This window comes from Amblyomma mixtum, chromosome 10 (genome assembly GCF_055824585.1).
Source record: "Amblyomma mixtum isolate Tamu chromosome 10, ASM5582458v1, whole genome shotgun sequence".
Classification (NCBI taxonomy): Eukaryota; Metazoa; Arthropoda; class Arachnida; order Ixodida; family Ixodidae; genus Amblyomma; species Amblyomma mixtum.
This window is the reverse complement of record NC_143021.1, coordinates 113,243,235-113,387,413: the sequence shown is the minus strand read 5'-3', so window position 1 is coordinate 113,387,413 and position 144,179 is coordinate 113,243,235. Positions and strand designations below refer to the sequence as shown.

The window sequence follows — 144,179 nt, the reverse complement described above, 5'->3', positions numbered from 1 at the left end:
AACTACTTCTTTGTATGCGATTCTCAAATTAAATACGTAAAGATGCAACAATGGCTCAAAGCACTTTCTGATCGTGAATGCATATCATAATACTCCACCATAAAATCGCAGTCCCTTTCACAGCAGCATGTTGAACATCTCTGTAAGGGATGCTCGACACAAGCCCAGCGGCATCTCTTAGCCTGATACCCAGGGGGGATACTTTATTACTTTATTTATTTATTTATCATCATACCCACAGCGTCATTGTCTGGAATTACAGTGGGGGGGTTGAAGAAAAAGTACACAAATGCCACCGCGTGCAGGTGGTTACAAAAAAAAGATAACAATGAGACAGAAAGAACACAGAATTATTATACACAGAAAATGTCACAGCATGGAAGAAAATGAATCATTTGATAATATGTACACTACTTCCTCAGGCAGCTTGTTCCATTCCGAAACCGTTTTGGGGAAAAAAGACATTTTAAAAAGGCCAGTCCGGCACCTGTATTCTTTAACTTTAAGTGAATGATCTCTTCGTAAAGACACGTAATCAGGGTTGGCTATATATTTGGTTCTGTCTATTCCAGTTCTAGAATGAAATTTTTTCTGAGAAATTTTTTCTGAGAGTTTCTGAGAAAGCTGTATAGCTTTCCTTTGTAGCCATATGGCTGCGCTCGGGTGGATGCCAATGAGTAATTACTCCCTTATTACAAATCTACTCCACCTTGGGGGATTCCCGTAAAACATTTGACCAACACAGTTCCCACTTCGAGTTATTGATCAATTCGCTCTCGTCCTACCATAAGCCTGCCGTCCTGGTTAGCTCAATTGGTAGAGCGACTGTTCCGGTGTAGCGGTGGTCCTAGGTTCGAACCCCGGACCAGGACGAATTTTTCTTTAACTACGAAGTTTCTGAGAAAGCTGTATAGCTTTCCTTTGTAGCCATATGGCTGCGCTCGGGTGGATGCCAATGAGTAATTACTCCCTTATTACAGAATGAAATATATTATGAAATAATTTTAAACGCAGTACTTTCCTACGCTTTTGAAGTGAGTCCCAACCCAAAGATTTTTTCGCGCTCGTTACACTAAAATATCGCCCATAGTTATTGAAAACAAAAAGAACGGCCAAATTCTGAACTCTTTCTAGCTTTTGAACGTCAAGAAAGGTTTTCGGATCCCAGACTGTGCAAGCATACTCAAGTATGCATCTAACAGGCCTCACATACGACTGTCTTCTGTGCGGAGGTTTCTTCTGCCCGTCCTTGCCATTGAAAAAAAAAAAAGAGAGAGAACATGATGCGTAGCATGAAACCCACTAAAACAATGTTTCACTTGCAACAAAGAGCACAGAATGGTAACGGTGCGAAACGTCGATAAATAATATACCCCTTGGTTAGCGCTAAGAAAGTGATAAGAATAGGATAGCGGTTTGATGCAAGCCTGGAACCACATCTGCAGCGAGAAATTTGGAAATCCTAAACGAACGAAGAATGAAAGCAAAACGAGTTTTGTAATGCGTTTCTTCTTTACGTGTGGGAATGAAGCTCTCATCCTTTTAAGCGCAGATTTCGGTGTTTCTGTTTTCCCGGAACACGCTTATTCTTGTCAGAAGTCCTGACCCTGTAGAATGCCGCAAAGGCGGTAGGAACATCATCAAACGGTCCTACAACCGACTTATTAGAGCACACCGCAAGCTGAGCAGTAAGAGTGCAATATTCGACCAATATGTACCAATATCCCTCCAGAGAAAGTATACAACAGCTGTATCTTACCGGTACTCACCTATGGGGCAGAAATGTGGAGGCTAACAAAGAGGGTTCAGCTTAAGTTGAGAACAACGCAGCGAGCTATGGAAAGAAAAATGATAGGCGTAACGTTATGAGACAGTAAGAGGGCAGAGTGGGTCAAGGAACAAACGCGGGTTAATGAAATCCTTTTCCAGTGAAAAATGACCGTCCGATTCATTTCAGGGTCCCTTTAAGCGTAGTTTAAGCGTTATGTGATGGTGAAAGCACGAACAGTATCCGTGTCTGTGAAGTGAGGCCGCTGAAGGGACCCATCAACGCTGTTGTGTCCTGCCCTTAAGGCAGAGCGTAATTGTCCCATCAGGTTTTCCTCTCCCTGCAGAGGTCTGGCTCTCTTCCCTTTGCTATCTTCCATCCGAGGCTTGAGACGGACGTACACATATTTTTTCCAACATGGCGCGGTTCTAATGCACCACGCAGTGAAAAGACACACCTGACAGCATAAAGTGATAAATATGTCGTTTTATATTCGTGCACAGCCGTGAACAAATTCACCCGAACCAGCTGACACGCGGTTCTCTGCACTGAACCACCTACCTGTACTGCCGCCTCGGTGGCTCAGCGGTTATGATGCTCGGCTGCTGACCCGAAATACGCGGGTTCGATCCCGGCCGCGGCGGCCGAATTTCTTTGGAGGAGAAATTCTGGAGGCCCGTGTACTGTGCGACGTCAGTGCACGTTAAAGAACCCCAGGTGGTCGAAATTTCCGGAGCCCTGTACTACGGCGTCTCTCATAGCCTTAGTTGCTTTGGGACGTTAAACCCCTTAAACCAAACCAAACCAACAACCTACCGGTGCCTTTATATTCTGAGTGGGACTCTGGGCCAGGTGTACTAGGGGAAGAGCGCCGCACCAGCCTGCTGATAGCGCAGATGGGCGCTTATCATTTTTGCACGGGCGGTGGCTGCGCATCATTTCTTGTAAATTCTGGGTGCCCACTAGCAACGAATGCAACTTGTATGCAATAATATTCATTTGCGCATGCTTTATAACGACGCATGCCTCGCTGCTGCGCTGCGTACGGAAGAAGGCGAGTTTCGGCAGCCGCTGCACGGAAGCAGCGTGCAAGCGGCACTGTTGTGGGCCCGGCGCGCTTAACGGCTCCCACGGGAAACTCGCGGCGGCTTCGCGCTCCGCGGGAACGCCGAAGCCTGCTTGGAAACATGCAGGCAGCGTGCACAGTGAGGGATCACTTGTGCCGCATGTGATGGCTCTGTTATGACATGAACAGGATGCAGTAGCCGCCTGTCACGAGTTACAAAATGCGGCAACGCGCGCCCGTCAGCACATTGTTCAGCAGTTGCTGCAGCTTCGTTCACCTTAGTTGTAGCTTTTATTGCGAAAGTAATACTAGTTGCACTTTCAGCCCGTCGCGTAGCGAGGCCGGTAGCTACGAAATTCGCATATTGAATTTGATTGGATTGGATTTGATTGTGCAAGCGATGCATCACCACAAGTCTAACCACAAGCACCACCACCAGCTACACTACCAGCTGAACCATGGCGTAGCTACGGATATTATTGAGAAAGCAATACTAGTTGCACTTTCAGCCCGTCGCGTAGCGAGGCCGGTAGCTACCATATTAGCATATTGGATTGGCTTGGATTGGATTGTATTGTATTGCATTGTATTGTATTGTATTGGATTGCAATGGATTGGATTGTATAACCGATGCATCACCACAAGTCTAACCACAAGCACCACCACCAGCCACTACCAGCTGAACCATGGCGTAGCTACGGATATTGCCTTCGCAATTACCGGGCTTAACCAAGCTAAGCCACAGCCATTTTTTTTCCTGCGACTTTGCAACCGACAGCTCCTCACTTGACACCGTTCATTTTAAACATGACCTCTGTTCAGGAAATGAAAATCACAGCGCAGCTCACAAGACCGGAAGTGGAGTTGGAGACGTCTTCACCTCCAGCCCCGCATGCTTCGCTCGGGTTTTCTAGTTCTAGGCTCTGCTAGCCTGCCCAAGTCTCTGCCTTACCTCTTTTCGCCAATCCCCTTCCGTAGCCCCATCGCATCAGACCGTGGGAAACCGGTGCACCTTCTTCTGGCTTAGCTGCCCGCATTTGTTGCTGTTTGCCCCGGTAAACATGGCACGCACCCACGCGGGGGGTGTGGCCATGGTACGGTGGTGAAGGCGAAGGAAGTATTTGTGCGGGAGAAAAGGCGTGAGGTGGCGAAGAAGAATAGTGGAATGACTGAAAGTAGAAAAAACTTATTGCTGAAAGACTTAAACAAACGAAACAAATTAAATGAAAATCGAAACAAAGCACCAGCGCATATGGCAGGTTCTCTCAGATCATGAATGGTAGCTTACCAATATCCCTGAAGAGAAAAGTATACAACAGCTGTATCCTACCGGTACTCACCTATGGGGCAGAAACGTGGAGGCTAACAAAGAGGGTTCAGCTTAAGTTAAGAACAATGCAGCGAGCTATGGAAAGGAAAATGATAGGTGTAACGTTAAGAGATCGGAAGAGGGCGGAGTGGGTGAGGGAACATACGCGGGTTAATGACATCTTAGTTGAAATCAAAGAGGAAGAAATGGGCTTGGGCAGGGCATGTAATGCGAAGGCAAGATAACCGCTGGTCCTTAAGGGTAACGGAGTGGATTCCAAGAGGAGGCAAGCGTGGCAGGGGACGGCAGAAAGTTAGGTGGGCGGATGAGATTAAGAAGTTTGCGGGGATACAGTGGCGGCAACTGACAAATGACAGGGTTAATAGGAGAGACATGGGAGAGGCCTTTGCCCTGCAGTGGGTGTAGTCAGACTGATGATGATGATGACAAGGTAATTGACCAGTTGCAATAATCTAATCATGAAGGTAGCCGTACGCACCACTAAACGAGAATCATTGGCGCTCGCACGAGAGAAGAACTGGTAGAGCCTCGAAAGAGGGACCTCTAAATATTGCTGTCTCTGAGATGCGAACCGACGGCAATAGAGGAGAAAATCTTGTATCGTTTCAACTCATCAACATGAGTCAGAAAGGTTTGTCGTGGCGAATCCGCAACTACACAAGTACAAATTTAGGTGAGGGATTCTGCATTGCAGAAGCGTCATGGACACCTCACGGAACCTTCATTTACACGTCCGCACATTCCAAGTGTACTTTAAGTGCTGGAGATCCACGGTATTCAGCAACGAACCACTCAAGCTGCCTGAGATATGTTGGAACCGCTGGAAACGGGAAGTCTCCAGCAGAATGAGGTGAGGCACAGGGCACTACGGGGGCACTGAGAGCTGACCTTGCCAATAAATCAGCCACCTCTTCAAAATAGGAACCGAAATGACCAGGTACCAGGGCAAAACGGGCCTCCAGCACTGTGCGCGGAACAAAAAAACCTATACCAATACACTGTAGCGCAGCAAAAGATGAGGACACAAGAGACGAACACTACGGGCGTTAAATTCCAACAAATTTTATTCTCCTGAAACACCACATTTATACCCAGGAAAACAGGAATCCTGTGTGCCAACAGTATCAATTCCTCAGAAAAGCGAGCTTTTTATCTGAGAGGAGAATGGAAGGTTTGCTTACACACGCGCATCCTGACTTATGTATCTTTTCAGCTTCAATAATTTCGCGCGTTGCCGTTTCTCTGCTTTTTGCTATTGCCACACTTCTACCAAAGAAAGGCACACAATTTGTCCTTGAGGAATCGGTACCGGTTCGCACCTGCCGGCGCACATCAGTGAGTGTGGAAAAGATAATGACAAAAAACAGAAAGCAAAAAAAAACTGTGTGATGCAACTCTCCAAGGCACTAGCATCTTGTGCGGGAGCACTGACACGCTTGCACGAGAATTGGTTGAGGCCTACCATATTAGGAAAAGCGGTAGTTCATGTATTAGTACACCATCTGTGACAATGTATGACAAAGATTTTGCCTTTTTAGAAAAATTAGATAAGAGGTGAGTCACCTGTGTTCTTCCTTTGTGCTTTTTACGGGCATTTGGCTTGCACGTGGCATTGATGATTAAGCACTTTTTTGTATAAATGTCGTGTTCTTTCCGGAGTAGAACAGTTCAAAGTTTGCGCTCCGTCCTGTCTCCCTTGTCTTATTGTGTCGTCTTTGTGTGCGCAAAAAGAATTCTGGGCAAAAGGTTAAGTTTGCTGTGTAAGTACATTGAAACTGTTTTTTTCCATGTGCCAGTTTCAGAAATGGTCACCCTGAATGATTTTTCTGGAATGAAAAACACGTCTGAAAAATCTTTCCGTGAATCGCATATTTCTTCAGCCAGATCGGTAAGGTTTAACTTGTTGCATAACTTCTTCGCTTTTGCTTTTACTTTTGACATCATTGTTTCGTTGCGGCAGTTAAATACAGAAGACACAGCTTCGTCAGCCTTCGACTTTTAAAGTTCACAGGATAAAATCGCAAAACCACCTTCTTTGTCAACAGGCAGCACGAAACAATGATGTCAAAAGTAAAAGTTAAAGCGAAGAAGATATGCAACAAGTTAAACCTTACCAAGCTGGCTAAATAAATAGGCGATTCACGAAAAGATTTTTAGACGTGTTTTTGAGTGCAAAACCCATAAACCGTAAAAACCATTCAGAGTGATCATTTCTGAAACTGGCACATGGCAAAAAACAGTTTCAACGTACTTACAAAGCAAACGTAACCTTTTGCCGCTTGACGACCCTTTTATTGTCAAGAAATCTGAAGAAATTTTCGACTTCGTTCGGTCGCGCTCTCATGACAGCATTGTTGCATTTTCTGTGGATGTTAAGGATCTATATTACTCGCTGCCGAACCACAAGGTGCTGTGCTGTGTAGAGGAGTGCATAGATAAGTTCGGGTGTGTTGCTTTCCAGAACGCGGCGGGTGTGTCGGTGAGCAGTTTTTTAGAAATTTTAGCCATATACCTGCAGTCCATTTACTTCCATTAACTGGGAAGGAAAACCCTACCTTCAGAAAGAAGGGATATGCATCGGGCCGTGCATAGCGCCGATTCTGAGCAACCTGTTTTTACCTAAACTTGACAGGGCTGTTTACAGCCACCTAGACGGCTTGGACGTAATAAAAGTCTTTAGATTTGTTGAGTTTTTATTCTTGTTAACTGTGACCACGGCTCACTTAAGCCTAAGGCTCACAGCATTTTAACTATTATAAAAGAACATTAAAACGTTTGTTTTAACAAGCGAATTGCTCATTAATAACTCCATTAGATTTTTAGATATTAACTTCACCTTTCGCGCTCATCACATATGCTGGGCCTGCCATTCGCGTAGCAACAAGCCGATGCTGCCAGTCCACTCCGCTCATTCAAAACTGGTAAAAAGAGGTATTGTCAATTTATGTTTTCAAAATGCTCTCCAGAAATCTTGTCCGCACATGATGAGCGATAGTTTTCAAGAGCAGTTCAAGTGGCTGACTAATGTCGGGTACCCCGCCCATGTTCAAGTTTGTGTTGCCAAAAGCTTGTGAAGAAAATGAAACCAGAACATCAATGTCATCCAAATCCGGTTCCTCGTGAATGGAAAAACTTTGTTGTGTTACCATATCTACACAAGATTTCCAACAATTTGAAAAGAATTGGTCAACTAGCGAATGCAACCGACGTGTTCTCGGCGCCGAAAAAACTTGCAACGTTGTGCAGACTGGGAGAAACTAACACAAAAAAGCGCGCGGTTGCACAACTAGGCACCAGAAGCCATACGTCACGTGCGATGAATGTGTTGTGTATAAAATTCCTTTGTCGTGCGGGAAATACTATAACGGCCAGACGGGGAGATGTCTGAACGAGCGCCTAATGGAACACGCTCGCAACGTCAGAAACAGGCAAGGCGGATCGCTGGTCGATCACATTCTCACATGCAAGTCAAAAACCTGTAAGCCTTTCTTTGATAAAAGTGTGGTAATAGGGAAAAGCAGAGAAAGGGTAACGCGCGAAATCATTGAAGCTGAAAAGATAAATAGGTCAGGATGCGCATGTGTAAGCACGGTTAAAGAATGCAGCGCGAAAAGACAAGGAGAAACGAAGAAGTGTACAGGACTGGCGCTGACTACCAACACATTTATTCAATGAAACCAGCAGCTTTTATAATGCCATCCAAGACCCACGTGACCAGATAAAGCAGCAGGCGTGGGAAATCTGTCTAACACTGATACACATCATTGCACACAACACGGAAGAAACAGCACATCGAGGCGAGGAAACGTCACCCCGGGACCTAAAAAGTGGATGACTAAATGACCAGGAAGAGCCAAAATAAACAACTAATAAATGAATGAACTATCATCCATTGCTGTCCACTCATCGTGAGGCAATTGGCAGAAACAAAGAACAAAAGCCAAAACAAAACAATACCGCAAAACTGTGTAAAAGTCGAAACAAAACAGAGTGAAAGAGACAACACAACAAAAAGAAACGCTACGCGAAAGGTGTGTCAAATACTGAAAGCCATACAGTCTAAGAAAAAGTTAAGAAGTTCTAAACAACATGTCAAAAAGTTCTAAAGCACAATTCTAAGAGGATTCTGGTGTGGGCTAGTTGGTTCATTCTTAATAAACAGATTCACTACAGCGCTACTGAACGAGGACAGAAGGAACACGAAAAACACAGGACGGGCGCTGACTACCAACTCTTTACTACCAACTCTTTATTTTTCATGCAATAAAGAGTTGGTAGTCAGCGCTGTTGAAGACGAGGTTCGGGGTCGCGGCTCGACGGATCCACGGTCTGCACGACGCCCGTTCCCACCTCCAGGCCAAGGACAGGAGTGCCGCAGAGCGACGGAGTTAGAAGGTGGCAAAAGAAGGCTGAGTTTATTTACATAATTACATGAGTGAAGATCGGAAAGTAGTGCTCTTCGACGGCATTCGTTGCGAGTTTTATACCATCTTTCTTCCCTAGCTTCCCTAGGATGATGACGTCAGCTCCAGGGCAGGGGAGGCCAGAAACTCACTCGCGCGCACACACTTCCACTCCCGCACCTGTGGACACGTCACGCGTTGAGCCGGGGAGAAAAGGAGGCCCTCGAGGTAAAGTTGAGGTGAAGTTCTCGGACGCGACGAATGTTCCCCCGGGCTGTTGACACCTGTCCGTCAGAAGACATCCGTCACGAAGGATCGGAATGCGAGACCGTCAAAAGGGCGGAAGTGGGCCTTTGTCCTTTGGGGACGTTCTTGAAGATTGCGGAAGTCCCCCGCCAGCCCGCCGCGGTGCTCGGTACGCAGAACAATCATCGAGACGACGGCCCTTGACATTCGCAACGGTTACTGCGAAAAGGGAGAGGTAACGTCCACGTGCTGATGTCCCCACGCACGTGGGCCGACTCCGGAGAATTGGGCGCTTTTGTGTCCATTGGGCCTGCACGGAGACGTAGCAAAGGAGGCTACCCTAGCCTCGTGCCGAACCCGGAACGACTTGAGGCAAGCGTCGTTGAGTGACAGGGGTTTCTCGAAACCATCCAGGCGACACGTGCGTGTTGGTTGCTTCCTGCTGATGCCGTCCTTAACAGCGCCCGTCCTGTGTTTTTTGTGTTTCTTTTGTCCTCGTTCAGTAGCGCTGTTGTGAATCTGTTTACTAAAGCACAAAAGTCAAGCAAAACAGAGACGTAATTAAAGCGGATCTAGAAAACTCAACTCCTTGTCTAAAAGTAAAATTGAAGGGGTGCTAACGCTCTTGTCTTCAGCTTTGGCGATCAACCGTGCCTCAATGATGACCCTTTCTATTTCGGTCCTCGCACGTGCTCTGATCACCGTGCACTTGAAGAATGGTTCGCACCCTTTGCAAATCTATCAATGGTCGTCCAAGCGCCCGCCGCTTTTGTTGCGTACCTTCCGGCGATTTTGCGGATTTGCCATCCTCCCTGACCACTTGTACCAGGAAAAGGCTGTGGTAGCGCTCGGAAAGAACTTCAAGAAGGTCCAGTTCCGACCCAGTAGACAGAAAGCGTTTGCTTTAAGCCTACTGACGAGTTTTCATCTCGATAGAATTCGATAATTGGCTGAGAAGGCACGAAACTCTTTCTTGGAAGTCTTCTTCACAAGCAAAACACATAAGCCCGACTGCCCTCTGAGGACCATCATCTCGGAAGAGGGTACGTGGCAAGCTGAAGTCGGCGCATACCTACAACGCCGCTTGAACGGCCTGCCTATAGATGAGCCTTTTCTGGTAAGGAGCTCGTCAGAGGTGATACAGCGACTCAAAGGCAGTACAGACGCTACGACTGGCTTCACTATCGACAGTAAGGAGTTGAGTTTTCTAGGTCCGCTATAATTACGTCTCTTTTTTGCTTGACTTTTGTTCTTCAGAACTTTTTGACATGTTCTTTAGAACTTTTTAACTTTTTCTTAGACTGTATAGCTTTCAGCATTTCGCACAGCTTTCGCGTAGCGTTCCTTTTTGTTGTGTTGTCTCTTTGACTCTGCTTTGCTTCGACTTTTACAGTTTTGCGGTATTGTTTTGTTCTGGCCTTTGTTCTTTGTTTCGCCAATTGCCTCACGATGAGTGGACAGCAGTAGACGATAATTCATTCTTTTGTTACTCGTTTATTTTGGCTCTTCCTGGTCATGCACTTTTTAGGTACCGGGGTGACATTTCCTCGCCTCGATGTGCTGTTTCTTCCGTGTTGTGTGCAATGATGTGTATCAGTGTTAGACAGATTTCCCACGCCTGCTGCGTTATCTGGTCACGTGGGTCTTGGATGGCTTGATAAAAGCTGCTCGTTTCTGAATAAATGTGTTGGTAATCAGCGCAAGTCCCGTCCCCTTCTTCGTTTGTCGTCTTTTCGCGCTGCATTCTTTAACCGTGATCACTGACCAAAAAGCCCAAACAGCCACTTTGTGTAAGCACACCTTCCATTCTCCTCTCAGATAAAGAGCTCGTTTTTCTAAGGAATTGATACTGTTGCCACATTTGATTCCTGTTTTCTGGCGTGTAAAAGTGATGTTTCAGGAGAATAAAATCTGTTGGAAGTTAGCGCTCGTGGTGTTCGTCTCTCGTCTCTTGTGTCCTCGTCTTTTGCTGCGCTACAGTGTATTTGAACTATGTACCAACAAGCCCAAAAAGCCACGCTACTGAAAAAATCCTAAGGGAACGATTCAATACAGAGTTTCTAGAAGTTTGAAGAGAGACTAAAACTGAAAGGCAGCATAAGAGCCCGTGCTACATGCCTCGGAATTTTGAGAAGAGCCAGACATATAGCCGAAAGCTCTACAAATAATATAGGAGTATAATCAGGGATACGAAAGGAATAGCTCCAAGCCAGATGCCGCGAATATATCCCGATCTCCGCCTTCTCACAGCTTCAAGAGCCGCGAGAGAATAGCATGATGAGGGAAATTATGTAGGTGTTCAGCAAGAAGACCATTTAGGATATTCTCTGGCATACTTTTTGCATGGAACGGAAAAATATGGTCGTAATAGAAGACGGGGTCATCCTGTGTGTCAGCAACTTGTTGCAAGGGGGTCTGATCGACCGGAAGCAGGGCTAACAGGTTGTGCGTGAACCTAACTAGCGGAAGCTGATAACGTGGCCAATGATTAGAAAAAAAAAATTAGCAACGGCTTAGCTCAGCTAGGACAGGATATACGTAGCGAAATCAGTTTCGTCTACTGACGCTTCAGTAGCGACACGCCGTGGTTGTCAATAAGCAACTTGGCGGCGTCTCTTCGCGACACGTTCCTCTAGTTCTTAGGACTTGTCGGCCGCCCGCTTAGCCTTTCTCTCCCCGGTTTCACGCTATCGGCCGACCTTGTACCATGCGACGAGTTCTGGATCGGAAGACTCAATTTCACGCAGCCAGTACTGCTGCCGTGACGCGCACGGCCGCTCTCTTTCTTTTATGGTGCGCGCTTGAGGAGCAAGAGCATCGCTTCCGGCTTATTTTAGAGCTGCGCGGCGCGACTCTGCGCATGCGCAGTGAGATGCACAGCAAAGTGACGGAGGGAACTCCGCGCAGCGTCTGCGGCGGAGCGACGGCGCCCGGCGCACACCTGTGGCTCCAGCACAGCTGGTTGCCATGGTAACGATGCATGCGAAGTAGTGGTCTTTGCGCGGCTCCGCGAAATGCGCTTCTGCTAGCCTGCTGTAGCTTTCGCTACAAATACAGGTGTGGTTGAGATCGAAAAATGGGAGCATTAACGCCGAGGGGGCGGGTCAAAGGACCTGAGGAAAGTAGCCACTGTGAGAAGTTTGAAACGGGAATAGAGATCGGGGATACGATAAAGGAGAGCGTTTGAAGCTGATTTTGCGAGCCCGAGGCAGAGCTGTAGGGCACGGTTTTCCATTAAGGCTAAGTGCTGCAGCTTGTAGTTTGCGCTACCAGAGAAGAGGACGCAACCGAATTCCAGAATCGGTCGCATATAAGCCTTATTGAGAAGCAGTTACGTGTCGCGTCGCATGCGAGTTTTTATTGCCTACCCGTGTCAGCCGGCCCGAAGCACGTTTTCCTCATCCTAAAATTATCCTTAATATGCTGGCGCCAGTCCAAACTTGGGTCGTAAGTAACGCCGAGGTATTTAACCGACTCGACCTACAGAATTGGGGTGTTGGAGTAGAATAGGGATATGTGCAAAGGGGTGTATAGCGGATATACCAGCACGCCACAGTTGCTGACATTAAGTGACAAACTAATTTGGTCCAACCAACCCTCAAGAGCATTCAGGTATGCCTGCAGAGACTGGTAAAGAGCATGAACATGCTTTGCTGAGGCGAAAGAAGTGATATCGTCTGCGTATACAAAACTCTAATGTTGGCATGACTGGGGATGGTTGGTTGGTTTGGTTGGTTTATGGGGTTTAACGTCCCAAGGCGACTAAGGCTATGAGAGACGCCGTAGTGGAGGGCTCTGGAAATTTCCACCACCTGGGGTTCTTTAACGTGCACTGACATCGCACAGTACACGAGCCTCTAGAATTTCTCCTCCAAAGAAATTCAACCGCTGCGGCCAGGATCGAACTCCCGTCTTCCGGGTCAGCAGCCGAGCACCATAACCACTGAGCCACTGCGGCGGCAATGACTGGAGATGTCCCAGATCAATATGTTAAAAAGCAGCGGTGAGAGAACAAATCCTTGCGGCGCACCCCTTGATTGAACATGGGTATTAGAACAGAAAGATCCGTGTGTACAGAAGAAAAATCTGGCTTTTAAAAATTTACAAACCCAGGCATAAACATAGAGTGGTGGATGTAGCTGAGCAAGGTTGTTAAGAAGGACCGTGTGCTCCGCGCTGTCATAGGCCTTAGCCACATGTGGTGTCATCTAGTGTAACGTTTTGCCCAGCGTACCGTTTTGTTCCAACACAATTAAAAAATTAAACCACGAGCTTCATGGGAACAGCGAAATTGTAAATCCCTTCTGGGTAACAAAAACGCGATTTTTGTACAATCTAGTTTCAATCGCTTTTCTTCAGTGGCCTCAGATAGAGCTGGGGCTACGTTTCCATCATTCAGTGCCACGTTTGTCGAAAAAAATAAAAAAAATACTCCTAAACTGGCACTTTCCCAACATATATACCACATCTCAAGCTGTAATGCTTTAACATGAGGAATTCATCGTCATCGTCAGCCTCATTATGCCAACTGCAGGGCAAAGGTATCTCTCATGTCTCCCCAAATAAGCCTGTCCTTTGCCAGCTGCGGCCACCGTATCCTAGGAAACTTCTTAATCTCATCCGCCCACCTAACTTTCTGCCGCCCCCTGCTACGCTTGCCTCCTCTTGGAATCCACTCCGTTACCCTTAAAGGGGTGCAGAGAAAAAATTTGTGGTTGGCGTGTTCTTTGTTTCTCACGTTGGATATTGCCTCAGGACGCGTGATTCGAGCTCGGCGATTCATATAAACAATTTATTAAGGCGGAAGTCTTTAATGCCTCAACGTTGTAAGCAGGGGTTGTCGACAGAAATGTCACGCTTTTCAGTTGGTCGAAACGGTCGTGACATCAGAGCGCGCGAATTTCAAATGGGGCCAATTGTACTTTGGCTAGTAACCATGCAACCAATTAAAGGGATCGTATAGTGATGCTCCAAGTGGGACTGAGTTTAGTTAATTGCTTAATTGACCAAGTAGCCTAATTAACCTTTCTAGTCAGACCGGATAAATAAATAAAACCGAGTAGGAAATTGGTCGAGCTCAGGAATCGAATCCCGGTCTCCGGAGTGCGAGACGAGCACGCTACCACTCCGCCATGCCAGCTCAATGGTTCGGAATGAACAAAGGCGCGTCTAGTGAATAAGTTGTCTTCGTTAATTCCCATCTTCCTCCCTTCTCGTTACGACGAGGTTTAGGTGTCCACCGAGATATGAGAGAAAGATACATTTCCTTTCCTCAAAAACGAATTTACCGACGAGCAAGGCGTAGAGCCGAACGGGCGATGGCGTGCAATGTTCTCCCTGGCAGCGTTGCAAGACGCTATCGCGTTCCGCTCTTAGAGGCGAAGCTTAACACCTTAACCACACATCAGTGACACAGGCAGCAATACCACGCTTAAGGCTTTCGCCTCACCGCACTTTAGGTGAACAAAGTGCCCCCTGATTTTTGTCGCTTTATTTATACTGAGCGATTTCGGTTTCTCAGCGCCGGGCTGTGTTGTGACGTCACTCCCAAGGAAGAGGTGCAACCCTGGTCACGTGGGCCCCAAAAGTAGAGAGACACGTAGCGAGCGTCGTCTGCTCTCGTACACGTGCTGCACACACCAGGGCCTTAGCAAATGCCGGCCGGTACTGCGATTTGCTGAGCAAAACTGAGGGGACGAGGGACGGCATCGAGTTCTGCAACCGTGTGCTAGCTTGGGCCGATCTGAGTTGGCAAACCGCGTATGACAAAGCGGTTTCTGCGTTAGGTTTGGAATTTGCCACACTACGCCGATGCTCTGCGTCGGTGGCCCGTACCCGGCAGCGCGTTATTCGGCTGATCCCCTGGTCACATCACAACGACACGATGGCTGACTGCCCGTGTCTTTCACTCGGCTTCGCCCGTCTAGCCGCGACGCGAGACTGTCCGGGCTGATTGCGGTATCTGCCGCTCGCTTTTTGTGCTGCTGGTTTAGCGAACAGTGTTCGCTAAAGGAATGCTTCAAGATAATTCTAGAGGATTCGGCACTTGCCGCGCGAGTACGAAATTCCCACAGGAATGCGCCCACGACGACGAGTGCTGGGCTGCAGGCATTGACAACGTTTGACAAGGCATTGGCAACGCGTTTATACAAAATCAGCCATAAACAATTAATGACCACGCAAATAAAGTCATTAAGATAGGAAGTGCACCTTCACATACAAAAACAGCGCTGCGACAGGGGACGAAGAGGGAATAACAAGAGCACGCGGTGAAATTAAAAGAACTTGCTGTTGGGATGCTTGGATTTGATTGATATCTGATTTTAAGGGCGCCATTAAAATTAACTGTTAAACTAAAAGAGGATGTTCTTGCACTTGAGAAAAAAAGCGAGTTAAAAAATTCTATACATATTCAGTATAGATTACCCCGAATATTTTAGGGCTTTAGTACAATAGAGCTTTCTTAGAGCTTTCTTAGAGAGCTTTTTTAGTACAATAGAGCTTGCGCCTCGCGGCGTACATCTTTTATGTGAGCAAATGTCGGAGTCTTTCGCAACTTTCATTAGAAATACGTGCTGATACCCGCTGCCGATGAATATGCTAGGTGGACGCATGAAGTTGTCTATGGAACGCAGCAGACTCGTAGCAAGAATGACCTCGCCTTTCAGCACAAAACGCGTGAGGCGGAATAAAAATTAGGTTTCGTTTGGTTTATGGGGTTTAACGTTCCAAAGCAACTCAGGCTATGAGGGACGCCGTAGTGAAGGGCACCAGAAATTTCGACCACCTGGGGTTCTTTACGTGCACTGACATCGCACAGTACACTGCCCTCTTGAATTTCGCCTCCATCGAAATTCGTCCGCCGCGGCCGTGATCGAACCCGTCTTTCGGGTCAGCAGCCGCGCGCCATAACAACTGACCCACCGTGGCGGCTGGAATAAAGATTAGTGGTAAGGCGAAAGTACTGACTCAGGTTTCAAAACATCCGCTTGGCTTTTGCGCTCCATTTAGTCCAAGTGTCGAACAGATGGGAAGCTAGTTCCTGAGTAAGGTACACAAGCTGTGTGCCAAAATCTGAGCGTGAAACTGGTGCACGAAACTTTCGATACGACCACAGAAATGGCTTTCGTTAATCCTTTAAAGCACCAGAAATTGCATGCATCATGCAAATCTGGTACAGTACAGAACGAAAATGCGCGCAGTGAACTCAAAATAAGTTCAATGTCGAATATTTCTCTACATTGCTTGCGCGTTTCCTATAAAGGACACTGGGGCACTGACTCCATATGTTTCTTCAGTTTTCTGGAACGCAGAATATTTTAGAACGTCCGCCCCTCTCGCTGTGCGCAGAAAAAGAAACGAGTACTTAATTTTTACTTTCTGTCTTGTTTAGACGCAAGGCGAATCGGTGGTTCTCAGTTCCTGGGCCTTGGAAAAGTACCAGATTAAACGTGGAACCAGGTGCGATAGCCTGCTCTGCAAAGAAGCCGCTTTCGACAGGAGTACAACAATATTTGAGGCGACTAAAGCTGCTGCGCTGAATAACTCCCCGCAGGAAGGCGAAACGAAGATGGGACAGCACTGCTTTACTTATGCCAGAATGAAGCAGCTAACCCAGCTAAAAGTTCTGCTTGAATAACTTCCCGTAGAACGATCACACATTGCCCCAGGCAAATAGGTTGCTGCCCCATCAGATGTGGGCACACCGCCGCCTCTGCTGCCTGAAACGCGCCACCTGTGCCCCCTGGCGCGAGCAAGTGCGCCACGGCTCTTTATAATCGCGCCGAGGGCCGGAAAAGGGCTACCCCCCCTCCTCTCCGCAACGGTGGCTCGATCGGAATCCCCCAAGGGCGCCGGCGGGAAGCCCTGCACTGCTCCGTCTTTCCGCGTCTTATTTTGACTGCGCCGCCGGGGACACTGGCGTCTCGTTCGGGCGTACAGGTATAACCCAGCCGCGCTCTCTCGCAGCTCCGTCCCGCTCGGAATCTTCCCGCGACCCACACAGGCACACCGCCGCAGCCGTGCTATTCCGGGCTGCTCAGGTCTTCCTACGCAGCTGTGTGGCGGTGGCTCTCCCTTCGGTGGCGTAGCTGTCTGTGGGAGAGCAGAGCTGCTGAGAATACTTGCATTCGGAGAGCGCAACGTGGCACCTCGTGGGTTTCGTCGACTGACTCACACTGCGCCTCCGGAGACGCCTTCTTTCTTTGATCTTTTAGTGGCATATCTAAGCATGTTATTCAATCCATGCCCGAACACACAGCTTCCTGTGGTGGCCCGGCGTGCAAGCCAGCTCAGGGCGTGCAAGCCAGCGCAATCACGACCCCACGTGGCTCCGTCCTGGCGAAGGGAGAAATACGTGCATATTTTCCAACCACGATCGTCTTTGTCATCGAGCCCTTGTGGAGTTGTCGTTGCAGGGCTACCGCAGCCGCGTTGTGATGGCTACGTTAGGTCAAAAGCTTTTCTGAAGATCGCTCACTTTATTTTTATGCATGGAGTAGGCAAATTCACATGCACTTCAAATGATACACTAAAACTGTGGTGCAGTATTAACGCAATAGCGTTAAAAGAAAAAAACCTTAAAAAAAGTACAAAATCGAGCTATCCGCTTCATTTATTCTGATTATTCGTACTACACTAGTGTGTCTGCATTAAAATCTAGAGCTAACTTACCCAGCCTCGAAACGCGACGAAAAAGTTCTCGATTGTGCCTCTTTCATATGTTTTATCATTCATCTTTAGGAGCATCGGTCATATCACCGGCTTATCGCCTCTCAAGCCGTATTAACCACCATAAGGCCGTCTACGCCCCACCGCAAGAACTACCGCTCATTCTCGATCTTTTTTCGTCACGTCATCCCGGGACTGGAATGATCTACCACAGGACGCCGTGCATCACATCAACGCCATCTATTTTAAGAACGCCATCAAGACCATTATTGTTTAACTGTCATGCCCATCCCTCATGTAATGCCCCATACCAGGGGCCTTTGAGGTATCAAATAAAAAAAAAAGCCCCGTTAGCCAGAATATCCGGCGTCGGCGTTGTCGGCGTTGTGAGCGAAAAATCACGAGAATGACCGTGGCAGGTGGTCTCCAGAGAGCAACCTAGGAGACAGGTGTGCCACCTAGGTCACGTTGCCTTGCGTCGTCAACACAACCTGCCCACCGTGGCAGGTAGCAGTTAAATTAATGAGTGGCCGCTCGGGGAGAGCTACTTGGGTCACACAAGGTCCACGGCCAGGAGCACCTTCCATCGCAAGGCAGTGGTGTATTGCTTAACCGCTGCACCACTGTGCCAAGGGGGATACGAGGACTGCTGGGGATCTATGACTGTAAAGTACAGAATGACCCTCTGCATACTTTTGAATTAACCCATTACTCTATAGAGTCATACCCTTCAGGCGGGAGTTAAGTGTCGCCTCAAATTTTTTTGTGAGCGCTCGTACGTAAGCTAGGCACGCATAACGCCGAATTGTTTTGCGTAGTTGTTTTTTGTCCTTTTGCATTTTTCATAATTTCCATATTGTATTCTTGTAAACTTCCTTTACTCAAAGTGCCGTAGAGGAGCCTGTGAGATAATCCCAGTTAATAAATAAATAAAATAGTGCACTGGTTTGAAGAAAGGGAACGACTGAACGACAAAGACACGTTCCTGCCGTTATTCCTTATATGCACAAAGTCTCACATAGCCATCGCGGTGGCTCAGTGGTTATGGCGCTCGGCTGCTGACCCGAAAGAGTCGGGTTCGATCTCGGCCGCGGCGGTCCAATTTCCATTTTCATTTTCTGCAGGTTAACTTTTAGACCTACCATTCAGCTCTGCCTGTCTAACTCACTGATCATTCTTTCACTTAGCGAGGCAATGCTATCAGCGAATCGCAAATTACTTAAGTATTCAAGGAGAGGGCTGAGTCGGGCTGGTTGGTTCATGTTGAATGGCACGACGTAACAGCGCTGACGGACGGGACGGAAGAAGAGACAGACACATGCGCTGACATCAGCTGAGAGAGACATCAGCGCATGTGTCTGTCTCTTTTTCCGTCCCGTCCGACAGCGCTGTTTCGTCGTACCATTATACTTAAGTGTTCTCCATTAACTCTTACCCACAACTGGTCCAAATCCAGGCCTGGGAACACTTCCTGTAAACAGGCGGCGAATAGCACCGGCGTGATCGTGTCTCCCTGCCTGACTCCCTTCCTTATTGGAATTTCATTGCTGGCTTTATGGAGGACTATGGCGGCTTTGCAGCCCTTATCGATGTCTAACAGTATTTTCACATAAGGCTCTTCTGCACCCTGATTCCGTAATTCCTGCATGACTGCTGAGGTTTCCACTGAGTCAAATGCTTTCTCGTAACCAAGGAAGTATATATATATAGGGGTTTGGTATTTCAGAAGGGTATATGCTTGGGCTTGTTGGTTCATAACTAGCGCCGTGTGTTGTCCGTCTTTCTGTGTCCTCGTCTCTTTGCGCTACGTTTTTCACCTTGGGTTTGGTATATTCTGCGCATTTCCCTATCACCTGACTGATAGTGTGACTATGGTCTATTGTGTAGTATCCTTTATGAAAGCCTGCCTGGTCGTTTGGTTGATCAATGTCTAGGGTTGTCCTTACTCTATTAGCTACTATCTTAGCAAATGCCTCGTGGGCAACGGACAGTAACATGATCGGTGTGTAGTTTTTCAAGCTCTTGACGTCTCCTTTGTTATCATTCAGATAATGTTAGCTTTCTACCTATAGATTCTGGTACGCTCGAAGTCATAAGGCATTGGGTGTAAAGGGTGCCTAGTTATCCTAACACAATCTTCCCTCCGTCGCTTAAGAGACCTGCTGTGACCTGGACCTTACCAGCTGCTTTCCATCTTAGCATAGACTTTCTCTATTTCCTCTTTCGTTACTGGCGGGATGTCCCATTGTTGTGCACTAGTGTCTCTCTCATTAACGTTCTGGTTACATTGGCTACTACATAGATTTATCTGGGACTCTTCGGGTAGTTTAACTATCTTATCCATATTGCTGACGACATTGCCCTTTGTTACTTAGCGCATACATCTGGTTTTTAGCTATGGCTAGTTTTCTGTTCACTGCTTTTAGGCTACTTCAGTTTTTACAGCATGCTCGATTTTTCGCATGTTAATCTTCTTTATGTTGGCTACCTTGCGCTTATTTATTAACTTTGATAGTTTTGCAAATACTATTCTGTCCCTAGGGTTAAACGCTTTCATTTCTTTGCGTTTCTTAATCAGATCTTTCGTCTCCTGAAGTGCCAACAATCCTACCGCCTACTTCTACTGCGCCTCCGTGAGGATAGCCGTGAGATTATAGTTTATTGTTTGTCCATTAGGATCGCCTTCCTTAGGCAGATCCGAATATCTTTTCTGTAGCGATATCTTCAATTCCTCTACTTTCTAACTTACCGGTAACTCATTAATGGATTTTCGCTTCACTCATTTCTTTCCTTCCCCCTTGAAGCGTAAGATAATTCGAGACCTTACCATTTTGTTGAAAAAATGTCGAAAATACATAAAAAATATTCTATTTTTGCTTGGCGATACTCCTTACGCTATACCTTTCTGTAGCATCGTTGTTCTCAGTATACTGAGCTTATCGGATAAATAAACAACCAGCTGCTTTCACGCATGAACACGTGTGCTTCAGGGCATGCAGAATACTCCAAAAAAGACGGCGCTGCCGGCACGTTCATGCTGTATTTTCTACAAAAGATAAGCTCCATTTAGTTAAAAATTAGTTTCCAGCTATAGAAACCTCCTTGATGTTCGACTTTCGCAGAAAGCAGACATACAGCTGTTTTTAATACCTGGCAATAGTTTTTTTTCGCGAGTGGAATAACTGCGCTGTCATCGCAAGTACGAAATTTTAAGAAATGGCAATGGCAGGAAACAAATGAGCTGAAGTAAAAAAACTTTTTAGAAAATAAAGTGCTTGGCGTCGCCGAGTTGTTTGGAGCAGAAAAAGTGTATGAATGAAACAATGTGGTTCCAACCAAAACTACTCAGCAGAAGTCTAAAAACCCTCATGAGGCGCTTACAATCGAGAACAGCCTGCACGAATCACTTTCTGCGTAGAATTGGGCGTGCAGACAACCCACGATGTCCATGTGGTCACGAGTGTTAGGATGTACGTCATCTGCGACTGGACTGTCCAGAACATGACAGTGTTAGAGCAAGACTAAAGAGGGACTTGACCACACTTGACGAAAGGCTTCAGCCTTTGAAAGTTATTGGGTTCTTGGCCGATGCATGCGCTACAAAAACGGTCGATCATAGCACCGAAATCTTTCTTCGAGGACAGTGGCATCCTCGAGAAGTACGAGATATTGCTTGCGTAAAACGTGTGATTGGTCCCCTCGGCATGAGCTGTGGAGTATCGCGGCAATGATATGTGTTTCTATAATGAATCTCATATATGAATGAATGAATGAATGAATGTTTATTTGGACAGAAATACAAAAAAGTCTGTCGAGGAGGCTGACAAAACGGCAGCGAATGCCTGACTAAGTGTCAGTCCCCTTTCTGAAAACACAAAACACTCGAGCAACACGGTGTAAGAAAACTACATAAAGTATATACATACACTTAAAATGGAAGGTAAGTAACATGAAATAAATAATAAAAACAGTGAAAGCATGTTACACTTTCAAGGAAAACAATCATATCTGAATAGATAACAGGTACAAGTTCACTTTTTTTTTTAAGTTTCCTAGAGATGGCGATTCGTTTACAATACTGAGGATGGTAGGATGATGATTTAGGAAATCTGGAATTATAAAAGATAGTCCTTATCTTGCCTGTGTTGTACGTAGTGTGTCTTGTATTATATGTGTGCTCTTTTGGAAGGTATGTTTTGAAAAAGGCGCTTTCATTATGGCCGATCTCTCGAAATATTACAATCGCTGTTTTTTTGTTAAAAATATTTTGTATTGTTAATATACTATTCTTCTTGAAAAGAGGCGCAGAATGACTTCTATAGGGCGCATTTTCAACGACACATATCATACGTTTCTGTAAGGTTAGCAAGCTGTCGATGTTAGTTTTCGTCGCGGTACCCCAGACAGATAAACAGTATTGGAGGCGTGAATGCAATAGCGCTACAGTTGCTGCTCTCTAATGTCCTGGTAATCATTTATATGTATTTCTATTATGTATCTGATGTATGCCATACCGTTTTTGTTGCAGCTCATTGCTTTTTTTTCATTTCTTGAGTTTGCGGTTTTTAGACCGTTTACTGTGATTAGTACATGTCATTGCTTGTAGTATATCCTCATTGTATGTAACTAGGTAATATCATTACCTATAGCTTATTTTTCTATTCTATTTTATCGTTGCATTTCTGGCATGTCCATGGTATTATTTGTCACGTGGATTGTGTGTGCTGTAGCTGTGCTTTGCTGAGCGTTACGTCGCCAGTTCAAGTGTTTTTCTTCTATTGTGCCGAAAGGAGAGCCCGTGCCATAATCAGGCACTAACGTCTCCTTTTATGTCCATGTCAATTTTAAAAAAAAAATGTAGCGCCTGTTGTTAAGCTGCGCACTTGTGTTGTCCTCAAAGTTGAATCTTTTTGTCAACATCCATGGGAGAATGTGTTTTGAAGGCATCAAGGTCGCGGCGCCTACCGAAAGTTTGAGCGCGTAAATAAATACGCAAAAAGATAAGTACAAGGGATTGTTCGGTGAGTTGATGCGTGAATACATGTCCTAAAAACTCATAGTAGCACCCCCTTCCATTCGAGGAGCTGTTAGTGCACGCTCGAGAATATCCCAGCGTTTTGTGGCCATACGGCTGCGAGAAATAGTAGTTGCGACTGAGCGCTGGATGCTGCTCTCGAAGTCCCCGTACCGTGAACGTCAACAAGCAAGAAGAGAACAATACAATGCCAGCAGCTATTCTGGCCACCGGTTGGGCGTCTGCCATGTCCGACTGCAAACGCTCGAAAGCTGCAAATCGCCTCCACTTCGCCCACCTCTCCGAGCTGCCTGTTGTCGCTGGGCGAAAGGAGTGCATTTACGCCCTTGCGGCACGCCTACAAATGTGCGTACTTTCGTAACGGAGCTGACTGTTTGCAAGCGTCCGAGCTCGTAAATTCGAGCAGTTCCTCGCTCCAACTGAAGTAGGTACGAATGCTGCACTACTACACCACGAGTAAAGAGCGGCGAATTTAGCTGGAATGTCGGTTGTTACACATAAGACCCTGTAGTTACTGTCTGCGACGTTAGCAGACGACGCGAAAAAATCCATCGCTGAGGATTGCGAGCTTATTACTGGTTTTACTAAACGACTTATTCCATGCTAACACCGTTGACAACTCAATGTGCTGAAAGGACAGCGAAGAATTTATAAAACCACATTATGATAAGAATATCGCATCCTAAATCGCATAAAGTTGGGAGCAGACACGCAGGTCTTTTCCATACTTCACGGGATGTTATCGAGAAACTGCGTTCTGCCGCTAGTTAAGACAGGAATACTAACCAGGCCATTCGGCTGCTGCGCGCAGTTCCCAATAGAGAAACACATGCGCACTCCCTAATTAAGGAAATGTCACTTACTGTTCGCAGGAATGACACGTCGTCCTGCTCGGACGACCCTTCAGCGTCCCCCATGGCTGGTTAGGCCTAGCGACGTGTCCGGACGACAACACCGCTGCCGACGCAAAAAAAAAAAAAACTCAAAACACGGCACGCACTTCTTTCACGCCGGGTCAGCCAGCTTCCCTTCTCCTCTTGCTCCCGAGGAAAAAAAGGGAAGGTGCGGCGCGTGCTCGCCTCTCCCGACGGAACCCTGTGGCAGTCGATGGGACGGTGCTGCTGCTGCTGCGCGTGCCGCTACGCTCCCTCGAGCTGCTCCATTCGTCGGCGTCGTTCGGCGGCGCGGCACACGTCCGGCGCGCTCTGACTCCGAGCGCACGCTGCTGACTCTGGCGCCTTCGATCGCCCTGGTAACGGGAGCGGCGGCGCCCTGGTCGCTCGGCGACTTTCTCCCCTCGGCCTTCTTTTTTTAACCGCGCTGGCTCTTCCAAATGATGCAGCTTTGGCCGCCGGGCACCGGAGGATGATTTGTTTGCGGACTGAGGGGCAGGGGGCGCCAGGTGATGATGACGAGAGAGGGGTCTGGACCCTAGGAAACTTGCCAAGTCCACTTGCTGGGAGCGAGAGGCGCGCGCCACGTACTGCGCTCGGGATGCTAGTGAAAAGCCTAGTGCACGTGGTGGCACATTCAAGCCGAAGTGAGCATCGCCTGCGCTCAGTAGGAACGTTGGAAGCCAGCACTGACCTTCTATTCTCTGAATGATGCAGTGACTAAAGATGCAAATGTAGATTTTGCAATGACCTACCGTCCTTCTTGTCCACTACCAAAATAACAGTATGACGGCCTCAGTGGACTAGGTAATTTTTAAATGCACCACTACTAACAAGACGAGTTTACGTCGAACTCTGGACTACCACTACTAAAATCTACGAGACACAGATACAGTGTCTTCAAAAATGCCAACCATGAAACTTAGTTTCCCCCGCAGCCATAAGTAAAAAAGAAAAAGAAAACATTGTGTTTCATCACCATCATCATCAGCCTGACTATGCCCACTGCAGGGCAAAGGCCTCTCCCATGTCTCGCCAATTAACCCTGTCTTTTGCCAGCTGCGGCCACCGTACCCGGCAGGCTTATTAATCTCATCCGCCTATCTAACGTTCGGCAACCCCCTGCTACGCTTGTCTCCTCTCGGAATCCACTCCGACACCCTTAAGGACCAGCGGTTATCTCGCTTTCGCATTACACTCTATATCGAAGCCCATTGCTTCATCTTGATTTCGACTAGGATGTCATTAACCCGCGTTTGTTACCTCACCCACTCTGCGCGCTTTCGGTCTCTTAACGTTACAGCTATCATTTTTTTCTTTCCATAGCTCGCTGCGTTTTTCTTAATTTAAGCTGAACGCTTTTCGTTAGCCTTCATGTTGATGCTCCATAGGTGAGTACAGGTAAGATAAAGCTGTAATATACTTTTCTCTAAAGGGATATTGGTAAACTGCCATTCATGATCTGAGAGAACCTGCCATATGCTCTCCACCCCATTCTTATCCTTCTTCGCATCGATGAGGTAGACGTAGAGAATCCTGGTGAAACATAATTGCGCTTTTGAAAAGACGGGACAAAACAGGGACGACACAAACTCTCGTGCGCAAAGAATCCACTCGTGCGCGAAACTCTCGTGCGCGAAGAGAATCCGCCTCGCGTGCAAGAGGGCCGGGGTTAGATTCCCGGGGCCGCGCAATTTCAATCCGGGTTTGGAGAAGAAAGAAAAACTCCGCGTGTCGATGCAGTTGTATAACCAGGTCTAGGGTGCGGCTTGATCTCGGGGACCAAAACCGATAACGCACTCCGTAATCCGAGCAGATTTGGTCACCCTGGTATAATATCTGTAGTGTGTAGCATTACCCTCCTTCTATGTAGTATTAGTTATGGTAAACACGTTGGCTGCTCTGAAGCAACCGATGCGTTTTCCATAACCTTGATTGCACTATCATTTCCTATGCAGCTAGCAGGTTACCTGAGGTTCTTTAATGTGCACTGACAACACAGAGTGCTCAATAGTCGCGGGTATGATCCCGCCTGTGGCAGTCGCATTTTGATGGAGGCGAAATGCAAGAGGCCCGTGTAATGAGCGATGTCAGTTTACAGTAGCAACCAAGGGCGGTCGAAATATCTGCATCCCTCCACTACGACGTCCCTCACAGCCCGAGGCGCTTTGGTACATTCATTCTACAAAGCTAAGCGAAATGTGCCATTATGCTGACATCGAAATATGTACACATTTTTCAATGGGAACATTTTTCGTAGGACCAACAGCATCCTCCTCGTCGTGTGTGTGTTACTTATTGGTCTTCGTTTCACTCTGATGCTGTTTTTAGTTGATCATGTACCAACTAGCCCAACAATCCATCTTATTAACTTTCAAGAGGGCACCTGTGAGTCGGCCATCTGCGCCACCCGAGAATAGTCGGCGCAATAAAGCATCTGAATTCCTGCATGCATAACGCCCTCTGCACGCGCCAAAAAATTACCGCCCAATATCTATAATACCTGCATTTCCAAAGGATTTGAAAAGATGTCATATGACCGCTTTAACAAATTCTTTGAAAAGTTCCACCTAATTTCTAATGCACAGTTTGGATTCAGAAAAAGACGCTCTACTGAATTAGCATTATTAGAACTTAAGGAATACATAGTGAAAAATTTTGAAAAGAAACTAATAACTGTCAGCCTTTTCATCGATTTCATTAAAGCTTTCGATTATCTGGACCATGATATTCTAACTCATAAGCTTTCAGTTTACGGTATCAGGGGTAAGGCTCTATCCTTATTACAGTCCTACTTAGCAAATAGGTAGCAATGCGCATATTTTGCCAACCATCAATCGTCCTTTTTACCAATCATAAGAGGTATACCGCAGGGAAGTGTACTAGGCCCTTTATTATTCAATGTGCATATCAACAGTATTATAAACGTTGATAATACCTTAAAATTCATTATATATGCTGATGACTGCACAGTACTACTCTCTGGTATAGATGTAAGTAAACTAATGATCAAATGTAACCAATTACTTAATACCCTTCATCAGTGGTGTGGTGCTAATATACTCGAAATCAATCCTAAAAAAACCAAAAGTGATGCTATTTCGACCAAAGAACAAGGCTATCAGGTTTGAAGGTGTTAGTACCTGTGCTGGTGAGAACATTGAAATCGTTCATGAACACACCACACTTGGGGTAACATTTTCTGTGTAACGTTACTTGGGATTCACACGTTCAAAAGTTAGTCTCACGTCAATGACAGGCGCAATCTGCTGCTGCCGCAGTTTTCTTCCTTGTAAAATAAAACTTCAGATATATAATGCGCTGTTTGCTTCACGCATCAATTACTGTTCCTTAGTTTGGCTCACAACTACTAAAACAAACAGAGAAAATTTCACTGCTCCAAAAGAAAGCCATTCGTCATATTGCGAATCCTGATTACTTAGCTCATACTCGACAAGCTCTCCAGGCACATAATGTTGTAAGGATTCAAAATATTGCCACCTGGTGTTCTCAGGTGGCGCTGAAGTGTCTTCGAAGACGTTGAAGTGTCTCGCGCTGGCTGGCTGGCTGCTGTATTCTGCTGGTTAGCGACCTGTCACCCTATTTTCCGTTACATATTGTCACGTAGCAGTTGGTACAGGTAGCGCCGCGTCCAGACGGCAGAGGGACGCCAACACCGAGATGATGCTAGCGCACACAGAGACGGCCAGGATGGAACGTCGAGCTTCGTCTTCTTCAGCAGCGAACCGCGTGGCGCACGAGCTGCGTGCCGAACAGCCGCTGAGCGGCTATTGTTGTAGACGCGGCATTACCCTCCCTCTCGGAAAGAGCATCGGCCCGATGCTTTGACAAGAAAATAGGGAGAAAGAAAAAAAAAAAAACAGAGGAACGCACCGCACTTAGTCACTGAATGTGTCGCGAAAAATAGGGCTTCATCCGCACTACATGAACAATCTCTGGTCTCTGCTGACGACGAGTAGTCCGGGAAGCCCCATCAGGGAGGACTTCATAGGTTACGTCGCTTGGCTGACGGAGAACTCGGTAGGGGCCGAAATACTGCTTGAGCAGTTTTTCGGAAAGGCCACGGCGTCGAATGGGGGTCCATACCCACACTTTGTCGTCCGGGGCGAACGTCATCAGTCTGTGGCGGCGGTTGTAACGTCAGGCGTCACGATCTTGTTGGTTCAGGATGCGCACTCTTGCAAGTTGTCGAGCTTCTTCTGCGCGAAGCGTGAACTCCTCGGCGTCAACGTCGGGGTCGCGGCCATCATGGGGCAGCATTGCTTCCAACATTGTCGACACTTCGCGGCGGTACAACAGACAGAAGGGCGTCCTCCGCGTGGTTTCCTGTTCAGCCGTGTTATACGCGCAAGTAATATATGGCAGGATATTGTCCCAAGATCGATGCTCAACGTCAACATACATGGACAGCATGTCGACGAGAGTTTTGTTGAGGCGCTCGGTCAGGCCATTCGTCTGGGGATGGTAGGCGGTTGTTTTCCTGTGAGTAGTGCCACTCAGCCGCATGAGGGATTCCAAGAGTTTGGCAGTGAAAGCGGTGCCTCTATCCGTGATAATTAGTGCTGGAGCGCCATGCCGGAGGACGATGCGTTCCACGAAAAATTTCGCAGCCTCGGCTGCTGTGCCGCGCTGGAGGGCCTTGGCTTCAGCGTAGCGCGTAAGGTAATCAGTAGCGACGATAATCCACCGGTTTCCCGAAGATGAAGTTGGAAAAGGGCCGAGAAGGTCCATGCCAACTTGCTCAAACGGGAGTCTGGGCACTTGAACGGGATGTAAAAGTCCAGCTGTCTTGACAGGGGGTGTTTTTCGTCGTTGACAATTACGGCACGTGCGCACATAGTGTCGTACAGTCGCCGCAAGCTTAGGCCAGTAATAGCTCTTTTTGATCCGAGCCAGAGTGCGGGCGTAGCCGAGGTGACCTGCGGTGGGCTCGTCGTGACACGCCTGCAAGATTTCTTCACGGAGATTCGCTGGAACGACGAGGAGGTAGTCGCTTCCGGTTGGAGAAAAGTTGGCTTTGTACAGCACGTTGTTGCGCAGACAAAAGGAGGACTGGGTTCTTGCGAAGGGCTGGGGAACCTCCGTGGTACGTGCTTCCAGGAAGTCGATGAGAGGTTTCAGCGCCGGGTCCTCACGTTGCTGACTGGAAATAGTCGCTGCGTCTACGGCTGCGATACCGGTTCATCGTCGTCGCGCGCAGCCTCGACTGGATATCTGGACAAGCAGTCGGCATCGTTGTGCTGGCGCCCTGATTTATAAACGATGGACATGTCAAACTCCTGAAGGCGTAAGCTCCAACGCGCAAGGCGGCCAGAGGGATCCCGTAAGTTAGTCAACCAGCAGAGAGAGTGGTGGTCGGTTACAACTTGGAAATGTCGGCCGTACAGGTAAGGTCGAAATTTTGTCACAGCCCATACCACGGCAAGGCATTCTTTTTCGGTCGTGGAATAATTAGATTCAGCACGAGACAGAGTGCGGCTGGCGTATGCTATTACGCGCTCAGCGCCGTCCTGCCACTGGACGAGTACAGCACCGAGACCCACGTTGCTGGCATCTGTGTGGACGAGGGTCTCCGCACGAGAATCGAAATGACCAAGGACAGGCGTAGTTTGCAAGCGTCGCCGTAATTCATCAAATGCCTGCTGCTGCTGTTCTGTCCACGTGAATGGGACGTCCTCTCTTGTAAGATGCGTCAACGGTGCAGCAAGTCGGGAAAAGTTGGCAATGAACCGCCGGTAATACGCGCAAAGGCCCAAAAAACGCCGGACCATTTTCTTGTCCGAAGGAGTGGGAAAGTTGGCGACGGCAGCTGTTTTAGCAGAATCCGGCCGGACTCCACGATGGCTGACGACATGGCCCAGGAAAAGGAGCTCCTCATAACCAAAGTGGCATTTCTCGGGCTTCAACGTCAGGCCGGCAGATCGTATAGCCTGTAGCACGGTCAAGAGGCGCTGGAGGTGTTCTTCGAACGTTGGCGAAAATACAACAACGTCGTCCAGGTATACCAAGCACGTCTGCCATTTCAGGCCCGACAAAACAGCGTCCATCATTCTCTGAAATGTTGCCGGAGCTGAAAACAAACCGAAAGGAAGGAGCTTGAACTCATAAAGGCCATCCGGCGTCACGAACGCTGTCTTCTCGCGATCCCGCTCGTCAACTTCGATCTGCCAATAACCATTTTTTAAGTCCAGCGAAGAAAAGTAGCGCGCGTGCCGCAACCGGTCAAGAGAGTCGTCAATGCGTGGTAACGGGTAGACGTCTTTCTTGGTAACCTGGTTAAGCTTCCGGTAGTCAACGCAAAATCGCAGACTACCATCCTTCTTCTTAACCAAAACCACAGGCGAAGCCCACGGGCTCCTCGACGGCTGAATAACACCATCCTGCAGCATCTCTTTGACTTGTTCAGCTATGGCTTCACGCTCCCGCAGTGAGACACGGTATGGGTTTTGCCGAATTGGTCGGGTACTGCAGTCCGTAATGATGCGGTGCTTAGCGAGAGGCGTCTGTTTGACTGCCGACGTAGACGAGGAACAGTCTTGGAACTGATGCAGTAGGCCGACTAGGCTCTCCCTATCGGCTGGGGGTAAGCCTGGGTTCACGTCGAGGATCAGCTGAGGTGTGCAAGAATTGGACGTTTCGCTCTGGAGGGCAAGGCAGTCGTTAATTTCGGCGATGCCCTCGAAGTATGCGACCGCAGTGTCCTTGGCGATGTGTTGCCGTTCGGTCCCGAAATTCGTTAGAAGGACATCTGCCAGGCCGTTCCGTAGCGTGACGATACCTCTGGCGATGCAGACCCCATGAGAGAGCACAAGCGCAGTGTTCTGTTCTGCGACGCCGTCAGCACTGCACAGGTCGTCACAAATGACGGTAACGAGGGCACAGGATCGCGGAGGCACGGTCACATTGGCGTCGATTATGCGCAGGGCCACTCTGCGTGGTTCGGTGTCGGCTGAAATCGTTCCAGGGGTCGAAAATGTTACCAGACGATCAGGAAGGTTTATGATGGCACCATGCTCACGCAAGAAGTCCATTCCGAGGATCAGGTCTTTGCAGCAGTGCGGCAGAACAACAAAAGTGCCAACAAAAGCAGAATCGGCAATGGTGACTCGAGCAGTGCATCTTCCGACAGGCGTCATGAGGTGCCCGCCAGCAGTACGAATTTAAGGTCCATCCCAGGCTGTCTTTACCTTGCTGAGGCGATCCGCGAGGTGCTTGCTTATGATTGAAAAGTCCGCGCCTGTATCGACTAAAGCAGTCACTGGGTGCCCGTCAACGTGAATGCGGAGGTCGGCGCTAACTGCATCGGTGTCAGGGAAACTCGGGTTCACAGAATCGGGCTGCGGCGGCATCGGGATCTCGGCATCGCGCTCCGGCGGCGTTCGGGGGTCTTCGTTATATCCGCTGTCAGCAACCTTCCCCCCTGAGGTCGCCGCTTTCAGTTTCCCCGGCGCGGGCTTGGAGACCGGCCCCCCAGTCCATCTGAGAAAGCCTGGCGGCTGGGTGACTGGACGCGTGCGGGAGACGGAAATCGCGGTCGGCGGTTAGAGGTGGTGTCATGGGCAGCAAGGTACTCCTCTATTTCGTGGGGTCGCTCACCGAGACGGGGACAAGGAGCGTCACGTGGGAATACCCCGGAGGCCGATTTCACGGTATGGGCAACGGCGATACAGGTGGCCGGCTTCCCCGCAATGGTAACAGAGCGGCTGCTGATCAGAAGTGCGCCAAACAGCCGCCTTCCGGGCCGGTGGACGCATGGCAGGTCCTCGCTGAGGCCGCTGGTATCTATAGAATGATGGTGGCGGAGCGGTTGGCGGCGGCGGGTGGTACGGCAAGCGTTGAACAGGTGGCAACTCGGAACGGAGAGCCGCGGCGTAGCTCATGGGGCGTGGCTCCGGCATGACTGGAGGAGGCGGTGAAAATGCTTGGCGAATCTCGCCGCGCACAACCTCGGTAAGAGCCGCAGCCGTCGGATCAGACGAGGCAAGGGTCAGTTTCTGCAGCTCTTCACGGACCACCGCGCGTATGAGCTCACGCAGCGACGCATTGTCGCTGGACACGCTCAAAGAAGCCGCACTGGCGCTTGGCTCACCACACAAGGAGTCATTTCGGCGGCAGCGTTGATGCAAGGCCCGCTCAATGGCGGTCGCCTCTTTGATGAAGTCGGCTACCGTCTGCGGGGGATTCCGGACCAAACCAACGAAGTGTTGGTCCTTCACACCTTGCATCAGGTGGCGGAGCTTCGCGGATTCCGCCATATCTGGGTCAGCGCGCCGACAAAGACGGGTCACGTCCTCGGCGAACATGGCAACGGTCTCATTAGGCTTTTGGACGCGAGCGTCCAGGAGGCGCCGCGCACGATCCCGGCGGTCCGTGCTAGCAAAGGTGTCCCGGACCTGCTGGCGGAAGGTATCCCAGCTTTGGAGATCGGCCTCCCTGTTCTCGAACCAAATCTAGGCTCCATCTTCGAGGGCGAAATACACGTTCCGCAGCTTCTGCGCAGGGCTCCATTGGTTGAAATCGGCAACCCGCTCAAACTGGTCAAGCCAGTCTTAAACGTCTTCGAAAGTGACGCCATGGAAGCTGGCTAGCACGCGGGGTTGCTGGAGCGTCAAGTGTGAAGCGCTAGCCTGAACCATGGTGGTATGCTCACCAGGTCGATGAGTGCGATGAGGAGGCGGCGGCTGCTGCGGTGAACGGGCGTGCAGACAAGGGGTAGCTGGTCGGGACTCGATGAGCGGCTGTCTGAAGAGGTGTTGGACATGGGACGTCGAGCCCGCAACCTCCACCAGTGTCACGTAGCAGTTGGTACAGGTAGCGCCGCGTCCAGACGGCAGAGGAACGCCAACACCGAGATGATGCCAGCGCACACCGAGACGGCCAGGGTGGAACGTCGAGCTTCGTCTTCTTCAGCAGCGAACCGCGTGGCGCACGAGCTGCGTGGCGAACAGCCGCCGAGCGGCTATTGTTGTAGACGCGGCAATATTTTGGTGGAGGTGCTAGGCGTCGATCCCAGTACCTCTCGCAATTTTCCGTTACAATATGTACGAATTGAGAATTCTGTTGTCATATTATTTCCCTTCCAGCTTCAGATCAATGGTAGAAGGTACCACACTGCTAAAAGAAAATAACCATCCAGTAAGCACACGCAACACAGACCAATGGCTAGTACCCTTTTTCGAGCAGACTACAGGCTGCAGACACTAGAATACAATCTTCCCACAATTCTCAGCAAGTACAAAGACACGAATAAATCTACCAAAGCTACACTACGTCATTATTTTGTAACGATGTAATATGATATTCTTTCTCATAGCTGGAAATTTTTTTCCAATTTTTCTCAGTTTGTTTTACAAGTTTCTCGTTTAAAGCATTAACAAAGTGTAAGATTTGCTGTCATTTATTGAGTTGATTGTACGCATATTTCCTTGCAGTTAGTGATACTTGCCTGAATTGATATTTTTGGTGTCCTTTTAATATAACTATATGTTCACTGCATTTACTTGAATCCATGATGCTCTTTTGTTTCGTTTTATACATGTATCAACTATTTGCTTCTCGATGTATATGAGTATTGTTTTAATGTGTGCTGTTATGCCTTGTAACGGATGGCTGGACCTCGTTAAGCTGTTTACGCACAGCTTTTAGCCCAGGCAGCCGACCAGAACCTTCTGGGAAATAAAATTGAATTGAATTGAATGTGGGAACTTGAAATAAATAAACCTCTCTTTGAAGAAATATGGCTGGCTTCGTATTCCGAGCGCAACGTGTACTTTTGAGACACCCTACCCGACTTCCTTTTCAGTGCCGCCATTTCATTTATTGGCCCTTAATGTTTACGTAATTGTTTAACCCAAATTAGATGATAAAATGTATGAGCAATGAAAATAAAATGAAAGCAATTGCAGTTTACCTAAGCAGCGGCTAGTGCATCAATGTACGCTCTGGACTACGATGACGCATTTAAAATCGCCCTGCCGCGGTGGCTCAGTGGTTACGGCGCTCGGCTGCTGACCCGAAAGACGCCGGTTCGATCCCGGCTGCGGCGGCTGAATTTCGATGAAAGCGAAATTCTACAGGCTCGTGTACTGTGCGATGTCAGTGCACGTTAAAGAACCCCAGGTGGTCGAAATTTCCGGAGCCCTTCACTACGGCTTTCCTCATAGCCTCAGTTGCTTTGGGACGTTAAACCCCATAAACCAAACCAAACTAACCACTGTACTGACACTGGCGCACATGCCCCTTTGCGCCAACGTCTGTACCGCGTGTCAGCAGCTGAGCGCCGCATCATTGACGAACAGGTGACCGACATGCTCAAGCACCACGTGATACAGCCTTCGCGGCATCGCCGGTGGTCCTTGGTAAGAAAAAAAGGCTGTTCCATCTGGTACTGCGTTGACTACTGTCTGAACAAGATTACACACAAGGACGCTTACCCTATCCCTCGTATCGACGACGCCCTCGACTGCCTGCAGGGCGCTGAGTTCTTCTCTTCCTTGGACTTGCGCTCTGGTTACTGGCAGGTATTGATGGCAGAGGCCGATCGCCCAAAAACTGTATTCGTCACACCCGACAGGCTCTATGAATTTGATGTCATGCCCTTCGGCCTTCGCAATGCCCCTGCCACATTCGAGCGCATGATGGACAACCTACTCCGCGGACCTAAATGACATATATGCCCTTGTTACATTGATGACGTTGTGATCTTTTCACCGGATTTTTCGTCTCACCTCCAGCGCCTTGAGACTGTTCTTCGCTGCCTGTCCGACACTGGCCTCCAACTCAATTTAAAAAAAGTGCCGCTTCGGAGCTCGGCAGCTCACCCTTCTCGGACATGTCGTGTCCAAAGATGGCGTTCACCCGGACAGGGTAAAGCTGCCAGCTGTAGCAGAATTTCCGAAACCCACTTCTGTAAAAGACCTCCGCAGCTTCTTCGGCCTCTGCTCCTACTTCCGCCGCTTTGTCCGCGAATTCGCCACTATCATCGGCCCGTCTGACCAAGCTTCTTTCCGCCCACGACCTTTATGCCTGGTCGCCAGCCTGTTATGAAGCCTTTACTACACTCTGTCGACTCCTCACCACTCCGCCAATTCTGCGTCATTTCGACCCTCGTTCTCAAACAGAACTCCACACCGAACTCCACAAGGCCCTTTTTCGGCGGATGGAGCAGACCAGATTAGTTTTTGAATACTAACTCTGACAACGACCTTAAGGGCTTCTCCGCGATATCAAAAAATGCAAATTATTCACTGCCGCACCGGGAACTAATGGGCTGCATTGGAGAAGTCATTGACAAACACGTTTTAATTAGTTTCTGAAACAAAATTCGGGTCTCTCCGTCTGCCGCCTTCTGTAAATTCTGGAGTTTTATAACCATTCTCTTATGTTACGTCCGACGCCCAGACAAATATTCGGAAAAATGGTGATACATGCTCGAGTGCAGCTCCTGTTCTCAGCGAACTCTTCCTTGCCCGAGAAAAAAAAAAGATGAAACGGAACGTTAGTGATAAAACACTTGTTGAGAAGGTCAAACATATCGAGGTTGGTGATCGCACTCACTACGCATGCGCAGCCGGCCCAGCAATTTGAGTTCTTTATTGGACAAAAAATAGTCAGTGGTTTAGCTCTGCTTAAATTAGGTAAATTGCGTTAGCAATGGTGAGTGCGTTCATCTGCCGATTCTTCGGCGCGTTGCCTTCGCCTGCTAGCATTGCGGCGTTCCTGAGCAGTCAGGTGTTGAGATTCATCGGTGACCGATGACGTGGAACCACTCTGAGAGGTAGAACGTTGTCGCCGAGCTGCATCCTTAGCACGACGCTTTGCAAGGCGTTCTTCACGCTGTTCTGGCCTCTCTTGTGCACGTTGTCGCTTTCTCACTTTTGTTTCCTTCACATAAGAAGATTTTAGCAAATAAAGCCTTTAGTTGCGAGTAAGCGCCTGTCCTGTGTCTTTCGAACTCCGGTTCCTCGTCTTTCGCGCTGTGTTATCACCATGATTCTCGCTTCTTCCTGTCGCTGCCACTTCTCATTAGAGGACTGCGTAGCAAAGCACTCACGCCAAGGCAAGCGCGCATTTATTGACGCTTTACAGTGCGGGAGCATGGGCTCCGCCATATTTGGTCACGTAACCATTCCGCCACGCTGCCAGGGAGTTCACAGAACACCATCGCCCGTTCTGCTGTACGCCTTGCTCGTCGTAAATTGGTTGTTGAGGAAAGGAAATGTATCTGTCTCGCATATTTCGGCGGACACCTGAACCTCACCTTAACGGGAAGGGAGGAAGATGGGAGTGAACAAAGACACCGAATTCACTAGACGCGTCTTTGTTCATTCCAAGCCGTCGAGCTGGCATGGCAGAGTGGTTAGCGTGCTCGTCTCGCACTCCGGAGACCCTGGTTCGATTCCCCAACTCGACCAATTTCCTACTCGGTGTTATTTATTTATGTGGTATGTCTAGAAATTAGGCTAATTGCTTAACCGATATCATTCGAATGCCACCGATGCACTGCTCGCCAATGCTGCTAAAGTCAGCTTCGAAGGCCAGAAGTGGTGGACCTCCTAGTGGCGCCATCTGTCGTAGACAGGGCAAACTGCTCGGCGCCACTGCCGCGCGGCGCGCCAACTGCGCTGCCATGTGGCAGAGCGCAGCTGAAGCAACGCTGTTCAAAGTCATCCGTCCCTGCCGACCCGGGCTACGCGACGAGGCGAAACCTACAGTAGTATTGCTAACGCAATAAAACAGAGGGGTGCTTACACAGTAGTACTTGTATTTGGGCGTGTTGGTTCATAACTTTTCAGGAGGACACAGGGGCGCAATAAAAGACACGGACAGAGAAGTAGACAGGGACGAGCGCTCTGTCCGTGTCTTTTATTGCGCCCCTGTGTCCTCCTGCTTACACAGTGTCGTCAAGTAAAGGCACCAAAACCACACACACACACATAAGAGAACGGGACAGAGAGCCTGTAATTACCAACTAACCCAGCAAGAAGTTCTCTTACGCAGTGTTGCTTGGCCAGGTAAATTTCGATGACATCGATTACTTCGCTGGTTGTACGATCTCTTTACGGGCACCAGCTCTACAAGAACAATGACCGCTAGCTCCCGCACTCCCACCTTACGAGTGACGCAACAGCTCTCGCAAATGCGACCAGTGGAGGACTCCCGACCCCTGCCCAATGCGTTTTCATCGTGGCTATGCCGGGCACATACTTCGCCACTGCCCGTACAGACGCACCGGCATGCGGGGATTCGCCATCGACGCCCCACGACCGCTCCCCAGCCAGCGAGCCCGGAAAATCGACGACTACCTGCGCAGAGGGAGTACAGGTCATCAAGCCGTCTCTACCGCTCCCCGTCGCAGTTCACCACACGTTTTGTATCACCGGGCCGCAGCTACGCTGCGGCTGCCCGCGGAAGGCCCCCTTGCCCCCGTAGGAAAGACTAAACAAAGCAAACTGTGGAGGTGCGGTTGCTTGCCGAGGAAACGACGAAGATCCTCTAGCAACCACGCCGTATGAAGACGCTGCACACATTACGCCGACGCCGCATACAAAGACAACCTCGCCCACGAAGCGAAACGCCTCCAAAACAATGCAGCTATCTAAAAAAGCTTCGACCACACGTCCCATCCGCGATTCACATGCCCGACGAAGCAATTACCAGACGCCGAGGACGACGGCAACGCGAGAGCCAGGACATCCGACGTAGAAGTGGTTATCGACGGCCAGAAAGTCACCGCTCTACTGGACACAGGAGCCGATTATTCGGTGATGAATGGCCAATTCGCTGCGCAGCTGAGGAAAGTAACAACTGCTTGGGACGGCCCGCAAATTTGAACCGCAGGGGCCACCTCATTACGCCATCAGGACGATGCACAGCGCGAGTGACTCTGGAGGCACATACCTAGCCCGCGACCTTCGTTGTGATACGGCAATGTTCCCGCGAAATTATCTTGGGCACGGATTTCTGCAATGAGCATCAGGCGATCATCGACCTGCGATGCAAGCTGATCACGCTTTCGACGGACGAGGACATCCTTTCGATGTGAACTCCGGAACATCACGTTGCACTTAGTGTCCTGGAGGAACAAGTGAGTGTCCCACCCCACTCTAGCGTCATCATCACCGTAGGGGCCACGGAAGCGAATAACACGTCGAAATATCCGACGTACCAGACTCCTTCGCCCTCTCCGACCCATCCGCAGAAGATTCACCTGACTGAGAGAACTTGCCCGCGTTGCACATTAACCCAGCCCGGCCCCGGAACTGACAATACCAGATTCTCAATCTTCTTTGCAGCTGCAGCGAGTGTTTCTCGTCATCGCCGAAGGTCCGACAAAGCGCGATTGCCAAGCATGGCATTATAAGTGACCAGCACGTCCGACCTCTCCGCTAAAGCCCCTACAGTGTACCGCCGGTCACTGTAGGGGCTAAAAGGGATGAAAAACCTTATCTTCAGAAAGATGGCATCTGTATAGGTTCATGCATTGCACCCATCCTCAGCGATTTGTTTTTAGCCCGTTTGGACAAGTCTTTTGCTGATATTGTAAAAGATACCAATGTAATCAAGACTTTTAGGTACGTTGACGACTTTCTGATTGTTCTTAACAGTAATGACAGTTCCTTTAAGGATGACGTTCTTAATGTTCTCACCCTTTTTCGTAACCATTTTAGTCCTCTTGAACCAACGTTTGAACTACCTGAAAACAGGGTTATCCAATTCCTTGACATCAGCATCACAATGCATCATGACCGGACGTGCTGGATGTTCAAACCTGGCGGCGAAAAACCATTGTTACCTTTTCATTCAGCCCATTCTAAGCTCGTAAAAAGATCTATTGCTAGCCTTTCATTATTTAATTGTATGAAGAAGTCTTGCCCGCACCTCATGCATGAAAGTTTTTCTCAGCAATGTAAGAGGCTTGAGAATGCTGGATACCCTTCCCATGTCCTAGTGCCTGTGGCGGAAGGTGTTTTGAAGAAAGTCTGCAATAAAAAAGGCCAGGATAACCAGGAAGCCATGAGTAAGAAAGAAAAAGTTGCCGTCATTCCTTATTTTCACAAGTTTTCTCATAATCTAAAAAAAATAGCGCAACGTTCGGGAGCCAGAGTGCTTTTTTCGGCGCCTAAGAAGTTGTGTCATCTGTGTACGAAACATTTCAAAAAATCTAAAAAGGGTGTTGGTTGTACGAAAAAACATAGGAAAAAGTTTGTCAATTGTATTGAAAATGTCATTTATCAAATTCCTCTTTCCTGTGGTAAGCAGTATGTAGGGCAAACCGGCAGATGCCTGAATGATAGGCTTCGAGAGCATGGGCGTGACGTAGATGATATGCGTGGAAAAGGGTTGTCAGCCCACTGCCGGTCGTGTCACTGCATACCGCTTCTTGAACAATGCATGGTTTTAAAACTGCACAATAACCGGTTGACACGAGAAATCATAGAAGCGGAATGGATATCACTTTTAAGAGATGATTGTGTTTGTACCCCCTCTGTATCATTGATGGCGAAAGAGCTCGCATATCTGGCTGATACGCTTTGCTAGCACATGGATTGACGGCGTGTTGGTCGTGATGTCGTTATAAAAACCACCTTTCTTTCTGAAATAAACCACTGTTGGAAGTTAGCGCCGTGTGTTGTCCGTCTTTCTGTGTCCTCGTCTCTTTGCGCTACGTTTTTCACCATTCAGTTATTAACCAACAAGCCCAAGCTTATACCCTTCTGTACGGACGGCCGTTCAAGGTGGTCAGCGATCACCACACACTGTGCTAGCTTGCCAGTGCTGGCTTGCCAGGCCGCCTCACTGGGTGGAGCCTGCGCCTCCAAGAGTTAGACGTCATGGTCGTTTACAAGTCCAGACGCAAGCACTTCGACGCCGACTGCCTGTCCGGGCCCCTGTAGATGCACCGCCGCCGGACGACGATGAGGACGCCTTCCTGGGAAACATCAGCTCCAGCTCTTTTGCACAGCAGAAACGCTCGGATACCCGACCTAAAGCGCCTAATCAAGTGCTTGCAAGGCAAGGTTTCTTCACTCTCCTCCTCTTTCAAGCGAGGATTGTCTTTATTATGTGTACAGAATGATGTCCTCGTGAAGAAGAACGTTGCAGCGAACAAAACAGTTGCCTTCTTGTTTTTCTTGCAAGCCTGCGCTAAGAATGTTCTTCACACGACGAGCCGACAGCTGGACATCTCGGCTGTTCTCGCACCCTCCGCCACATTCAAGACAACTATTAAATGCTCCGACTGTTTGCCGATGTCGCACATTATGTGCAAATCTGCCGAGATTGTCAACGATGAAAGATCCCTCCCACCTGACCAGCAACATTCAACACGCCTCAAGGTCCTTTCAGCAGATCGGCATGCACTTGTTTGGCCCTTTCCCGAAGTCATCGCCTTGTAATAAGTAGATATCATAGCGACCGACTACAGCTGCTGTGCCAAGGCAGCAGCCCTACCGAACTCAGCAGCCGCAGAAATGGCCAAATTTTTCGCGGAGTGCATTCTTCTGCTACGTGGTGCCCCCGATGTGCTCATCACGGACACAGGAACAGCATTCACGGCGGAACTGACACAAGTTACCCTGCGTTACAGCCAAACCAGCCACCGGAGGACAACTGCATGCCACCCGCAGACCAACGAACCGACCCAGCGCCTGAACAAAACCATCACCGATATGCTCGCCATGTATGCCGATGCCGAGCTGGGACGTTATCCCGCCTTGCATCGTCTTCGCCTACAACACCGCAGTGCAGGAGACCACCCAGATGACGCCTCTGGCTGGGAGGCTACTACCACGCTGGACGCAATGGGGCCCAGTGTTACCGAAGAACATAACGTCGATGTCGCCGCCTATCTTCAAGGCGCAGAAGAAGCCCGAAGACTTGCACAATTGTGGATCAAAGACCAGACGACAACGGACGACGCGACAGCCTACGAAGACGCAACGCTTCAAAGTGTGATGAATGCTTCAAAGTGTGATGTTTCTGTGGGCTCGTTTTTGGAGCTTGTGTCATTTTATCTTAAATCCACATTTGTTGAATGGGAAGGCAGGCTATATGTTCAAAAAACAGGTGTGTGCATCGCTCAAAAGTGGCTCCAGTACTTAGTAATATCTTTCTTTCCTATGCGGATAGGAGCATTAAAGTTAACTTAGACAACCGTGTAAAACAAATCTTCCGGTATGTAGACGATTATCTTGTTTTTGTTGAATCCCATGACTTCAAAGCACAGGTGGATGACATTTTAAGGTCTTTTGAAAACTGCGGGTTTGGTCTGAAATTTACTTTTGAATTACCGGAAGAAAATCAGCTGCAATTCTTGGATATTAGATTGGAGAAAAAGGTGAATCATGTTTGTTGGTCCTTCCTACAGCGGTCGGAAAAGCCTTTGCTAAATTATCAGTCTGGGCATTTGAAAATAGTTAAATGCGGCATAGCAGTGTCTTGTTTAGGATCTGCACTTACTAAATCATGCATTCATACTTTAGGCAGCAGTTTCGATACGCAGGTTCAAAGGCTAAGGTCAGCGGGCTTCCCCAAAGATGTGATAGCGCTTGCTAGCAACAAGATCCTGAAGAAGATGAAGTCGTTTGGTAGACATGAAGCACAGGAAAATTCCGGTAATGATAGAACGAAGTATGCGGTAATACCCTACATTCATCAGTTATCCCATAGGCTTAAGCAGGTTGGCACTAGATATGGGGTTAAAGTGCTCTTTTCGGTCCCTAATAAACTAGGCAAGGTTTGTGTTATTGTTGAGAAAAGAGCCCGGGAACATAAGCAAATAAGAGGCAAAAGAAATAATGCATGCCAGGTGGATCATGAATCACCCTTTGTGCCATGTGCAGAGGGAGTGGTATATGACATACCTTTTAAATGCGGCAAGAATTACATTGGGCAAACCGGGAAATGCATAAATACACGCTTACGTCAGCATAAAACCTCTTTGAATGGTGCTCCTTCATCAAATGTGTCCCTTCATTACAGAGATTGTCATCTGAACAAACCCGGTGTGTCTAATAAAAAAGCATGCTTTCCACTGCTTAACAGGGCAAAGATTAAATTCAGACATCCAGATCAGCTGACTAGGGAGTTGTGTGAAGCCTATCACATTCACAAGAACAGCGACACGTGCGTTAGCACACCATCTGTAAACTTACATGAATGTGAAATTTTGTATCTAGATTCTTAACTTTCTTTTGCGTGCTTTTTGCGGGAAGCGCAGGCGCTTTGGGTTGACAGTTGTGTGCATATAATCTGTGTTTTTTCAAATAAACTTTCAGTTGTTAGTAGCGCTTGTCCTTGTCTTCCTTCTCTGTTTCTTGTTCCTAGTCGCAGCGCTGGTGAAATTTTAAAGATGTAGCAACTAGCTCAAACCACCATTTTGCAACCTTAATTGGAGGTTTATTTTATTTTTTGTGCATTTCATTTATGTTAATTTAAGTAGGAGTTCATTTCGGCCATCTGCACCCTGAATATCATACCTATATATGTACTGTTTTGCAAAAATCTGGTTCAGTGATCTCGTTTCGCGAGTCCATTCCTGCTGGTTTAGCTCGCTGGGTCCAGCCATATCTGGTTTCGCGTTGGCCTGTACAGAAAAATGATTGAACCCACAAAGCTGTCGCGTGCTGTCTGCACAGTTCAAGAGCCCTGTCAGAACTTATAGAATGTAGTACAAAAACGAGCTCAGTCGCTAGATTGTGCTGCCATGAACGTCCGAGATAATTCATGCACATCTACACACAGGTGCGAACCCGCAGTCGCGCTTGACAGTTGGCGAGCCCTTTCTGACGACGGCACAGCTAGTGCGCACTAAGTGTTCTTTGAGCAGTCATTCACTGTCATCCAGGCTCACATTACAGTGGTTGTCCTCAACCATGCATTTCGCGAAGTTAACAGTTTTCGAAACGAACTCCGCATTGCCAATATACAGGAAACAACGCGAGCCTTCGCGCGCTCGGTCACCGACCTAAAATCGCCAAACAATTCCAACCTTATTTTATTTATTATCGAATGACTGCAGGCCAACCCCAATATGAAGGCGGTCAGGCTCCGCAACCGTCGACAGGCGCGATACCTGTGCAGTTTACTCAAGCGTGTTGACACAGAGGGGCCCTTGAATATTTCCGCGGTGGTTTTCACTGAACGTACTGTATCGACCCTTTTATCATGTTTCGCAGAGACTTCTGAGAAGCTATATCCCAGGTGGGCAGCTTCTTCTTTTTTTTTTAAGGGGTTAATGAATAAACAAAAAGCGGGATTACACTGAAAAAAGATGCGAATGCGGTAGCAGACAAGGCGGTGTGGAGCAAGTTCCCTCTCCAAAGTACTTTATCAAAACATGCTAATACGTTGAAATGCTTACATGAGAAGCAATACCGATGATTAGAAGCTCCGGCGTACGTCCCACACAACAGATTGCTAATCAGCCTTAGCCGTGGAATCATGCGTTGAAACGTCGCAGCAGCCACGGCTACAGCGGCTGGAATACCACGGCGCCCCGTCTGCACTACAACAAGCATGGCGGTGGGGCAACTTCAGGTGTACTCGCGCATGCGTTGTTTGCTTTTTGAAATCGGTCTATTCCCTGGCTTCACGGGAAGCTTGCTTGAACTGTCGAGCAAGGAGCATGGCGCGCGATAGAGTCAAGGAGGAGCCTGCCATGAGTAGGCGCTCACGCAGACGGCAACTCGTGATCTTCTCCACCAGCTGGTTCCTGACCATATCGTCCGCCATGTTCCCAACCCGGGGTCGCCGACAAGGCTGCGACGGACAGCGACGTACTCATCGGTTGTCTCTCATGGAGTCTGGACTCGACGGCGAAAGCGATGACGTGCGGCGATTACATTCTCGAACGATTTGTAATGCTCCGCCAGGATGGACATCGCTTCCTCAAATTCTTCAAGGCGGGGCGCCTCGACACCGGAGTGTATCGTAAGAAGGGTTAATTACAAATTAAGAAGCAGTACACGCAGAATACGGTCGAGCCGATCTGTATTCTCTCTACGTCCTCCTCTTCTCTCGTGCGCGCGAGAGCGTGCAGCGCACCTGCCACATATCTTCATCATAGGTAAGTCTTAAAATTAACCCGCAGAAAAGCAAAGCAATGTTCAACAGTCCAGCAACGAAAGAGCAGTAAGAAATGGGTAATAAGGGGCTTGAAGCAGTAAGAGAATATGTCTACTTAGGGCAGGTAGTGACTGCTGATCCGGATCATGAGAGGGAAAAAAATTCAGGGGGCACTTTGACTGTCTAAAGTGTGTAGAGGCGAAAGCGTTTTCCGAACCACTTTCGCTGCTTCTGTGGCACTGGTGGCGTCACATATAATTGAGTACCAATTACTAAGCGATATGACAAATCACTAATTAATGGCTGATTAGTGATTAATGCCTGAATACTAATTAACTGCTAATTAATGACGCTTAAGCTTCGCCTTTAGGAGTCGAACGCGACAGCGTGTTGTAGCGCTGCCAGGGAGTCCACAGAACGCCACCACCCGTTCGGCGCGATGCCTTGCCCTTTGAACGCAACGCTTTTTGAGGAAAGGAAATGGCGCAGTAATTCTCTGTCATCTCGGTGGACACCTGAACCGCACCGTAGAGGAAGGGAAGAAGTGGGAGTGAAAGGAGACAAAGAGTGCCCGTAATGAAGAAAATGAAACTTGTATTTGAGGAAAGGAAATTACGCAGTAACTGTCTCACATATCTCGGTGAACAGCAGTCAAAATTCAGGGGGTGGCAATTTTTTGACTTAAAGTGTGGTCACTGATGTGCGGTTAAGATGTTAAGCTTCGCCTCTAAGAGTGGAACGCGACAGAATCTTGCAGCGCTGCCAGGGAGTCCAGAGAACGCCATTGCCCATTCGGTTCTGCGCCTCGCTCGTCGGTAAATTGGTTTTTCAGGAAAAGAAATGTATCTGTCTCTCATATCTAGGTGGACATCTAAACCTCGCCGGAAGGGAAAGGAGGAGGATGGGAGTGAACAAAGGCACCGTATTCACTAGACGCGCCTTTGTTCATTCCAAACCATCGAGCTGGCACGGCGGAGTGGATAGCATGCTCGTCTCGCACTCCGATGACCGGGGTTTGATACCCGAGCTCGACCAATTTCCTACTGGGTTTTATTTATTTATATGGCCTGACTAGAAAGTTAATGAGGCTAATTAGGTAATTAAGCAATTAACTAAGCTCAGTCCCACTGACTTGGAGCATCACTATACGATCCCTTCAGTTGGTTGCATGGTTACTGGCCAAAGTACAATTGGCCCCGTTTGAAATTCGCGCACTGTGACGTCACGGCTGTTTCGACCAATTGAAAAGCGTGACATTTCTGTCGATAACTGCTGCTTAAAACGATGAGACATTAAAGGCCCTCGCCTTAATAACTAGAAGGATATGAATGGGGTGGAGCGCATATGGCAGGTTCTTCAGATCATTAATGGCAGTTTACCAAGATCCCTCAAGGGGAAAGTATACAAAAGCTGTATCTTAACGGCACTCACCTATGGGACAGAAACGTGGAGGCTAACACCGAGCGTATAGCTTAATTTAAGGACAGCGCAGCGAGCTATGGAAAGAAAAATGGTTTGGTTTGGTTTTATGGGGTTTAACGTCCCAAAGCGACTAAGGCTATGAGAGACGCCGTAGTGGAGGGCTCCGGAAATTTCGACAATTGTAACGTTAAGAGATCGCAAACCGGCGGAGTGGGTGAGGGAACAAACGCGAGTTAATGACATCCTAGTCGAAATTAAGAGGAAGAAATGGGCTTTGGCAAGGCATGAAATACGAAGGCAAGGTAACCGCTGATCTTAAAAGCAGCGGATTGGATTCCAAGAGACGGCAAGCATAGCAGGGGGCGGGGCCAGAATGTGGGCGGATGAGATGAAGTTTGCGGGGAGATGGTGGCCGCAACTGGCAAAGGACAGGGGTAATTGGAGAGACATGGAAGCGGCCTTTGCCCTGCAGCGGGCGTAGTCAGGCTTATTATGAAGATTATCGTGGCTGTTTACATACAATGCTTAGTGTCACACAATCCAACATGTGGAGCAGTGCACTTGGAGAAGTGCATGTGGAGCAAAAGCAACGCTTGTCCTGTTCCCTTACTCGTCCGTGTTGCTGTTTTGCGCTCTCCTGTCTTTCACGAACAGGCACCAACAAACCCAGCTTCAAGTACTTCTCAGCAGTGCACTTCAGGTCTGCTTTGCCTTTTACGAGCACGATTTATCGTTTCATTCCGTAGTAAAAGGCAGCCAGGTGAACTATGTTCCTGAAGGTTTAGGTAACTATACTATGATCTGATATTTCGGGGTGTATGTGCACGGCCATCCCCGTGTAACTTAATAAGGGCTTAAGCTACAAGCCAAGAAAATCACAATGTTGCAAGGAAGGACAGTCGGAGTGGCGCATTTATTCGTATAGTTGCACAAGTTGCTTAATAAAGGAATATATAAACACACACATATTACAATGAGTAAACCAAACATCGATCCGCTCGACAAAAGGAGCCGTCACCAGGGCCTGCACTTGTCCTTCGGGTTCATGCGCGTGCCTTCGGCGCAGCCGAAGACGCTGGCGAACGCGTCCGACTGGCGCACCGCGAAATTGCACTCGGCGCGCCTGGACAGTGGCGCGTCGCACAGCTGCAGGCAAGCGGCGAGGAAGAAGAGCTTTGCGCCCGAGAATTCCTCCAGCCCCAGGAGGTTTCCGCCGACCTCGGGGGCGGGCGTCCTGCGAAGTGCCCGCCAGGCAGCCTCGACGCCGATGGCGCGCCGCAGCCACGGCTCCTGCTCTGTGGAGCAGAGTGAGGGCGACGACGCGTAGTGACTGCTCTTGACCAGGCTGTCCAGCAGTTCGACGGCCAGGCCGTCGGCCAGAAGAGTCGCGTACAGCGCTCCCACGCCTCCGAAGGCCACGGCTGGCGGCAGACCTGCAGGCCGATCACTTGAGATGAAAACATTTTTTCGCTCTTGCTCAATAACGCAGTGCCTGATAACGAATAAGATGTGTGCAAGCATAACGTGTTCAGCCTGAAATCTGCAGTCCGCGAGAAGTGGAGAGCGAGCACCAGGTTTCGGGGGACGAAAGCTGGACGAGCTTTCCGTTTCTTTCCTTGCGCTTGGGTTCCACGTCACATGAAGAGGAAACCAGCAATGTACGACATTACGAGTACTCCAAAACGGCAGTTTCTTCGGAATAGAAGAAAGCAATTGAAAAGACATCGCCTGACCGGCAGATGAGCGATATGTGCGAACGATTGCCCTCCGACCCAGGACGGATGATAGCGAAATCGGACTGCCTTACCGGGGCCATAAATGGGAGGGAAAATGAGCCAGACTGGCAGAAGGACCCCGGGGTCTCCCGCCTCGTAGCGGTGATGCCATGCGAAGGGTGTGAAGCCCAGCGGCCCCATCGGTGAGCCGCCGGCGAGCGCCGCTCTCTTGGCCAAGTGGGCTGCTGCGGGGGCGAGGGTGAGCCAGCTGTCCAGGAAGGAGGCGCCGGGCGATAGCCCCGGCATGGCGGAGTACGAGCGCTCCAGCTGCACTCGGGTGGCCACCTTGGGCCACAGCGAAAGGGTGACGTTTCTCGAGGGATCTAGGTCGCTGTCATGGCCGAGGCTGAGGGCGCTGGTAGAAGCCCTCATCAACTGGGAGAAGCTCTTGGCCACGGAATCCAGGACGTCGTTTACCTACAGTGTAACCAGCGCTCTTATTGGAGCGAATCACTAATCCAGACGTACCAATCAAGAGCAAGAATTTTCAAGAGCGCGGTGAGGGGATAGTTGGTACGACATTATGAGAGCAAAGAATAACTGCGCAAAAGGACGGGAAAAGAGAAAGAGAACCACACGGGACAAACGCAGACTGTGAACTGATTTATTCCACCGACTCCTCTTTCCTTCAGCAGCAAGGAAGGGTGCTGGCAAGGATGCTGTGGTAGGGTCTACATCGGGCAAACTGGCCGCTGCGTCAACATTAGATTTTTAGAGCATGCAAATTCCTTAGATGATTCAAGGGGGCAGGATCTGCCTAAGCATTGTCACACTTTCTAGCATGATGACAAAGATTGTAATCCGCTTTTTGATAGCACTAAGGTTATCGGACGCTCGAAGGATAAGAAAGAACGGGAAATTATCGAAGCCTTGGAAATCGCGAGATTAGGGCCTGACAAATGTGTTAGCGATGCTTCAGTACACCTGTACCGCAAGGAGTTGGAGATCCTTGATTCCACGAGATGAGTGTGGCTTTTTTTTTGTGGTTGGTGCGTATGTGCTTTGCTACTGAAGGAAAGAGGAGTCGGTGGAATAAATCAGTTGTCAGTCTGCGTTTGTCCCGTGTGGTTCTCTTTCCCTTGTCCCGTCCTTTTGCGCAGTTATTTTTTGCTCTCGCAAGAATCTTGTGTACCGAATTAACCCGAACTTACCCGAATTGCCCTTGGCCACAAAATCCCGGACGCCGTTTGTCTAGAGTGTAACCAGCGGTGTTATTGGTGCGAAATCATTAATCTAGACATACCAATCATAAGCAAGAATCTCGTGTTCCGAACTAATCCGAGCTTACCCGAGTTACTCGGCTAAGCTCGGGTTAGTTCGGTTGAGCGTTGCCCACGCAGCAGCCAATGGGTGGAAGCTCGGGTAAGTTCGGGGGAGCCTCGCGCCAGCTATAAGCAATGGGAGGAGGGTGCCACGTAACCTTGGGGAGTCACCACAACCTGCTCACCGGAGTGTGACTAAACTTACCACAGTGGCAGGTGGCAGTCAAATCGTCGATCGGTAGCGAGAGGCTGCCGGAAAGAGCAGCATGGATTACACAATCCCTGCCGGTGGCTGTGACAGAAACAGCCAACTAGCAGAGCTGCGGCGCATCGCTTAACCGCTGCGCCACTGCGCTCTCTAGGTATGATCTGCGAATGTTGAGTGATCTGTGATCGCTTTCCCACAAGAAATCCCGAGGAAACGAACATTGCCGTTCAGTTCCGGTCGCGGGCTAAACGTAATAATGCTTTGCAAAAAGCTAAAAAAATGCGACTTTCCAACGATGACCTCGGTTCTTCGAACTCGGCCCCCGTTTACGTTGACGAGCATTTATGTCGCACACTGAAAAGACTTCTTGCTGTGTCAGTCAAGAAAAAATATGAAAATGGTTGGAAATCTGTTTGGTCACTCAACGGAAGGATTTTCGCGAAGCAGGCTGATGGCATTCCAGCCGTACAGACAACAAATGAGCGTGACGTGGACAAAATTGTTTCGGGGAACGCGGAGAGCGCAGTAGTGCACGTTGATAACGAGTAATACATGTATATAACCTCAAGTACAGAATGGATTATCAAGAGCTTTCTTTAAGGAGAGGGCTGTGTCGGGCTGATTGGTTCATGTTGAATGGTACGGCAAAACAGCGCTGACGGACGGGACGCAAGAAGATGAGACAGACACATGCGCATGTGTCTGTCTCGTCTTCTCCCGTCCCGTCTGTCAGCGCTGTTTTGCCGTACCATTCAGCTTTCTTTACCTTATGAATTCAATTTTCAATACGCATCTTGCCAATCGGCACTCCATATCAATACACGCTCTGTCAATGGTAAAGAAGATGAAATTGCTCTCCTGCTGGACCAGTTTTCTTCCAAGATGGACATTTTACTGCTATCTAGAACCAGGTATTCACATGGCGGCAGAATGCTCAGTATTCAGGGCTGGATCACTCCGCGGTGTAGCATGTCGTTCACCTGTTCAACAATGATGCGGCGCTCGGCGGAAGAGACGCGGTAGGGGCGTTGGCGCAAGGGTCCATGTGTGCCAGTGTCGATATGGTGGCGAACGCTGTGGCACGACCCAACGGTGCTTGAGGAGAGTCGAAGGACGGGCGGAAGCGCTGCAGCAAAGCGATGAGTTGGGCGCGTTGGGGAGGTGGTAGAGCGGCATCGACAGAACGGGAAAACATATCCGGGGAGGACGGGTCGGCAACGTCGGCGGGAGGAGTGAGGGCGTTGATGTCATGGGCGTCAGGGTCATCAAGGACAGGAGAAGCGTCGTCGAGGTCGATGACATCAACCGTGCGAAGCGACTCTCCCCGAAGTAAAGTGGTGGAGAAAGGCAACGGGTTCGCGACGTACAGGGCGCCACAACCACCAGAAAGTGTGAGCACGGCATGAGGGAGCATGACAGATTTGCGGTGCGCACAAGAAGGAGAGGGTGAATAAAGGACTGTAGCGTCAGAGAGGGCGGAACAAGTCAGCGGCACGAGAACCGAAGAGAAAGCTGGCACGTCGACGACGTTAGCGTCGAGAATAGGCGCGGCGGTAACAGGGGAGGCGTCCAGGAGAGCATCACACAGCGGCGACAAATCAATTTGAGCACGTGCACAGAGAGTGATGGCGTGATGCGCGGACAGAAAGTCCCACCCGAGGATGATGTCACGAGAGGAACGGGTGAGAACGAAGAACTCCATCGTTTAGGAGAGGCCTTGGATTACGAGGCGGGCAGTGCACGCTGCCAGAGGGCGAATAGGGTCAGCGCTCGCGGTGCGAAGCGAAAGGTCAGAAAGCGGCGTCATTACTTTTTTTATTGCGGCACAAGTTGCGACTAATGATGGACAAGGCAAAACAGTGTCAATAAGCGCGTCAACAGTAACACCTTCAACGATCACTTCAGTAACGTTCATAGGAGCGGTGATAAGGCTTGAGACGGTCGTCGACGGCGCAGTTCTTGCCTCCGGAACTGCGGCGCCTAGTTTTCCGCTTGGAGGGGTGGTGACTGGCGGCGCATAGGAGAGATCGAACGGCGTCGGGGAGACGGCGACCGATGGCTTCGATTGTAGGAGTCGGAGCGAGACGGAGAGGGATTCTGAGGAGGCAGAGGAGAAGAGACAGGGACGGAAGGCAACGGAACGTCGTACGTCGGCGGGCGCGCGTAGTCGTGAGAACCGGATCCGGGCGTGCGGCACCAGCGGGCCACATGACCAGCGAGACCGCGGGCATAGAAAATGGGGTGGTCATCTGGGGTGCGCCTCGGATTCATAGGGCGGGGACCGGTTCGAAGCAGAGGATGGTGAGTGAGTGGCAGTGCAGGGACGAGCTGCTGCTGAGGGTAAGCGGTGACAGGTTGCTCATAAGCAGGCACAACCGGCTGAGGTCGTGGCTGAGCGACTGCTTCAGCATATGTCAACGGTGCAGTGACCACAGGGGGTGGATTAGTGTGCGGCAGGACCTCAGCTACCTGCTTCTGGATGACAGGCTGAATAGAAGGCAACAACGATGGCGTTGGGGCGGTTTGGCAGGTAACCGGCGATAATTGACGAGCGACCTCCTCCCGCACAAGCTGCTTCATGTACTGAAGAAGTGTCGGACGATCGTGGGCAGGACCGCCTACTGCCAAGCTCGAAAGGGTGTCGTCCGGGCAAATGGTGCGGCGGGTGACATGTCGTTGTTTGCGGAGCTCGTCGTAGCTCTGACACAAAGAGACGACGTCGGAGACGGTTTGAGGATCTTTAGACACCAACATTTGAAACACATCGTCCTCAATCCTTTTCAGAATGTGTCGAATTTTGTCAGCCTCACTCATAGATGGATTGAGCCGCTTACATAAGTGAACGACCTCCTCGATATAGCTGGTGAAATTCTCGCCGTATCTGCTGGGCACGACTGCGCAGACGTTGTTCGGCCGAAGACGTCAGTCAGGCTGGTTTTTAGAGCCGCCCACGTAGTAAAATCCGCTTCGTGGTTGGGAAACCACAAGTTGGCGACATCAGTCAAGTAGAAGATGACGTTCGTGAGCTTAACGACATCATCCGGCTTGTTGCAAGCACTCACGCGTTCGTAGGAGGCCAACCAGCCTTCTGTGTCGGTGTCGTCGGTGCCGCAAAAGACCATAGGGTCGCGTTGACGGACGGCACTGGACAGATGACAGCGGTGGGGACAGGCTGGGCAAGTTGGGCCGGGGTGTCGGACGTCGTGGTAGAGCCTTGTAGCCGGGGAATAGTGGCGTACGTCCAGGGGGAGAACAAGCAGCACCTCCACCAAGTGTAATGTGGGTACTCGCACAGTTAGTATGGACGGCGACAGTCCTTGTTCCAGCGGTGCTGGTCAGCAGGCCGGCGTTCGGAAGCGCAAACCCGAACTTCGTCAGCTTCGTCTTCCTACTTATTTCTCGCCTTCGTCGGCGCTAGCTGCTGGGGCATCAAACCCCAACCCTCTTTCTTACAGCTGTTATTGCGCGTTAGCCGAACAAAGAAACAGGCACCAGCCCCCGCGCAAATAACTTGTGAGGTATTGATAAGCAGCAACCAGACTCTAAACCTCATAGCCTTCCTCTGGCACTTAGCGTGAGAGTATTCGCTTTCTGAGTGCTAAACACCCGAAACTGTATACATTCCAGCGCCTTCGTAAATAGATTTTTGAATCTAAGCCGTTGGCGGAACACCCACCTGCAAGCGGTTCCTCTCGGGCAGGTGCGTGGCCAGAATGGGGGCCGTGGCGGCCTCGCCCAGCACGGCTTCGGTGGCGGCCAGGCAGAAAGGAGGCGCGTTCTTCTTGGCGTCCACTTCGCCGCCCAGTCGGAGGTAGGCGAGGAGCGGATGCGCTGCCCAGCCCAGCATCTGTGTGGCAAATAAACACTCTGGATTAATGAGCCGGCATTACAGTCTGTGGTCCTTCTGCGTAACGTAAGCAGAACAATGCCAGGAAAAAAAAAGTTCCACGGGCCCGATTCGAACCCAGAAATGTCTCTTTGGAAGCGAGGAACCTTATATGCACGACATGTTTTTTTCTTTATTGCATAGCCACGACGAGTGCAGTGTTACCTGGTGGAAGTCTGTGCGACAAGGCAGCAATAGTGGCGGTTGAACATGGAGGCAGGAAAACCCGGGAAATGCCCTTGCTATTCTAGTTGCAAGCCAGAAAGCGTGCCGGAAGTGACGCGCTTTCACAACGACTTTGGCTCTTTGGCCGCCGGCGCAGCCAATAGTAAAGCTGAGCACAGCTGCATTGTCTGCTGAGCACGTGCAAGCGCGCTGAGACGGCGACCAATTAAGGGGGGGGGGGGGGGGGGGGGGGGGGAGAGAGCCGGCTCCAGAAAATGTGACGTCACTGCCTCTCCTTAGTTCGCTCATTCCTTCATGCGGTGGGTCTTTCCACGACGCCATCCTAGGTAGCTTGAGCGAACAGAAGGTGGTTGACGTATACAAACTCCGGCTCCGTTGACGTCATGGAAAGCTGCCGTGCACTTCCCTATTATACCTCCGCGCGTCGCCGAATCACATCAGCTTCGCGCCACCAGGAAAAACGGGAACTTCCTTGGCGTGTCTCAAACACGCCACTGTTTGGAATAAAAGCCACAAAAGAAGAATGACGCGGTGTCAACAAGACGGCGGTTGAGCAGAAGTTATGAGTTAAAAAAGGAGGGTGGACAACAAGAGATGTCTGCAGTAGCTAGAAAAATAGCCAAACAGTCATTACTGTGGTAAACTGCTTGCTAGCACATTCAAGAAAGCTCTTGCAGAGCATGACCATTAATTTTTAAGCGCAGTGGTACGGCACTAAATTCTCACATCTGCCGTCATTACACGCCTAGTGGCAAGCGGCGCATTTAGCCGCTTGCCACTACACACAGTAAAGAATGATGATTAACAGTCTCGCTATTGAGTTTGCTCCAATCAGTAATTTTCCTCGAAAAAAAAAGAATATTTAAAGCAGTTATTTCGCACGTTCAAAGAGCTTATTGTTAGTGCATATCTTTGTCTTGTGTTATAACCTGAGGAGTAAGAAAAGTAATTAAAATTATGAACTTTATTTTATGAGCTGGAAGAAAATGTTTAATCGACAAACACGATTGCGCTCAACGACGGGGGGTATCTCACTTGGCCTCAGGAACTCACTTACAGATGCTCGAAAGCATGAGCTGATGGGCGAGTTGGTTGTACATGATATGATTGAAACAGCGCAAGGCCGAAGGCCAAAGAAGAGAGCGGAAGAAAGGAGGAAATGGACAACACAGCGCTGAACTAGCAACTGACATTTATTTGGCACGCTGCGCGTATAAATGCGTTATAAATAATAGTTATAAATAGCAAGTTATAAATAATAGCTCTATGCGTTGTTTTCTATTTTGGTGCCTGAATGTATTTATACGCGCAGCGTGCCATATAAATGTCAGTTGCTAGTTCAGTGCTGTGTTGTCCATTTCCTCCTTTCTTCCGCTCTCTTCTTTGGCCTTCGGCCTTGCGCTGTTTCAATCATATCACTTACAGATGCACAGCCATACGAGTTAAAAACAAAGTCTAACTACTTTATGCTTTATTCGGTCTAATTACTGAATGTTTGTTAACGTGGAAGCGTCCCAAATGCATATTGTAGTAACGGACGGACGAGGGAATTGTACGCCAGTAGACGAACACTAGGTGGGAATGACTTTAGTGAGCGCCTCAAGAAAAAGAGTTCCTATGTGTTTCGACCAAGAAAGGTTGTCAGTAATCCATAGGCCCAAAATTTACACTCTGTACCTCTAATAATGATCTGTTGTTAGTACCGCACACAAAATGATGAGGTATTTTCTTGTGTGTAATTTTCATAAATACGGGTTTTTTTTTTCTAAATTAATGCATATCTGCCATTTGTTGCACCACGCGACCACCTTCGATAGGTCATTATTTAGACGCGCCTGGTCGTCAACTGAAGACACCACTTGATACAAAATACAGTCATCCGCGTACAGCTTCACGCGGACTGAAAGATCTGCCACAATGTCATTAATAAACAAAAGAAGTAAGAGTGGTTCCGAAACGGATCCCTGGGGGACGCCAGACATAACCCGGACACTGCTAGAAGAAATATTGTTTAGAGTGACGAATTGACACCTGTTTGAGAGGTAAGCTCTAATGCATGTAAGTATCTGGTCTTTATGAATATAATAACTTAATTTGTGACTTAGTTTGTTATGTGACACCTTATGAAATGATTTGCGGAAACCCATGAATATTGCGTCTGTTTGCTTTCCCTGATTAATCGACTGAGCAATGTCATGCACAGTTTCAACTAGCTGTGCGCTTATACAACATCCACGCCTGAAACCATGCTGAAAATCGGTAATTACTTTGTGCTCTTTCATGAAACCTAATATATGTTTGTGAATTATATGTTCTAAAATTAAAAATGATGTCGACGTTAGGGATATGGGTCGGTAATTCTCGGTGTGTACTTTCTTTCCGGTTTTGTGTAGAGGTTTAATCGCGGCTGTCCTCCAGTCATCCGGTAAAGAACTGTCATGTAAAAATCTGGTGAATATTACTGTCAAGTATTTTGCGCACCACTCCGCATAGCGCTTCAAAAAAGTGTTTGGTACGTTATCGGGACCTGGTGATTTGTTGACATCAAAATTTCAAAAGCAAGTTAAAAACACGTCTCTGAAATTACTACATCAGATATGGCAGGGAAGGCTGCAGAAAAGTTGGGCAGGCAACCATTGTCCTGTGTGAATACCGACTCAGATAATTTGTTGAACGCAGAACAAACAACAGCCTTATCACGCACACATTTGCCGTCTACCATGAATTCGTTCGTGGAAGAAGATTTGGACGTGATTTGGCGCCAGAATCTCACAGGAGACGATCTAATCAACGAAGGCAGGAGCTTTCCATAATATTTTTCTTCGTCGCAAATTATTTTCTGCTTAAGTTTTTTTTTATTTCAAAATACTGCAGGCCTATGTGGCCCAGGCAGATGCTCTGAAATTGCTTCCACAATTGGTTTTAATGACGAATTTCTGCTTGATTTCTTTTTTAATCTTTTAAGCCTTCGCTCCAAGCGTAGCATCTCCCGAGAAATCCATGGATTACAGTACACAGACTTTTTTGTAATTTTGGGAACGAAACGGTCAATACAATCGGAAACGATCATTTTAAAGGCAAGCCATAGGCTACTCACATTATCAGTGCTATTCCTAAATTTATCAAAACATGAATCAAGTATATCCACAATAGATTCGTCTCCCGCTCGCGAAAAACTGGGAGAAAATTGCACGCTAGTTTGACGACCTGGGTACACATTTGACAAGCTCAGCAGCACAGCTTTGTGATCAGATATTCTGTTTGTGACTTCACAACTTACGAAGTTGCGGATGGCACCGCTTACAAAAAATAGATCGAGAATTGATCTTGCGGCTCCTCGCACTCCGTAAAATTATCTAGTACTTGCCGCAGATCAAATGTGAATACGATGTCGAGCATTACAGTATCAGCGTTATGGGCAGAGTGTGATGAAAAGGTATGCCAGTCAATGTTAGGCAAATTGAAATCACCAGCCAGTATTATTCTGTCGTCTCTCTTCACATGGCAATGAGAATATGCTTTTAAGTTTTCCAAGATCGTAACAGAAGAGTTGGGAGGCTTGTAAAAAACAACAAGAACAAAGCGAACCTTGTTAAAGTATACAAGGGAAGGGGAATGAGGGGCTCGTTATAAATATGAGAGAAGCCAACAGCCACAGAAACCAGGGGGCACAGGGGATTTTTTAATTAATTTATTTATTTTGTGGTGTTGATAAATTTAGAATATTAGTGAATATGTTTCACTTAAAGCTAATTGATTAGAAAAGCAGAAGAAAAAACAACCATATGCCCTTCCCTTGTTTGTTTAATTGCTTAGCGAGGGCCTCGGTTCTGGCAGCCTTGACGCCATAGGAAGCATAAGAGGGTTTTCATACAGCTTCCACCCTCGCCGTTCGATGACGTTCTACGTCACATCAGCGGTAACTCAAGACGTGCCACGTCCGCCGCTTAAGAACGTGGGTGGCGCTGGTGAACACTCCCAAGGTTAGGTTATTTGTAAACATAAATACCCGAGAAAGCAGAAGATTTGACAGCCGTCGCCGTAGCTCAGCGGTAGAGCACCGGACGCGTAATTCGGAGGTCGTGGGTTCGGATCCCAGCGGCGGCATGTGGTTGTTTCTTCTTCTGTTTTTCTAATCAATTAGCTTTAAGCGAAACATATTCTCTAATATTCTAAATTTATCAACACTACAAAATAAATAAATTAATTAAAAAATCCCCTGTGCCCCTTGGTTTCTGTGGCTGTTGGCTTGTTAATGTTTTGCAAAATATGGCTTCAATGCCTTGAGCATCAGGCATCCTGAAAAGTTGTAATGATGATTTCATTAAAATTGCCACTCCTGCACCTCTTCTGCCGCGGTCGCTACGAAAGACTTGATTGTCGTTGGGTACAAATTCACTGTCAAATATTTCATTGCTTAGCCAGGTCTCTGTTAGCATGGCAACGTCTGCGTCGTGTGAGAACTGCATGCCTTCAAGTTCTGCTGCTTTCTTTACGCCGCTGCGACAATTTACGTACACCGACCTGCGCTTGGAATAAACACTTTTACACTGCGAAGTTCTTTTAAGGTGGTCGGTTTTGCGGAAGTCAGTGACGGCGCTAAATTTGGCAGGGTCAGGAAGAACACCGTCTTCAGAGATGACACGGCCTAATATTGTCACCTTCGTAACATCGAAGTAACATTTTTTCAAGTTGAGTTGTAGTCCAGCTTCAGTAAGACACGTGGGTACGCGCTGAAGGCGCTGTAGATCGGAAGGAATATGTTTTGAAAAAATGACAGTGTCTTCCGACGTCATATATGTCGACACAGGCCAGTTGTAAGGCCTGCCCGTGTGGCTGTCCGATGTCAGTGCACTTTAAAGATCCCGGGGCGGTAGAAGTTTTTCTACTACGGCATCCCTCATAGCCCACGCGCAGCTTCGGGACGTAGAGCCCTTGCGAAATGTAAACACTCAAACGGAGTTTGCTTCTTGCAGCAACCGCGAAAATTCGAACCTTGGAAGGGACGAGCGTCAGAGTTGCTGTCACCTTGAACGGGTTAGGAACGCTGGAGATGTATAACGAGCCACACTGTATTATTTTGAAAGAGGAAACAGCACCATACTGTTCACTTTTCGTGGTCATCTCACTGAAGTGTAAGTCATTTCAATGTCATTACACACACTTCTACAAGACGCCCTATAGGCAGCGGCACTGAGGGTGAACCTAATCATCATCAGCCTGACTACGCTCACTGCAGGGCAGATGCCTCTGCCATGTCTCTCCAATTAACCCTGTCCTGAGCCAGCAGTGGCCACGCCATCCCTGCGAAATCATTAATCTCATCTGCCCACGTAACTTTCTGCGGCCCCCGCTAGTCTTCCCTCCCTTGGAATTCACTCCGTTACTCCTAAGGACCAGCGGTTGTCTTTCCTCCTCATTACATGCACTGTCCAAGGCCATTTCTTCCTCTTAATTTCGGCATGGATCTCATCAAGCCGCGTTCGTTTCCTCACCCACTCCGTCCGCTTGCGGTCTCTTATCATTAAGCCTATCATTTTACTATCCATAGCTCACTGCGTGGTTCCCAATTTAAGGTGCATGTTACGCGCTACATTTTACGAGATGAACACTGAAGAAAAGAAAGACACTGACAAGACGGACCGCGAACTGACAGCTGCTTACTAAGTAACGAAGGCTTTCCATTTTTATACAGAAGACATGTGCCACGCGGTTAGAAGCCTACGCAAAGAACTTATTGTCACGTAGTGGTGACTGCAGTCAAGAGAGTAGGAAGGCAGTGAATATTGCTTCTAAAGAAAGCTCTTTATTTGGGCTGACTTACGCCCGCAATGCACTGAATCCCTTGGCGGCGGCGTAGCGACCGGCGTACTCGGTGGTCGTCGAACAGAATGCCCGCCGCTCTCGGCCGTGCTGAATTTAAAGCTGATAGCGAACTTTCGAGATAAGGTATGCAAAGATACTACAGCAATGGGAACAGCGTAGAAATGGCCCCGCCTGGATGCGGTCAATCGAGATAAATCTGGTCGCGTCTTGCATCACAAAGTGATAAAGCGGCGTACCAGCAGCTTTGAGGAATGAAAAAACAGTACAGAGATTCGCAGAAATACAAAAATAATACAAGGGGAGAACAGATTAATATGGATTAAAAGTGCAGTAAAACAAATCGAGCACGCGGAAAGAAAATGCTAGCGATATGTACAGCCTTTGTCAAAAATACACAGTCCAACGGGTTTGCGTCTATGCCTTGTATAGAGGCTCTATATCACCGCTGAAAGTAATTAGCTTGGTATGGCTAAGTACATGAGCCGATCTCACCTTTTAGAAATTCGGAACACAGGCGATTCACAAAGAGCTACACAGAACACCCTAGAAGCGATACCTTTGGGCTGTATATTTTTGACAAAGACTGTATCACCTTTAGCACGCTTGACACAAACGCTAGAGCGCGTGCCTTCCCCTGACATTAGCGCCCTTGGGGTCAGCCGCTGGGTCTGGGACAAATTTAAGAAGCAGTTCACGACCTATCTCGAACTGCTGCAAACACACTGTGCAGCATGGTCTGTGACTCTGTGACTCAGGGGGTGTAATATCAGTGCAGGACGCGGAATCGACGTTTGTGTTAAGCGAGGGTACATCTTGCGCGAAAAGATACGCTGAACAAAATTCAGCGCGACAACTTCTATAGTTTGACCTCCCTCTCTGACAGTGACAATGAAAATTCTAATGCACTTATAGGTTCCGGCAGTTCTAATCGTGAAGGTTTCGATTATCTATACTGAAAAAATTGCGCAGAAGCACGAGCACTAAGCAGAGACAAACACAAGGACGAGCGGTACTCAGAACTGAAGTTTTATTCCAAAACGATGCACATATAAATAGGAAAAAACAAAACAAACCACACCATGCTATCATCAAGAACATCACATGTCACCCCCTTTATACCCAAGTGATTTGGACAAAAAGCGGAACTCCCTATCAGAGAAGCGGGCGGAAGTCTGGCTGACGAATTTATCTCCACTGACACGCATATGGAACGCTTCCATGAGCTTCCGCACAAGCTCCCGCACAATTATTCGTGATAGCTGCCTCGGCTTTCTCCGCGAACAAGCACTCAGGAAAGAGCACAAACCCTCCTCGCTTATCCGCGCAAATGACTCTCAACTCGGAAGAATTCGACAAGCCGCTGAGGGCTACCACTTTTCATGCGTAGCATATTGCAATCACTCAGTTCAGCCCTTGGGCGCGGCCGGGCAGCCACCAAACCACGTGACGTGACGTCGCCATACCACGAAAAAAAAGAAAAAAAGGAAAGAAAAGAAGACCAGAAAAAACAAAAACAAAATAGAAAACAGAAAAGGACGGCTCAGCATGGTAGCGGTTGCCACCACCCCGTTTCAAAGGGGGCGCTCCTATCCATCCATCCATCCATCCATCCATCTATACGTCACGGAGGAAAAGCTGGTGAGAAAATCGAGTGTGTCCAAGCAATACCTCGCGCAAAAAGACCACGCAATATGCTACGCATTCTTGGCTTAACCAAGCTAGGCCTGGGCATTTTTTTCTTTCCCCTCATGGGTCCTTTCCACAACGTCGACGCATTCCTCGACGCATCTTGCCTGGACTTCACTGCGCGAAAGCCGCGAAATAGACCTGAGGGCTTGTTCGCGGAGAAAGCAGAGGCAGCTATCACGAAAAATTTCAGAGAGGTTGGCTTCAAGGCGAAGAAGGTAAAGGAAGAAGCTGTCGCATTGCTGCTCCACCACAACCTGGAGAAATTAGCGAGTGGCATAAAGAAGGCTCAAGAACTTCAGCTAGCCACTTTTTTCCACGGCGAAAACCCGCAAGGAAGGCATCCCGTTTCGAGCAATCGTTTCCGAACGGAATACCTGGCAATTACTGATGGCCATGTACCTCCAGAAACATCTGGGGAGTCTGACTGTGGAGGACCCATTAATCGTTTCATATTGTGAGGCAGTGGTGAGTATTCTGAGCAACAGTAACCGAGGACAGTGTACCGTTTTCAGCGTGGACATTGAGGACTTGTACTACTCAGCGCCGAAGAATGAGCTAATGGACAGCGTCCAGGAATGCATTTTGGAGCACAACGGCGAGGCTGCTTTTGTGTCCAGATGTGGTGTATCTGTTAGGTATTTTTTAGAATACTCACGTTTTATCTTAAGTCCACGGTCATAGGGTGGAACGGGAAATTTTTCGTACAGCGAACTGGTGTTTGTATGGGGTTACGCGTAGCCCCCATTCTTAGCAACATTTTTCTGGCTAAGGTAGATAGACCCATAGAACAGAATCAGATGGCCTAGTGTTGAAAATATGTAGCTATGTAGATGACTATTTAGCGTTTTCTTCCGAACCTAACCAGCAACGCAATGTTGTCAACGTGCTCAAATTGTTTATAGAGTGTGGCCCCGGTCTCAATTTTACAGTTGAGATACCAAGAGACGGAAAGCTCCAGTTCCTAGAACTGTCATTGTATTTTCGCCTCAAACACGTATGTTGGGCATGCCATCCTAGGGCCAAGAAGCCATTGCTTAATTTCTCATCCGGCCACTCCAAAGTCATAAAGAACAGGATAGTAACTTCCTGCCTTACAATGGCCATCTTCAAGTCGTGCCCACATGTCATCAATGAAAGTGTTGTCTCAGTTGGAAAGGCTGAAAGAGAGTGGTTACCCTCAGCAAACAATTGTGGAAGCTTGCGGGAGATTGTCAAGCTGGATCAAGGCAGGGTCGAGGCCCAAACTCCGGGAGACAGACAGGCGAAGGGTCGCCGTTTTACCATACGTGCACAGGTTGGCGCATGAGCGTAAGAACGTAGCCGGGCGTTACAACGTTCCTGTAGTGTTTTCCGCCCCTAGAAAGTTGGAATCAATTTGTTCTCAGATGAGCAGCCGGAAGAAAGAAGGCGGCAGAAGGAAAGGAAGAAAAAAATGAGCGCAGTATCAAACACACAGTCCCGTTCGTTCCTTGTGCCATGGGAGTTGTGTATAAGTTGCCGCTATCCTGTGGTGCAGTGCACATCGGCCAAACCGGGTGATGCGTCAACGAAAGATTAGGAGAACACCGAACATTACAGAGGGGAGATTCCTTTGACAACCTTCCAAAACATTGCCGCACTTGTGGTGCGAGCGATAAGAAGATGCAATGCACACCGCTCTTCGACAAGGCAACAATTCTGTTCAGGCATAGGGATCAACTTGTGCGGAAAGCTCATGGAAGCCTTTTATATGCGTATCAGTGGAGATAAATGCATCAGCCAGACTTCCGTCCGCTTTCTGATAGGGACTTTTGTTTTTTGGCCAAATCACTCGGGTATACAGGGTGTGACATGTGATGTTCTTGATAGCTTGGTGTGGTTTGTTTTGTTTTTCCTATTTATATGCGCATGTTTTTGGAATAAAACATCAGTTGTGAGTAGTGCTCGTCGTTGTGTTTGTCTCTGCTTAGTCCTTGTGTTTGTGCGAAATTTTTTCAGTATGCATATCAACCAACAAGCCCAGTTTTCTGCTCTCCTTCGATTACCTCTTCTCAGTTTTTTTAGTTGAGTGGGCTACAACAAAATTGCTTTCGAATAAAGGCCTACAATCTTTTCAACTATGGCAATGTGTCGCCAACTTCCCCGCGTGATTAATTAGTCCTCATTTGTAGTCGTTCTCCCTCAGCCTTTCGTTGAAACATCTGCCTTTTTGCCTCACGTACTGCAAGCCGCAGGCCAATCGTATGCAGTAGACGCCGTCGGCATCGGAATCCACAAAGCGCTTCTCGTGCTTGATGCTGCAAAAGGGGTCAAAGGAGGCCTCACCTTCCCTGTTCACTTTTGTACACAGTCCTGAAAGTTTTTTAGGCGCTGTGAACAGGGCTGGTACATCGTGTCTGCCAAAAATTTTCCTTGGGCTGGTTGTGCACATGCTACATGTACAGCCAACTAGACCCCGTCCTCGTCCTCAGTTTAATTTGGACCCTTTTCGTTGGCCAGCACGTTTATGCCAAATATGTGAATACCGGTAAGATACAGCTGTTGTATGCTTTTGTCTTAAGAGATATTGGTAAACGGCCATTCATGATCTGAAATATTCTGCCATATGTGCTCCACCCCATTCAAATTCTCGTGGTTGCTTCGCTCTCGCGATTCGGATGTGCGAGCGCTATCTGCACTAAGTAGGCGAATTCCCTTACCACTGCCAGCCCCTTGCTGCGAATTGCTCCACCCCATTCAAATTCTCGTGGTTGCTTCGCTCTCGCGATTCGGATGTGCGAGCGCTATCTGCACTAAGTAGACGAATTCCCTTACCACTGCCAGCCCCTTGCTGCGAATTGTAAACTGCTGTTCCCTTCCGAGGCTGTCGAAAATTACTTCGGTTTTCTCCATATTAGTTTGTAGACCCACCGTTCTGCTCTGCATGCCTAACTCATTTATAATGCTTTGCATTTCATCCCCTGGGTTACTTAACCCTTACACCAAACTGCTCCCAATCCAGGCCTCGGAACACTTTCTCTAAACAGGCGGTCAATAGCATTGGCGAGACCGTGGCGCTATGTCTGACACCCTTCCATCCTGGAATTTTATTGCTCTGAGTAAATATTTATTCATTGGCTCTTTCTGTGTACTCTGACGTTTGCACAGCAGCAAAAGACGCATTTATGTGCGAACAGATCGGATTTAAAAATAATCCCACCCTTCCATCAAAACTCATGACGTCATGACCGAAAAGAACGGGTTGCCGCAGTTTTGTAGCAAATGTTGGGGTAGCGTAGCCCCCCGGATGCGCACTCAGAAGAGGTTGTGGACGCGCGCACTTTGCTTGCGATCTGCCGATGCGCATATATTTCGCTTTTGGTCTTTTGTAGATTAAAAATCTTAAGTTTTCTTTGAGTTCTTCGCGATTAGAATAGAGTAGACTGCCGATGGAGGTAAATTCAAATTATTCTCAGTGTTCCACTAAATATTCCGCGCACATCGTTACTTTGTCATAGCAGCAGAAATGTGGGACAACAGGGGCACTTTGGCGCCAAATAGTACCAGTCGCTTTGTCAATGAGCGAAATAGCTCATTCATTATGTTTGCGCAGGGCAACGACATGAGCTGAAGCTCAGGAAAGCACTACATGCAGAAGCTAGAGCATTAATAGAGTAGTCAGGAGAACAGCACAAGAGAAAATTCGAGCGTGAATTTCTCAACCTACGTTTCCACTATGCTCCATGCGTACTAAAATAGCCTGATGGCATCGAGAGCTTAATTCAATTTTTACTTTCCTTCCACTTCATTAATGTATTCGATTATTACAGATATTCGGAGTTAAGAAGCACGAGGAGGCCTCTGCGTCGCAGTGGCCGTAAATCAAGGCGGAGGCAATAAACTCACTCAAAGTGCAAAAATTATATTTTTCCAGAATTGAAACTGAGTCAAGCTCGCCTGGGCATCCAAACCCATGCTGTATGTAACTGGAAGTATAGAGTAGCACCCGTGCCACTCTTAGTGACAAAGAATGAAAAATTCGCTGTGGCTTAGCTTGGTTAAGCCCAGTAATTGCGAAAGCAATATCCGTACCTACGCCATGGTGCAGCTGGTAGTGTAGCTGGTGGTGGTGTTTGTGGTTAGGCTTGTGGTGATGCATCGGTTATACAATCCAATCCAATCAAATCCAATCCCATCCAATCCAATCCAATACACTAAATCCAATCCACTCCAATCCAATCCACTCCTATCGACTCCTATCCAATCCAATCCAATGCAATCTAATCTAATCTAATCCAATCCAGTCCAATCCAATGTAATCTAATCCAATGTAATCCAATCTAGTGCATTCAAGGTCAAATGAAGGTCAATGGTGGTCACGGCCGCGGCACGATGGTGGTCACGGGCCGCGGCACGGCAAAGGCGTGAAAGTGCAAGTAGTATTGCTTTCGCAATAATAATGGATACGCACCTGGACTACTGTCCACCCAAGGACGTCCAGCAGCTGATTGTTCCGGTTGCCCGAGAGAATCTTGCCCAGCGACTCGCCGAACCGCGAATTCCACACCGATGCCGTTGTGTTTTCGTAGTCCTGGAAGCAAGCGTCATAAAGAAATGTATATCTACCAGAATTCACTTTCGTGAGCTGCTGGGAGGCACTGCCGGTCTCAATTTTCGATCCTCCTCTGTTCGCGAATTCAAATGAGTTGGAGTTTATTAACAATTTAGTTCTCAGTACAGAAAACTAAGGGCCGGGAACAAAAGGTACAAAACCGGTACCTGGCTGGGTCCCCTGACCCCATAACAAAGTTGATAGCGATGCACTCTGAATAAACAAACCATAAGCTAAGGAAAAAGCACATACAAACCACTTAGAACGAAAACAATTCAACATGCCATTTGAACTTGTGCACAACACTCGTGCCAATATTTGAGCAAAATAAAATCTGTTTTAACGAAACCCTGTGAAGAATCCACCAGAAAAATGCAGAACCAGTCAGGAGAGAAACTTATAATCAATAATGTACAAAAAATAAGTATGACGGACATAAATCAAACCTAGTCCATTCCACTCAAAAGCAGTCATTACAGAAAAGTCACTCGAAAAGAAAGTACACATTATAAAATTCACAATAACTGTGAACCCAACTGCAACTACACAATGGAAATGAGAGAAATAACCCTTAGATAGGCCCTGAAGGTGACTTTCGGCGTTTGCGAGAAGCAGATTTCATGCTGCAGGGTGCCTCCCGAGTGAATTCTTCGCGAAACGAATTCCTCTGGGCTCGCTGAGAAGTTGAGTGCATTGTGCGTATCTTGAGTGAGAAAGACAAGAGAAAATGAAAGAATACCGACCACGAATACTGCTTTACTCAAGACTGGCACCATTGTTTGTTTTTCAGCCGTGTCGCAGGGCGCTTGTGCCATCCTCAAGGATCTATGTTTTTGTGCCGCAAAGCGAACTCTTGGCCTCCGTTTTCAAAACCTTTTGGTCTTCAGACGTGCCGTAAGTGCTCCACTAAATGTACCAAAATTAGAACTTGGCTCGAAGACCTTCAAACAAGAACGTATATGTGGAGTACAGTCAAGTCAATCGTGTTTCATCGTTTGCAAACTTTGGAAGGATACATGCATTTAAAGAGAGCATAGTAAACAGGACTTAAGTATAAATAAGTGCGTTCTATTGAGCCCTTTCTCTTTCCCTAAACTGGAATTTAACCTTCGACTTGGGCCTTCGGGAGCATCGTTTGCTTTTCAAGGGCGACCGGATAGGATTGCAGTGGACAAGGAGGTCTGCACCAAAACTACGGTTTCGCATAACATTGCCGCATTTCCCGTAGATACCACGCCCTTTTCTCGCTCGACAAGCTTCTCTTCCGGTTTATATTTTAGGCAAATGCAGTCATTCGCAAGGAGCACAGGAGCTACGAAGTTTGGTTAGAATATGTAAGTAAAATAGCGCTAGACACGGGACAAAGGAAGAACAACACAGCACAAGGCGCTACTAGCAACTCGATTTTTATTCCGCCGTAAGCGAAAATCGAGTTGCTAGTAACGCCTTGTGGTGTGTTGTTCTTCCTTTGTTCCGTGTCTAGCGCTATTTTACTTACATATGATGCACCAACTTGCCCAAGCCTCCGCCTTAACACAGTTAATTTGGTTAGAAATCACCTGCTTACGTGTTCTCAGAAATCTAGCATGGATTTCCGGCTGATATTCCAGGGACTGAAAACAAATTTTTTCAATCCAAGTCATCCATGGACTGCTGGTGTCACAAAATTCGGCGCATGCTTGAAAAAAGAAACAAAAAACAAAACAGCGCCGCGCAGACGGCCCTCGCCGGCGAGCGTAGTAAAACAGGGGAGAAGGAAACCCTGCTGAGCGACTAGCCTTGTGTGCGTGGCTGCCCCCTCCACCACAGCTCGACGACGCGGCGCGCGGGGGGATTACCGTCGATTGTTCTAGAATGTCGGAGGTGCTTCTACTCGAAACGGGCGGAGAGGGCGTAGCCTTACGTGTGCTAAGACATGCCCTCCACCTCTTCACTCGCGTGTCGGCGGCGGCGCCACGACCGAAATTTCTCGATGCTCCTCGAAGCCACTCCCGGCTTTTGACCAATGAGGATGCGCACCCGGCTCAATAAGAAGGAGACTGCACAGCCAATACTGTGTCTGACGTGAGCAAGCCTATATAAGAAGGGTGTTGACCGCTGTCGACTAGTTCGAGCCACTGTTTAAGCTTTAGAGAAGCGCGCCCGCTCGACTCCCGGGACAACACCACTCGCCCAGCCAAGGCCCAACGAGGCAGCGTGCGCCAGTCAGCGGGAGAGCATCGTCGTGAACCTCTGATTGAATTTCATTTATTTCATCCTTAAAGGCCCGAGGGCATTACTTAAGGAGGGGCTGCAATTGACATAAAAAAGCATAAAAAACGCACGCACAATGAACATACACTATAAACTCCAAAAGCTAAAGAGAAAAAATAAAGAAAAGGATAAAGGATTTACATGTGCAGTGAAAGCATACAAAGAAAAAAATTCGCTTGCGGCAGCGAGCACAGATGAAAATCATTGAGGAAAGATGGTAAAAATGACAAAGTATTTACGTATTCTGAAGATGATGGGCGAGTTCTGCACGAAAGGACTTTGAATCGTTGGATAAAACTGTGTCGTTAGGTAGGGCATTTCAGAGTGTTATTGCATTGGGGAAAAATGAACTATTCATTGCTATTGTACGGGTAATGATACCGGCTATGGGGTGGCTATGGCTAAGGCGACTTGAAGTTCTTATCGGGGATTTTAGAAGTGGGTGTCTTGAAGCTGGATGGTGGAAGAAGTGGTGAAGCAGGCAAAGACGTGAGCTTATGCGGTGTGATTCAAGTGATGGGAGGGAAAGAGAGCGTTTGAGTGCAGTGATACTAACTTCTTGGAATATTCTGAGGTGATAAACCTGACGGCGCGACTTTGGATGGCCTCGATTTCGGCGGAAAGGTATGCTTGAGGTAGATGCCAGATAGATGATGCGAATTCAAGTTTAGGGTGGACGAATGTTTGATAAGCCAGTTTTTTAACATCTGGAGATGCTGATTTCAGGTTTCGCCGGAGATAACCTAAGACACGTGAGGCATCGGAACATATCGTTTGGACGTGAGTTACCCAAGAGAGTGACGATGTAAGATGTAAACCAAGGTACTTGTAGGATGTTGTTGGAGCAATCGGAACCGTGTTAATGCTGTAAGTGTGCTCGATTACAGCGCGCTTGCGAGAGAATGACAAGTGTTGGCATTTTTCAAGGTTTAAAGGCATGAGCCATCGGTCGCACCATGTAGCTATTGCATCAATGTCTTTTTGCAGGAGGTGACTGTCGGTGGGATGACGAATGGGGATGTATATGACACAGTCGTCTGCAAATAGTCTTAGCTTGGAGTTTATGCTAAGTGGAAGATCATTGATGTAAATTAGGAATAGCAGTGGTGATAAGCCTACGCCCGGGAGACACCTTATGTAACATCAGTGAGGGTGGAACGGTAACCATTGCTTAAGGTAAACTGCATGCGTCCATTAAGAAATGTCTCAATCCAGGTGATAAGGTTGTCAGGAATGCCTAGGGAAGAGAGTTTTGTGAGCATGTGTGAGTGCAGAACACGGTCGAAGGCCTTTGAAGAATCTAAAAAGATGGCGTTTATTTGAAGGTTGTCGTCCATTAAGGGAAGGATGGCATGTGTGAATTCAGCCAATTGCGTTTCACACGAGTACTTGTCACGGAAACCGTGTTGGTGAGGATAAAAGAAGTTAACTGAATCCAGATGGTTCACTAGATTGGACGATATAACATGTTCAAGAAGTTTCAAAGGATGGTTTGGTTTGGTTTCTGGGGTTTAACGTCCCAAAGCGACTAAGGCTATGAGAGACGCCGTAGTGGAGGGCTCCGGAAATTTGGACCACCTGGGGTTCTTTAACGTGCACTGACATCGCACAGTACACGGGCCTCTAGAATTTCTCCTCCAAAGAAATTCTAGCCGCCGCGGCCGGGATCGAACCCGCGTCTTTCGGGACAGCAGCCGAGCACCGTAACCGCTGAGCCACCGCGGCGGCTAAATTTCAAAGGAATGCTCGTTAAAGAAATAGGGCGATAGTTAGAAGGATTTGTGCGGTCATCGTTTTTAAAGGTAGGTATGATTTCGGCTATCTTCCAGTCGTCGGAAATTTTTCCGTATTCTAATGATTGTGTAAATATTCGGTGCAGTATCTGGCTTGAGACTAGACTAGTGTTTTTCAGTAGTTTACTGTTTATGTGGTCAAAGCCAGATGATGATGAAGTCTTGAGAGAACTGAATAGATTTTGTATTCCCGTCGCGGTGACTGTGATCTGAGACATGGGCATTGTTGAAGTGGTTGGGGAAGTATTTGGACTGCAAGCAGCTGTGGAGAAGACTGAACAAAAATATTTATTTAGAACTGTTGCGCACTTTTACTGTCTATTGGATCACGATAAGCGTCTAAAAGTTCAATTCGATTCGATCGTAATTTAGGGGAAAGAATGCGCCAGAATTTATTTGGGTTGGATTCTCTAATCTTGTCGCACTTACACCTCGCCACTCTTTTTATGACATTAGAAGCTGTGGCTCGTATGCAACTCCACTAATCAGAACCAACTATGGTTTCATGATGCTCGGGTCTATCTTGCCTCGGTTTCTAAACACACCTTTGTCTAATGAACTTAGTACCATGTCACTGTCTTCTATTCGCAACCTGTATATCTAACAGCACTGCTAACTAAAGCTTTATTTTTTGCTGGAAAGCACCACGCTCGAAATGCTGTTTGTCATAGTATAGAAATGTAATCTCTATTTCTGCAGTAACAACTGCTATTATCAATATATGACGTGTTCGTCTATATGTGCTGTCATGCCGAGTTATTTTGTACCGAGTGTTGTTTCAATTTTATGCCCTTAAATGCTCATACGTCAGTCCATGTTTATGTACTTTTTTTTTCGTGCATCATGTGCTGCTGCCAACATTCAGGGGCGGCGAGGCTTGTCAAGCAGTGGTGCAGCACTGCTTTTTTCTCGCCGTCCTGAGCTTTTTCCTCGAAAATCTGGAATAAAGAAATGAAATAAGAATGAAATGAGTATAGAATGTAGGTCGGTAGAAAAACCTTTTTGGCGGAGGCTAATTTTTCGTTATATTCTTTCGCGCATTGGTGGTACCGTTCCCACGCTCCGGGCCGGTTACGCAAGTTAGCAGCTCTATAAAGCCGTTTTTTCCTATTAACAAGCCATTTCAGTTCTCTGTTAAACACTTCGTTGTTAGAATCGGATTTTACGCAAAACGACGGAATGTGCTCATTTTTCAACGAAAGGACCGTTGTCTTAAAAAGTTCCCAGTTGGTATAAACCGAGCGAGTTTGATAAGCAGTCTGGAAAGAGCTGTACAATTCTGATAAAGCATGATTGATGGCATCGAAATTAGCTGTTTTGTAGTCTCTCATCACTTTTTTTGATGAGGACAGTTTCATAACGGGTAAAGAAAGACGGATGTGAAGTAGGTTGTGATCGCTAATGCCTGGTAGAACGGTTATAACTTTTCCGTCGTCAGGGGAAGTTGTCAGGAGTAAGTCAAGAATGTTGTTTTCTCTTGTTGTGCATGTAAGGACTTGGCGTAGGTTGAGGTCAAGTGTTAAATCACGGAATTGTTTTGAGTCGTTGGAAGATGACCTATTGAGCACTCAGAGTAAGGGCCAGCCAATGTGCGAGAAGTTGAAATAACCAAATAAAAAGATAGGGTAGTTAGCAAATTTATTTTTGATGCTTTTTAAGGCACGGCCAAGCGTGTCACAGAAGAATGAGTCGCTATCCGGTGGCCTGTAGCAAATGCGGAGAACAATTTTCCTTGCCTTGTTGTTCAAGCATACCCACACGAGTTCGAGGGTGTCGTCGGTGCTGATGTGAGACGATGATAATATGTTCTTAATAGCTATGAGGAGGCCACCACTAATTCTGTTTTTCCTATAGTGCCGGTATATTGTGTAGTGAAGATTAGGGGAAAAGATCGTCGGACTCTCGCAGTGCCCGGTGAACAAATTGTGTTTTGTTTGTTTGCCTCTCTCTTGTGTTAGTGCACTTTAGGTGCGATAAATCTTTTGTATTGTAATCCCTCTCGAATGTAACTTTGGACGAGTTGCATTGTTTTGTTAATCAATTTTTATGCGCTTGTACTAGTGATTGTGAAATCCTCTGTATCGTCTCATTCCTGTATAATGTGTTTTGTTTGTGAACCTTCGGCTCCGACCCATTATCTGGCTTGTGACCGGTGAAAGCTGGGCACCAAATGACCAAAATCTCTTGTCCCTTGGTAGCTGGTCTCTGCTGAGCTTGAAACGTTGAGTCGAAGGCATCTCCTTTGAGTCCGAGACCGCTACCCCCCCCCCCCCCCCCCGCCCCATTCTAAGGGTGTCTGGGAACTTCACGCTTAAAAGTGCGCGAGTTGGTTGACAGCTGGTAAAACACTATGTCCTGCGCTTATTGTTCGCACTTTTGCTTTTAACAGACTAACGTTGGAACAGCTTGTTTGGTGAGCTTAACAGGGGTTAGTCTAACACTCACTCATTTTAGTAGAACAGAACGTTGGGCCAGTTGGTGTAGCGACATATTCAAGAAAGCTCTGCGCAGAATAACACAAGACGGAGGGAGGAACATGTACACACACACGAGCGCAAACTTCCAACTGCATTTTCGGAAACTATACATAGCCTTAAAAAGCAGAAAGGGCGAAACCGTAGCATAGCCAGTGCAACACTTGTGGGAGCACATTGGTACAGCAAATATAGCATCAGTGATAGGCACAAAACAATTCAAACTCAGCGGAAATGCCCAAAAAACAGCAACACGAAAGCGTGTTATCGGTCGCGAAGAAATTCAAGTTCATTTTTGAGAAGGGCTACCGATACCTTACTCACGACGCCTTCCGTAGTAGATATCTCGAGGGCCTCCACAATTTCCCGGGCCACCCTACCGGAAAGTCTCCCGAGAACCACCGTAGAACGGAGGAGTGGGCGGCACTGCTGTTCCTCCTTCCGATTCCTGTCTATGTAGTGTTTGGATTTAAGGCAATGCAGTGACAGGTTGGAGCCTCCATTTGAGCCCAGGTAATTGGCATGCTCTCTGAGCCTGTCTTTTGGACAGCGCCCTGTCTGGCATTTTTCGAAGTGCTAAAACAACAAGGACGCAGAGGGAACAGACAGGGACGAGCGCTTCGAAAAATGTCAAAAGTGCGCCAACTAGCCTGATCCGCTACCCTGTCTGGCCTATGTACGCAGACCCACAGCTAAGTGGAACCTTATACACCACTCCAACAGTGCAGGACACAAATTGAGTTTTGTGTTTCGTGACATATTTGTTCTTCATTGCTCTCTTACCCTGGCACCTGCTGGTCATGGCGCACAGGCGGGACAATTCAAAGGAGCTGTAAAAACATCAACTCCGAACTTGTCGGCCACCCTTTTGACAGTGTGCGAAAGCTTGTGCACATATGAAAGGACTTGAAAAGGCCTTTTTTCTTTTGCCAGCCTGAGGTGAGGAACATCGACAGCCCTCTGAAGCCTTCTCAATTGTGTAAGCAATGACTCCGCTACAGAAACTAATACTGAACTCGGGAATCCAGCTCGCTCCAAACGTTCAACCTGGTGGTCAAAACTGGATTTGACCCAGTGCGTGCATGACTTCGAAAGGGCTTATCTTAGACAAGAAGATGACATGCCACGTTTTACGAGCTTAGAATGAGATGAGTCAAATGGTAACAAAGCTTTTTTCGAACGCGGCATGTAAGCGCAACAAAGGTGTTTGTCATTAGTAAAAAACAATTTTAGGTCTAAAAGTTGTAGACAGTTGTCCTGTGGTAGTCAAAGGGTAAAATTCAGAGCCTTGGAGCAAGCAAAAAACTTCCCCAAGACTGAGTCAGCAACCGTAGAAACATCATTCTCCAAATCCAGTTGTAGAAGGACTAGATATTTGTCAAAGTATCTGAATATACCTACAATGCTATGGTTGTCAAGATCAGCCTTCAAGTCTCGGTGAAATTTAGCTAAAAATATCTCGCATAAAACAGGGGCGACACAAGACCCAATACATATCCCGCGTTTTTGAACATAGCACCCATTTTCAAAACTAACTACCATGGAATTCAAATACATGCTTAATAACTCTAAAAACCCAGCCACTGAAACACCACATGTGTTTTGAAAAACCACTGCGCCAGCTACTTCTATGCAATCACGGACGACCAAGAGAGATTTGAAGAATGTTTCTACGGTTGCTGACTCAGTCTTGTGGAAGTTTTTTATTTGCTCCAAGACTCTGAATTCTACCTTTGAAATACCACAGGACAACTGTCTACAATTTTTAGATCTAAAAGTGTTTTTTAGGGGTGTGCGAATAGTACTTTTCCAAACCGAATCGAATACGAATAGTACACTCTTGCTATCGAATCGGATACGAATAATGCAGCTAAAAATCGAATCGAATATGAATCGAATAGTGAAAGCAGCGAATCGAATACGAATCGAATACTCCGCAAGTTATGTTCGTATAATTTGTATGTTGATCACGAAACATGAAAAAGTGTCTGAAATTCAATTTTATTGAAAATGCTGTTTGATATATAGTTCACAAGAATGCACAGATATGTCAGTCTTGAGTGCAGGCGAGATCAAGTCTAAATCTTTAAAAACAAAAAAGATTGCACAGAGCCATAAGCAAAAAATGGCGGAGGCTTAATTAAGGTTAAGCCTAGTCAGATGCGAGGCATATTGATGGCTAGGCTTGGTAATACATGGCTTTCCTTTTGTAGAACGTTGTCGCCGAGCCGCATATTGAGCACGCCGCTTAGCCAGACGTTCATCACGCTCTTCATCGGTCTCTGTGGCACGCTGAAGCTTTCGCTTCTCGTTCAAATCAGCCCTGCTTCTAGGTGGCATCCCAGCACCTGGCCGCCTCGTAAGTGCCCGGAGAGTGAGTGAGTGAGTGAGTGGTTTGAAGAGGGAAAGGGGGAGGGCACGAGCCTATATACTGTTGGCAGACCACCACGCCCATTGCCAGCGTGCCGATAGTGGTAGGGGGGAGGGGGAGAAAAGAGAGGATAGAAGAGGAGCGCGCCGCCGCATAGTGTGTCGTATGACACTCGCTGTGCTCTTTAGGCCTGGAAACGACCGTGGAGACCTGTCTCCTCCAAGAAGGTCAGGAGGAGCTGGAAGGCTTTGATGGGGTGGTATCCTCCAGGGAAAAGGAGATCTTCCTGCGAGGAGGAGGGTAGACCCAGAAGGCGGAAGCCTGCATCCAATTTGTTTCTGTGAGCTGAGAAGGCCGAGCACTCGCAAAGAAGATGCTCCAGGGACTCCATAGGGCTGTTGCAGTAGCTGCAGGCTGGAGAAGGGGTGAGGCCGAGGCGGTGACCCTCAGCGACCCTGGGGTCGGGGTGTTCAAGGAGCTGGTGGCGGTCGGTGATTGACCTGGCCAGGTCCAGGGGACACAACGCCGTTGAGAGTGGAGTGGAGGGGTTGTGTGCTTCCTTTGCCAGGGCATCAGCTGCCTCGTTGCCAGGTATTCCAGCATGGCCTGGTACACAGCAGAGGTGTATGGTGGTCCCTCTATTGACGATGGCGTCCAGCCTGGCCGCTAGTCTCTTGACGATGGGGGTGCCTTTGGAGGGTCTCTGGAGAAGTTGAAGGGCAGTTTTGGAGTCAGTCCAGACTGCCGCAACACGGACTTCCAGTGTGTCCATAAGGATATCGGCTGCCAGGTGTATGGCTGCCAGTTCCGCTGTGGTCGAAGAAGCGACGAAAGGTAGCCTGGACTTTCTGCTACAGCCGAGGGAGGGGGCAGTGCAGGCTGCTGCGGCAGACGGGCAGGGCCCAGGCACGACAGAGCCGTCAGTATAGAGATGGACTGCTCCGGCAGGCTGGTCGTGCTCGAGTGCGGCCACTTCTTGACGGAGGCCAGATGGTGGAGTGTTGCTTTTGGTACGGGATCCGGGGAGGGAGAGCTGTACCGTGTAAAGGTGGCCCTGGTCCGGGCGGGGTGGGAGGGGTACTGCCTCAGGTTGTCCCCCTACGAGTTGATCGAAGGCTTCGGTTATCTGGCCCATGCGGGAGTGCGGCCTAGTGCGGAGGCGGTCGAGGAGGTAACGGCCATCTGTGGCGTTGTGGAGGCGCTCGACATGACGAAGGGCTGTGCGTCTGGAGAGGAACTCCATGGTCCAAAAGCCCGCCTCAGCCAGGGTGGCAGCCACGAGGGAAGTACGGGGGAGTCCGAGGCAGAGGCGGATGGTGGCCCGCTGCTTCCTCTCAATAGCCAGGTACTGGGCCTCTGTGAGATGGACGAGTGGGAGGGAGTAGAGGTACTGGGACACGGCCATGCCTGAGAACAGGCGGAGAGCCAGCTTGGTGGTGATGCCCCTGCCTCTTGCCAGGAGTGAACGGATGGCTCCATGAACCCTCGAGGCCTGCCTGAGGTAGTGCTGAACTGCAGGGTGCCAGGTGAGACGGCTGTCGATCCTGAGGCCAAGGTACTTTGCCTCTGTCCTCCATGGAAGTGAGTGGCCCTCTATGGATAGGAAGGTAGTGCCAGAGCGGGCGCCCACCCTCTTGTTGAAGAGCATGGCCTCTGTCCTTGTTGGGGAAAGGCTCAGTCCTGCTGTTCCAAGGAAGGTAGCAAGAATGTCGATTGCCCGCTGGACGTTGCGTATGGTCTGGACCCTTTGTCGTCGAGGACCTTGGCACCAGATAGCGATGTCGTCCGCGTATATGGCTATGCGGACTGGCAGCTGGAGGTCCTGTGGAAGGAGCCTGGGTAGAAGGGCCATGACTGAATTGAAGAGTAGGGGGCTGAGTACGCTCCCCTGGGGAACTCCTCGATAAATGTGCCGTGGCGTACTGGTGGTGGTGCCCAGGCGGACCAGGGCCTGACGATCGGGCAGGAAACCCTTGATATACTGCAGGAGGTGGCCAGTGACGCCCATGGAGGTGAGAGCATCAAGAATGGCCCCGTGGAGGATGTGGTCGAATGCGCCTTTGATGTCTAGGAGAGCCAAGCAGACAATTTGTTTCTTGTGCCTTGCATCCTCCAGTGTGGAGACAAGGTCTCCGATGGCGTCAGCGGTGCAGCGATGGCGCCGGAAACCTGACTGCTGCTCCGGGAAGAAGCTGGTTAGGTGGCCAATCCACTCTAGACGGTCGAGGGCCATGGCTTCCAATACTTTGCCCGGGACGGAAGTTAGGGCTACTGGTCGGTAAGACGACAGTGCTGTTGGAGGCTTGCCTGGCTTCAGTACGGGGACGACCAAGGCTGTCCTCCAGGCGGCTGGGAGCTGACCAGTCTGCCAGACTGTGTTGAATGTGGTCAGGAGGTTGCTCTGGAGGTGATTGTCCAAGTTCCTGAGCATTTGGTATGTGATACCGTCGATGCCGGGGCCGTGTGACGCCTTGAACGCTGGAGGACGGCGAGAGCTCTCTCATTGTCAATGGGGAGTTGCAGATAGCAGCTATGTTGTCCAGCTGAGTGGGAGGGGTCTGTATTGCCCCTAGTGGAAGAGGACCAGGTGTGAATGGAGGTGGTTCTTCCGAGGTGAAGAAGACGTTAGCCAGGCGTTCCGCCAGCTCCTGAGTGGTGATTCCCTCTGCCACAGCGAATGCCAGGTGTGGGTTAAGCTGGATGCGGGGGGCAAGTAGCGAGCGGAAGAGGCGCCATGCCTTTGCCGGACTGCGGGTGGCCACGAGAGATGCGCAGATCCCCTCCCATGACTCTGCTCGACGGCGGTTGTGGGTGCGTCTGCACTGTGCATCCAGGCGGTTGTAGGTGGTCCAATCTTCAGGCCGCTCTGTCCGTAGGGCTCTCCTCTCAGCTTGGCGCCGTTGGGCTCGGAGTTGGAGGAGCTTCAGGTCTGGGACAGGTTGAGATGGTGGGACCTCGCAGGTGATGGAGGCTGCGGTGGCACATCTTTCTACGTGAGCCAGGACGTTTCCCTGGAGCGGGAGCCTGTGGAGCAGTTGCCGGAAGCGGTCCCAGTGAACAACTCTGCAGATACGCCCGTCCACCCTCCTCCCAGGTTTGGGGGCAAGTACGATGGGGTAGTGGTCAGAACCCCACGTGTCCGGCGAGGGGGCCCACTCATATACACACCGTTGTGACACGATGCTGAGATCTATGCATGAGCGGACACCACCCCTCCGGACGAACGTGGGAACCCCATTGTTCAGTATATGAAGCGATGTACCACGCAGAGCGGCGATCAGGTCTCGGCCACGGCGGACTGCCCTGCGGGAGCCCCACCGCGGATGAGCCGCGTTGAGGTCCCCGCACAGCAGACAGTCGCCGCCTATAAGGCTGACCAGCTGTGGCAAGGATTGAGCATCCCATGGGATTGCGGGACGCACATAGACACTTGCGACAGCCGTGTCAACACCTGACAGCCCGACTCTTACGCATACACACTGCATAGGGGCCACCAACCCATCACTCACTGGGATTTCTGCCTGGGGGAGGGTAGAGCGGACGAAGAGGACGGCTCTGGATCTTCTAGGCGGGTGGAGGTGGTCATGGCAGGGGTCTGCCTCGCAGGTGTTCAGGAGCCATGAGGTTTTACTGTAGTATGCCCGGGAGCACATAGCCCGGGAGCCGAGCCTCGTCTGGACGGAGGTAGGCCTCCTGCAGGGCCAGGACGTATGGGGGTAGGGAATCCACCTCCAGGCGGCTGATGAGCTCCGCTCTTCTGGGGCGGAGGGCACGGCAATTCCACTGGATTACCCGTGTACGAGGGGTCGCCAGTGGTCGGCTAGCCATGTTGGTTGGTGTGCTGCGGTCCCTGCCCCACGGTTGGTGATGGCTGGGTAGCTGCTGGGAGGAGCAGTGTCAGGGCTTGAAGGGTTGCTGCCAGGGTCGCCGTGAGATGCTCAAGTTGACCACCCAGGGGGGAAGGTATTGCGGCCCTCTGGGGATGGGAAGAGCCTGGGTCAGAGGACTCGTGCACAGGCTGGAGTGCCTGTGGTGATGACTTTGCGACTTGTGCGTAGGTGCGCTCCTGGGTGCGGAGGCTAGTCCTGACGGCTCTCCGAGAGACAGGTTGGGTGGCGGATGCCACGGCTGCTGCTACTCGTCTTTCTTCCTGCCAGCGAGGGCAGGTGGGGGTGTCTGCGGAATGGGGTCCTCCGCAGTTCGTGCACCGTGATGATTTGGCATCACAGGCGCTGGTTTCGTGGTGGCGGCCACAGCGGAGACAGCGGGTTGGTAGGGTGCAGCTGGCTGTCACGTGATCTAAACGGCCGCAACGACCACATTGGATGGGGCGTGGGAAGGCTGGTCGCACTGGCATCCTGAGCTTGTAGAGCGACACATGGGATGGTGGCTGTGGCGCACTGAAGCGTAGCTGCAGGGCGTTGCCCTGGGATCGCCTGATACTCAAGATGGGTACTGGTGACTCCAGGGCTGGTAGGAGATCGGCATCCTCCAGGTCAGCAGGGACGCCATATATGAACCCTGTAGAGGTGCCCTTGTCCGCCCAAGGTCTCGCTCGTACAGCAATGCCAGCCAGGGTGTGTAGGGCTAGGAGAGCTGTGATGGCCTCCGGGGTGACAGCATCCACGGCTACGATGTTCCGTGAGGGATTGACCCTCACGGAGGCGACGCCTTCTGTGGAGGACAGCTCCGCAGCAATGGTGAACTTGTTGCACTTTCTGAAGGATGTGCCCTTATTAGATGGACGGAAGAGCACTGTCCCTACTAAGTTGTCCACTGTCTCCGGTGGGAGGGGAGGGCGTAGTGGGCGATGACGGGGTCTGCGGGGTTTCTTGGTTGTCCACCCCTCGTCGTCTTCTTGTGCCCAAGGAGAGGGGTGCTCCCCGTCTGAGTGGACGGTCGGGGGGTGGTCCAAGGTTCCTGGGCTGGTCTCCTTGGTTCCCAAAAGGATGGTGTCTTTAGGGGGTGATGTCGCTGAGTCGGGGCACGCAGGAAGGGGTACTGATGATGGCGGAGAGGGTAAGGTGGTGGATGGCGCGTCCGACGGGTCTGCAGCCGGCTGGAGAGGCCCACTAAGTGCAGACTGGCTGAGTGTCGGAGATGCCTCTGGTGTGGGATCCTTTCTACCCTTGGTCTTCTTTTTCCGTGGAGGCACGGAAGCCGGCTTGGGCGTCTTCAGGAATTCCGCTGCCCTAGAACAGAGCCTTGTTAGGGTAGGCGAAAATTCGGGATCCTTGGGCGGTGGGGAGGGGCTGCGGGGTCTGGCCCTCCTCATGGAAGAGGCCCCGTCCAAAAGGCGCTGCTTCCGCTCGTGTTCTGCAAGCAGGTATTGGACGCTGTCCTCGAGGTGTCTCAGGAACATTTTCGGGTCGCAGCCCATGCTGGAGCTGCGTCTGGAGGTGGAGCGGGAGGCCGACATGGCTGTGGTTGAAGCGATGGCACGCTGAGAGCAGCGGACGAACGCCCGGCCGCGAGCGTCTTGCTCCGCTTGAGGCTGGCAGTCGAGTGATGGGCCGTCGAGAGCAGAAATTTCCCGGGGGGCGGGGCTTCCGCGAGGAGCTCGAGGAGTGGAGGGGAGCGATGGCGCGCGCGCCAGTGGCGGCGCGCCAGGGTGAGGGAGCGCGCCCTCCCCGAGATGGGCGAGGAGGGCCGCTCCCGCGGCGAAGAGGGTCGGACGGGAGTCGAGTGAAGGTGGACAGAGCAGACGAAAGAGCGTCTGTTCTCCGACGCGCGGGAGAGACTCCGTCCGGAGAGTTGTTGTTGTTGTGACTGAGAGAAGGATGAAAAGGAAATTGCACGGGCCTGCCTACTGGCTCAAGCCGAGCCACCACCGCTGCCTGGTGCAGATAGAGGAGAGTTATAGAATCAGAGGAAAGAGAAAAAGGAAAGAAAAGACGCGCGTCGCAGCAACAACTGCGTCCGCCGGAGCGGACGCTGCTCATAAAACAGATAAGCGGCCGAAGCCGCGCTCGCCGAAGCGAGGACAGATACTCCTTCGCCCGGAGAGCGAGGCAAGCTCAGCTTTATACCGCTGCTGTAGCGTCACGTGGCCAGCTGCAGCGCCTCTGATGTGGAGCCTCCACCGCCGCGGCCGACCGCGCGAGCCGGCAGCCCATCTGTCCTCTGCTGTGACGTCATGTTGTCACGTGGTTAGCCGCCGCGCCTCTGATGTGGAGCCTCCACCGCCGCGGCCGACCGCGCGAGCCGGCAGCCCATCTCTCCTCTGCTGTGACGTCATGTTGTCACGTGGTGTCACGTGGTCACGCTCAAGGTCAATGGTAGCTCCACCGCCGCGCTCGACGGGCTGTAGTGTAGCTCTAGTAATATGCTTCGCATAAAAGAAAATAGCGCTCAGTACAGTCAAGTGAAGTTGGCAGGGGTTAATAAAGTTACTATATGCATCTTGGTTAGTACAGCCTGGCACTGCTAGAACGCACAGCTAGAAATTGAGTACTGTCAACATGGCATCAGTCGAGCAACATCACGTCGACTAAGACAAGACTTTCTCAGACTAGCCATCAAAACTTTAAAAAATGCTTGACTAGATTAAGGCACTAGCAGTGCTGGGAAATCCCCCAGAAAATGTAGATACAAGACTAGATCAACCTGCAGTTCTTACTTAAGCCTGTATTAAACAAGGTATTAAACACTCCCCATACGGAAGACTGTTCGCCTCTCCAATCCGTCTGCTCCTGTGCAGAAGTTTCTTGTGAGCCGAACTGCAACAGCCTTGACACTTCCTGTTCCTGGAGTACTGAATACAAGAGGGACCGCATGTGCCCCTTTTCTTGCTGGTCACTGCAGACATCCTTGAAATGAGGGTCAAGCAGAGTGGCAACAGCATGGGGCATCTGTGTGCTCATATCTTGAAATCTTGCTTTCACAGACCTCAGGAGGTTCATTGAAAACTCTACCTCCTCAGCTCCACTGGCCTCTTTAGAAAGCAGCACCTGAATGCAGTGAACAAGGGGAATAACAACAGACCATGTTGGGTGGGACTCTGAACAAGCAGCAGCAGTGGCTTCTTCAATCGGTTGCAGCACTGACACGAACGCTGCTACTTGACGCCATTCAAGATTGTTTAGGTTGTCAACAGAGTCTATTCCTGCCAAGTCTACTGTCACAGCCGACTTCAGCTTCTGCAAGCGCGCTAGTATGGCATATTTACTATTCCATCTTGTCGACTTATCTTGTATCACCTCCAGTGGTTCCTCTATGCCCATTCTCCTTTGTATTTCTTGCAGTTTTGTTCTCGCGCTGCTGCTTCGTTTGTAGATTGTAAAAGCAAAGGCGCCAAAAACCACACACTTACACAAAACAAGAAAACGGGACAGAGCGCTCTGTCCCGTTCTCTTGTCTTGTGTGTGTGTGTGGTTTTCGGCGCCTTTACTTTTACAGTGAATTACCAACAAGCCCAGCAAGAAGTTCTCTTAATATATTCGTTTGTAGAACCCAACGATAGCCCGTGCTTTCCCACACGCGCTTGCGAATCCGTTGCTTTATTTCCTCGCGTCCTGGACACAAAGTGGTAGAGTGCGCGCGAAAAAGCAACGTGCACCAAGGGCGTTGGCCCAGTCGCGGACACAGAGTTCCGAGCATTTTCGGTCACTACATAGCAGGAAAGGTCCTCAGGTATGTCCCACTCTTTCAAAACGTCCATAAGTAAACAACGCAGGTTCTCTGCAGTACGGTTTGCACACAGGTGACGGCACGCAAGTACAAAACTGTGAGGCACGAAGTCGTCACTCAACACGTGGCAAGTCACAGACAAGTGAACTGTCCCCAGCTCGCGCCGTCCAGCCGTCAGTTGTGATGGCGACAGAGCCTACAACCGTGCTGATGACGCTGTGCAGCTTCTCGTGGACGGAGCGTTTGACAGCGTTGTACATTTCAGGCACGACGGCCCTCGACAATGTCGTGCGACAGGGGACCTTGTATTCGGGCGCCGTGTAATGCATCAGGTCTTGAAACCCTGGCTCTTCGACAATAGAGTAGCTATGCAGGCACTTATAATGAAAGAAGCAATTTTCTCCGTACGTGCCTTGGCGCGGGGGCTCTGAAGCTCAGCTGTGGCTTGAAAAACGAAGTAGCACTTGCCTGTCTTGTCTTTGATGCCGCTGCTGAGCAGCAGCGTCGATCGGAGCGCAGAAAGCAGCAAGCGAAAAGACCCGTATGGTTCCGTTTTACAAGTGCGGCGTGCGGGCAACAACAGCGGAGCGGTAGCGGCGGCGCTACGGTAGGGCGTATAACTCGTGGAGTAATAGACGTGCCGGGAAAAGGTGAAACGCTGATCTCCTCTAGGGGCGAAACCACTGATATCTACGCACATTGTCAGTTGCAGCTTGTTTTGAAGCGAAAAGCTTCACTAGGCTGGTCAACATCGGGTCTGGCGTGCGCCGTGATCAATTTTAGCCACAGCTGCGCATGCGCGAAACCAGCGACGTCACGCGGAGCGCAGGTGGCCACTGCTGCCGCAGCCGTCGTCGCCGCCACGCGGCAGTGAAGCTGTCGGAATATAATACGTACCAGCGTGACCCCTCCACCTGTCTGCTTGTCCACAAAAGCTACACAGCGCAAGAGGTCGATCTCGAATTAAATCTGCCCTACTCGTATTTAATGGTCTCTGTCCTCCCCCTGAAAACGACTGACCCCCTCGTACACATTCTCAATATTTACTGTCCCCCTAAACGTAAGAATATAATTTTTTCCGACATCTTCAGTAAGGCACTGAAGGTGGCAGTGCGCGACCCCCTTCTGATTGTGGGTGATTTCAACGCCCCCAGTCGGATGTGGGGTTATCGCAAGGAGGAAACGCGTGGCAGAAAGCTGACGGAGCTTATCTCCACGCTGGGCATTACCCTCCAAACCGACCCTGCAATCCCAACCAGAGTTTGTAACTCCGTTATGATCTTACCCTCACTCGGAACATTCAACACGCAGAATGAATCAACACCGAGGACACCCTGGGTAGCGACCACTGCCTCATCAACATCATTCTCTACACCCGTCCCCTCAAGCGACCCCTAAACCAGGCACGACTCCCAGACTGGACGGCTTTCCGGCAGTCCTTGCCCCCGTACAGTCTGGTACAAAACGGCTATTCCTCTTGGGCCCACACCCTTATACAAAATATTCGCAAACACGACAAGCAAATTCAGCTCACAGATAGGATGACGGATGTGGATAACCATCTCCTTCATCTCTGGGAGGCGCGTCGCAGTCTCACAAAGAGATGGCGTCGCCAGAAACACAATCGGAAGCTCAAACTTCGAATTCTCGGTATCACCCAGCAGGCGGCGGACTACTCTGCCCAGCTTGCCGACTCCAACTGGGTGGATCGCTGCAATCTGGCCGCTAGGAAAATGTCTAGTCGCAACACATGGAGACTTTTCCGTAGTCTGATCGATCCGACCCAAACACGCACTGAAACCCAAAAACACCTTCAAAGAGCTATTCACAACTTTAAGGGCAATACGGACCAGCTGGCACGGACATTGCGGGATCGATATCTGTGCCAGACACAAGACCCCCGGGGGTCGGAGCATCTCTATGCAGGCAGTGAAAATCCTGATCTCGATCGGTGATTTCAACTCCATGACCTACGGGCGGCTCTTGCCAAAATGAAACGAGGCACGGCTCCGGGTCGGGACAAGGTAACGGTCAAACGTTTGGCCAACCTACTGGATCCGGCGTACGAAGCACTCTTAGAATACATAAATGCCATCTGGGAAGGATACCATCCTCTACCCATAGAGTGGAAAACTGCGCTAGGCACCTTCATCCCGAAGGCTGGCAAACCAAACAATACAGACAACCTCCGACCCATTTCCTTAACATCTTGTGTGGGCAAACTCATGGAAACTATGGTTCGAGATCGACTCTCAGAATACTTAGAAAATCGCAACACCTTCGCGGATACCATGTTCGGTTTTAGGCCGCATAGGTCATCTCAAGACATACTCCTCCAACTAAAACATGAAGTGCTTACTCCTGTCGAGTGCCCTCATAACGACAAGATAGTTCTGGCCTTGGACCTTAAAGGAGCATTTGACAATGTTAAACACAGCGTCATTCTCGCCCACCTGAGCGAGACTGACTGCGGCACTAACACCTTAAATTATATTAAACACTTTCTCACGGATCGGCAGGCCTTCGTCCGCATCCAGGACGAAGAGCACGGCCCGTACAGTATGGGCAGCAGGGGTACACCACAAGGCGCTGTACTGTCCCCTCTGCTCTTTAACTTAGCAATGCTTCACCTACCCTCTAAATTGGCCGATGTCGAAGGCATCCAGCACGCGCTGTATGCCGACGACATCACTATTTGGGCCACCCAAGGTAACGTGGGTCACATGGAGGAATGCCTGCAAGCAGCCGATGACATAGTAGACAACTATGCGGCGTACTGCGGCCTCCAGTGCTCCCCACAGAAATCAGAATTCGTGCATATTCGACCATCGCCGAAGTGTGCAATCCCCATTTCCCTCTCCCTCGCCAGCGGCCCCATCCGTGAGACACCGGAGATCAGAGTTCTGGGACTCTTTATTAGTGGAACACGTCGCGCAGACACAACACTGGCAAAGCTGCGTAAGGTTGGAAACCAGGTGGGCCGCATGGCCCGTCGGGTCTCCAACAAACGCGGAGGTCTATGAAGCACACATGCGTTGCGACTCGCACATGCTTTCGTTACGAGTCGAATACTCTATTCGACCCCCTACCTTCACTTACGCAAGCAGGACGAAGATGTCTTGGAGGTTATCCTCCGTAAGATCATCAAAAGGGCGCTCGACCTTCCGATCTCCGCCTCCAACGCGAGGCTCCTCGCGCTGGGAGTGGTGAACACCTATCGGGAGCAGCAAGAAGCGCACCTCACCAACCAATACACGCGTCTTGCTCAGACCGTGTCCGGTCGTCGCCTTTTGGACCGACTACACATTCAACACAACCACCACACAGAGGAAAGGGTATGAGTGCCCCCCGAAATGTGGAGATGCGCCATCCACGTTCGACCCCTTCCTACGAAAATGTCCAAAGAAGACCATAATGGCCGGCGGCAGGCGCGGGCGGATGCCCTCCACCGCCATTATGGTAACAAATACGGTGTATTTGATACGGACGTGGTCGGCCCGCACCGCTCTAGGGGGAGGGGGGGGGGGGGGGTACACGGCCGCGGTCATACATAAAAAAATAGAGGTGGACAGGCTCACTTTCAAAGCTCCCAGCGCAACTCACGCTGAGGAGGTAGCCATCGTCCTGGCGGCCTCTCACCCTCAGGCGCAATATATCCTCTGACTCGCAAGGAGCTTGTCCAAATTACGAGCTGGGTTGGGTCTCCCTCACAGCTTATCGAATACTTCGGAACGCGGCACGGGACCGAGATCCTACGCTCCGCTACTTAGTCTGGACTCCGGGCCACCAAGGCCTACCAGGTAACGAGGCTGCAGACGCAGCTGCCCGCGCACTCATTTCCCGGGCCCCTGGCGATGACCTTACCGATTCGGGTCTGGACAACGAACCCCTTTTAAAATTTAAAGACATAGACAATCACTATCAAGACTCTCACCGCAAGTACCCGACCCCCCTCAAGGGGCTGGGAAAAGCAGGTGAGCGTCTTCTGATAAGACTTTTTACGAATACATTACTGTGCCCGCCAGTCATGAAACACTTCGACCCCTCTTTTTCTGGCCTCTGCTCATACTGTACGGAGGTGGCTGACACCTACCATATGGTGTGGGCATGCCAGAAAAATCCTTCCCTCACCTCCCACCCCAACCCAACCCGAGAGGACTGCCACGACCTTCCGGCCACGACCTGCTCGGCTGCCACGACCTTCCGGCCCAACAGGCCATGGTCCGGCGTACCCGAGCGGCGGTAGAGTCAAATGGGGTCCCGGAATAGGGACTCCACCTAGTATTGTGAGGGGGGTGGCGCACTAGGGGCCACCTCCCAAACTACCTCTCTATGTGTAGTAACCTGTAATAAATGCTTTTCACCACCACCACCGCGCGCTGACTACGTCTATTCTTACGCCGTGCTCCGTCGTCTGAGCGTCGCCGCTTCTCCTCTTCGCCACTGTTTTACTCTTCGCCGCTGCCGCGCGGTAGCCGCCGCCGTCCCAAGAGGAGAAGGTTCTTTCGCAAGGCGTTGCGAAAACGCGTGAGCGGCGGCGGCGGCCATAGAAGAGGCGGCCATCCTGGCCAACTGTTCGACCTTTCGCCGCAGCCGTGCGCAGTGCACATTTGAAAGGAAGGGTATATAAGGCACGCTTGCCCATAGAACAGGCGCAGACACTCGCCATGAAAGGAGAAGAAGCAACAGTCGGACGGCGCAGAAACACCGATCCAGAAGTGGTAGCTTGGGAGTTGGCTGAAAAGCAGCGAGAGCTTTTCGCTTATCCGGGCTTAACCTTAGCTAAGCCACAGCCATTTTTTTTTATCTAAAACAATTACGTTTCAACGAGTTTATTTAGTGAACTAGGTTTCATGATGCAATATATCAGAGATTACGAATGGCTCAGCGACGCTTCCGCCCGACTTGCGTCAGCGTAACCCGAGGAACTTCCCCTGCTGTCGACTCTTCGCACCAGTTAACGTCGAGCGCGCGATTTCCTCATCGTCCTTTTCGTTTCAGTGACTTTCATTGCTTTCGTTCTTTCTCACTTAGCTCGCCTGGTCCACGCTAGCTGGCGCTAGGCGACTGGAGATATATAGTGGAGAGATGTCTGAGCATGAGCTGACAACATTCATGTAACTCTCATGTCATGCGCGTCTTGCATAATAAACTTAACCTCAACTACTGATGATGAAAGTGAATCAAAATTTCAGGGAATAAACATGTAGCGCCACTTCTCGGCAGAGTCATTTGCTATGTTTTGTAGTTCGTGTAGTACCTGGCAAATGAGAATTAATTTGGACAAAACCGTCCTAATGTCCTTTTGTAACAAATCTTCCGTTTCCCATTTTAGTTACTCTTTCAATGGCCGTGTGGTAGATAGGATCTCTCAGTACAAATATTTTGGTGTCATATTCACGCATAACATGTCTTGGTCTAAACACATTGATTACGTATGTAATAAAGCACTAAAAAACTAGGGTATCTACGACGCACGCTACCCAATTCACCAAAAGACACAAAGCTACTGTTGTATAAATCTCTAATCCGCCCTGTTCTTGATTACGCAGCTGTAGTGTGGAACCCGTACAAGCAATTTGAAATTAACATGTTAGAAGCAGTCCAGAAGAAAGCTGTGCGTTTTATATGTCATCGTTATGATCGCGATTTCTCACCCTCTTCTACACTTCTCTCATTGAATTTAACCACGCTGTCTGCCCGTAGCCACACTGAATCATTAAAATTTTTACATTGTATCGTCAATTCCTCAGTAAGGCTCTCAGCTAACCACTACATTAACTTTGCACCATTATCATCTACGAGAAGTCATCACGAGCTTAATTTGATACCGTATTTTGCGCATGCTAATTTGTTCAAATTCAGTTTTCTCCCCGTTCAATAGAAGCCTGGAATTCTCTACCTGGATCCATTCGTTCTTGTCCATTTCAAAACTTTGTAACTGCCGCTGAAGACTCATAACAGCTGTGTATTCTTACGCTGTCGTTAACAGTTCCTTTCTTGTTTGATATTTCGTTTGTGATTTTAACTTTTTGTAGTGCTCACTTTGTACATTTTGCTGCATTTTGTTACCTTGCATTTTGTGTTTTTCCCACTCCTGCCATAGCGCAAATAATTCCGCTGCAGAATGTATAAATAAATAAATAGAGACGTGTGAGCTATGAGACGACTGTGAGAAGTTGCCTCCGCGATTGGAGACATATCCAATCTTTATGGCTGGCATTATTAATGTTTCCACACGAATGGACCGTGTCGCAGCCACGCTGAAGCCTGTAGGCTCCCTAAAACGGTGATCTCTGCTTGTCGCGTAGGTTTATTGCGACAGCAAGCTGTGCGTGCTCAGAGCTGACGCTGCCTTCGACAGAATGGTCGGCAGTAACCTAGGCGCTGTTTCATGCCAGTTATTCGAAAAGTATTCGAAAATCTTGGAAGATATTCGAACAGTTTCGAATAATTTTCAGTTTCCACTATTTGGTTCGTTTAACGAATCGAATATGAGGATATTCGATTCGATATTCGAAAACTTCGAATATTCCCACACCCCTAGTGTTTTTTATTAATGACAAACACCTTTGTTGGGCTTGCATGACGCGTTCGAAGAAAGCTTTGTTACCATTTGACTCCTCTCATTCAAAGCTCGTAAAACGTGGCATTGCATCTTCTTGTCTAAGATCAGCCGTTTCGAAGTCAGGCACGCGCAGGGTCAAATCCAGTTTTGACCACCAGGTTGAACGTTTGGAGCGAGCTGGAGTCCCGAGTTCAGTATAATTTCTGCAGCGGAGTCATTGCTTAGACAATTTAGAAGGCTTGAGAGGGCTGTCGATGTTCCTCACCTCATACTGGCAAAAAAAAGGGCCTTTTCAAGCCCTCCCATATGTGCACAAGCTATCGCACAATGTCAAAAGGGTGGCCAACAAGATCGGAGTTGATGTTGTTTTTACAGCTCCTTAGAAATTGTATTGCCTGTACGCCATGACCAGCAGGTGCCAGGGTAAGAGAACAATGAATAACAAATGTGTCACGAAACACCAAACTCAGTTTGTGCCCTGCACTGTTGGAGTGGTGTATAAGGTTCCACACAGCTGTGGGTCTGTGTACAAGAAGAACTCTAGTTTGGGCTAGTTGGTTCATGATTCAACAGGAAAATGGCGCAAAAGACGTGGACAAAAGAGACAAACACGACAGGACCAGCGCCAACTTACAACTGAATTTTATTTCGCACCAAACCCGCCTTTATGTAGGCCAACACGCCCTAACATCCGTGTAATCACGCACAGGCAGTAGAAAAGATAACTGTAAGATATCTAGCACATGAAGCGCAATAGCAACCACGTAAACATACTATCATGGCAAACCCCCCCCCCCCCAAAAAAAAAAAACAAAAAAAACAACAAAAGTATAGCAAACAACACTAAAACGGTTATGACCAAGCAACTCTTCAACACCAAAAATGATACACACTCATGAGTGATACCAGATGACCAACAAGAAACGTGGAAAAAAGGTGAAGAATGAAGCGTTAAGACCAAAACAGTGTCAAAGGTAAAAAAAGGTTGAAATGGATGAAGAGTGCAAACCTTAAAAATTGGAAACCAAAAACCAGCAGCCACATGAAAGATAACCGATGACCAACCAGAAAAAAGATGGACGCGAAGCTGAGACCAAAGTCGGCGTCAAAAGTATAAAAACGAGAAAAAAATTGGAAACGAACAACCAGCAGCCATATGAATGATAGCCGATGACCAACAAGAAACATGAAAAAGGATGAATGCGGAGCTCAGACCAAGGTCAGCGTCAAAGGTGTAAAAAAAAACGAGAACAAAAACCGGCGCAAAAACCGCACATCGTCAAAGAAATCGTCAAAAATTGCAACCAATGCCAAAGGAAAGAGCGTGCACAACAAAACAAAACGAAGCGCAAGCCATCCATTACGCTTAGCAACGAGGAGTACACTTTTCTAGAAAGTTTTCTGTAGGCGCTTCGTTTTGTTTTGTTGTGCACGCTCTTTCCTTTGGCATTGGTTGCAATTTTTGACGATTTCTTTGACGATGTGCGGTTTTTGCGCCGGTTTTTGTTCTCGTTTTTTTACACCTTTGACGCTGACCTTGGTCTGAGCTCCGCATTCATCCTTTTTCATGTTTCTTGTTGGTCATCGGCTATCATTCATATGGCTGCTGGTTGTTCGTTTCCAATTTTTTTCTCGTTTTTATACTTTTGACGCCGACTTTGGTCTCAGCTTCGCGTCCATCTTTTTTCTGGTTGGTCATCGGTTATCTTTCATGTGGCTGCTGGTTTTTGGTTTCCAATTTTTAAGGTTTGCACTCTTCATCCATTTCAACCTTTTTTTACCTTTGACACTGTTTTGGTCTTAACGCTTCATTCTTCACCTTTTTTCCACGTTTCTTGTTGGTCATCTGGTATCACTCATGAGTGTGTATCATTTTTGGTGTTGAAGAGTTGCTTGGTCATAACCGTTTTAGTGTTGTTTGCTATACTTTTGTTGTTTTTTTTGTTTTTTTTTTTGGGGGGGGGGTTTGCCATGATAGTATGTTTACGTGGTTGCTATTGCGCTTCATGTGCTAGATATCTTACAGTTATCTTTTCTACTGCCTGTGCGTGATTACACGGATGTTAGGGCGTGTTGGCCTACATAAAGGCGGGTTTGGTGCGAAATAAAATTCAGTTGTAAGTTGGCGCTGGTCCTGTCGTGTTTGTCTCTTTTGTCCACGTCTTTTGCGCCATTTTCCTGTTGAGTCTGTGTACATAGGCCAGACAGGGAGCTGTATAAATGACAGGCCCAGACAGCATGCCCATTCCCTGGGCTCAAATGGAGGCTCAAACCTGTCATTACATTGCCTTAAATGCAAACACTACATAGACAGAAATAAGAAGAAACAGCAGTGCACCACCCTCTCCTCCGTTCTACGGTGGTTATCGGGAGAGCTTCCGATAGGGTGGCCCGGGAAACTGTGCAGGCCCTCGAGATAACTACTAGGCAAGGCTGCGGTATCGGTATCGGTAGCCCTTCTCCAAAAAGAACTTGAATTTCTTCGCGACCGATAACCCGCTTTCGTGTCCCTGTTCTCTTCGCATTTCCGCTGAGTTTGAATTGTCATGTGCTTCTTACTGATGGTATACTTGCTGTACCAATGTGCTCCCACACGTGTTGCACTGGCTATTGTACGCTTGCGCCCGTTATGCTTTTTAAGGCGATGTATCGTTTCCAAAAATGCAGTTACTAGTTTGCGCTCGTGTGTGAGTACGTGTTTCACCCCCCGTCTTGTGATATTCTGCGCAAAGTTTTCTTGACTATCTCACTCATGTGCACTTTGCAAAAGAAATAGTCTCATTAAAACCCCTCACAACCAATCGTTTATAGTAAACGCACTGCAGGGAAACAACAATTAATGGAAAGCGCATACAGAATGACGGCGGCGCTCTATTTTGTCAACAATGGTGAAGTTTTAATTTTTTACACGCTAACACAGTCATTATTCAAGAAACCATCTTGCCAGTCTTCTCATCTATAGGTTTGGTTTGGTTTATGGGGTTTAACGTCCCAAAGCGACTCAGGCTATGAGAGACGCCGTAGTGGAGGGCTCCGGATAATTTCAATGACATGAGGTTCTTTAACGTTCTCTGACAGCGCACAGGGGCCTCTAGCATTTCGCCTCCATAGAAATGCGACCGCCGTGATCGGGATCGTATCCGCGTGTTTCGGGTCAGCAGCCGAGCACCATCAGCACTAAGCCACAGCGGCGCCTCTTGACATTTATAGAGGCACTATAACCTCATAACTGGGGCACCTAAGCTTAGATTTCAGCTGTATTTTGTTTTGTTCTCATACAGCTTTTTTTTCTGACCAGGAATGAAACTTCGCGAATGAGCCTCGTCGGCCTACATTTCTTGTAAGGGTTCCGAAGAGTAAGTGGGATTTGTTTAGGACAAGATCATGCGTGAGTACCTCGACATTTAGTGCGATGTTACTAATGATTCTAAAACATTGCTCCCGGGCATATAGTACTGATATCGCTGTTCCCGATGCTCCTTGTGACAAAGGATGACGAGGGTGTGTAAGAAACGGAATGCAATATAATGTTGCTACTGCATTTATTTTTCTTAAAAGTCGTTCTTAAGATTTAACAGAAACGGCGAATCACGTATGCTTCTCGCTAAAGTCTTCTGCTTCCCCGCAGGGTAGCTACTACGAAGCTGTAACCAGAATTCATCTGGTCTTACGCACGCACAGGCACCAGAGGAGGCGTAATCGACGTCTGCGCCTGCTACCAGTTGCTTCATATGCGCCTGCGTCGAGGCGTTTCAAGGCCCGCAAGCTGCAAGTGCAACACCGCATCTTTCACTTGGCAGTGGCGGTAAAGTTGGCAAAGTTGGTTACATGCTAGGTGAGCCAATAACACAGAAGGATGTTGAGGCATGCCATCGCGTACGCGTATGTAGTCCTTCTGAGGGCCAGAAAATTGTTTTGGCTTTCAACCGCAGAGCAAAACGGGATGCGGTTATCGAGAAGGCAAAAGGACATGGTTCACCAAGGAAGACCTGGGATTTTCCCCCATCTCAGTCAATGTTTGGAACAGCACTTGTGGCCGCAACTGACAAAAAAAACATCTCGGAGGAACTATAAGAAAAAAGAACATGGGCTGGAAATTTGTTTGGCCGAAGGGCGGAAAGATTTTTGCGCGGAAAGCGCAAACTTCTACTGTCCTTTCAATCACACGGGAAGGTGAAAACTTTAAAAGGGCGCAAACACACACGACCACAAAGTACAAGAGACGAGACACAAGCATGTCTCTTGTACTTTGTGGTCGTGTGTGTTTGCGCCCTTTTAAAGTTTTCAAATATGAACCAACTTGCCCAAAAAGAAGTGTTAATGAAACACGGGAAGGTGACCTAGCAAAAATATCTTGAAGCTCTGCCAATGAAACGATAACTCGTCTTACCGCTTTTCGTGATGACCGCAACAAGTGATGACACATTACTGAAGAAAAATGGTTATCTCTGTTTCTTACACTGCAATTCCCAGTCTACAAGAAATAAAAATGACGAACACACAACCTTTTTTTAACTATTTCACTGTCAAATATGACATAATTATGGTTACAGAAAATTGGTATACTTCACAAGAAGATGCACTTATGCTCCTATCACATGGACCGTTGCATGTCATTCGCAGACAACGACAATCACACGGAATGTCATTGCGATCTGACGTTTCCGATTCGCAAGGGTACACAAAATGGCATTTGAAATTGATGGGGATGTGCATCGGCGAACTGCTATAACAACAAAACGTTGCAAATCATGTTTTTCATAGACATAGTTAGACGGCTAGGCCGCAGTCTGGTTAGCTTCTCTTTGTGTGTGTGCTCACGCTGCGGGACTGTAGGCTAGCTACGAAGTTCGCGTGCAACTGGATGCTGGCGAACCCTTTCGGACACTGACGTTCGAGATGGCGACGGGCAAAAAAGGTTTGCTTCTGAAGGTACCTGATTAATACCTTGCACTCCAGGATTCTAGCTTGAAGCAACTGTCGTTCTGCTCTTGACATCACGCTATGACCGAAGGACGTATCGACCGATACGCAGTTTTTCTTCACGCATGTCAAGAAAAACTGTGGGGTTAAAGGGGATGGCATTAGAGCATGCCGAATTATACTGGGAAAGAAGCAACAGGAGGGAAACCGGAAGCCTGGATGACAAACGAAAAATAAAACTGCTGACTTTACTTTGATTACCGTCAATGCGCGAAGCCTCCTAAATAAAACCGCTGAGCTTGAACTTTTGTTGATCCAACACAGACCTAATATAGCTGCCGTAACAGAAACCTGGTTGCGACCGGAAATCCAAGACTGCGAGATAATACCACCCTCTTACAAAATAGTCCGCAAAGACCGTGACGCACGCGGCGGGGGCGTCGCTGTTATTTTCAGGGAAGAAATTGAACTCGTAGTGATAGAAGGGAGCCCCGGTGATGAAAGCATCTGGTGCAGATTAACGCTTTGTGAGGTTCCTTGTATTCTTGGTGCAGTGTACAGGGCCACCGTTCCACATTACAGTTTCTGCAATCGATTAAAGATTTTCTCTGCAATAGAGTCTCATCGAACACGCATATGATTATTGCGGGGGATTTTAATCTCCCAAATATACGTTGGGATGATCATGATGTGGGTTCTACAGGCGTTGAACATGCCGAGGTATTGGTAGACATTGCAACCAGTCGTGACCTCAAGCAAGTAGTACATGAAGCCACCCAGTTTGGATCAAGTACACAACCATTGTTGGACCTCGTATTTTTAGATAGCATAATTTTGAAATATGATGTTTGCGTTTAGACTTGTCGAAAGCGTTCTAGCGGCCTGCGCATTCTAAGCTGCTCACAAAACTTGCTTATCTCGGTTTTAACAAAAAAATTGTCTTATGGATTTAGTCATACCTAAAAGATAGAATGCAGTTCATCGAAGTGCGCGGCGCAAAATCTGAAATGCTCCAAGTAACCTCAGGAGTTCCCCAGGGCTCCGTACTGGGCCCAGTTTTATTTTTAAGTTACATTCATGACATCGTTGAAAGACTCGACAGTATAATTACTTTTCGCCTATTTGCGGATGATTGTCTCATTTATTCAACAGTTTCAAGTCGTGAAGATCAGGTCTTGTTGAATGCAGCCTTAAACACTATCTATGAACGGTGTTCCAGATGGAAAATGAAAATAAATCTTGTGAAAACAGCTTTTGCGAAGATTACTAGGAAAACTAAAGATATTTTGCTTTTTGACTATGAGTTCGGCGGGAAGCCTAGAGCATGTGTCAGGCACTTCAAATATGTAGGCGTAACCATATGTGACAATTTGAATTGAAAAGTGCACGTAAATATTATATGCGTATCAACCGAGCGAGCGAAAACTTTGGTATTTGAAACGCAAACTTAGACTTGCACCCGCGAATGTCAGGCTTACTGCCTATATGATCCTAGTGCGCCCTAAGCTAGAGTACGGAAGCGATTTCTTGTGCAACGGCACAAGGCCAGAGGGCGAGAAGGGACGATACACAGCGCTGACTAACAACAGAAGTTCATTCAGGAAGCCATGCTTATAAAGGCGCCAGCAACACTGAAAAAAAAAAGAAAAACACAAAGAACCGCGACCGATATCCCTCCACCCAAGCACGTTTCTGAAACCACAAGGTCAACACGTGTGCAAAAATTCATGTTGTTTCTGCAAGATAGCGACAGAAGGGGTGCTTACACACCTCTGACCCAACTTCAAGATCTCAGACGCTTCGATAACTTCTCTAGTCAGCTGATCTTTGTGTTTATCAACAATCCTGCTTTTGTCATGTAGAGGCTGCAAGAACAATCACGGCAGTGAACACCGATGTGGCGGGCAGCATTCTTGACATCGTTTTTGTGCTCCCTCAGCCTATCGTTCAAACAACGCCCTCTGGTCTTGTGCCGTTGCGCTGTTTCACAAGAAATCATGTCCGACCAACGTGCCGATCAGTGATTGTTGTACTGTACGGAAGAGTAGTATGGGATCCATTCAGGAAAAACCAAATAGATAAAATTGAGAAGGTACAGAGACGCGAAGCAAGGTTTACACTGTCAAAGTACAGATCAACAAGCTCCGTCACAGAACTTCTTGCTAAACTAAATTTATCACAACTATCACAGCGATGACAAATGGCCCGGTTGAAATTTATATATTTAATGAACAAAAGCCAATTCAACTTTTTAGAGGATGGGAGACACCATGCAGGTAAGGAATGCACATCACCTTATTTCGTGTCTCTTCCTGGTGCCCCTGAGGAGAACGTGCAGCCGTTTTCTTCAGCTTTCCCAAGAGTCTTTCCGCCAACCAGGAAGAGGCTTGAAAGAAGGTCGCGTGCATCTGCCACGGTGGTCAGTTTGCTCACAACCCGATAACCCGATGTGCTGAGGCAACAAGTTCATGCGACCTATAGGTGCCCCACCTAGGTTGCTTCTCCAGGCAATGGCCACCCTACGCCACTCTATTTTGCGCTTACAACGCCGCCGCCACCCGTTTTTCTGCGTAAAGGCGGCTTTAACACTATCGCATTAAAGGCGATGTTGTTTTAGTAACTCATTCATTACGGGAAAAGTTTTCCTATAACCTTAAATATTTTCCAAAATTCCGTTCAGGTTCGTAGCGTCGATTGAAATGGATTGGGGGATCACGGCTCGGAATTGAACGGTGCTGGTGGTGTCGATACTTGTGATTATTGTTTTTACCTTTTTTAGCTTACAAAAGGTCTGTTTTCAGTGAGGAGAGCGACTTCTTGATTACAATGCGTTACGGTACCGGTGCAGGCAAGCGTCAATGCGAGAGCGGCACGTACCGCTGGGTCGACGTGTCGCGAGAGAGCCAACAGCCACCGCGCAGGCTGCACACCAGGCGTCAGGCAGTCGACGTTCTGCCACGTGACCGAGTCGCACGGCCGACTGCCGCTGCGGCTCCGAGCCACCGACCAGTGCGCCGTCAGGTTGCCGGTGGAGAGCTCTTGGGCGACCCGGAGCTCAAGCGACGACAGCTGTTCCATCACGTCCGCTGCCATCGTCTCGGAGCCGTCGATGACGAATAGTTTGGCGGTTTCCTGCGAGCGGCGCATGTGAGCCCGGTTACAGACGCAGTTGAAGCTCAGGCCGTGTGCCATGAATGATCTCTGCCAATCTGTTCGGCTGAGAGGCTCAAAGCAATGCTGTCTTGATGCCAGCCACCACATATCTGCGATCTCAGACTAGCTCAGTGCTTAGCAGTAAAAGGAAACAGCGTAGAGGTAATTACATCGTGAAGCAGCGTTATAGATGACAATACGCACTAAAGTGCGTTGTATCCTTCCACCATCTTACGCTTATTGCGGTACTTGCATAGCCACGTGGTAAGGTACGGCATGACATGGTATGGTATGGTATGGTATGGTATGGTATGGTATGGTATGGTATGGTATGGTATGGTATGGTATGGTATGGTACGGTACGGTACGGTATGGTATGGTATGGTATGGTATGGTATAGACGGTTTAACGTGCCGAAACGGCACACGGGCTATGAGCATGCCAGTAGTGAATGGCTCCGGTCTAAGCTAAACTACGTAATGTTATTTAAAGTGTGCTTAAATGGAGCAGTATTGAAGAAGCGTAGCTTGTTGTTTGGTTTGGTTTGTGGGGTATAACGTCCCAAAGCGACTAAGGCTATGAGAGACGCCGTAGTGGAGGGCTCCGGAAATTTCGACCACCTGGGGTTCTTTTACGTGCACTCACATCGCACAGTACACGGGCCTCTAGAATTTCTCCTCCAAAGAAATTCAACCGCCGCGGCCGGGATCGTACCCGCGTCTTTCGGGTTAGCAGCCGAGCATCATAACCACTGAGCCACCGCGGCGGCGCGTTGCTGGTTGGTTCAGTTGGTGAATGGTAAGTGGAAAACCAGCGGGAAGGACGCGTTCACAGGTAGGAGAAGTACACAGGCCAACGCTGGACCATATGAACGTTGTTCTGTGTACTTCTGCTTGTGCACGCGTCCTTCCCACTGGTTTTTCACTTACTTAAATGGTGCAGCACGGGTGCCTTTCTAATGCGCCAGCGTTAAAGGTCCCGTGTCGGAGAAAAACCGGTGTCGGCGTTGACCGGCGTGGCCAAAAATTAAGCCCCACCGACTGGTTCGTGACGTGACAACCATATGACGTCGCGCGGGTGATTCAAACATACCCGTGCAATCACACTCTTGTGTTAGCGAGCTCGGGTAGCAAACGTCTATATGAGCAATGTAAAGCAAATTGCGGAGCATAAGGGGGGATGCGTACTTAAGACCCATTGGAACCTGAGACGGGCACTACACCCATAGGCCACAGCCACTCGGTTTAAGCGGGATTGATGTAGACGTGGTGAATGCGCTGCGGTCTTTGCATGGTGTCTTAAGGACATGTACCGATGCGTGTACAGTTAATGATGACTTTGCTACTGAGTGATTAGGCAATTCAACCAGCATAAATCGCAGAAGGAAAAAAAATAAGGTCACACAAGACGAGGGACAAGAGGCATGTACACGCCACAACGACTGGACTAACAACTGAGTTGTGGCGTGTACACTCCTCTTGTTCCTCGTCTTGTGTGACTGGTTTTTTTCCTTTTACAATGTACCAACTGGCCCGCATTTAAACTCTTCTAGATTAAATCGATTTTTGTTAGTGTATTGAATGGTTTGATGCATTTGTATGTGTGATGTATCGATGTGTAGGTGTGGTTGGGGCGTCACTAATCGTGGAAAGAGAGAGGTTCTCTGGGCCACCGCAACGTGGCGATGCTATACTACATTGACTTAAGCTCTGACAGAAAGTTTCCATCCGTCGCGGAGTCTGCTGAGGGACGCTGCAATCCCGTTCGTCTGCGGCTACCGACTACTGGTGGCGGTCCGGTAAAGTTGTCGTGTTCCACTCTTAAAGGCGAAGCTTAAGCGTCCCCAAAGTGTTTGCATTTCACCTGCATCCAAATGCGGCTGCCACAGCCGGGATTCAATCGCGCGACTTTGCGCTCAGCAGCCGAGTCAAAACGCCATCGTGAGGCACCACCGCGTTTGTCATATTCACAATTGGCCTTGATCTCTGCAAAGAACCAGAAGTGGATTGTTATGAACGGCACCAACCCTGTAGGCTAATTGGTAGGCCATGGAGCCTGGATAAATTTGAAACAATGTTACTTCTTACTGTGCATCTAAATGTCAGTACAGTGGCGTTTTAGCATCGCGGAGTGGCTGGATCGTGCTTTAGTTTGACGTGTCTCATGATCAGATATCCAGAGCACCGCCCAATTTAACCCTTCCTCAAAAAGAGACCGAGGGCCACCGCTCACCTGCTGGTACGCCAGGTGCGTCATCTGACCGTCGTGGTGCACCAGCCAGAGGAAGCGCGTCCAGTCTTGGTTCACCATGCCCGGTTGGAGCCGCACGTGCAGTGATTTTCCACCGGATGTCTGCGCCACTATGGCCAGATGAAACCAGAGGTCCAGGCGCCAGTTGAGGGACAGGTCGACGAGGATTTGAAGCGGGTCCGTGGTAGTGTTAGCCGGCGTGGGGCGAGGCCAGAACAAGCCCCTGGCACGGGGGAGATGTGCTTTATCCTCATCATCAGCTAGTTTCAGTCCAGTACCAAGTCTTGTATTACTGATATGCAATGTGGCCGCTCCCTGCTTCAGATTCGGCCATCCTATCCTCACAAATGACTCAGTCATACACTCTGCAAACTTAATGAACCTTTACGTCTTTACGTTCTCTTTGCGTACATTTCTTGTTCACTGCCTCTTCCTGACTTCATTTGGGATATCATTAATTCCTGTGAGTTCCCTAACCAACGCGTTCGCTTTCCATGTCATAGGATTTAACGCTGTCATTTCTTAGAACATGATGTAGTCCGGAGAAGCCCGCAGAAGCCCACGCAAGCACAAATGCATATTATAGTTCGGCCCGGGCTTTGTAGCACTTGTGTAGGCCTCCTAAAGCATCACACTTTCAGATTTTAGAGCTGCTTCGGTCATTGTAGTAGAAAAATTATTTTCACACCGCTGCCTAAATGCTACATTCTGCCCAAGTCTCTTACAACAGGGCTCGATATGCACAATCTTGAAGGCCAAATTGTGGCGTTAGTATCGCCGGACCCCACGTAAGGTTGCGCTTAAAGCAAAGAGGCGAAGGCAAAACGCGCTGGCCAGGTTTGGGCACTGAGATTGCAGTAAATGTCAAAAATCAGGTGTCATGAAAATATCCCTCACTCATACTAGGGTGTGTTTCATGCCCCAGCCAGCTGTAATGTCCCTATGCGTTTGTCAGGGCAACCAGGGCGTCTATTCACATCAAACATCTTTATTCTTCGCACGACAGTCGTGGAATTAGTGATGTTAGCTCCGCCATCACGCAGCTTTAGAGATGTGGGAAATATATAGAGAGGTGTTGAATTTTATCGGAGAAACACAAATGATTTCCTCTCCGGCGTGCGGATATCCTGCGCTCTTCACACCTCCTGCATGCAGGGATGTGCAGATGGACTGAGAAGTGGTTTGCGGTGCTACATCCACTGCAACCCTCAACTGTAACAAGGCACCCATGTGGGCTAGTTGGTGTACATCAGACATAACTTCACCAGCGAAGGAACGAGACACGAGGAGAAGAAGAACACAGGACAACGATGGAAAACCCCTGAAGTTTAATCGAGAAACGGCCAACCTAGGTCACCAGAAGACGCATGCGTATCAGGCACACTAAACAAAACAGACAAATACATAAGTGGCAGATCACCGAGGAGTGGATACACGCTCCAACACTGGCAAACAACAAAAGACAGATAATATGTCTATCAATCTTGCACACGCACCCAGCGTTGTCCTGTGCTCTTCTTCTCTTCGTGTCTCGTTCTTCCGCTGGTGAAGTTATGTCTAACACTCAACTGCCCGCTGTTTTCTGAAGACAGTAATCTACCGATCTGGAGAGTCCTACACGTCGCCGCCCAGAAACAGACGTCGTGAGACCGCGGTTAAGTGTAGACTCTGCCTACCTTCCTTGCAAGAACGCTCTCAGTTTGACCGTGTGGTCCTGGTGTCCACGTATGGCTTCCAGGCAGCTCCTGTAGAGCGTCGCAGCTCGACCGATGAAGTCCTTGCCGTACTGCTGGTCCAGGAGTAGTGCCGCTCTGCAGGGGAGGCTTCAGATTCTACAGAGCTACTGCAGGCTCGAGCAGATGCAGAGAAAAGCGATGATGTTCACCTTTTGCAAATATATAAAAACAGACTTTCCTGCTAACCTCATGATTATGATGTAACCTCATGATTGCCAACAATACAGCCCCCAGAATTCGAAGGACGATGACCAACTTACTTTTTATATAAAAATTTAGGCTACTCACTAAACTTCAGTTCTCAGCCGCGTCTGAAAGTTCTAAACACGACGTAAATATTTCATTACCGAAACGCCTCGCAAGAGCCAACGTTCGCAAAAACAAAATAATTTATGCACCGTTCATACCCATGGACAGCATGACTTCAATTCTCTTCCTGAATGCGCTGTTGAATCCTGGTACTTCGATCACCCACTGAAAGATTATCTATTTTGTTGCCCGCATGACGAATTGATTTGTTTTGTGTTTGCACTATTTTTTATATATGTAGTGGTTATTTGGTGTACTGATAACACAAAGTTAATTCGTAACATTGCGTTGCCTCAGTTTGTTAGTTTCGCGAATGATGCGATCTTCATTTGCGAGTTTCGCGATCTTCATTTTCTTGCGTGTACGTAGTATTCATGCACGCCACTCCTGCTACGTAGAGAATAGGGCTATGCAGTGGAGTGCAATAAACAATATTGTCTATTCTATTTTCAGACACAGAGGATCGCCTTTGTTACAGTAATTTCTGACGCGCGACCAAATATATACTTCACTGACACTTATCGCCAGATGTTATGGTTAAGCAAGAAGAGGCCACACATACAGGAAGTGTGGGGTGCAAGCATGGGACAGCATTTCATGAAGATTCTGAAGCATTTGACGCTACCTGTAGTGGGAGAAACATTCCCATGATGCCCCTCACATACATGGAGCCCATGTCGCATTTGCAGGCACGCGCCGACGAACGACGGAGGAGGACGGGAGCGTTTGACTTGGCTCACTGAATTTATCGGCGCTAATCCCACCGGTGGAAAACAAGTGGCCTGTGGTTGTGCGACGAAGTGTCGAAGCAAGCACTTGTGACTCGGACGGGCTGGATAACTGAATGCGGCGGGCTGTATAGCGGCAGAGGTGCGGCCAGACGAGGTGCGTCTGGGATTGTTTGGCTTCCCGCTTTCGTAACGATAGAGGTCACGACCGCGTGAAATTAAAACGAAGTGCATCGTTACAACGTACGCCTCAAGGTGATATTCCAGAGTCAATACGAAACCCTTGTTCATATTTGCAACAAATGACAGAACGAACGCATTTACATGTGCGACGTGTGCGGCAAAGAAAATGCTTTCTTGGTTCTGTGTGAAACCAGTCCAGAGTAAGCCTGAAGATGATGCTTTCGTGTTGGCTATGATTGCAACGGCGTTCCATGAGATGGGGCTCTCATTTTTGTGAAGTTCTGCCAAAACATTGGTGCGCTATGTTTTAGTGACGCCATTTTCATGTTGTATTACACGATTCTTGAAGTTTCTTGCCTTGCCAGTGTACGCTGCTTTATCGCAGTGGTATGGGTATTTGCAAGCGATCTGGAGATCTCTTGAAAGCATCAAGGAATGTTAGGAACCAAATTTTAGGACGCTCCTCCTATTAAGTGTTCCTAGCTGCAATCAGAGCGCTCCATGTTTCGTTATTTGAAGAAAGCAGCGCAGCCAGAGGGACAAGAGGGAAGAAGGCGGGACAGCGCCTGTCCCGTCTTCTTCTCTCGTGTCCCAGTTGCTGCGCTGTTTTCTTCATGTGCCAGCTCGCTCAACTCGCAGTTTTACTGATCTTTCGTTAACTTAAAAATCATTAACGAGAAAACCGCCTTTTCCCGCTCCATTGTAATGAGGTGCTCGGAGCGACGAGGAGCCGGTTATAGACCCCTTGTGCATGAATATGCATTTAATTATAGAAAATGTATGTGTATAAATCGGAAAGGAACAAGCACACGTCTATAACATTGTATTTATTTGGCGTTACGCGTGCTCTCGTTTTTCATTTTATGCGTATGCTGCCACGTCCTAGATGACTAGATAGGATACCATAATTTGTCAACCAATTAAATTGTTTACAGTGAGCGGTAGCTGTGAATGCTTGGTTGTCACTGTCGGAATGTGTGCGAATTTTTTGTACGCAGGACTGTGTTACGGATTTTGTGTTGTGCAGTGTTATTTGGCTTTGTAGTGATAACTAAGACGCTAGTTAACATGAATCCTCACGTGGAACTCGCCTACGAAGTTTCAGTTTGGGTATGAGGAGATAAACATTAACTGTGCCAGCACAAGTCAGTTTGACATGACTTGAGGCACTCAAGAACTGAGATATAATTGCTGCTACGTAATTCGCTTGTACTCTTACGGTAGCCTGCCCTTTATGTATGAATGAGAGCGAGTTAATCAGCAGGTTTCATGTAGGAAACAGACTTGCGGCTTCGTAACGACCTTACGCCTGTTGATGCCAAAAGCGGAGCTGCACGTGAGAAGAAATAAATTACCCGGGCGCACACGAATCCTCATGACAGTTCGTGTTTACTGCTATCTTCGCATCATTTTAAATAAAGAAGAATAAAAATGCCTTCGCGACTACCGGTTGAATACCAGGCTGGAAAGTTCACCTGGAGAGCGTCCTGAGGCGCACGTCGTCGACGGTGGAGCGCGCCCCGGGCGCGGTGGATCTCCAGCGTCCGCACGTGTAAGCGTAGAAATCGTCGCAGGGGTCCCGGCTGCGGTCCAGCGCGCGGCTCATGACGCTGGCGCCCAGGAAGCACTCGTCGCGTACGCAGAGCAGAGCGCGTGCCCTGAGGCCGTCGCGCCGGCTCCGCGGCAGCACCACCAACACCAGCGTCATGGCGGCCACGCCGGCGACCACGGCGCACACCAGGAAGCAGGCCACCGCCCGGAACCGGAAGCGCGCCAGGAACGACTCTGAGCCTGACTCCTTGGAAAGGTTGCGCAGATCGTTGTTCAGCTGGAGGCCCGCCTGCCGGTCGGTTAGGGAGAAGGCTCGCTTGAGGTAGTTTCCTTAGCTTCGCTTCTACTAAAACACGATGCACGCCTACACTCATGAATCGTGTCTTATGGCGCTCTGTCGCCTGCAACTTAATGTTATATTGAGCTGTATAGCCTAGGGAAAAATACTGACTGACGACGTTACCTTGGCTCAAGCCGTAGCTTTGTGCAGTCATTGCAGAGATGGAATGTGCTCAGCTTAACAACCCTTTTCAGAGAATTCAGAAATGTGCAGTTGGGGTCATCGTCGTTTGAGTGAACGTGGAAGAAATAAATCGTGCTGGAAGCGCAAGTCTGCTGCGGTCACACGGTGAACTAGTAGTCAGGAGGTTAAGTGAGCGCCAAAGATGTTGCTATCTTGGGTAGTACTTGCATTTTGCAGAATGGAAAGTTGGACGAGTTGGAAGCTGTTCATGTTGAAAAAGGGGGCGCAAACAGAACGGAGACAAGGCGCTCGTCCTGTTGTATTCCTTCCTTGTCTCCGTTCTGTCGGCGCCCCCTTTTTCATTATAATTGGTTGGTTGGCTGGTTTATGGGGTTTACTGTCCCAAAGCGACTAAGGCTATGAGAGACGCCGTAGTGGAGGGCTCCGGAAATTGCGACCACCTGGAGTTCTTTAACGTGCACTGACATCGCACAGTACACGGGCCTCTAGAATTTCTCCTCCAAAGAAATTCAACCACCGCGCCCGGGATCGAACCCGCGTCTTCCGGGTCAGCAGCCGAGCACCATAACCACTCAGCAACCGCGGCATAATTGCTTTTTGCAGACGTGTTCCTCTTTATGAGTGACAGAGGTTGTATAAATCATATTTTCTTGTACCTGCTCAACGAGTGTAGACACCTAATTTGGTGGCATGTTTTCTTCTCTACAACGATGTGGAAGAGATTTCTCTGCTTGAATCACCAAGTCGTATTCACCTACGACAGCTAAATAAATTATTATCAGATTTTTCTGTCATCCTGTTTCCGTCTCGGCATCAACAGCCGAACGATGGCTAAGACGTCAAAGCGTGGTTTTGTGACACATGAGGCATGGAAAAACGACGATATAATCGATTCAGCGGGATGCGATGTTGGGCAAGTTCGTTCATATTGCATTAGAAAGATGGAATGCGCACACGGAACAATCACAAGAAAGAAGACGGCATGGGCGCAACATCGTCCCGTCCCGTCTTCTTTCCTGTGATTGTTCCGTGTGCGCATCCCATCTTTCCAATGATATAATCAATGCTTCATCGTTTTAATTGACCCCGGTACTGAAGCTAGCCTTCCTCACGAACCGGAATGACAACGAATCTAGAATCAGCGATTATATTGCAGTTTTTTCATGCCTCACAAGACATATAACCACAGTTTGACTGCACAATAATTGTTCGGCTGTTGAAACCCAAAGAGCGCGATAAAGTTATTCGATTATAAAATATTTAGCTATCGTAGGTGAATACCACGTACTCATTCATCTATAATAATGGGTCACGAATTATTACAAACGAGAAAAGACGAACCCAAAAGTTAGGTGTATATGCTTTTTTTAACTAAGCGCGCGGATGCCGACAGAGGAGGCCAAAAGTAGTCTTCGCAATGCACTACGTGCACAAAGCTGCTGCGCTTAAAGTGTGTGCCTGTTGTTGGCAACGCTTCTAATTTGGTGATGCACGCTGCCAAATATACCATGAACAACTGAAGTTTGCTACGCGATGAAGCGTACCAACGTGGGACTGTTATGGACCTCAGGAACATAAACACTTGAGTGCAGTGGGGTCGTGCGGGGACCCTGGGGCGTGTCCCGAATTCCTGCGTAAATAAAGTTTTTTCTCTCTCTCCTTTGTATACTAGAACGCAGAATGGCAGGGTACTATGGCATCGTTGTTGCTGTAGTCATCATCTTCGGCCTAATTACGCGCAATGAAGGAAACAGTTTCTCTGGCGGAGCTTCAATTATCACTTTCCTGAACCAGCCGCGCCCACAGTGCTGCCTGCAAGTTCCTAAAGTCTTCGGCCCACCCGACTCTTTTGCCTGCAGCAACGTCCTCGATTCAGTGCAGCCGAGCAGTGTTGGACGCCCGTGTGCTTTCTGGTGTAAAAACAACTGAAAAAAAAAGTTAACTCGGACCCCTTCACGCGTTCGTCATGACCACGTGCAGAAGCATTCCCATTGATTTCGGGCACATTTGAGTTTTGAAGCGAAAAGCTTCACTAGGCTCGTCAACACCGGGTCTGGCGTGCGCCGTGATCAATTTTAGCCACAGCTGCGCATGCGCGAAACCGAGTGACGTCACGCGGAGCGCAGGTGTCTGCTTCTGCCGCAGCCGTCGTCGCCGCCGCGCGCTGACTCCGTCGTCGGAGCGTCGCCGCTTCACCTCCTAGCCACCGTTTTACCCTTCGCCGCTGCCGCGCGGTCGCCGCCGCCGTCCCAAGAGGAGAACGTTCTTTCGCAAGGCGTTGCGAGAACGCGTGAGCGGAGGCAGCCATAGGAGAGGAGGCCATCCTCGCCACCATTTGAACTTTCGCCGCAGCCGTGCGCAGAGCACATTTGAAAGGAGGGGTATATAAGGCACGCTTGCCCATAGAACAGCCGCAGACACTCGATCGCCGTGGAAGGAGAAGAAAAAGCAACAGTCGGACGGCGCAGAAACACCGATCCAGAAGTGGTAGCTTGGGAGTTGGCTGAAAAGCAGCCAGAGCTTTTCGCTTATCCACGCTTAACCTTAGCTAAGCCACAGCCAATTTTTTGGTTCCTACACGCGCTGCCGCGTGCAGCTGCTGATGTGAAAATAGGCCTAGCGACAAAAGTTGGCTCTGAATCGCAGAGCGCTTTCCCCGTTTTGAGAGCTAGGTATGAAGGAGGGTAAAAGCACAAAAACAATAGCACACGTGATAGATTAAGATCTTTGCAGGGTATTTGGGTGTACCAGATTAAGCTTTGTAAACCACTGGACAAACGACTTACGTAAAATGTTTGCATCGTGAATCCAGCTGCCGGAACGCCGGACCGATGGCAATCCTGGCTTCCTCTTCTTCTTGTACGAGTGAACGGTCGTACGTGCTGGTGTCGACGTGTTATTCGCTGAGCAATACAGGCTTAATACGCCAGCTGTAGACATTTACTATTTTTAGAACTGTCGGTCACTGGACTACCAGAGTAACCAGATTTTTAGGCTCTCTGGAGAGCGCAGGAGAGCTTAGTCCTTAACGTTTTCTACTGCTATGACTACGGCTGTGCGGCCAATATGGCGGCGCACTTCGTCCTCTTTTTGAAAAGGTTTATAGCAGGATGAAATACTGAAGGAGACAACAAAAAGAAAAGCCCTGCCTGTGAAACAGAAAACCAGAGAAGTCTCCACGAATTTATATTCACAGCGCAAAAAAAACCACAACAAAGACGCATATCATTAGCAATGGACAGTGCAATGCGCTGCATGCTTACGGGGATCACATGCGCCGGCTTCTCCGGCACCACATGCAACAGTGTACTCAGGTGATGATGGAAAAAAATTTTTCTCGTTGAAGACCTTTGTGAACCCAAAACAGGGAGGGGCCCTAAGTCAAATCAAATCAAATCAGTTTATTTTGCCACCTAGAAATTTCCAGATGGAGGGGAACTGCAAGAAAAAGCTGCCCATTGACAGCTTGACTGGCCCGCAGCACCATTTTGGCACAGCGGCAGCATCCGTTACCAGGACACACACATCCGTTACCAGGACGCGTACAGTACAGCATACAAAATAATGTCAGTCATCCTTTGTAACTGGAACCGAGAACAATCATATTTCAATAATATTGCAAACAGAGTAAAACACCAAAAAAAAGCAAATAAACGCAGAAATACACGCTGACCAGGAAAACATTCAAGTATAACAAATGAAATAAAACAAAAACATTTTATGCATTCATGGATATGTTACAGCACTCATGGAGTTCTCAGGTAGGTAGCAATGCTCAAAATATTATGTTACAATGTGTTCGTACACAGCCCGAAGCTGTGAAATAAACGCAAAACGTGAAATAAACGCAGCTACGTGCATACGTGCACGAAAATAAATCCATGTCATTCAATTCATACTCCTTTAGTAAAGATGGAAGCAGATAACAGAGCCCTTATTTTAACAATTTTAGGCGAGGAGTGGGCGCAAGCCAGGTTTCTTTATGCCTTGTTTTATAAGCGCAGTCTCTTGCCTGGATTTTGGCGATCCTATGCAAGTTGTCGATATTGTTTCTTGTTTCTCTTTTAACTCTGAAGATGAACCGATATTTACAAAGGTTGAAGATTTTAATTATTTTTGAAGCAGGGAAAAGGTTCACACTGGGAGCTGCACAAGGGGCATTGTATATATGACGTGTGTATTTCTATTGCAGTAGGTGAATCGTCTGTAGGGTAGAACGTGGGGCCGTTCCCCAGGCCAAATGGCAGTAGTTAGGATGAGAGCAAAACAGTGCTTTGTATATTAACAGTTTCACCTGTACAGGTAGTAGGGATCGCATGCGACCTATAATTCCAGTAAACTGAGCTAGCTTTTGTGATAATGAATTTACATGACCATCCTACGACATATTGAATGAAAATACCGCCACAAGACATTTAAACTGTTCGACAATATCAATTGTATGATTATTGAGCAGAATATTTAGGTTTGGAGGGACATACTTATTTTTCGCTCGAAAGATTACTGCTTTTGTTTTCTTTTCATTAACCCATATGGAGTTAACAGTGGCCCAGCCATGTAATGATTTCAATGTAATATTGCATAAATTAACTATTTCTTGCCAATCGCAACCTGAAAAGAGGAGGCTTATATTACATATTTTGGAGTCGTGGATATATTGACAACATCGTTGAGATATATATTGAACAGCAACGGCCCTAAAATGCTCCCCTGTGGCACTCCGCAATCTAGAGACTTAATTTCAGAAGTTTCGTTGCCTATCTGAACAACTAACTTTGGATGGGAGAGGTATGAGCGAAGTAGTTGCAGTGGCAGTCCATGTACACCATAAGCTTTTGGAGCAAGATATTGTGACTGACAAGATCAAAAGCCTTCGAGAAATCTACAATCACACCAACCACAAATGCCTTATTCTCAAATTGAGGCAGAATGTATTATTGTTGCTCAAGCAGTGCCAGTTCTGTTTATTTATTTTACGAAAGCCATATTCGAATGGCGTCAGCAAGTTACAAGCACAAGGGCGTCCGCAGAATTTTTTGCAGGGGGGGGCCCCGTTGGTGCCCCGGGGGGGGGGGGGGGGGGGGGGGGGGGTTAGTTCGTAGCAAAAAGGCGCTATTTGCGGAGTAAATTTATTTATTTATATATAAATAAAAATTGAACAAAATGCACACATGAAAGAAAAATTACAAACAGCAAATTAAAGCGCGGCTAGGAGAGGTACATTGGAGTTTATCAACGAAGAAACAACTAAAATTAATAAAAAATGCAAAAAGATGCTATATCACTTCGTGGAGAAGAGTGCTCAGTCTTCCTGCTTACGGGTTCTCGACTCACCCGGATTGATGACCAGCACACAGCAGAATATGTTCGCAAACACGCAACTACAGTCACTCAGTCAGTCTTCCTTGAACAGCAACTGTAGGCGCCTCGGATTTTTCTGGACGAATTGCGTAATTACACGTGTGATAAATTCACTTCTGTGCTTCATTACACGCTCTCGGTGCACACTCATCATACACATTGATTGGAAAAACTGTTGAACGCGTACGTTGAAAACAAAAGATGACTATATATACAACGAAAACTTATTTACAAGATAAATGCACGCTCGCAGCTTCATACACCTCGCTCCATCTTGCTTGCGCATCCGCACAGTCGAGCAACCCCACACACACTGCTCGCCGCTCGTCGTTTTCTCGTCCGCTGTCTTGGTTGTTCACAGCTTCGCTGACAACCGGCCACTAAAAACACCCAAGCACAAACACAGAGGCGCGCACACGTGCGAGGGCTTTCTTGCCGCAGTATCGCCGAATGCGCACTTTGGGGGTGAAAGGAACGCCGCGCAACTTCCGAGGGGAAGGGACACTCGCCACTCCGGTCGGAAAATTTGTTTTTGTGTTTTTATGGGGTTCAGAGCCCCAAAACGACTCAGGCTATGAGGGATGGAGTAGTACAGAGTTCCGGGTAATGTCGACCACCTGGGTCTCTTTACCATGCACTGACACGCACAGTACATGGGCGCTGTTGTGATTTGAGGCCCAGCCAGAGTGACGCGAGCCAGGCAGGCGCCATCGGGCTGCGTTGACCAAAGGCGCTGGTTTTCGCAGAAGACGCAAAGAACGCTGGTGTGGGGGCGCCTCGGGGGACTGCGTCGCCGTGAACAAAAACAGCTAATCCCCTTTGCCGGAGATTCTGAAAGCGGCGCTTCTACCGAACTGCGCTACCCGTGGATCGGAGGAGACAGCGAGCGGCGGCGGCGCCAACTCATCGCCCGCTTGCCCCTGAGCAGCCCGACAAAGCGGGGGTGGACACGGCTGATTTGTCCTTCCCTCCTTAAGAATTCATCGGTGACCGGCGTAACGATAGGCGAAAACAAGATGCCCCGTGCACTGTCTGCCTCCGTGTCGCTATCTCTCTAGAGATCAAAGAAACAGACACCCATCTCAAGGCGGCTCGAAACACATGCTCGCCGGTGCCGCTGTATGTCTGGAACACGTCGCCCTTCAGTAGAGCTAACGATGGCGTGGTTTGAAAACGGCGGAACGACGCACGCCCGGACGCGGCATTTCGCAGATGTGACCATGCGGGGCTGCTTTTACCCTTTTGACTGAGCGCACCACCACCCCTGGCGTGCGGCCATCACTCACGGTTCGAGTGAGTGATTTTCCAGGGGGGTGCAACCGCCCCCCCTTGCCCCCCCCTCCGGACGCCCATGTACAAGCATCAAAGAATGCTGATAGCCTCAAATGTAAGATTTTCCGAACGCCTTTGAAAAAATCGGCAGAATGGACACAGGCCTGTAATTGCCAAAGTCGTTCCTGTCACCTTTTTTTATACAAGACACCAACTTTCGCTATCTGCATTTTATCGGGAAAGACTCCGGCAATCAAGAACATGTTAAAAAGATCCGCAAGAATCGGTGCAATGACATCGGCTGCGTACTTCACAGGCCGTATCTGGATGCCATCGATATCACAGCTGGCAGAATTGTTCATATTTTTTAATAGGTCTGTCACTCCCTCTGCGCTAGTAGGATGCAAGCGACCGGTCGTTCATAGTATGCACATATTTGACCCCTTACAAAAATGCTTCTTGCGACAGTGTTGACGTTCTCATGAGCAGACTCAACACGCCATGTTGAATTTTTGTTGTGACAAGGATGGGCTAGTGTTGGTGAATTATTGACGCGGAGTTGAAACTCATTGGAAAAGTGGCCACTGTGCTAGAGTTGAGTGAGTGAGTGAAAAAACATTTATTGTCCAACAGAATGAGACTACCTCATCCAGACCTCCCCTGTCCTATACCCTCAGTTGAGGGAGGAGGATCAGGATAGATACGGCCGCATGGGGTAGTCGCGTCAGATGCTGGACAGGATCTCTTGTATCCCGGCGGCCTCTTCAGCCAGTCGGACGGCGGTGAGCTGAAGCTCAGGGTCCGAGCTCCGGAGCAAGGTCTCTCAGGCATCTCTACTATTAATGTTGTTTGCCCGGCCTGGGGATTGGCTACACTCCCATATTATGTGGTCGAGGGACCCTCTCGCTCCGCACTTCTTGCATTTACCGTCCTCTATTTCTGGAATTATATGTTTGCATAGAATTGGGTGTGGGTAGACATCTGTTTGTAGACGCCTTCACGCCACCGCCTTTTGATTGTTCAGTGTTATGCTAAGCGGGGGAAAGTACCTGCGATGTTGTCTGTAATATTCTGTAACTTCCTGAGGAAATTAGTCGCCCTTCTCTCCCGTGATCTGCGGGCGGTGGACCGTCGTGTGCAGCTCGGTGGTAGAGATCTCGAGCCACCTCGTGGACCGCCTCGTTGCCACGGACAGATTCGTGCGGGGGGGTGTCCAGATTATATTGATTGTTGTATTCAATGTCGCTTGTCTTAAAATTTTGGCAGCGAGGGGAGATACTCTCCCTCTACTAAAATTTTGGACTGCAGCTTTGCTGTCGCTTGTGACGTAATAGCTTTGGAACCCACGCAAGCTAGTGCTACTGCGACCTCCTCCGCCGTCTCAGTGTTTGTCCCTAGGAAAGTTGCGGCCGTAATGAGGCTACCCGCTCCGTTCACTACCGCGACGGTCGTGTACTGACTATGTATATCACTGTAAGGAGATAGCGCCACCCAGCGGCGTTCGGGAGGAGAAGAAGACAAAGCACGAGGAGCGCGTGCGGAGGGGAACGCGGGGCAGGTCGAAGAGGATTACGTGGCAGAGAAGAGAAGAGCGCGGTGGACGACGGACGTGGACGAGTTCTGCTGGCTCCCCGAGTTCCGGGCTTGGGCCTTAGCCGCAGACGTCCGGGCCACCAGACCTGGACATCCATCGTCGAGAGCCTCAACCACCAGGCCCAGGCGCCACTCTTCTCCGACCACCCGTCAGCTGCTCCACACAGGCCGCCTCTGGCGCCTACGTGACCTTTTCCGGGTTACCAGACCTGGGAACCGTGCCGGGTGCCCACGAACGCTGACGCTGCGGTAGCCTTTCATCGACGTTGGAACGCCAAGAGACTCCTTGACTGCCCGACACCCAGCCAGTCCTCCCCGCACGTTGCTCGAATAAGACAAGTAGTGTGAACTTTCCTCTTTGACTCTTTTTCCTGTATTTATCATAAGCACTTTGTTCTGTTCCCCCGTGTGTTTTTCCCGTGTATTGTTGCGTTGTTCTCTTGTTCCTTTCCTTTCTTCTCGCTCATATTGTAATTGGTTTCCTTTCCGTTAAAAGCCGCCTCGTTTATTGTTTGTACTTTGGTGTTTGTTGAAAATAAGACCTGCAATCTCCCAAGATCCTCACAAATTTGGCGTCCACTACGACAGGACGAGGTCGGTTTTCATTTATTTGACTGTTGTGTTAATTTAGGAACAATATGAGCGCTTCAGATTTGGTTGCTTTGGGCGAGCGCATGGGCTTGTGCGGCGCGGAGTTACGAGCGTGGGTGGAGGACGAGCTTCGTAAGGCACGGGAAGAGAGAGCCGCGGAGCGTGAAGCTGCTAAGCAGAAATTGGAATTAGAGGCACGGAATTTAGAGGCGGAGCGTGAAGCTGCTAAGCTGAAATTGGAATTAGAGGCACGGAATTTAGAGGCGGAGCGTGAAGCTGCGAAGCAGAAATTGGATTTAGAGGCACGGAATTTAGAGACGGAGAAACAGAAATTGGAGTTAGAGGCGCGGAACTTGCAGCTACAAATAAGGCTCATGGAGGGTGGCGCAGATCCTCCGAGTGACCGTGGAGAGCGTAGCGTCGCACCGGCTAGCTCCATTAACCCGCACAGCCTCATACCACAGTTCAATGAAGCGCGGGATGACCTCGATGCCTACTTAAAGAGGTTTGAGCATGTGGCCACGGGGCAGGGTTGGCCAAAAGAAAAGTGGGCAACGGCGTTGAGCTTGTGCCTTGGTGGCGAAGCACTTAGGGTCTTCGGTCGGCTCTCGCCTGAGGATTCCGTGGATTATGACAAAGCGAAGCTTGCCTTGCTTCAGAGGTTTAGGTTCACCGCGGAAGGATACCGAGAGAAGTTTCGCCAGAGCAAGCCCCAGGATGGAGAAACGGCCTCGCAATATGCTGCCAGGTTGTTTAGCTTCTTTGACCGTTGGGTCGAGATGCGGGGAGAAGGCCGCACTTTTGAGGTGGTTCGTGAAATGGTCGTGAGCGAGCAGTTCCTGAACAACTGTCATTCCCGTTTAGCCCTTTTCTTACGTGAGCGGGAGGGCAAGACAGTTGCCAAGCTGGCGGAGGCTGCCGATCATTTTCTTGAAGCACAGCGGCAAAATAACTTGTTGTTCTTCAAAGAACAGGGGGAGCATACGATGAATAAAGCCAAAGACGAGGTTTCAGGTTCACAATCTCGCCTGCGGTGTTTTCTTTGCGAGAAGACTGGGCACAAGGCGGCGGATTGTCGGACGAAGCCGAAGCAATCGTATTGCACCTGGTGCCGCGAGGTAGGACATGATGCCCAGTCGTGCAAAGCTAAGAGGCCAGGAGACCGTGAGGAGTCTTCCTGTTGCATGACACCTCGATATTCACATCCCGATAACCCTGCAGAGGTAACGCGCGTAGAGGGCCAGTTGGGGGAGATGGTCTGTCCTTCCAACCCGGTGGAAACTGCTATGCCCGTGGGGCACGGTGAGGTGTTCGGCCAGCCTGGTTCGGTATTACGGGATACGGGCAGCACCGGTATTGTTGTGCGTGAGTCTCTTGTACCGCCAGCGGCACTGGGAAAAAGGCTACATTATTCTTGGCCAATGGGACCCGTGTAGATGTTCCGGAAGCAGAGGTGGTGATTTCTTCTCCATACTTCTCGGGTAAGGCCATCGCACGCTGCTTGTCTACACCCTTGTACGACATTATAATAGGCAATGTCCCCGGGGCTAAACCTCCATTCTCGGTCGACCCGCCAGTTCTAACTGATCAGGCAGTTTCCCTTGCCATGACGAGTTCGGTCGATGTTCCTTCCCTTACGTTGACAACAAAGGTTTCAGAGAGTAGTAAAAGCCCCACTCTGAACACACTCCACTTGTCACGGCCGGAGTTTCGCCTCAAACAGGAAGAAGACCCGACCTTAGAGGTGTGTCGCAGGAAGTTGGGGCAAATATTTCGTGGCAAGGGACAGACCGCCCACTCCTTTGATACAGATGACGGTGTTCTTTTCCGGTCGTACCAAGTGTGTCCCGGCCAAGTCGTTGAGCAAGCGGTGGTACCGAAGGGCTTACGCACGCAAGTTCTTAAGTTGGCACATAAGAGTGCATTATCCGGCCATCATGGAATACGGCAAACAATAGCTAGGGTGCTCAGTGAGTTTTACTGGCCCGGTGTACAGGCTGACATTAAGAGTTATGTCAGATCGTGTGATATGTGTCAGCAAACTGTGTTGAAGGCAAGGGAGAACAGAGTGAATAACATCGTAGGACGGGAACATGTAAAATCATGGTGGAAACCGAGGTCGGTTTGGAGAAAACGGTTTCACAAAGGAAAACGGAAGTACTAGCCGAAAAAAGTTCTCGCGACGGTGAAGTGGTTTGATGTGAACAATGGAATACGGAAGAATGTAGCCCACACCTGTTGTTGGAATTGTTTTTGTTTGTTCATGTTTGTTTCTGAGTGTCGGCTATCTACTTTTTATGCCTTCCGTGTTTCTTCGCCCTCTATGGACGCTTTACGTTGACTTTCCATGTGCTCTCTGTGCTGTGTGTGCGAAGGTCTGAGAACGCTTCGAACACATTAACGACCGTCGTATTGTGTGTGGTGTGTAGTGTGCGCGCTGTGGTGCGGTGTTCTGTGTTGCGATCGTCGAACGCGTCTGGTGTCGCTCTCCTGAAGTTGAGTTCTTTCCCTTGGAAAAAACTTCCGAAGAGGGGGCCTTCTGTAAGGAGATAGCGCCACCCAGCGGCGTTCGGGAGGAGAAGAAGACAAAGCACGAGGAGCGCGTGCGGAGGGGAACGCGGGGCAGGTCGAAGAGGATTACGTGGCAGAGAAGAGAAGAGCGCGGTGGACGACGGACGTGGACGAGTTCTGCTGGCTCCCCGAGTTCCGGGCTTGGGCCTTAGCCGCAGACGTCCGGGCCACCAGACCTGGACATCCATCGTCGAGAGCCTCAACCACCAGGCCCAGGCGCCACTCTTCTCCGACCACCCGTCAGCTGCTCCACACAGGCCGCCTCTGGCGCCTACGTGACCTTTTCCGGGTTACCAGACCTGGGAACCGTGCCGGGTGCCCACGAACGCTGACGCTGCGGTAGCCTTTCATCGACGTTGGAACGCCGAGAGACTCCTTGACTGCCCGACACCCAGCCAGTCCTCCCCGCTCGTTGCTCGAATAAGACAAGTAGTGTGAACTTTCCTCTTTGACTCTTTTTCCTGTATTTATCATAAGCACTTTGTTCTGTTCCCCCGTGTGTTTTTCCCGTGTATTGTTGCGTTGTTCTCTTGTTCCTTTCCTTTCTTCTCGCTCATATTGTAATTGGTTTCCTTTCCGTTAAAAGCCGCCTCGTTTATTGTTTGTACTTTGGTGTTTGTTGAAAATAAGACCTGCAATCTCCCAAGATCCTCACAATCACCCGCTGCGTCTACGTAGGCGACCTCCTCCTGAGGCTTGTCTCCGTAGATGCGGTCTATCAACTGTGCCCGTTTATGTCTTCTTTCCTTGTTTATTTCTGTGTGCATGTTTTTGATGAAGGGGGGAATCCTGAGATTGCTCCTAATCTCCATGTCGATATCCTCCCTCTGTGTAGCTCCCTTATCTGTTTTGAGTCCGACTTTGGCTAGTGTGGCTCTTCCCGCATGTGTTATGCTGAGTCTCTCTAGCTGTGATGTATGGACTGCTTCTGCGAGCTCTGTAAGCGTGTTATGTATGCCCAGTGATAGTAGTTTTTCCGAGGATGTGCACATTTGCAGGCCTAGAGCTTTCTTGACGCACTTCCTTATGAGAGCGTCGATCTTGTTCCTCTCTGCTGCTTTGCGATTTAGGTACGGCATGGCGTAGCTGACTCTACTTATTATGAAAGCTTGCATGAGCCTAAGTAGGTTTTTTTCTTTAAGACCGCCTCTTTTCCTCGAGAAACGTTTGATGTGATTGAGGGTCTGCATCACGTGGCCCTCAAGCTTTTTGATGGTTGTCATGGTTGGGAGCAGTTGGGGATAAGAGTTATTGGAGAATACCTGAGTAATTTGCAATTCGCTGATAACATTGCCTTGCTAAGCCACTCAGGACAAGAACTGCAAAGCATGATCAATCAGTTAGACAGGCAGAGCAGAACGGTTGGGCTAAGAATTAACAAGCAGAAAACCAAAGTAATGTTCAACAGCCTAGCAAGGGAACAGCAGTTCGCCATTGGTAGCGAGGTGCTGGAAGTAGTAAGAGAATATGTCTACTTACGGCAGGTAGTGACCGCAGATCAGGATCATGAGAGGGAAATAAGTAGAAGAATAAGAATGGGGTGGAGCGCATATGGCAGGTTCTCTCAGATCATGAATGGTAGCTTACCAATATCCCTGAAGAGAAAAGTATACAACAGCTGTATCCTACCGGTACTCACCTATGGGGCAGAAACGTGGAGGCTAACAAAGAGGGTTCAGCTTAAGTTAAGAACAACGCAGCTAGCTATGGAAAGAAAAATGATAGGTGTAACGTTAAGAGATCGAAAGCGGGCGGAGTGGGTGAGGGAACAAACGGGGGTTAATGACATCTTAGTTGAAATCAAGAGGAAGAAATGGGCTTGGACAGGGCATGTAATGCGAAGGCAAGATAACCGCTGGTCCTTAAGGGTAACGGAGTAGATTCCAAGAGAAAGCAAACGTAGCAGGGGACGGCAGAAAGTTAGGTGGGCGGATGAGATTACGAAGTTTGCGGGGATACAGTGGCGGCAACTGACAAAGGACAGGGTTAATTGGAGAGACATGGGAGAGGCCTTTGCCCTGAGTGGTTGTAGTCAGGCTGATGATGATGATGATATTTTTGCCATTTGATTGCATATGAAGGCCTAGGATTCTGATTGTGTCCACTTTGGGTACCTCCTTTCCTCCTACAGAAATCTGAATTTCCGAGGGTGGTTTGTTCCTCAGAGCCTTATCGTTATATATGAATATTTCAGATTTTTCGGGCGAACATTCTAAGCCCCTTTCTTCTGCATACATCGAAATTATATTGGCAGCTGCCTGTAGGGTTTGGTTAATCTCTGCATCACTTCCTCGGTTGATCCATAGATTAATGTCGTCCGCATACAGGCTATATTGTAAGTTTGGGTTGCCAATTTTCTCAAGTTCACCCGGGAGTTCCCTCATGGCCATGTTAAAGAGAATGGGTGATAGCACCGACCCTTGAGGGGTTCGCTTGCTTCCCAGCTTTATTTCCCCAGATTTGATCTCCTGGAAGCTTATGCTCGCAGTTCCATCTGTGAGGAAGTCTTTTATGTAGCGATAGGTTTTGTGGCCTACTCCGGCGTGGCTGAGTCCTTTGAATATTGCCTCATGTTTGACGTTATCAAATGCCTTTTTGAGATCGAGACCCAGGATAACCTTTGCATCCTTGGTTCTAGAGTCAATGATATCATGTTTTAGTCGCAGCATGACATCTTGTGTGCTGAGATGGGGTCGGAACCCTTACATCTCATCCGGCCACTTCCTATTCTTTTCCATGTAATTCGATATTCTGGTCTGGACGACATGCTCCATTAGTTTTCCTAGCCACGATGTGAGCGATATAGGTCGGAGGTTCCCTATCTGCGGCTGCTTCCCGGGCTTAGGTATTAGAACCACGGTGGCCGTTTTCCATTGCGGGGGAATCTCGCTCTTCTCCCAGCACTCCTGCATGTAACCTGTGAGGGCCTTTATGTAGTTGTCGTCGAGGTTCCTTAACATTGTGTTCGTAATCTCGTCTGGGCCAGGAGCCGATCTGGTTTTGAGTCTGACTATTTCAGCCCTTACCTCGGCTACCGTAATGGGCGCGTCCAGGGCCTCGTTCGGGGCTCCTTCATAATCGGGAAGCTGGCCTTTGTCTCTGTCTCCTATGTAGGTTTCAGCTAGTTTACGTATGAAACTTTCGTCATCGTATTCTCCATACGCGTGTCTAACTTTGGTCATTGTAACTTTTGCTTGCGTCTTGGATTTTTTGGGGTCTATGAGATGCCTAAGAATGTTCCACGTCTGGGGGAAATTCATGCTCCTCTCCATTTCGTTGCATTTGCTATTCCAGTTTTGTTCGCACAGTTTAAACGCGTAATCTTCTATTTCTTTATTATGCCGCGCCAATCTTGTTTTGAGATTGCGGTTGTTCCTTCCCTGTTTCTTTAGTCGGCGCTCCATGCCTTGTTTGGCTTCCCACATGTGTAGGAGTCGGCTGTGCGCTATCTCGGGGGCTTTTTCCCCGTCTAGCACTTTGGTTACCTTTCTGGCATCCTTCTTGACTGCTTCGCACCACTCAACGATATTATTTATGACTGAGTCATCTCTGTTTCCTCTGAGCTCCCTAAAGTGGTCCCACTCTGTGATCTTCGTAGGGGTTTGTTTCTTGCCTATTTGTTTGTTCTTGGTTCTTATCTCTGTTGCTATGAAATAGTGATCGCTGCCTAAGTTCTATTCCGTGTTAATCCATTTCGCCGTTCCTGGATTTCTAACGAGGGTTAAATCCGGTGAAGTGTCCACGCTGACGCTATTTCCGGCTCGTGTGGGGTGCTCCGGATCTGTTAGTATCGTAAGTCCCAGGTTGTGCATATCCTCCCATAACTGTCTCCCTTTTGGGTCTTCTTTCAGGTACCCCCATTCCGGGTGATGGGCGTTGAAGTCGCCTACTATGACTAGGGGTTAGTTTTCGGCTATTTTAAGTGATTTTTTAATTATCGCCCTAAACCTAACCTTCCTCTGTTTGGCTGGGCTGTATATGTTTAAGAGAAAAGTGTTTGATTCTCCCTTCTTTCCTGTTAAAATTTCCACGAAGACGTTTTCGATTACGTTGTCTTCTAGATCGTGCTCTATTGTTGCTGCGTTTCTCTTGACTAATGTTGATACCCTTGATTTGTCTCCCCTATTGCTATGGAAAACCTCATAACCCTGCAGTTTAGCCGGACCGCCGGTCTCTTGCAGCGCAACTGCTAGCGGGGCTGTATCGAGTATCGACAAGGCGCTTTGTAGCACCGGCCGCTTGCGTCGGTATCCGCGACAGTTCCACTGCCAAATTTGGGGTTCTACTGCGCGATCTGTCCATTGCAAAGCTTGACGATATTCTCCTCAACCTTAGCGAGCCGTGCATGTATGACGGCATTTTCCCCCTTCAGCTGCTGAAGTGCCTCAGTTATTAAATGGAAATGGTTCTGCATTTGGTTCTGGATTTGGTTAGCAAAATCCTCTAGTTTCCTATCCCTTTCCTTTGCGAAATTTTTTAAATGTCTTTCCATTTTGGCTTCTAGTTTGTTTGGCTTTTCGTCCACAGTCAGGTCTGAGTCGCTCTCTTCCCTGATTCTGCGCTTCGATGGGGGCGGGACGGCATCCTCGACCGCCATGTTACTTTCGCTCTGAGTGAGGTTTGTGGTTTAGCTGCTACCAGGGATGTTGTCCCTGTTTGGGGAGTGCTTACAGCTGCCGTTGGCTTAGCCTCTGCCGTAGTCAGGGCTGTTTTTAGATTTTGTATCTCCCTTTAAAGACTGGAGATCGTATCACTCATATTTTTAACGATATTCGTTAGTCTTGCTATTTCCTCATCCTTCTCAATGAAATTTCTGCTTTGCGTTCATGTTGAATTCATGTTGGAATTACGGGAGTGAATCAACACGCCATTCTGAATCTTGGCTGGGGTAAAACAGCAAAAAAATCCTGGTAATACATTCGTATTGCGCCAGATGGACCGACTACCAATGCAATTTTCGGTGGTATATTCATATTTGTTGCTGCAATTTCTCGTTAACCTGAAGCTGTCATCCCCTGTGACGTAGTGCTCCACACATACGCACAAACACGTATGTATATAAATATATATACATACATACACCCTAGCCCTACACATCCATCAGATAAAGAGCACGGGACGGTACTGCACACGAGGCAATAGAATGAACTGACTAAGAGTTCATCTTACGATCTAAAGTGCAACCTCGGCTTCGCCCTAATATAGTCCTACTCAGGGGTGTCCGGACCTGCGCAGGTTGTGGCCTGCCAATCAGCAAAGTTATGTCAGTTATTACTATTAATATTTATTTATTTTATGGGTAGTAGAAGTAATCAAGTTCATATGCAACGGTCTATTATTTGACGAGCTTGATTAATTCATAAACAACATCAATAAAGCATTAATTAAGCGCCCTTTTTTATGAGAGCACATACGAATCCTCCAAAGTAGGTATGCCTGAATGAGCATATTGCATTACTAGCACTTTTTTCTATGCAAGAAAATGACTTTGAGCGGTTTATGAGAGTTTTAACGGATGCTGCATGCGTTCTTAATATGTGTAATGCGATCAGGTTCTGTTTACATGATGCATGTCGAAATGATTGCATTTAGTTAGGCTTAGAAACGGCTGCCTTGAGATGATTCAACTTAAATTCAACAGAAATTGCTGAACAGTAAATCTCTTGACTACGCTCAACAAAACATTCCGTGTAGCAGGTGTTGAGTAGGCTCAACATACATTGAGTTCTTGTTGGTTTCCAGTTGATTCAACAGGAGCTCAACAAGGCATCAACTGAAGCTCAAAAGTCATTTTTGTAAGCAGCGCCGACAGCATCGGAATACGAGGTCTGTTAGAAAAGTATAGAAGAAAGGGGCTTAGAATGTTCGCCCGAAAAATCTGAAATATTCATATATAACGATAAGGCTCTGAGGAACAAACCACCCTCGGAAATTCAGATTTCTGTAGGAGGAAAGGAGGTACCCAAAGTGGACACAATCCGAATCCTAGGCCTTCATATGCAATCAAATGGAAAAAATATGACAACCATCAAAAAGCTTGAGAGCCACGTGATGCAGACCCTCAATCTCATCAAACGTGTCTCGCGCAAAGGTGGCGGTCTTAAAGGGTCAGTCTACTGAATTTTATCGACCATATTTTCTTTGCGGCAACCGATAGCTCTTTACTCAAATTACCTTTTACCCAGCTGTGGTGCCAAGGAGTGCGGTAGAACATTTTAAAATAGAATTTATTAATCTGGGAACACATCTGTATGAGATGGTAGTCTCATCTGGCAACCATCTGGATTTCCGTGCCGCGGCGACAAACATGGCGGCGCCCGTCGAAGCCGGACCTCTCGCTTCGGACTGAATTCTCGTTGTTGCTGCCTTTTTCAGGGCGTTCACTGGCCATAAATGGGGCGCCTGTCTTTCGCTTCGTCTCATCTCGCCTATAAGAAAACATATAAGAGATAAATTTGCTTTATTTTAATAATTAGAGTGACGATTCTGCCGCTCCTAGGCTTAAGTGGAGAGTCGGTTTGTTTACAGCAATGGTTCCCGTCCTGACGACCAGATGGCGCCACTATAGGCTGAGTTTATTTTTGCGTCTCTGCTAGCGTACGCTGAACTAAAAGTGGGAATGTGCCTGCGTTTTGCGTACGTGTAACTATAAATATTCATGTGATTTACAGAAAAAGCGAGCGGTACGCCTTCTACAGTTTAGTAGAACAAAACGTGCGTTTCTCTGACATTGGGGCATACAAATGGTACGTAGTATATTCACTTATGCTTCTACAAAAAAAGACTACCACTTTCTTGAACAAAATGAACGTTTGGGGTCGCCAACATGCTTTTTACGCGACTTTTAACGCCGAAATAAAATATAAATTCCTGCCTAAACCGGGCGCAGACCCCTCGTTATTGATGTTTTAGGGTGCCAACTACCAGAATATGCCATTATTTATACACTCATCTCGGTGAGTAGACTGACCCTTTAAAGAAAAAAAACCTACTTAGGCTCATACAAGCTTTCATAATAAGTAGAGTCAGCTACGCCACGCCGTGCCTAAATCTCAAAGCAGCAGAGAGGAACAAGATCGACGCTCTCATAAGGAAGTGCGTCAAGAAAGCTCTAGGCCTGCCCATGTGCACATCCTCGGAAAAACTACTATCACTGGGCATACATAACACGCTTACAGAGCTCGCAGAAGCAGTCCATACATCACAGCTACAGAGACTCAGCATAACACATGCGGGAAGAGCCACACTAGCCAAAGTCGGACTCAAAACAGATAGGGGAGCTAGACAGAGGGAGGATATAGACATGGAGATTAGGAGCAATCTCAGGATTCCCCCCTTCACCAAGAACATGTACACAGAAATAAACAAAGAAAGAAGACAAAAACGGGCACAGGTGATAGACCGCATCTACGGTGACAAGCCTCAGGAGGAGGTCGCCTACGTAGACGCAGCGGGTGATATACATAGTACACGACCGTCGCGGTAGTGAACGGAGCGGGTAGCCTCATTACGGCCGCAACGTTCCTAGGGACAAACAATGAGACGGCGGAGGAGGTCGCAGTAGCACTAGCTTTCGTCGGTTCCAAAGCTAAATACGTCATAAGCGACAGCAAAGCTGCAGTCCAAAATTTTATTAGAGGGAGAGTCTCTCCCCTCCCTGCCAAAATTTTAAGACAAGCGACATTGAATATGCGTTGCAGAAGAACTTGCTTTGGGGCTAGTTGGTTCATGATTGTAGTTCAGAATGGCGCAAAAGACACACACACAGGAAAAAAGGGGATGACACAAAGAGGGGATGACACAAAGGCGCTCTTTGTGTCATCCCCTTTTTTCCTGTGTGTGTGTCTTTTGCGCCATTCTGAACTACAGACATTGAATAGAACAATCAATATAATCTTGACCCCCGCACACGAATCTGTCCGTGGCAACGAGGCGGCCCGCGAGGTGGCTCGAGATCTCTACCACCGAGCTGCACACGACGGTCCACCGCTCGCAGATCACGGGAGAGAAGGGCGACTAATTTCCTCAGGAAGTTACAGAATATTACAGACAACATCGCAGGTACTTTTCCCCGCCTAGCATAACACTGAACAATCAACAGGCGGTGGCGTGGAGGCGTCTACAAACAGATGTCTACCCACACCCAATTCTATGCAAACATATTGTCACGACCAGAGGAGCCGTGAAGGTAGACGCCGCGAAGAACCCAAGACTGGGAGCCTTCTTTTAATTATAGAGCCAGGTTCCACGACACCAAACAGAACAAGCGCGCCGCGAGAGTCCACCGCCGCTTCGTCGTCGTCTTCAATTCAGCGCGGAGGCCGCGCGGCGCGTTAGGCGCGTGGCATTATTCCCCCCCCCGCGAAAGCAAACATCGTCTCGATGTGGAATGGGGTATGTACAGTGAGAGGAGGAGGAGCAAAAACAAGAAGAATAGGGGTGAGGTGAAGTATACAATGTGAGCTAGATGAGATGCGGCGAGAGTCAAGGTCACACGTGGGGTAAGGGGAAAAAGATAAGAAACACAGCGTGAACACAGCGCTCAGTCACGCGAAAAGTACGGCTTTAAGCGCACTACATGCACAATTTCAGGCCGTTGACGCTGAGGGCCGAAGATCACAGTTCCATGGGGGACAACTTCGTAGTTGACGCTGTTCAGGCGGCGCAGGACTCTGTACGGGCCAAAATACCTATTTATAAACTTTTCGCATAATCCCTTGCGGCGCACGGGTGTCCACACCCACACGTGGTCCCCGGGCTCGTAGTGCACGTCCCTGTGCTGAAGGTTATAGTGTCGGGCCTCGGCGGATTGTTGGTCCTTGATGTGCAAGCGGGCCAGCTGACGGGCCTGCTCTGCTTGTTCCACGAAGTGGCCTGCTTCAGGGGGGAGCTCTGCGTCGCCATACGGCAGCATGGCGTCTAGCATCATGCGGACCTCTCTGCCATACACGAGACGGAACGGGGTGAAATGGGTGGTTTCCTTCGTCGCGGTATTATATGCGAAGGTGACGTACAGCAAGACCTCATCCCAGGTTTTGTGTTCAACGTGGACGTACATAGAGATCATGTCCGCCAAGGTTTTGTTGAGCCGTTCCGTTAGACCATTGGTTTGGGGATGATACGCTGTTGTTGGTCGATGCGCAGTATGGCTAAGCGTTAAGACGTCTCGTAGGAGTCGGACTGTAAACGCCTTGCCTCGGTCAGCAATGATGGGCGATGGGGCGCCGTGTCTAAGCACGATGTCGTGCATAACGAAGTGGGCAACTTCGGCGGAACTCATCCGTTCCGTGGTCCGCGAGGAGCTGCAGCACCTTCAAGCCGCCTTTGCCCATCGCGTCGATTCCGTCACCAGCGTCATCCGCGAGGAAGTCCGGCAGGCACTCAGGGCACAAGACGCTGCAGCTGTGCCGGCGCCGCAACCGACCCCACACGATCCCACGCCGTACCCGAGTCCTGTCTAGCCAGTCACATACGCGGACGTCGTGCGCCGCGCGGCCCCACCTCCTGGGCCTTCGCCTTACACCGCACCATTGGTCGCGGTGCACTCTGCCCGGCCGACTCCTTACTGGGCGGATCGGCGCCAGGCACCGCGGAAGACTGACCTGGCGGACTCCGGATCAACGCCCGCTCTGCTACCACTGTGGTGAGGCCGGCCATCTCTACCGGCGGTGCCCCTATCGCGAAATGGGATTACGCGGTTTTCTATCGACAGCCCCGTCCACGCCCTGGAGAGCGCCCTCAAGACATCGCTGAGTATGTCACCCGCCAGCGTAGTTCACCGTCTCCTCCGCGCCGCGAGTCGCGATCGCCCTCTCCACGCCGGTCTTCGACCTCTGGGTCCCGTTTCGCCTCAGGACAACGTGGTTCCTCGAGCCCTCGTCGGGAAAACTAGCTCCGGCGGCCTTTGGAGGCGAGGCCGCCGAACGCCGTTCCGACGCAAAGCTTCCGCCGCCGCAGCAACTGAATCGCCCCGACGCCGAACGCCGCATCGCCGAAGAGTTTCCCCCAACGCGCCGCTTGAATCGCTCCGACAGCGCAACCCCAGTCGCCGACCAGGTTCCGCCGCCGCACCGACTGAGTCCTCCACAGCAGCCATCGACGGGCCGTGCTGAAGGCAGGGTGTCCTTGGATATCCCTGTTCTCGTCGACACAAAGGAGGTCAGCGCGTTGGTAGATACGGGCGCAGATTACTCTATCCTTAGCGGACGGCTTGCGACGGCCCTGAAAAAAGTGACGACACCCAGGGACGGCCCCGACATACGCACGGCAGGCGGACATCTTGTCGCACCACTCGGCATGTCCCTTATAAAAATTTCTATAGACAGTCCAAAGACTGTCTATAGACTTTAGTCTATGAAGTCTATAGACTGTCTATATACAAATCCTTTAGACTGGTCTATAGACAGTCTATAGATTTATGGCCATACACTTTTAGTAGACTTTTGTCTATAGACAGTCTATAGACAAATGTCTACTGAAAGTCTATGGGTCTATAGGAAGTCTATAGACAGGTCTATAGACAGTCTATAGACGATCTATAGACTTATGGTCATACATTTCCTATAGAGGTGTCTATAGACCGTCTATAGACACTTGTCTATAGACGGACTATAGACGACCTATAGACTTATGGCCATAGACTTCCTGTAGATTACCGTCTATAGACAGTCTACAGACAAAAGTCTACTGGTCCAGTAGACATATGTCTATAGACTGTCTATAGACATTCCATAGGTGTGTGGCCTGGCAGTGCTGTACACATTTGTCTATAGACAGTCTATAGACCTCTGTCTACTAAACTGTTAGTAGACAATTATCTATAGACTGCATATAGACTGTCTACAATCATTGAAAAAGGTCACCAGACAGAGTTCACACATGAAACAATCAATATACTTACAAATTTAGTTTATTTCCAAGCTATCCAGGCTGGGAATATGCAATACATGCACCATAAGAATGCACCACAGTTACATAAAAGTTGAAAGTAACAGTCCGGCTAGTTTCCTCAGAAGCATTCTTGTGGCCTGTTCTCTGCAGTAAATCGTCCGGGCACGTTTACCTGTACAGCACAAAGGAAAAAAATAATATAAGAGGAACTGAAAAAAAAAATTCCCATTCCATCTCTACACATGTGCTTTACAATGTAAGGCATATCCTGGCTATGCCATTCTAGAAAGGCAATCTTGATCTTTTGGTTTGGTTTTATGGGGTTCAAAAACCGAAGGCGACACAGGCTACGAGACGCTGAAGTGAAAGGCTGGGGAATAATTTCGGCCACCTGTGCAGAGTACACAGGCCTTTAGCATTTTGCCTCTATTAAAATGCGACCGCCTAGGCCGGAATCGAACCTGCATCTTTCAGGTCGCCATACGAACATGATAGGCACTGAGCTATCACGCCGGCTCAATCATATCAGTAAATACACGAAAGATTATATGCGTCGTCATAAAACATTGTAACAAAGAACCCTAATCCCTGGAGCACTCTACTCTGAATCCAGTACTGATACTGATTTCTGTATGGCAATACTGTTACAGCCAATACTGACCTCTTTATGACAATCCTTTTACTTTATTTGTAACAGAAGACTTCGAACAATTGTGCCACATATCTGCATTGACTCGCAAGGAGCTGTTAAGAATGCCACCTCCATAATATACAGATTCAGTGCACCTCACACAGGGATCCAAAAAGGAGAATATTGCAGCATTTATTCTTATAACCGCTATAGAAGAAGCGCTTCAAAATACCCTGCGTGAAGCCTGGTACACCCAGCCAAATTTTTAACTGGCTCGGGTGTTGCATCGCTAAATGCACCTTGTAAAAAAGGTGCCTTTCGGCTACACTGCTGGCATATTCATGCTGTAATTTAACGAGTGAAATGTCATTTCGTGCTTCCTTTTTGTTCATATAATGTTTGAGTGCAGTACTTGCGTGTTTAGATCAACGTTATCAGAAACATTCGTCTGCCACTACGAACAGCTGAAACAAGCGGCATACGCAGAAATGGATCTGGTCCATATGGCCTCATTCTCTGTGTAAAGTACCACTCCTTTCATGGCGGACAAGTCGTTTAGCCAGATTAGTGCAAATGCGCCACCAGAACCATTGCTTCGTATTCCGCTTGTTTCGGCTCTTCGTATAGCGGCAGACGATGAATATTTCTGATAACTTTGATCTAAACATGCACGTACACCACTCAAACACTATATTAACAAAAAGAAACTATGAAATGCCATCTCACGCGTCAAATTACAACATGAATATGCCAGCAGTGTAGCCAAAAGGCACCTTTTTACAAGGTGCATTTAGCGATGCAACACCTGAGCCAGTTAAAGATTTGGCCGAGTGTACGTAAGCTGATACTCAAACGGGCACAAGCTATACAAAACCAGCAGGCAGAAGCAACCAGTTCACCACAGATTTTCGCCTATAACTTGAAGCACAAAGACGGAACAGCATACTCATACATCTGCGCGCGCTCTTAGAAACATGCGGGTTGCAGCGCTTCCATGCCGCGCTCATTATTTAGAAAACTCATACAGCACACAGAGGCTGCAGCTGCGCCGTTTCAAAAGCAGTCGCGAGGTTGAGACAGCAAATTACTGTCACGATAAAATACCGTCTGAAATTCACTTAGTTTTTCCTTCAAGTGCAGCCCCAACAGCGCAGTAAAGAGGTGTGTTTATTGCATGGAGGTAGCCTAACCCAACGCTGCTAGAAAAATCAGCGAAAGCATTGAACGTGCTCAAAGTAGGAAGTATTTCAATGAAACAATTACAGGCGCAGCTATAATAACACGAGAGCTTAATTTAATTTTAGGCGCAAATAAGCGGCGAGTCACATCGGCGCTTTCGTAACGTAGAAGTCTTAAATCAGAAACACATACTTTGCCTCTAGCGCAAATGGTATTCGAGAAATCTGTGCACGTGTGAGCGGGAGTCATGAACGAACCACTCGGAACGAAATGTAAGCCACCTCTTGTCGAGCCGACCTTTACCCAGCTTTCAAAATGAAGTGCCCGCAAGCCAGCGGCGGCGGCCAACGGCTCTGATGACAGACACGGACGAATCCATACGTGTGCAACGAAGGGGAGATGGGATGGAGCTCGTGGGTTCTTCGCGGTGTTTGAGCACGCCGTCCATTCGCGCCGGCAACGAATTTTATTCACCCATCACACTACAAGCATTCCTCCAGCGCCGCTTGACTACAACTTTGACAAACGTCTCGCGCTCCAGTCTATAGCGTTACAAGACAACTTTGCTGAAACGTCGGCGTCCACGACGCGCACCGAGCGAGCGTCCATACGTAGCAAGCAATGCACACCTCCAAAAGAACAGCACTCCATGGTCCAGACAGGCGAAAACACAAAGATAAGAAAATAAATGTAATCCACCACTGAACGAGTACATTTGTCGAGTAAGTACGTTTTCGGAGGTGCAAAGTAAATAGAGCTCACACGGCGCTAACTAACACACAGTTCCATTTCGGCCGTCATTCACAGGCTAAACGACATTTCTGGCCGCGCATCTACCTTGAAACACGAAAAATCTAGTAGACAGCTCGCGAGGAGCGGCTTATCATCAAGGGCATCGCACAGACTGCCTTTCCGCGCGTTAGTAAAGACAGCGGCACAGAGATAAGCGGCATTAGTCGAGAGCCCGATGGCTTCCGCCTTAGAAACGAAGATAGGACGTTTGTAACTGCGCACATAATCTGTTCTGCACACACAGCTCTGCTTAGAGTGGTTTAGGAGACCAAATGAATAAAATATAAACGTGTAGACTTACCGTAAGGAGACGATGAAGCTGGATTTTGAAGAAAACGTAATCCGCGAAAAACACGCCACCGCCATTGATGCAGCCACGCACAGGGTTGTTTGCAGCCCGAATGATTTTCCACCGTCTCGCGGTAAAATGGGTAAAACGTGAAACAGAAACCCATTTCACGGTCGTATCTTTATCGCTCGCACTCTTGCCGTGTGCAGCTTGATCTGATATCCAAGACCGCAGAAGGCAATCGGTTTATAAGCTTAAATTCTTCGCTTACCCCCTAAAAATTTTATTGTTTTCGTGAAAACACAACCGAAATCTAACTTCTTGTCGGTATACGCGCCGCATCTCCCACCGAATAGTATGTGGTACAATTCTCAAATAATAATTATAAGGTTACATAGCATAACGTCTTTTTTGCGTGTGTTCGTGTTTAGAAAACTGATATGAGCCACATCAGCGTGTCATCGGCTCTGAAGCAACAGGTGCAAGGGTAGGAACGAAAAAATACTGGCTTTGTGATTGTTGCGTCGCAGCACTTATTCACGTGAATACAAAGTGCAAAGGTAGAAATGGCAGATGTTAATCGCAGAAAGGACCAGGCTCTTTGAGATTAATGTAAGATGTTTCTAAGGCATGGGCGCTTCCTTGAATTCTCACACCCGTATTTCCCCCTTTATTTTCAGGACGTTCTAAAGAGAAATGTAGATCCGTTGATAAAATGTTTCTGATTTCAGCACGTTGGACAGTAACGATTGAAAGATGGAATGGAATTTTGTCGAGCGATTCCTTTAAGGGACAGCGTATTCGTTCGATGTAGTACAGTTTGCGGGTGCCCTTACTTCAAGAACGGCTGCTTTTCCTCGGCTTACTTGTTAGCATTAAATATTTAATTCTATTGACAATATACGTCACGGTATAACGAAAAGGAGCTTGTCAAGGCTCCTGAAAACAATATACAGGAGGGTGTTGTAATGGCCTTACGCAATACATTTTAATTTCCGTAATAGCGAAGGAGGTGGGGGAATCCCGACATAGTTGCGGTCACTAGATGCAGGTCCCCTCAACATACAGTGCAAAAAGAAATTGACATTGTTCTAGTCGAAGGTCAGTGTATCGAACATTGTTAGATAAAATTACGATTGTTATAGACTGGTCTATAGGCAGTAGACTATATCTATAGTGTACAGTCTATAGACGAAAGCAAATTGAGGTAGTTGTAGACTGTAGTCTGTAGAGAGTCTATAGACCGTCTATAGACGAAAGGAAATTGAAGCAGCTATAGACCGTAGTCTATAGAGAGTCTATAGACCGTCTATAGACGAAAGGAAATTGAAGCAGCTATAGACCGTAGCCTATAGAGAGTCTATAGACCGTCTGTAGAGGAAAGTAAATTGTGACAGCTATAGACCTTAGTCTATAGACCGTCTACAGACGAAACGAAATTGAAGCAGTTATAGACTTAAGTCTATAGACAGTCTATAGACAAAAGGAAATTGAGGCAGCTATAGACCTTAGTCTATAGCGAGTCTATAGACCGTCTATAGACGAAAGGAAATTGAAGCAGTTATAGACTTTAGTCTATAGACAGTCTATAGACAAAACGAAATTGAGGCAGCTATAGACCATATGCTATAGCGAGTCTATAGACCGTCTATAGACAAAAGGAAATAGAGGTAGTTATAGACTTCAGTCTATCGAGAGTCTATAGACCGTCTATAGACAAAAGGAAATTGAGTCAGCTATAAACTTTAGTCTATAAAGTGTCTATAGACAGTCTATAGACGAAAGGAAATTGAGGCAGCTATAGACCTTAGTCTATAGAGAGTCTATAGACGAAAGGAAATTCAGGCAGCTATAGACCTTAGTCTATAGAGGGTCTATAGACAGTCTATAGACGAAAGGAAATTGAGGCGGCTATAGACCTTAGTCTATAGAGAGTCCATAGACCGTCTATAGACAAAAGGAAATTGAAGCAGCTATAGACTTTAGTCCATAGATTTTCTATAGACTGTCTATAGACAAAAGGAAAAGTCTATAGGATGGCTATAGAGTCTATAAAAAGTTTATAGAAAGTCTATAGACCATTTTTATAAGGGGTGTGCGGCCCGGGTTACGGTTCGAGGCTGCACATTCGTTGCCACTTTTCTCGTTCTCCGCGAATGTTCTCGCGATGTCATCCTTGGCATCGACTTTCTTCGCGAGCACGCTGCTATAATAGACCTCCCAAATCGCTTGGTGACGTTTTCTACCGCAATGGCTACAGAAAAACCTGCGCACCAGGGTTCTCGGTCCGCCCTGCGAGTCGCCGACGATAACGTTACGGTGCCACCACGTGCCAGCATTCTCGCTAGAGCTACCTGCGACGAGCCACATAGGGGACTCCGGGTTGTCGAGCCTAATGTCTCCCTCGTACTCACTAAGGGTGTTGCGGTGGCACGGGGCCTTGGATCCCTTCATGACGGTTGTACAGAGGTCCTTGTCACCAACTTCACCAATGAACATCGACATCTGTTCCGTGGCACAGCCATCGCTTACGTCGACCATGTTCAGGAAGTGGCCGAATGCTTTGCTTGTGCTTAGGACACACCTGGAGCTGACGCCGAAGCGGTCACCAACGTAGACATAAATCCAGGCCTTCCACCCACTGAAAAGAGGCAACTCCAGGACCTCTTGCGGGAGTTTGGTGCGTGTTTCACGTCGTCGTCTTCGATTCAGCGCGGAGGCCGCGCGGCGCGTTAGGCGCGTGGTAATATAATTCCAGAAATAGAGGACGATAAATGCAAGAAGTGCGGAGCGAGAGGGTCCCTCGACCACATAATATGAAAGTGTAGCCAATCCCCAGACCGGGCAAACAACATTAATAGTAGAGACGCCTGGGAGACCTTGCTCCCGAGCTCGGACCATGAGCTTCAGCTCACCGCCGTCCGACTGGCTGAAGAGGCCGCCGGGATACAAGAGATCCTGGCCAGCATCTGACGCGACTACCCCATGCGGCCGGATCTCTCCTCATCCTCCTCCCTCAACTGAGGGTATAGGACAGGGGAGGTCTGGATGAGGTAGTCTCATTCTGTTGGACAATAAATGTTTTTCACTCACTCACTCAACTCTAGCACAGTGGCTACTTTTCCAATGAGTTTCAACTCGGCGTCAATAATTCACCAACACTAGCCCATTCTTGTCACAACAAAAATTCAACATGGCGTGTTGAGTCTGCTCATGAGAACTTCAACACTGTCGCAAGAAGCATTTTTGTAAGGGGTCAAATATGTGCATACTATGAACGACCGGTCGCCTTTCTTGCATACTACTAGTGCAGAGGAAGTGACAGACCTATTAAAAAATATGAACAATTCTGCCAGCTGTGATATCGATGGCATCCAGATACGGCCTGTCATGTACACAGCCGATGTCATTGCACCGATTCTTGCGGATCTTTTTAACATGTTCTTGATTGCCGGAGTCTTTCCAGATAAAATGCAGATAGCGAAAGTTAGTGTCTTGTATAAAAATAGGTGACAGGAACGACTTTGGCAATTACAGGCCTGTGTCCATTCTGCCGATTTTTTCAAAGGCGTTCGGAAAATCTTACATTTGAGGCTATCAGCATTCTTTGATGCTTGTAACTTGCTGACGCCATTCGAATATGGCTTTCGTAAAATAAATAAACAGAACTGGCACTCCTTGAGCAACAATAATACATTCTGCCTCAATTTGAGAATAACGCATTTGTGGTTGGTGTGTTTGTAGGTTTCTCGAAGGCTTTTGATCTTGTCAGCCACAATATCTTGCTCCAAAAGCTTCAACAATATGGTGTACATGGACTGCCACTGCAACTACTTCGCTCATACCTCTCCCATCGACAACAAGTTGTTCGGATAGGCAACGAAACTTCTGAAATTAAGTCTCTAGATCGCGGAGTGCCACAGGGGAGCATTTTAGGGCCGTTGCTGTTCAATATATATCTCAACGATGTTGTTAATATATACAGGACTCCAAAATATGTAATATAAGCCTCCTCTTTTCAGGTTCCCATTTGCAAGAAATAGTTAAGTTATGCGATATTACATTGAAATCATTACTTGACTGGGCCACTGTTAACTCCATTCGGGTTAATGAAAAAAAAACAAAAGCAGTAATCTTTCGAGCGAAAAATAAGTATGTGCCTCCAAACCTAAATATTCTGCTCAATAATCGTACAATTCATATTGTCGAACAGTTTAAATGTCTTGGGGCGGTATTTTCATTCAGTATGTCGTAGGATGGTCGTATAAATTCATTATCACAAAAGCTAGCTGAGTTTACTGGAATTATAGGTCGCATGCGATCCCTACTACCTGTACAGGTGAAACTGTTATTATACAACGCGCTGTTTTGCTCTCATCTTAACTACTGCCATTTGGCCTGGGGAACGGCCCTACGTTCTACCCTATAGACGATTCACCTACTGCAAAAGAAATACACACGTCATATATACAATGCCCCTTGTGCAGCTCCCAGTGTGAACCTTTTCCCTGCTTCAAAAATAATTCAAATCTTCAACCTTTGTAAATATCGGTTCATCTTCAGAGTTAAAAGAGAAACAAGAAACAATATCGACAACTTGCATAGGATCGCCAAAATGCAAGCAAGAGACTGCGCTTATAAAACAAGGCATAAAGAAACCTGGCTTGCGCCCACTCCTCGCCTAAAATTGTTAAAATAAGGGCTCTGTTATCTGCTTCCATGTTTACTAAACAAGTATGAATTGAATGACATGGATTTATTTTCGTGCACGTATGCACGTAGCTGCGTGTATTTCACGTGCACGTAGCTTCGGGCTCTGCACGAACTCATTGTAACATAATATTTTGAGCATTGCTATACCTACCTGAGAACTCCATGAGTGCTGTAACATATCCATGAATACATAAAATGTTTTTGTTTTATTTCATTTGTTATACTTGAATGTTTTCCTAGTCAGCGTGTATTTCTGCGTTTATTTGCTTTTTTTGGTGTTTTACTCTGTTTGCAATATTATTTAAATATGATTGTTCTCGCTTCCAGTTACCAATGATGACTGACATTATTTCGTATGCTGTACTGTACACGTCCTGGTAACGGATGTGTGTGTCCTGGTAACGGATGCTGCCGCTGTGCCAAAATGGTGCTGCGGGCCAGTCAAGCTGTCAATGGGCAGCTTTTTCTTGCAGTTCCCCTCCATCTGGAAATTTCTAAGTGGCAAAATAAACTGATTTGATTTGATTTGACTGTTTTGGGTTCACAAAGCTCTTCAACGAGAAAAATTTTTTTCCATCATCACCTGAGTGCACTGTTGCATGTGGTGCCGGAGAAGCCGGCGCATGTGATCCCCGTAAGCATGAAGCGCATTGCACTGTCCACTGCTGATGATATGCGTCTTTGTTGTTGTTTTTTTTTGCGCTGTGAATATAAATTCGTGGAGACTTCTCTGGTTTTCTGTTTCACAGGCAGGGCTTTTCTTTTTGTTGTCTCCTTCAGTATTTCATCCTGCTATAAACCTTTTCAAAAAGAGGACGAAGTGCGCCGCCATATTGGCCGCACAGCCGTGGTCATAGCAGTAGAAAACGTTAAGGACTAAGCTCTCCTGCGCTCTCCAGAGAGCCTAAAAATCTGGTTACTCTGATAGTCCAGTTTCCTGACAGTTCTAAAAATAGTAAATGTCTACAGCTGGCGTGTTAAGCCTTTATTGCGCTGCGAATAACACGTCGACACCAAGTGGTTTGAAAAGCTTAATCTGGTACACCCAAATACCCTGCAACGATCTTAATCTATCACGTGTGCTATTGTTTTCGTGCTTTTACCCTCCTTCGTACCTAGCTCTCAAAACGGGGAAAGCGCTCTGCGATTCAGAGCCAATTTTTGTCGCTAGGCCTATTTTCACATCAGCAGCTGCACTCGGCAGCGCGTGTAGCAACCAAAAAATTGGCTGTGGCTTAGCTACCCTTACAAAATGGATGTCGAGTTTCTTTTGAACATGTATGGGGAGCATAATGATTCTAAAGGATCTCTATAGAAACTCGCTGCCTATCGAGTCAGCTCATGAAGTAGTCTATTTACTCTTTAACGAGACCTAACTATAAAATTTTGCTCTGTACGCAGTCAACAGAGATTCTTTAGAATTGGTTCTATAAGAGTTCATAATGAGCCATATTTTATAGAATTTCTTTCGTGCCTTCACTATATGAACTCGCTCCGTTCACAGTGAAAACAAATTCAATAGAATTTCCTCCGTAAGACTTCATAATGAGCCAAAGTTTATAGAACTTCTTTCGTGCCTTGTCTATATGAAGTCGCACCGTTCGCGTTCAAAACAAATTCAATAGAATTTCCTCCGTAAGACTTTATAATGAGTCGAATTTTTTAGATTTTGTTTTGTGCCTTCGCTATATGAACTCGCTCCTTTCTAAGTCAAAACAAATTAAATAGAATTTCTTCCGTATGACTTCATAATGAGTCGAATTTTACAGAGCTTGTTTTTATTTATTTATTTATTTATTTATACACAGTACCTACAGCGCCCTCACTGGGGCATTATTGTAGGGGGAAACATCGTAAATAAGAACAAACATCTAGTACACAATAAATCAGGCAAATGATGCGGTCTACAGAGAAAATACAGAAAACCATTGTAGAAAGGCAAACATACCCTAAACACACACACGCACACAAAAAAAAGATACATTTTAAAATACAGCACTGCTTAAAGAAAGGCAAAACATACCCTAAACACACACACACAAAAAAAAGATACATTTTAAAATACAGCACTGCTTAAAGAATAAAGCTTTAGGAGTAATCAACTTTGTAAAAATTTCAAAAAAAGCAACATGATACACTCGGACTAGAATTATTGCACTTATATTGACAGGTGGCTTTGCAAATCGGCCAGAAACGATGTAGGAGGAGCGGTAGCGACCCGAGAAGGGAGACAGTTCCAGTCATGCACTGTTCGTGGGAAAAAACTATATTTGAAAACGTTTATACGGCTATTGTACTCGCGCACCTTAAGTGGGTGGTCAGTGCGGGCGGAAATGTAGCTGGGTTCATTAATGTATTTCTCTTTTGGAATTCCAGTTTTATTATTAAGCACATTATAAAAGAAAGAGAGTCTCAAATATTTGCGCCTGTTTTCAAGTAACGGCCATCCCAACTTCTCGCGCAAAGCAGAACTTTTTTGGAAATTGTAATCGGCAGACACAAACCTAGCAGCCCGTTTCTGGACGCGCTTCAGCTCCTCAATATTAAGTTTTGTATGCGGGTCCCAAACCGCGCAAACATACTCAAGTATCGGACGTACAGTAGACATGTATAAAGTCTCCTTCAGCGTAAGGGGAGCGTCCTGAAAGTTACGTCTGAGAAAGTTTAATGTGCGGCTGGCTTTAGCAGATAGGTAATTTACGCGTGTATTCCATGATAGGTCAGTAGAAAAAAAGACTCCCAAGAACTTATAAGTTGAAACTGTGGATAATTCAGTGCTACCAAGGAAATAGTCTATTTGGAAGAATTGTTTCTTGTTTGTAAGCCGGACCAGATTACATCGCTATATGAACTCGCTTCGTTGGCAGTCAAAACAACTTCTATAGAAATGGCTCGGTATCGCTTCAAAATGAGTCAAATTTAATAGAGCTTGTTTCGTGCCTTCGCTAAATGAATTCGCTCCTTTCGCAGTCAAAACAGAATCTGTCGCATTCTCTCGGTAAGACGTCTTGAGCCAAATTTTATAGATATTGTTCGCAGTTTTCACTATATCAATTCGCTCTAAAAGGCGGTAAAATTTTAAATCAAACTGTACATCAGCATGCTAGAAATAATTCAACGCAAGCACAGAACATTAAATTTTCGAAAGGCACCTCTGAATCGAAGAACGATCTCTAGAAAAATTTGGCAGAACACAGTGGCAATGTATTCGTTTGCTTTCTTGAGTAAAAAAACAACCTCACCGCCGTTACGATCACTTGAAATCTCCGGAAACTGGATCAACAAAGCATACAAATATCTGTAACGAATATTTTTTTCCTCATTGAAAGACAAAATATGATCAGCTCTCACTACTGACTAATGAGCATGAATAGGGGTAGCCTTGTACATCGTTGTCATTGCATTCGCCTTTTTTCGAGTTCTTGTTGATTTGTGTCTGCACCAGTTGTTTCCTATTTTTTTTCTTTGGCGAAAAAATGGGCCTTCTTCCCGTAACGTCCTGTCTATAGCATAAACGCTGCGCACGTGCTCTACCACGAGCAATGTTTGCCGACCAAGCACACGACGCACTGTGGGGCAGTAATTCGGTGCAGTATTAGCAGAACCTTTCCAAAACTTCGTAAGTCACCTTTCCAGCATCGCAAAAACACTTTTACCATGGCGTTGCGGCTCGCGAGGGTCGGGAGTTGGGTGCAGCACTAAGGTCTGGCAAAGCTGCGTTTCACCGTTCCGTCGCGACTGCAGCAAGGTGACGGTTCATTTCACCGGCGAAGAAATGGCTTGACAGAGTTGCGCCTAATTCCTTTATCGCCGCAACAACACAAGGCAGAAGCGTGCACAAGAGGAGCGCGACATTTTTCGGACAATATATTTCTCCAGCGCTGCACCCGATTTCTGCCCCCCCCCCCCCTTCCCGCCCTTAAAAAAAATGACCTCAATGGTAAAGACCCCTTCCGCTGTAAAGAGAAGCTGACATCGTGAGTTTTGCAAGAGAGTAAACCTGTAGTTGAGACGGGCAGCCGCTACAGTAAACAGGCCCATTATTAAGATTATGTTCCTAACGTGTTGTTTTTTATCTTCGCTAGTATCTGTAGACATAAATTAATAAATATTGTTTGTTTTAAGCGCTTCCCACATTTTGCAACAGACCAGCTATAAGACCTACAAGTCAACTTCACTGTGTGACGAAAATTCCTTTACCATGCTGGCATGGCCCCACCTTGAGTGCATATTAACTCTATGTTAGGTGCATATTAACTCTATGTTAGGTGCAATGCTGGCTTTTCTAGTCCAAGCAGATGTGCGCGCGCTTCATGCGGACGCCTACCGCGCAGTATGATAGTCGATCCTCGACTCAAGGACGCTGAACCAGGCGTTGCCTTCTCAAGGGAGGGAGAAGCGTCTAGAACCACGTTGGTAGAAATTCCAGCACTTCTAATTATGAGTCCTGCCGCACAGAATGAATTTCGCACTCCAGAGTTACCGGCTCTGCCAAGGAAACCGAAACTCCCTCCAGAAGCAGCGGCAAAAAATTAAAAAAAGTCACACCGAAGCCAATCCAGTCCAATCCAAAAGTCGTCAGCAGCGGCGCCATGTTCTTTTTGTTGCCGGCCGGTTTTTTTTTGTTGCTGTTGCGCCTTGAGTGGTGTTTTCGTGCTGTGGTTCTTCGAATGTGCTACAAAATTGGTGCGTGACCTGCGCGCTTCGAAAGACCTTCTGAAGCACCTGAAGTTGTTCTGAAGATATTGGACGTCGTATTGCGCCCTGCACCACGCCGTGACAATGCCGGCATCAACGTGGAAGAACGAACGACCTTGTGTGATTGCTTACGAATGTGAGTACAGTTCTTGAAATTATCTTCCAAAATGTTGTACTGGGGTGCCTGAAGTGCTGTAAATGCTGCTGGGTGTTGTCTAAGAACTTCTTCGGAGTGCAGTAGAAGTTTGAGTTCGATGCAACGGCATCCGCAAGTGCGCTGTTTGCACGTGACCGCGAACCTGTCACACAGCCACGGAAACCGTCGCTTCGCGCCTATAACTTCCTCTCCGCAGCGACGAAGTTGTGACATGGAGTACAGTTGCATGTTTTTACTTTCATGATATCGTTGTTCTCATTATTGCGATGATTGGGACCAACGAGTGGAAAGGACTGTGTTGGAACGACGTATGCTTCTCAGTGGCAGTGGTTCCCGGCGTTTAGTTTTTCGTGCTTGTATGTGTGCGTGTGTACAGGATATAATTTCAAGCTGAACAAAACATGGTCTGCTGAGTCCACGTTACAAATGCTCACAGTACTCAGGCCGTTCAGTGCCTAGAAGTGGAATGACGATGTAGCTACAACTGCCTAGAGTTTGCGCACGTGAAATGCAAGAGGAATGTTGCCGATGAGTTTCGCCGCGAAAATAGCTTTTGGTAATCCCTTTCCGGCGTTATTCGCTCATAGAGGGTGTTTGCGGGCACTGGCTTTGGTTTTTTTTTTGGCATTTTAAGCATACTTCGAACTGGTGCAAAAATGAATTGCACACTTTCGGCTGCACCATCGCAAACTGCGCATAATGTTTTCGACTATGCTTTGAAATAATTTTATATCGAACGACTTTATGGTGACGCATGCGGTTTCTCCAGAGTTTATCAAAGAGAGAAGTACTGAGACTTGGATTTCGTCGAGATGTTCCCACTTGCACTGTAGTGTCATGCCGTAAAAAGCTTATTATTTTATATTGTGTTTTGTTATATCTGTGGTATTGGTGCTGATTCATTTGCCTGGCTGTAATCACTGCTTTTCTGCAGCAACTGGAGTATAGCTTTATAGATCTCGCTACCAGAGTGCTAGAGATATCGTGAGTTTTTAATTTATGTAACTGAATGGAGTCATTTATATGGACGCAATGGATTATACTGGCTAGCAGTTTAAAATGGTTATGTGACATTGTTAATGCACTTACTATCTTTCTACAACTATTTCAGCAGTGTCAATCCAGCATTAGTGGAGCAAGAAAGTGAAAAGTTTTTTAAATGCAGCAGGATCAGAATCCATCCCTTTGCTTAACGAGGGGGTCGTCGGCATCACCATCTTGTCAGATGTTTAGTGAGTGCAATTACTGTGTTTGAGTCGCCAGTCCGAGAGACTCGGATGTAGACGCTTTGTGCTGCCTGTGAGCTACTGAGGTTGAGTGACAGCTGTTCTCAGTTTTCACTGCACCTAATTTACTTACTGCAATTAATCAGTCACTTAATCATTAATTAATCATTAATTAATTAATTAATTAATCATTCACAGAAGACAGGTGAATTAGTTCTCTAAAAAGAAGTGATTGTGATTGTCACTGCATTATAGTGGCAATAAATATTATGTATTAGATGAATACTGTTACAGGCTAATGTAATAGTTATTCATTCTTATGAAATGTTCTAGTCAGGCAGCAGTATCAGTCACAGCTGGGTGGTGTTTATAGTTCTTTTCGAAGTGTACATGCCATTTATTTTGAAATCATACTTTCTGTAATGTGCTGTGTCACGCCGCAGCTAGCGTGCGTCGTGGTAAAGTGTGAGGAGTGTCGCCGAAAGGGAGCAGGGGAATGCGCAGACAAAAGGAGAAGGACTTAAAACGGCGTAGCGTGCGAGGGTCGCGCTCCTCGGCCCCAGCGAGTGGGGAATGGTTTCTTCTAGGAAGTCGGTCCGAAACCCGAGACGACGACAGGACGGCTGGGGCTGTTCTTGTTTTCGTTCCTGCTAGCTGGCCAGAGCGGCTAACAGTGGAGCGTGTGTTTTGAATTGTGTTTGTTTCCTTTTATTGTAATAGTTTTTAGTTAGCCATGGCTGCTTACAGCGAGGCGTGTGTTTTATATTGTTTACTTGTCTTTTGCCTTGTGACCTCTTACTTCTAAACGACGGCGGGAAAGTCGTCTATTGGCTAGAAAGTAAGTTTTGGCGGGAGGATTGTTTATTGGCGGAGGATGGAGTTTTTGGCGCGAATGTGACGAGATGGGTGCGCGCGAAGGAGAGCGCCGAGGTTGGGTGTGTGGCAGCCGGACAGATCTGTCGTGTGTGGCCGGTGGTGGTCCAGGGGCCGAAAGCGTAGAGTTGGAGACGCGAGTTAGTTGAGCGGCGGCCGGACGGGTTGGCCGTGTGGTGGCCAGCGGTGGTCCGGAGTCGTGGAAGTTTTGAGGTTTTATATTTAGTTAAAGTGGAGAGGCCGAAATCATTCGGCGTATGTAAATAAGTTGTATATACATGTGTAATAAATAATTTCTTGAAGAAAGCCTTCCAAGTGCCTCACCATCCGAAGACCTGCACACCTGTCTAAACCCACCAGTCGCAAAGTACGTCCCCCGGGTCACTCACGAGACCCGCCCTCTACGACTCCGCATTCAACATCAAGGAGAACAACATCAACAACGACATCAGAGAGAGAGAGGGAGAAAATTCGTGACTTGCTGTTAGTACTCTTCAAAGCTAGATCACTAGAATACTACTGCTTGTAGATTCTGATCTAATTGATGCTTTTGTTTGCATTAGTGTGAAAGCAGTTGTGTGCTAGGTCTCACTGACTGATTTTTTTTCTTTGGCCTATACGCAGACATCTGGGTACTTCAGACTGGCAAGCATGGGTGGTGCCTACCTGACACCTCCTCGTCTCTGCACAGACAAGAATGATGCACCTAATAATCTACCGGCCATGTCACATCATTGGCTTACTGCAAATGATCACAGTTTATGAATGGAAATGCTGGTATCTATGCAATTGAATTATTACACTGTGGAATATGCACAATGAAGATCACGTCCAAAGAATAGATGGAAGTGCCGATATGAACCAACAGCTGCCTCCTTTTGACCAATTTTTATTTTCAGAATAATGCACTCAATTAAAAGATCATCACCATGCCTCGTTGTGTTTTTCTTGTCTGTATAAATATGACCATGGCCATACTTTCTTGCCCCCCCCCCCCCTATGTAATGCCCAATCCAGGGCCCTTAAGGGATAATAAATGATGATGATGATGATATGAATTCTAAACTAAATATGTCTATACGAGCATAGTTAGAAAGTCAGGTCTTGTATCAAGCATTTGCATATCTTAAATGTGTGCTTTGAGTTGGTTGTTAATATCCCAGCACATTTATCCTCCTTACTATTTACTACAAAGGAATGAAATAGATTGGTTTTAGAAATATTAGTTTTGTTTCTCCTCTAAACCGAATATAGCTTTTCTTCTCATTTTTCTTTTTGTTCACTTGATTACTGCAGCATATCATAGCTTTCTTTAGCAGTGAATTTTGCAGCCTGCTTATGATGGTCTCTTAAATTGTTGGGCAAGCTGACCATTGTGAATCCAGGCAACACTTAAACTCAGCTCAGGAAAGCATATGCATAGGTATAATATTAGTTGCCTGTGGACAGCAGCAGCTGAGTGAAGAAAGGGGGCTGTAACCGATGACATTCACAGCTTATGTTGTCAGCTAACAAGGATTATTGAGCAGCCAACTGTCAAGCATCCTATTCTGGCCGCCCTCTATTAGCTATGGTTGGATCAATTTGTACATGTGAAGCAATGTAGGAAAACACAAGTTACATATATGTAATGAAAGAAACCAGTTCTTTTGTTGGCACAGTCAGAGATTTGATGTACAGCTTTTTTGTGGTTAATAGCGGGTAGTGCAAACCAGTCTGAATTAAAATGCCAACAAAGGCGCGCCCTTGTAGCAAACGGTAATATGCAGGATGGCTGTCTGGCTCACTATTGCTCAGTATCAGACATAAAGTACTCCTTGAAATTTGCATCCTCATGGGACGATTTTTAGTCATGTAGAGTAGAAATGAATAATGTACTCTTTGCTTTGTCATTCTTGTACTTTGTGTCTTGCTTGAATTAAGAATTTATTCCTGCTCAAAGGAGTACAGACACCTCACTTTTGGATGCGTGTTTTCTGCTTTGTAATGATTCGTAAGGCATGGATTATTATGTGGTATTCTAGTATGCCCGCTAAATAATTTACAGTTGAATTTCTTTCTCATGCTGTTTCGGTTTCAACAGCCGAACGATGACTGTGGCATCAAAGTGTGCTTACAGGTCTCGCGAGACATGAAGAAACAGTGATATAATCACTGCTTTTTCCTTTTAATTTGCTACATTGCTAAAGCCAAGCAGCCTCAACAGCCGGAATGACAACAAAATGAAGAAGCAGCAATTTGCTGTTTTTTCATGCCTCATGTGACCTATAAGGGCACATTAACGTTACATTCGTTGTTCGGCTGTTGAAACCGAAACAGCATGAGAGAAAGATTCAATTATAAATTATTTATAGTTTGCAGATGAATACCACCTGGTGATCCATGCGTAGTAGTGTCTTCCACATTACTGTGGAGAAGAAAACATGCCACCAAAATTAGGTGCGTGTACTGTTTTAACAAGAGGCAGTTTAATTCTGGAGAGTAGATCTCACGTGTCCTCTTCAAAACAATTGTGTCTCCTTCATCATGTTCACTCTATTGTGCACGCAATCCTTGGGCAGCTGTAAATGATATCCTTTCAGAATACTACATAAAGGTACACAGTGCTTTCTAACTTTTAATTCTCACAGAAGGAACATGCAGCTAGCCTTTTGCTGTGGCTCTGACTAGCATTGTGTACCTTATGTAGGGCATAAGTGAATAAAATTAAGGCAGGCATATACTCAGAGCTATTGAAGACAGAAGGCTTGGCAGTATTTGTTTGAGTCGCTACTCCACTGTTTTCTCGTGAAAACATACTCTCTTTGAGGTGTGATCTTTGTTGCACATGTGGCGCAGAAAATGAATCTAAATTACTTGATTGTCTCAAAATAAAATGTGCTCGTACTGTTCGTGTGCCATGTCTCCTATCAGCTTCATCATAAATGCTGCTAATTACTAAGGCTCGCCAGGAGCTGCAAACATTCAATTCCATAAGCTGCTGTAAAAGTTGCTAAGTGAAATAAAGTTATTTGATTGTATGTCATGTGCTGTTGCTCTGTATGATTTCTTGCATGCTTACAGCAATCAGTGGTTACATCATATATGTTACATTGTGCATGCTGGGCTTCTATAGGAATGTGGTTTCCAATTAGTTATTGAAACACTGTACCCAAATTCTATACAAATTCAAAAGCAGCACATTACAATGAAATGAGTACAATCAAAAGAATTTCTAAACGATTTCTCAAGGAGTTTCTAAAGCAAGTCATTACAGTATTTCTTTTAAAGGACATTAGCCACATTTCTATAGCATTGCGGTGGCCAATAAGTTATTGAAACACTGTACCCAAATTCTATACAGATTCAAAAACAGCACATTACAATGAAATGAGTGCGCTCAAAAGGGTTTCTAAAGAGACTCCTCAAGGCGTTTCTAAAGCAACTCATTACAGTTTTTCTTTTAAAGGACGTTAGCCGTGTTCCTATAACAATGCGGTGGCCAATTAGTTATTGAAACTCTGGACAAAAATTTCATACAGATCTAAAAGAAATACATTACATTTTAATGAGTAAATTTGAAAGACTTTCTGAAGAATCGCATAAGCAATTTTTGTAAGGGTTATAAGGTTAAGCCTGGATAAGCGAAAAGCTCTCGCTGCTTTTCAGCCAACTCCCAAGCTACTACCTCTGGATCGGTGTTTCTGCGCCGTCCGACTATAGTGCCTAAAATATACTGGCTAGTGTGACGACCGCCCGCGCTGCGCTATGGGAGAGGGTGGCGCCGTTTGCAATGAATGCCCACCGACGGCGACAGGGGGCGCTGCTTGTCGGGAGGGTGCTGCCGCAGCAGACGACGCGGCCAGCGCGCCTTTCTTGCAGCAGAGAGCGCGCCTCTCTGCAGCAAGCGGTTGGTCTGCACGTGCGTGATTTAGCCATGATTGCGCACGTCTTTTCTGTTCAGCGAGGTACAGCGTTTGTTGGTCTGCGTAAGTCCTCGCACATGCGAGCCGTTCCGTACTCCTAGCAGTTTCGTTCGGATGGCATCGGGGTTCTGTGCGAGCGTTGTGTGCGATCGTGTATCCGTGCGTGTGTGTTCACCGTGTCGTTCAGCATGCCGTCCAGCGTGTCGTTTAGAGTGTTGTCAATTCATGGAGTGAGTCGTGGATTGTTGTTTTCCCTCGCCTGTCTATAAACGGCACAGAGAGATGTCGAAGCCAAAGCGGCAGGGCAAAGAAAAGACTTGCTTTGTGCCGCTGTGCAAAAGCGGTTACCGCTCGAACAAAGAGCGCGTTTCTATGTTTACTGCCCCATCTGATGCTATACGGCTTGCAGAATGGGAGAGAAACATCAAAAGGGAAGACAGAAGATTGACGCCAACTGCTGTGGTTTGCGAGAAACATTTTGAGAGCACTTGTATCGAGCGCACGTTCAGTGTCACCGTAAACGGCGTTACCAGTGAGCTCCAGCGCGATAAACCGCGTTTGAAACCCGACGCCGTGCCTACAATATTCACGGATTACCCGAAACACCTTGTGCCTAAAGTGCCAGCAAAGAGAAAAAATAGAAATTTGTGCGTGCAAGAGCCTCCAGCAAAGCGCCAGAGGCGGGCCCCGTCCGGAGCCTCCGAGTTGTG

General features: G+C 48.1%; 2 protein-coding genes across 6 annotated transcripts in view; both read right to left on the bottom strand.

The window, feature by feature from the left end:
* The window catches only part of LOC149326706 (ryanodine receptor-like), a 542,398-nt gene extending 518,640 nt beyond the window's left edge, over positions 1-23,758 (bottom strand). For all 5 annotated transcript variants that reach the window (XM_089563500.1, XM_089563501.1, XM_089563503.1 and 2 more), the window contains exon 1: positions 23,382-23,758. In XM_089563500.1, coding sequence (XP_089419626.1) covers positions 23,382-23,435 — 54 coding nt within the window. In that variant the 5' untranslated portion in view covers positions 23,436-23,758. The remainder of the gene's footprint in view (positions 1-23,381) is intronic.
* Positions 23,759-45,815: 22,057 nt separating this feature from the next.
* LOC149326705 (neprilysin-1-like) lies at positions 45,816-102,401 on the bottom strand. Its single transcript, XM_089562413.1, has 8 exons — positions 102,169-102,401; positions 99,414-99,548; positions 97,720-97,960; positions 95,212-95,466; positions 64,183-64,302; positions 51,843-52,013; positions 46,729-47,113; positions 45,816-46,354 (listed from the first exon to the last, which is right to left on the bottom strand). The coding sequence occupies exons 1-8, from the start codon at positions 102,399-102,401 to the stop codon at positions 45,936-45,938; spliced, it is 1,959 nt and encodes a 652-aa protein (XP_089418539.1). The 3' UTR covers positions 45,816-45,935.
* Positions 102,402-144,179: the final 41,778 nt, after the last annotated feature.

Bases quoted from the DNA above. Each gene is read 5' to 3' on its own strand.
- LOC149326705 (XM_089562413.1), bottom strand. From the start codon at position 102,401: ATGACGCTGGTGTTGGTGGTGCTGCCGCGGAGCCGGCGCGACGGCCTC. The intron at 95,467-97,719 runs GTGAGCGGTGGC...CGCCGCTCGCAG, and splicing joins CGCACCTGGCGTACCAGCAG to GAAACCGCCAAACTATTCGT. The intron at 52,014-64,182 runs GTGCGTATCCAT...TTTGCCACACAG, and splicing joins TTGGGTGGACAGTAGTCCAG to ATGCTGGGCTGGGCAGCGCA.